General features: G+C 40.1%; 1 protein-coding gene across 5 annotated transcripts; it reads left to right on the top strand.

Annotated features, from left to right (window-relative positions):
• Positions 1-52,108: 52,108 nt before the first annotated feature.
• Positions 52,109-143,359, top strand: RASSF8 (Ras association domain family member 8). Of its 5 annotated transcripts, none has more exons than XM_074871363.1 (8): positions 55,478-55,701; positions 81,386-81,459; positions 92,947-93,045; positions 121,564-121,759; positions 133,195-134,084; positions 137,798-137,942; positions 139,036-139,191; positions 141,451-143,359. In XM_074871363.1, exons 4-7 carry the CDS (start codon positions 121,657-121,659, stop codon positions 139,155-139,157), a joined length of 1,260 nt encoding a protein of 419 aa, XP_074727464.1. In that variant the 5' UTR covers positions 55,478-55,701; positions 81,386-81,459; positions 92,947-93,045; positions 121,564-121,656; the 3' UTR covers positions 139,158-139,191; positions 141,451-143,359. The 5 variants fall into 5 exon arrangements, 4 of the variants coding, with proteins under 4 accessions (XP_074727462.1, XP_074727464.1, XP_074727461.1 ...); XR_012629278.1 differs by having other exon boundaries at positions 55,480-55,701; positions 139,036-140,848; XM_074871361.1 differs by lacking the exon at positions 55,478-55,701 and adding an exon at positions 52,109-52,212 and having other exon boundaries at positions 139,036-143,359.
• The last annotated feature ends 820 nt before the right edge of the window (positions 143,360-144,179 follow it).

The following is a 144,179-nucleotide window of genomic DNA, read 5'->3' as shown; positions in this document are numbered from 1 at the left end:
ATTATCCCTTGGTTTAGAGTCCCTGAAGTAATCTCTTCAGACAGAGGGCCACGTTTTGTGTTGCGAGTAGTACAATCTGTTAGTAAACTTTTGGAAATCAGTTGGAAATTGCATACAATCTATCGCCCTCAAGCAAGCAGGCAGGTAGAAAAAATGAATCACTTAATACAATTAAGAAAAATTTGCCAAGAAACCAGCTTGAGATGGGATCAAGCCCTTCCAATTGCTTTATTAAGGCCTTGAACCAAACCAAGAACTAAAAAATTGAGTCCTTTTGAAATTTTATATGGGAAACCATTCCAAACCAGATATCAAGGGCAAGATCTCACTCAAGTTGGAGAAATGAGTTTACAACAATATTTGATAGCATTAGGAAAACAATTGGAAGAAGTAAACAAAATAGTTGTGTCTACCAGGACATGGGGATTAGAATCCCCAGTGCATGCATTTAAACCTGGGAACTTGGTTTATGTTAAAACTATTTCAGGTCACCCTCTTTAGGAAAAGTGGAATGGACCATTCCAGATATTGCTGACAATATCTGCTGACGGCAATCAAAATTGGAGAACAACCTGCTTGGATTCATTATTCCCAGGTGAAGAAAGCACCTGAGGAACAACAGACAGCCAAAACTACGGGACCAACTACTATAAGACTAACCCAGTGTTAATTGTCTTGATTCTGATAAGTATGATTGAGATGGTAAACACTTTTACCGCAGGATGGCCGTTGGAAGGACCGTGGCTCACACCGTTCACATGGAGTTGGAAGGATACTAAAAGAAGACAACAGGATAATTTCAGATGTGAAGCAAACGTGAACTGCCATATAGTAAATCTTATTTTCTGGTGCAAATTAACCAAACTAGCTAAAAGAGTTTGGGCTTTACCCACAGTCCTTAAGCATGAACAACATGAACTTTTGCAAAAGAATTTGCAAAGATATTGAAAAGGGGGGACTGAAAGAAGAGTTGCTGTTAAAACATGTAGACTTTGATTGATAAATGCTGTAAATAGTTAACCATTGCGTAAAGGGAAACCTTGAAGGCTTTGTCCCAGGCTAACTGAAGGACATATGGCTCCTCTCTTGCTAAAGCTGCATCCCTTTCCCACTGGAATTGCATAGTTAGGCCAAATGTTTGTAAATAAGGAAGCCTGTTCTGAGACACTATTTCTGAATATTGAAATTCTTCTGAATAAAGGGGGTGGTACTAGACAAACTGGTTTTGTAGATAACCAGGTGTGTATACTAAGTAAGAGGTAGGATTAAGCATGCACAAAAGCCGAGTTCAGCTAGCAAACACAGAAAGGAAGAGTATTTACTTCATCCCTCGACCACCAGAGAGAACCTCTGCACATGCAAAGATGAACATTTGCATATATTAGTGAGTTCCAGGAAATCTTCTGTTTAGGTGAATTAGTTCTCGGAAATGTGTTGAATATGTATGATTTTGCAACATATATTCCCTGTGATTTTGCCTGTTCATAGTGTTACTGTTTTGTTATTAATTTGAGCTGATTTTAATGATTTTTGGTGATTTGGATTTAAATAAGGAATGATTTAGAGTAACCATACAACCAGTTATGCTGCTACAAAGTCCTTTTTAAAGTCCCAGGCTAAGGCCATGTAGACTATCACAGAATCGTCTAGGTTGGAAAAGACCTTGAAGATCAGCTAGTCCAACTATTAGCCTAACATTGACAGTTCTCAACTACACCATATCCCTCAGCGCTATGTCAACCCGACTCTTAAATACCTCCAGGGATGGGGACTCCACCACCTCCCTGGGCAGCCCATTCAAACACCTGACTACCCATTCTGTAAAGAAATACCTTCTAATATCCGGTCTAAACCTTCCCTGGTGCAACTTGAGGCCATTCCCCCTTGTCCTATTGCTTATTACTTGGTTAAAGAGACTCATCCCCAGTTCTCTGCAACCTCCTTTCAGGTAGTTGTAGAGGGTGATGACGTCTCCCCTCAGCCTCCTCTTCTCCAAACTAAACACCCCCAGTTCCCTCAGCCGCTCCTCATAAGACCTGTGCTCCAGACCCTTCACCAGCTTCGTTGCCCTTCTCTGGACACACTCGAGTAATTCAACGTCCTTTTTGTAGTGAGGGGCCCAAAACTGAACACAGGAATTGAGGTGCGGCCTTACCAGTGCCGAGTACAGAGGTAAGATCACTTCCCTGTCCCTGCTGGCCACGCTATTTCTGATTAACCAGATTTCTACTCAAAGAATAAGACTAACAATGAGGTACCTTTGTTAGACTGTTCGGTAAGGACATTTTATTGCCCTGTAGACCAGGTGTTCTAAAAGTTACATTGTGAAAGGGCCTCGAAGCATGTTAAAATTGCAATGTGAGCCAAAGTCCTTGAGTCAAGGGCGTTGGAGGGTCTTTCTTTTAGGTCAGTAGTCTGTGGTGGTTGCAAAAGCAGCCCCCCGACTCATTTCAGGACTTGAGTGCGCATGACCGAAAAGAGGTGGGAATAAGAAAATGAGTTACGGGAATTATCATGTTTATGTGTGAGAACTTGATTAATATGTATTACTGTATCCTATATAATCAGCATGCTACATGAGTTAGGTGTGCGTTGTTGGTGAGATGACTCCCCTGCGCACCCGGCTGTTAATGTGTCTGCTTATCTACATCACATTGGTGTTGATAAGTTCTTTTATCCCGTTTTGGTGATAGTAGTAGCACCTGTTCATAGTACACTCACGCTGCCCAGCGCTGCTCATAAAGAATACCTGCTTAACAGTTATATTGAATTCTGACCCTTGGGTGAACCTCTTTGTTTCAGTTTGCTCACCGTATTAAAACCAGCGAATGCTAGTCGTTGCCTTTGCTGTGCCCATTCAGATCATTAACCTAAAGACAATGGTCCTGCTTTTGTCACTAGCACATATCCTATGCCTTCCAGGGAAGGTTGAAGACTTCTGTATGCACACTGTAAAGGAGCTAATGCACAGTGAGAACAGGAATTCCTTTCTGGACAGTGCTAGAAAGCAACAGCTTCCCTAATCAACAAGTTTAGCTCTTATCTCACGTTGTGCAGTTTTAAATGTTCTAGGGCACAGAGTGATCCCCCACAAAACTATACATGATAAACTCCAAAAAAAGCCCTAAGCAGTTACTGGCATGACTCTTCTACTGTTCCCGCAGAGAGTCTCTTCTCAAAGTGAATGGCTGTTAAAATGAAAATAAAAGGAAATAGCGTGTAGACTGTGCCAGAGTAAGCTTAAAAGGCAAGTGAAGTTATTTTAAAAATAAAAAGCCTCCCCTGGGGCAAGACAATCCCAAGAAACACTCTCACATTTTCTTCCCACTTTCCAAAAGGCTGCAAAACTCCAGCAACCTCTTGTCCATCTACACAAAGAATCTAAGTGACAACCATTATCAGACCATTCAAGCACCTTACCATTTTAGCCAGCAGCCATCTAAGGCAGGGAGTATCTCCCTTTTGACAGAAAACACAGAGATATACCAAACACAGGACACAAGCATACACAACCTACCTGTCCCCAGCCTAAGGGCAGAGCAGAGCAAGCCACAGTTTAATAGCTGTTCTGGAGATGTCAATGGTGTTTAAAATCAGCTTATGCAAGCCTCTTGTTCAGGCCTGCAAGGCTTTCCATGAGCTTCATTTCTTGCAGAAGTCACCAATATTAACCTACTAATGAGACCTCACGGCCTCACAACTGGCTTTTCCCCACCCAGCTGTGCTCTAAAGCTGTTCTTGCTTGTGTAGGTGTGAAGAGCTAGAGAGAAGTACTCACTCGGGTCTCTAGACTACAAAGCCAGAAGCCTAATCATAGAACCACTCCTTTTCCTTCTGTCCGGCTTCATTGTCAGTGTCATTATGGATCAGCAGGGTGACTACCAAAACACAACAAAGGGCTTTTTGTCTTTTGAGTTTGACGCCATTCTCTTAAATGTCTTTCTAATACAGATGCTAATTCATTCTGTGCTTGTTCTTTTTAAATCCATGCACAGGAAAGATTTCTGTTGCCAAATTGTTGTTTTAGTGGTTTCATCAGAAAACAAAGGCAGACTAAACAGAAAAATTAACCCTGAGGTTTCAGGAGGAAGCCTGGAAAACCTGAACCTGACAATACTGATCACAACTGACATAGTTTCAAGAACACTATTTTTGGCAGAGTATCTGCAGCTTGACTTACTGACATTTGAAGGACCTCTCTTTCACTTCCCTTTGACCTCAGGTTTTCATTCTTGGGTATATTTTCTTCTTCTCCATCCCCTTCCATTATTCCTGCCCCACCAGCTCCTGTGCCTCAGCTGTAGTAAGTTAAGCGACCACAACCAAAAATCATCATCTCAAGAGGGAAATAGTTCTGCTCATTTACAAGACGGATGGAGGCAGTTCCTGAACTAACATGAGCTTAAACTCCCTTCAGTCCTGGTGGGATGGGAAACCATCAGTCCAGGTGGAAGTGTTCCCATGGTGCTCACCAGGAACAAGATTTAATATTAAAACACATTTTAATAATCTAAGTGCTGACAGATCCTTTAATGAAACAGCTCTAGCACTCACTTTATAGCAAGCTAAATAATAATCTAGCTCTGAAAACTTACAGCATAAAACCATTAGTAATCTCTACAACTCTCAAGTAACTTCTTCACAGAATTTTAAAACAACATTTAATGAATTAAGCATCACATCACCTTCCAAACTAAATGACTGAAATCACCATGATAACATACTGACTTTTCCTGCCTGCACTTCAGGTTATTCAAACAATTTGCTTTCTTATCATTCTCCTCAGATACAACACCTGCCCTTCACTTAGCAACTAACGCAGTTGAACATACTACAGATGCAGAGGCATGCAGACATTTTGAATCAATGAATTAAAGAGGGATTTACACCTTTTACAAGCTCAGTCATTGCAAAGTCCAGCATTATTTTCCCCACCATCAGCAGGTGGGCTCCAGAGAAGTAATACTGCATGATGGCCATAAAGGTTGATCTATATTAGATGTTGTTAGAACAGAAAATATGCTCAAAAAAAGCAGGCTTCCCATCATCCCCACTCACTGTACTTTGGTTGATAATACAGAGGGGCTGAAAGCCCACAGAAAAGACTTCTTTCAAGTAAAACTAAACAGAATAACCAGCTCCATTTGCTAAGGGACATTCAGTCTGCTAGATGAAGCTAAGAGTAACCCAAAATACTGTAGACACCAGGTCCTAAGCAACAGTTATTTTGTGCTACAAATCACTTCCTATTGGGCCACTTAATTTATTAATAGAGATATAGCCACAAACAACCTACTCCTGACAAGAAGTAAGTACTGAGGGTCTTTAAATTTGCATTAGTAGGGAAGTCAAAGCATCAGAACAGAGTTTCCAGTTTCTTTTTTTCACACAGCAATTTGCAGAGTAAAAAAGCTTGCTTAAATTCACGCAGAGACAGAGCTAGTTGCCTACATCAGCCAGCAGCTAATAGAGCCATGGCTTTCTGAGCACTTTGAGAATTCCAGAAAACCAGCTAGAGAACTGGCCTACATCTATAGAGTAACACTTCTCCTGGCCCCAACAATTTTCCCTCCTTCCTGCAATAAGAGCACCTGCACCACACACAGGTTTGAATTCTACCTATAATGCTAAGATGTCTACTCAAAGGATATTTACTCCTCTTGTAGAGGACCTGTGACAAGTCACCCACAAATAAAATTAGTAAGTGAAATAGAACAGAGCTGGCACATGCAATCTGACATTAGGTAACAGCTAGCATCTATTCACTGAACAAATACACCTCTACAAGTAACTGCATAAAGCACAAAGTAAAAGCAACTTCATATTCATGCAAAATTAGTCAGTAGATTAAATCACAAGAGTTACCTAAGGCCTAACATATTGATAGAGAAAGCTGCAAAAGAAGCCAACTATATCACAAGCAGACTGCAAGACCAGACCCAAGAACTCATCTTTCTCACTCTACCTAAAAGACAAATATGAGGAAAAAAAATCTCTGCCAGGAAGCATAAACAGCTGCGACTGATACAGCAATGAGGCACAAGAGCTTAATTTGGGCCAGTCAGCACCAAAGATAGCTTATTAAATCCCAATAATGCAGAGATCCAGCTGACAAGAATGATGAGAAGGCCTAGAGATAAATTTTGCACTTGTGGGGAGTTTCTTGTACCTTAGTATTTAAGAGTTTGGCCATTTAAACACTCTCTTGTACCACTGCTGCAGTTCAGTTGCATTAGGTCATTCAGTTCAGTTGCATTAATCTGTGCTAATCTGCTTTTGAAGGAAAGCCAGCTCTGGGGGAATAACAGCATAATTAAGGGGCACTGAAGATGCATGTTTTAAAGGGAAGGTTATTTTTCTCACCTGTAAACAATTTTGTCTTTGAACTTCTAGCTGGTGTTGGAGTTGCAGTACCCAGTCCTTTAATTTCAGTAGCTAGAAAAAGTCATTCTTGTGCCTAATGTTGGGGGGGGGGGGGGGATAAGGAGAAATAAACTGATGTTTGTTTTGTTTTTTCAGTGAATCAGTTCCAGTGAGTACTGTTGTGAAAGCAAGAGTCACTAGCATTGGGAGGTGGGGGTGGAGAAGGCATTGAAATTTGTGTGACCAGGGTTGCTTTGTCTCTCAGATGCCCTAATTTGGGTCTGTTGAGTAGTAGCCATGGTGGCAAGGGGGCAGACTTTTCAGGAAAAACACGTTCTCTGGTCACCTTCCTGCATACCTAGTGCCTTTTGCAGTATGTGCCCCTGATCTGGGTGAAACCTGGTTTTCATTCAACAAGGCTTTCCAGAACAGACTTCTGTGAGCCTTTAGGGGGTCAACATACCCAGTACAGGTCTGCTAGTCCGTAGGTTAGTTTTGATTATTTATAGAATAGATGTGACAGAAAAGCAACAGTTTTTATTGTTCTTTTAAAATACACCAATTTGACCATGCAAAGAGACAAAGAGAAACCAAACGGATGTAGATTCTCCCTTCTTTGTTTTGTAACAAGTCTGTTGGAAGCACTCACTTAGCTGAGAGGAAAATAGATATTTGCATTTGGACCCTCTTAGTCACCACTTCTTTGCTCTGAATAGATCATGAGCCATTGTTTTTCTCCTCTCTTTGAAACTAGTGCTGGGGGCCACTTTTCCTAAAGTGACTGTGGAGGAGGCTTTTGTCTCCCTGGCAAGCAAACTGCTTGTTGCAGGGTAGACCCAGATAGATACCAGTGTAAACTTTGTGTAGATAAGAAATGTAATTACACTGAACCCCAATTCAACAAGAATTTAAAGACACCTTGCTTACCAGACCCAAACTCTTCTTTCTGGGAGTATTAGAGAGAGTGTAAACAAGTCACACATTGTCACTGAAAAAGATTAAAAACTGCTGCTTGTTTATTTTAAATTTTAATGAGTGGAAACTTTTTAAAAAAAGCTATGTAAAACATTAGCTTGAGGATCACAGAATTTGGCCCAAGATCTTTCCCAGTTTCACTGTCATGGTTGAATACACACTCCAAAAAGACAACTGAGTCATGTAACATAGCTCATTGCTAATAGAATATCTACCTACATGAATGATTCAGATGCTGAAGGCACTACAGAGGCAAATAAAGTTCACTATTTAGGGGTTACTTAAATCCCTATTATGCTTCTTTTTCTGAAGGGGGAAAAGTGCTCTTGAATAAGGAAACATTCTTCTTATAAGGCATCTGTTTTCTTCAAACACATTTGGAAAAAATTCTCTGCTTTGTACTACATAATCATAATTTTTCTTCTATGTTGTAGGAGAATTTGTTTCTAGCCTTGTTCTTGAATTGTTGTTTGGATTGGTCTCAGACATATCTTGTGACCTTGCTTTTCCCTGGGGTTCACTGGACTGTGGATGGGACCTATTGCTATCACTGCTCTTGCTCTGCTCACAAAGCTCAGAACCAGTGGGTCTGTGCCCCACGGCATAGGGAGCGCTGGTCCTGGCATCACCCTCGGCTCTCCGCTTGCCCTCCTCGCATGGAGCAGGTCCCTTGGGCTGCTCCCCAATGCTGTTCAGCTCACTACCTTGCCCTCTTCTTGGTCAAGGAGTTTTCATGCTGTTGCTTCTTTATTGTATGACCAAGATGTTACACAGCTGTGCAGCAGGTTTTTCACTGGTAATATTAAGGCAGAATACTTATCAGAAGGCACGGTCATCTCGAGAGGTTACAGCAAGAATTCAGAATTCTTGATTTCTGTTATTCATAACACTGTATTCATACCAAACCAAATTCTTAATTTTCCTGGTACCTCACTCTTACTCCCTTGGCAGGACTAACACTGCTTAGATAAGTAGTAGATACTGGCTGGCTTGTCACAAGGCTTAAATGTATTTTACATTCTTTCAAGGTCTCTAGATTAAATGAAATATTGCCATTGTGAAAATAATTATTTATACCTGATGCCGTGCCATCACACAGTCAAATTGCTGTTATTATACACAAACACCAGGGTATATTCAGATCTGATTTCTACAGAGAGCTCAGGATGTGTAGAAATGCCTGGGGTTATGCTGACACTGGATACTTCAACACCTAGCTCAATGTTCTTGAAGTCCCAGGACATTCAGCAGAGCAGTGATACCTGAAGGCAACTCTTGATGGCTTTTTGGCAAGGAAAAGGCTTATGAGCTTCAGGAGGCTTTTGCTTTTTTTTTTTTTTTTTAATAAGTATGCAAGGAACATAGAGCCATGAGAGAATTTTCTGTTTACCTAGAAATGCACAATAGCTACAATGGAACTCCAAGCCATGACTGCTATTGCCCCAGGTGATGGCCGGAGTCTGGGATGAGTGACATTTTGTACCACACCAGCGCTGTTGACTCAACAGGAGCTAAGCTGAATTCTCCATGTGTCACTCAGACAAAATCCCATTGACTCCAGAGCAAAACCTGCCTGATCAAAGCCTGAAGGATGCAACCCTGAAGTATACAGTTCACTGCTACTGCCAATTAATTGAGAATACCATCCCCGTCTCTGACTGGGGATCATTTCCACTGTATCAGTATCAACCTTTATAGGTTTTGCCAGTACCTAGAAGGCTTAACTGAGTTTGGAGAGACAATGTGCTAGGCAGGGTCTCAGTAAAGAGATAGCATCTGTCTCCAGAAGTCAAAGGGCAATACCTCTAGGAACAAGGGAAAGAATAACATGCAAGTCCTCTCACTTTATGCCCTGGGCCCTATCCATCAGAATGCATTGTCTTCCCCATACTCAAACCAAAAAACAAGGTGACTAACTTCACCTCCCTCTGCTGGAAACTGCTAAGGTCATCAAAGTCCAGTCTGCTACAATCACAGAATATACTTTTTAGTCAAGCTGGTCCTACAACATACGCAATAGCTAAAAAGCTTTTTGGCATTCCAGCATGGAAAAGACAAAAAATCACAAATAGAAGGGGAAATAGGGTGTAGTAAATTGCTACATTGCTAAAACCTAATTTTTAAGATTTTGCTTTCAGCCCTGGAGAACTGCCAGGTTGCTTTACAATGAAGTGTTTTCCTTGGTGTTTTGCTTTCCTGTTACCAGGTGCTAAACTGGCTAGGCTTCAAGCTTGCCTCTCAAACAATAATCTTGGATCTTTGAAGTAATAATACATGCATTCAGATGTTGCACAAATAACCATGTCATGTTTGCCAATTATACTCTGCTTGTCTGTTGTTAACAAACCATGCAATTTCAAGTTTCCTGTAATAAATTCAAGCATAATTATCTTGTAATCTTACAGGTATAAATGTAGTTAAACCAGGGAAACATAGTAATAATTGTTAGGTAGATACCAAAGACACTATGTTGATCCTAAATGCTTCTGTATGATGCTAATCATGTCACACGGTACTTGTATTTCTTTGATACTTTCCTTAATATCTTTGCGAACAGCCATGTGAAACTGATTATCTTGTACATTATTAACTGGGGCCTTCAATTTAAATTGACTTTCCAGCTTGCAAGGCAATCACAGATCTTACATGGGACAGAGATGTGACAATTTCATTCCTAGATAAAAATGCAAATGTGACACTAAGCTGTGAATAACAATTGTCTCTCACACCAAAGTAGTTTCACATTAAATTGCATTGCTTGGTGAGTTTTTTGAGATAGCAGAGATTCCTATGCCCTGTGTCAACTTCCTGACAGAAAACATCATCTGCCAAAATTCCTGCTTGCCACAGTGGGGAAGAAGATGACAATAAACATTTTCTTTACTAGGGCCATTGCATGGCACGGGACATCTGTGGGGAACCGCTCCCAGCTGGGCAGGAAGAAGAGTGAACAAACAGCAAAAAGGGATGAGAAGAGACAGGTACAACAAGGAGGACAAGTTCAAAACATGTGGGACCTCTGAAAACAATTCACCTGGACACCCCTTCATTTTCTAATACAGTATGAAGCTGAGACTAGCATGATTTTGTGAGTGTCCCTGTACTTTCTGAAGACATAAAACAGTTCAACAAATAATAGTTTTTAAAGCCCACAGAACTGCTCATGTTTCACAGGGAAAAATAAGGACTTCTCAAACATATCCTAAGGTACAGTAGTAATATGTCTTCATAATAGACAAAGTCAGAGTTGTTAGGTCACATACGCCTCTACAGAGAAAGGACAGAAGGTGAAGGCCCAGTGCATCAAAGAGCTATTGCTCATGCAAATGCACACATGAAGGCAGCAGTTTTGTCTAACTGTTAACAGAAGCTCTGCTGGCTTTTCATCTCCCTGGGGTTCATTTCCACTTCATCTGCTAATATAGCAAGTTATACTGTATTGATTCTCATCAAAGTTTGCTGATCAGGATCCAGACTTTCAAGCTGGCAGCAAGCCTTGAGTATGGATTTGTCACAATCATAAGCAACGCTGGGATATTTTGAATAAACATGGACTCCCCTGGTGCAGCGCCAATTTGTCATCTGAATATGAGAAGTGTAGTTATGGGTAGTAAATGCCAGAACACTAAAAGCTTGGAGACTCCTGAGAAACCTACTGTGAGTCAGCCCCCCTATCCTGTGAGCCTAAGCAAAGCAAAAGCGAGAAAAACCCCAGACGGTATTTGCATTTCAAAAGCATTTACATTTAATTTAATAATATTTGTAATGCATTCAGTGAATAAGCTGCAGTGAATTTCAACAAACACTTTTATACCTAAGCAAACTTGAGCTCCAAAAATGGTTGCCAACTCAAGTTAAAGGCCTGAGCAAAGCGGACATTTACATGAGGCAGCAGACTGTTGAGGGCAACGGCATGGTCCTGCTGCCCACTACTTGCAACACCAGGCTGCTGCCTGCTGCTGCCCACAGTGAAAAAGGGCTCCACATGGAAGGGGCAGCTGTAACTGCTGTCTCGGAAGAGTCAGAGGAGGGGGATTCCTTCTTCAGGAGGAGTAGCCACCCTCTCATGCTCCCAGTGATATAGGATAAGAAATGTTTAAGTAAAATAAAATTTAAAGTTACTATATGTTAGCATTTCCTTTTCCATATAATCCTAAACTAAAGTAATCATTAACTGGTGGTCTATTTGTAAGAACGATTCTGTAACAGACACCATTGTTTAGGTGCCTGCTAAAAGACAATTTATTATCTTGCGATCAGGATATTCTCAAGGACACATTGTAAAGAAGCCTTGAAGCATGTTAAAAGTGCAATTCAAGTCAAAGTCCTCGAGTCGAGGGCATTGGAGGGTCTTTCTTTTAGGTCAGTGGTCCATGATGGTCGCACAAGCAGCCCCCCGACTCATTTCAGGACTCAAGTGCGCATGACCGGAAAGAGGTGGGAATAAGAAAATGAGTTACGGGAATTATCATGTTTATGTGTGAGAACTGGATTAATATGTATTACTGTATCCTATATAATCAGCATGCTACACGACTCAGGTGTGCGTTTCTGGTGAGACGACTCCCTGCGCACCCGGCTGTTAACAAAGAATGCCTGCTTCTTAATACTGCAATAGCGTTAAGGAGTTTCTTTATTCCTGATTTTGGTGACACCAGGGTGAGAAGGAAAAGAAAACCCAGCTTTCAGAGACTTCTTTGCATTGTTCCCTGTCTCTGTACCCCATAGCAGCTTTGTTGGCCCCTCTCCCAGACCATGGCCTCTCATGCCCCAGCCAGCAGAATTCACTGCTACCTGAGCAGCCAAACAGGAGGACATCTCTTTAAAGGTCACATGCCCTCACACTGGCATAGGTGCTGTTTGCATAGTCATGCAAATAAGATTGAGCCTACACAGTCAGTGAGGAGTGCATTAGGCCCAGGCTCTGGTTGCTCCCATTGAGCTGATGGCAGCCAGCCAGCCAACTAGTTTTTAAGGGCAGCGGATGCCATGGCAGCATGGCTGATGCAGGGTCTGGGGCAACAGCAGAAATGGGGCTCTTCAGCTAGCCAGTAATTCTTCTGTTTTGGAGCTGATCAGCCAGTGCCTGAACCCCAGCCAGCCCCCGACATACATGCTGTGCCTCCTGTAAGCACCAGCTGCAGAAAAATGTCTCTGTGTGCCATGAGGTGTGTAGGATCCACCCTCACCCAGAGCCAGGGATGGGACCCCCCCGCCCTGATGGCAGTGAGCAGTAATTTATGCCCAAAGTTATTATCAAACCTGGGTGGTGCCAAGAACACACAAGAGAAGGCTGAACATCCCATGCTTGACAGCACCTTGCCAGTTAACAGCTTTCTGTGAACACCCCAGACATGAGAAAATCAGTGTGCCCTCTTCTGAAAACTCAGCTTTGTTTCTTCTTTGAGGCATCACAATGTGAATATTTCACTGCTTAAGCTCTGTCCTGGCAAGATCCAGCAGTATGGAAGATCCTCTTCAGGTACAATTTGATACATAATTTTCTCTGGGGTTTTGCTGCTGCTAATCGGTCTTCTCTTGCTGCTTGCCATAGGTAACTACTTTTTGCCGGGACTGGCAACCATCTCATCTTCTAAATGGTAAGTGCTGGAAGAAGGATTCATCTGCCAGGGGAAAGTGAGCATGTGTGACCATTCGTCAATCCTAGAGGATAACTTAGCAAAAGTAAGCTACTGAGCCATCAACTGCTGCTTTCACAGTGCCTCAGACATGGCCCTGCAATGGCAAGTCTCTGACTGATGGGGTATAAGATCTAGCTCCCCTTTCTCTCCAGACATCTAAACTATCCAAACTGTAAAGTTTTATCTTCTGTTGCATCACCTTGCTGCAGCCTTCACATGCTTGGCCCAAAACAGTCCTATACCTCCTGATCCAAGTCTGCAGACTGGTCTGTCGCCCTGAATCAGGATGAGAGACTCATCTCAGAGACTTCTGTAGTATCCCTGAAGATATGAGCAAGAGTGGGTTCACTCTTGCTCTTCCCTTCCACGTGGGGAAAGGCTACCTCTCCCCAGCACTTCAAAAGCTCATTTATTAAGCTTATTGAATAAGCACAGCACAAAGCCTGCAATACGAACTTTCACTAACGTAACGCAATCATTTCTAGCAGTAACTAGCCATACCTAAAGCACATCATGTTTCCCACAACTGTCAAGCAAGAACAAATCTGCTGCAAGGTAGTCTTGTTTCACTTTGAACAAAATTCTACCTCACTTTTAATATGAGAGTCTCCAGAGGAAAGGCAGCAGAGCTTTTTCTGATGTAGAACAGCTGCTCCAACTCATTGACTCATGCGGGACACCCAGAAACCTGCACAATGGTGCTTTGTTACAGATGCTGTAACACAGGCTGTTAAAAGCAGTTGCAACACGACATTACCACCTCAAAGCTTCTATGGAGAACCAGAGTAGTGTAGTGAGCAGGCTGGTAAAACACACATTAAGAGATAAACTCTTCTCTGAACAAATTACAAACTAAACATCCAAGGTAGACTTTATATGGAGTTATTTTGATGTTTACCTGGAGGACAACCAAGGTAGAGTGAAGAAAGATTTTCCACAGGAATGCACATAATTAATTCTGTTGCATGTATGTGGGTCTTTAGTTAATGTACACTGATGCAGCTCTTGTGAATTAGATGGAAGATGCAAGCCTACTTTCATCTGAAAAAGAAGTGAATGGAACAAAATCTATGTCTTCAAGCACTGTCACTGACTGTTGCTACCCTGATGTCCCTGACTTCAGCGCTACAGCAATCATGGACAGCTCAAAAGGAACTGATGCCACTGCTCATGTATATGCAAACACTGCTCATGTATATGCAAATGCACCCTTAAGCAGAAAGGTCTGGGTATTACATCTCACTTAAGCCTTCAACTGATACTTTCAATGATACATAAATGTTGTGAATGAATTGCACCCCAAGACAGCAGTGTATCAGTACCAAAATCTGGATCTAACAACTTCATTCCTCCAGAGAAACCCCAAAACCCAAGAGGTCAAGAAGCAGCTTTTATTCTTGGCTAGGTGTAGCTATGAGCATTAGAACATCATGACAAATCTAAATCCTGATGAAAAATTGACAGAGGCCCATAAAGCTGCCAACAGTAGGCAGGCTTTCGCATTTGCAAGTCTTCCTTTCTCAAATGCCCAACCTGATTGACCAATTAAAGTGTTTAATTTTCTGAGAAAGAGTCTGTCATTAACTGTAATTTGTTCTAGTCTCACCAGTCCTTTCATGGCTGCCTCTCGTGAAAGAACCATTATGTATGATCTCAATCTCCATACTATAATGTGGAATTTTTGATAGTTTGCTATAAATAGCAAAGGATTCATAAGGAGAATAATGAATTCATTGCCAATCCTTTACCAACTACTTAATGACTGTCAAGATACATTAAACATCCTTAGCCCTACACTGGGGCCCGAGATTATTCTTGGCTACCATATCTGACTGTGTTCTGCACTCAGAGCATTAATGCTAAGTAAAAAATCGTCTCAGTGACTATGAATAAATTTTAGAGTACTTTATTTAATCATAAATATTGACACTGATCATTATAAATGCCTTCTAAAAGAGGTGATCATATTGACTAGATAATCTATCATCATTAAAGAGAAAAAAAATAAAAAAACAACAAACAACAAAATAAAGCACCCAGAAAACCCAACCCAGTCCAGCATATCATATTCTTACCATGCTCTCCTGGCTATTCTCACCTGAGCAAGCTTGTCAGTGTGCTAGGCCCCATACAAGTAAAAGGCACTTTTTAAGCTGTACTACTTGCTAGCTGATTAGCAAGATAGTATAAATCCACTTGTATCTTTTCTCAAACCTCACTTTCATGCCATGTCCATGCATCAGTGTATTAACCAAAGTGTATTGACCCCCACATCTAACTTCAGAATACAGCAGGCATTGCTTGAGAGTCACAGACCACACTCCCTGCTCTTGCCCACCCAGCTGCAAAGAACCAGCTGCAAAGATTGAGCTGGGGTCTGAGAGGATGCACAAGCTCCTTGATCTTCTGTACTATCCAGGTGTTCCCTTATGGCAGGCTCATGGGTCCCCAGGGAAAGGTGCTGGAAAGGTGTCCAAAAAAAGCCTAAGATCTGGCCATTGCAACAAGGAGAGCCTAGGGGACAGGAAAAATATTGTTGAAGGTTGTGTGTCTCTTATACCAGTGTTCATTTCCAGCTCTTGCATTTACAAGGCCCAAGGAGGAGTATCTGTTATGCTACAAGAACATAATTCCATAGCATGTATTTTTAAAGAAAACTGAGTGGAAATAGGCAATCAATATAGTCTACAGGGAAGGTCTATGATGTACAATTACACTACGGAACATTAGCCTGCATAATGTATATTGGTACTGTGAGCAACCTGGAGCCTTCTCTGTAATTGTTTATGAATTCAGCATGAGACCTCATTATTTGTTATATGCACTGGGTACATACAGCGTGTTAATTCAATACCGTGTTGCCAGGGAGCACAGGGAGGATGGATGACTACAGTCCAGATTACAGTCTCTCAATACACCTCCAGGATTACTAGGTTGCTATCTTTTCTTTTTCCTTTCTCTAATTACTTTTAATAAGCTGAGAATGGAAGAATGATAGTCTGTGGATCCCTTCAAAGACATTTCCTAAGAGAAAAGGGAACCCACCCAAACTTTAGGGTCTAGACTAAATCAGAAGTTAGAGCTAGTTAAAGAAGCCATCCTCAGAAAGATGATAGCAACAATTTTCTGAAGGAGCTAAGGGACTTGGGCACATTACTGAAAGCAGCTTGCTATTTTCTAGTGGAAGTGACTGTTGCAGCCAGACAATTGCTCCAGGAAACTGTGCTTGGACCATTCCTGTTTTTTCTCACAGGAGCAGCACCGGCTCTACCTGACCTGCCTCCTATCTGCTCATGCTCAAATAGGGCACCCTGAACCCATCTCTGACCCATGCCTCCTCTACTGGGAGTCCACCACTTGCCTGGTTCCTAACAACACGCAGTAGAACCTAGTTCCTCACATTTCTTCTAAGGTCCCACCTCACCAGATAGTAACAGCATCATATCTGGGCAAAGAAGAACATCAGTTTGTGACTTCCATATACTTATGCTAATCCCTGCAAAACATTTTCTGCTGTGGTACCTAGTCTCCCACTGAGCTGATCAATGTCAAATTAAACTTATCCTTGAAACTTTTAATGAAATTTACCCATGACATTTGAACATGAAGCTTTACTTCACTTAGTTCTTCAATAAATCATGAAGAGATGGAAATAACAAGCCTGTAACCTGGAGAAAATATATATACTGATTACAAATCAAAGATAAAGGAAAGTCTTTAGTCAATATTCGTGAGGCAAAAGCATTAAAAATATATATTACCTTGTATATATTGTGTTATGTACAATAAGGAGCTGACACAGCTTGCTGGCAAATAACACTAAATAAGCTAAGAACTATTATCCCAGTTTATTGAAGCACTCACCTTCCCCCAGAAGCATTCACTAATCAGTGACAATCCAAGAACTGTAATCCTAGTAAATTAACAGTATTTGCTAAATTGGAGAGTATCACATTCAAATTATATTATTTTCTAGCTATAACAGGCCCCATGTCCTACAAAAGCTGCTTGCATATAACAGCAGTACAAATAGGAAGAAAAGATTGGAAATCCAATTATTTAAATCCTGATTCAAATGAGACTGAGAAAGCCACAGCAATAAAACATCTCAAAGCACAAAATCCACTTCTATGGAAAATCTGGAGTAGGTAAAGAAGCAGCAGGTGTGAAAATAGACCCCTCCTGGTGCCCCCAACACAGAAATTTATACAATAGACAGGGTCTAACATTTACACAGATACTGAAACATGATGTATTCCAATTAAGCCCAAACGCTGTTTAAAATTATCAGTGACTCTTAGGACAAGGACTCTGATTGCTAAGTGCCATTTGTCTGACAGGTGGATACACAGTCTTGAGTAACATCATTTACATTTCCCTCTCCTTTGTATCCTTTCTTAAAGAAAGTGTTCAGAAGCCAGTAGCAGAAGAAAGACATGTGACCTAAATAATATTCCTCACAGTCACAATGCCTTGATCTGCAGTAGAATCTTTCCAGAGGACGTTTAAATCCAAATAATGTCAGCATTTATCAGCAGATACACTATTATCTGGCCAGGTCTCTATTCTGAGAATAAAGACTATTCCAAATATTGGAGCTGTCTCAGGAACACTGATGAATGTCCTTCTCCCTGCAGATGGCTAGGGATGGAGAACAGGCTCAGGCATGAGAGTGGATGTTAGGGAGCAGGACTCTTCTGGGCTCTGCCACCAGCCTACTGGGGTACCCAGAGCAAATCACTTCATTTGTCTGAGCCTCAGATGCCTTAATGATATGACAGAGATAAGAACTAGAGCTGCCTGAAAGCTTATGAGACCAAAAAGAAGCCTTGGGTAGAACAGATGATGTTTGCAAGAAAATTTCTATTTTTGTATAAATGTTTTGACAGTTTGTAATAAAAAATCACATAAGCCATCTTTTTTTTTTTTCTTCTCATTTTTGTCAATGAAAATCCAAAGCTTTTCAATGAAGACCAAGAGAAAAATGAAAACTAATTTTCTTCCCTAAAACCTGATTTTAGTTCTGTGAAAAAACAACAGTAAGTAAGTAAATCTTTGACTAGCCTTATTGAATCTTACTTATCACAGAAAAACACTTTGGCTGAAAGGCAGCACATAAGAGACAAATGCCATTACAAATCAACTCTCTCTTGATAGTACAGTTATGTTCAAGCCATAGTCCAGCTGACAGCATCCTGACTTTCACAGGTCAGGTTGGTCACACAGGTGGAGACAAGGTCAAATTGTGTTGAAAGCACGTTAAAGTCCCATGCTGAACCATTTTGCTCCCACTTACACAGACAAGATTGAACTGAGCTATATCAAGGTTAAATCACTATTTTGTTTGAGCCAGTGACTCAGACATTAAATAAAATGGAGGGTTGATGGTACCTAACATCTCTTTTTCATGACGGTCAAGGAAACCATGCCAGACTCCTGCTCATTAAATCCTTGTTTAAACACAGTTGTTACTAGCTTCAGTTTCAGGCACACTGAAGGCTCTGAGAAGAGTGAGGAACCCAGGGCTGTCTTAATAGACCAGTAAAAACAAACAAACATAATCATGTTTTAAACTGTGTTCCTATTCTAACACAGAAAAGTAGCCTTACTGCATGAAATGTCACAGACACAACATTAAGAACATACGGTGTTTGCATGTTTAGACACCCAGCAGCACTGAAAACCTATCAGCAGAGTTGTGAAGGAGAGACAAAGACATCTTCAGAATACAAATATTTCATAGCACTTTCCCAAAATAACTTTAACGGACATGGTGGTTAGATGTTCTTCCCTCCCCCAGGGATTTAATTTGGATTGCCCAGGGTAAATGATTCTGATAATGTTGCCTCTGCTTTCTGTGGTTTGTAATAGAGCTATTATTTCCAAATGGACTTTTCAAATAACAATGGAGATGAGAGCCCATCAAACACACACTTGCTGTAGGCCTTAGGGATGCTAACTGGAAATGGTGGCAGAGGTGTTGTTTGAATAGGCAGTCAAGAAAATGTGCGTTTTGATGAATGTATACAGGCATTAGTCTCAATCATCTTTTCCTTCCAAAACAAAGATCTTGGAAATGAAGCACCTGAACCCAGCTGTATATACTGCTTCAGACATGTTCATAATGTCTCTTTCAAAACAAATCTTGCTGGGCTACTTTCCTTGACCTGTCAGGAGAATAGACAATAATCTGAAGTATCCTCAATGCAGCTAATTGCTCTAACCTGTCTAGGCACATAACAGAAATAGAAGGTATTTCTCTTTCCCAGTAGGAATCAGCTACAGGAATTATTCATGTAGGGGAGAAAAGAGTGTTGGTCATTTGGCATAAATCAGTTCCCTTTGATGTTTGCAAAACAGAGCAAGATCACAACATACAAGCAGACTTAAATTACAGCTGAATAAATTTATAGACTTGGTTTTATTCATTTCAAAATGAGATTGTAATGTCTGAAAGCAATCAACTGATGGTTTTGGCCCACTTCTGTCTAATCACTGCTTCAATTGATGCATCTCCTAAAAATACTTGAAATCAAAACCATCATATATTAACAATATCTCTTCTGCTGTTAGATAATATCCAATCAGTGATTATGGGCAGCAAAGAAGCTTCTTAATTCAATGACTATATGCCATCTATCTTTCTTATTTTGCTGACTGAAGATCCAGCTGTTTCTGGTTCATGTCAATGCACTTCAAAGATTGGCAAGTATAGCTATAAAGCTAAAAATAGGAACACTCTGCATCCCACATCAGTCACCCTTTTGTAGTACAAGAATTTTAGAAAGTTCTTGAATAGGACAGAAAGATGAAATGGGATTTATTTTTAATAAGCAGTAGACACTCACACTGGTAATCACTATTATATATTTTCTCCAAGTAACAAAAAATGACACCCTTATTGGTGGATGGGTTGACTCTTGGGCTGCTTTGCCTCCAAAAGAATTATCCTATACAAGGAGACTGCTACATCAATCTTTGAGCCAATTCCTGCTTGCAAAGTGGCTTAGGGTTTGATCCATGGAGACAAACAGTTCAGCTGTTTTTTCTTCCTCTGTTCTTCTTCCTTCTGTGAGGCTATGTTCACTGTAAAAGCTTAACCTAATAAAGTACATGGGAAACTCAAATCAGAGATAGCATATTCACCTTGATTGATACTGGGCCTTTCTTGATGTGAAAGGTGGTGACACTTATACCACATCAAAGCTCAGGCAATGATTTCTGTAACCAAAGAGCGTTCCCACTCTATGGATCTCACTGGTGGGACTGCATAAAGATGAGTTAGTACATGTAGGTGTCAAAATGACTGTACAGCAAAATCAACTCGCAAATAAGTAGGCCTGCTTTGAGGATAAAGAATATCATTAACTTTAAAATGTTCTAAAGAAGTGTTGGACCACCAACTTCCAAGAGCTGAGAACTGTTTTAACCACAGTGTGTGCAGGACAACTCCGGACACTGTGTTAACTCAAGGCAGTCTGCTTTAGTCTCTGCTGGTTTTAGATGTCTGTAAATAGGGCTACTTGAAGCAGTGATCATGATTACTTTATGCATTTATTCAGGGTTTGTGCGGTATCCTGAGCTCCACTGGCACATTTGCTCCTAAGTCACTGAGGCTCATCCATGAGTACCCACCATGGAGTATTTCTGTTGGTAGATAAATTTATGTACAATGAATGCAAAACTGAGGGCCTGCCCAAATCAATTTTTGTCAGGTCTCTGAGGGCACTGCCAGCCATGACTACTCCTTCACAGCCTTCCCCAGGGCTTCTGTCACTCTGGCTGTGGCCCAGGACCACATTTCTGCCCAGCCTGGTGCCATCAGTCCCTGCCCCAGTGACACAACAACAGTGGTACTAGTTCTATGTTGGGACATTTTGATGCTGTCAAAAGGAGGCACATAGCATCATGGGCAATACTCCACACCATGCTTCTCAAACATAGGGACCACAGGAGGCACAGCATCAGAGACCATGAGGGCAGTATTGATGCCTCTTCCACTTTTCAGAGTAGAGGTGCTCCTCTAGATCTATCTGTAAGTCCAAGAAGCTGCTCTGATTTATGGCACCCTCACCCGGCTGCTACCAGATTTTCTTGGGTACAGGTTTCTGGTCTGTAGTGTTCCCAGGTCATTCCATCTCTTTCTGCCAGCCCTCCCATGCTGTTGATGCAGTGAGGAAGCAGTATGGAAAGCTGTGATGTGCTTTTGGGTGGGGAGATCCCCTCAGGTCCTCCCATCCTCTTTTTGTCTATGGACAGAGACCAAAAGGGCTGCAGTCTAGCCTAAGGTATTATATCTGCCTTGTCTCTAATAAATACCAGAGTCCCAATAGCAATTTCTTGCAGAGAACTATTTATGGTCAATTCACAGCCTGAAGAATAAATGACATTACAGAATTAAAATGCTTTTGAATTACAAAGCTGAAGAAATTGTGTTCTGCTTTCAGGGACATTACAGGGAAAAAAAAAGAAAAAAAAAAAAAGGAGCTGCCTTCATCACACAGCCTTTACTTGCAAACTCTTGCAAAGAGGGAGATGCAAAAGCAACACCAACAATGCTCCCAGAGATCTGCTACAGGGTCTGCCAGGTCAGCAGGGTCTGTAGGGCCCCTGGAGCCTGCCTGGGAGCATTACGCTTCCCAGAACTTGCTTATCCCTTGACTGGCTTCAGTCACTTCTGTGCCTGTTGTTTGTCTCTTGTGGCTGGTTTTCCTTCTTCCATCCCTGCTGGGTGTCGATTTACTACTAGGAGCAATACTACTGAGCCAGGAATGTAGCCCAGCGTTTTATTGCATTGTCTGTGTCTGTGCACACAGATGCATGTCAGCCCGATCCCCTTTTATTTGCATCCCTTTCCCACCATGGGAACTCAGGATACGATTTGGATAGGACTAACATACATATGCCTGCATTTCTTGGATGTGACCAGATTTTTCTAGCCAGAAATTTTATCTCATAGGTTAAAAGGAGAGTTCAGACATATTCCTAGGATCTCTTTACTTTTCTGGGAAGTGAGTCAGAGCAGTATTTCTGGTTCTGTCAAGACAGTCTAACATTTGACTATGCTGCATAGTTGGTCACTATGCATGTACAGATAACTCTATTACACATTTCCAGCGGGTCCTACACATCTTGACTGCAGCAGAATTACTGTGCATGCACAAAGCCGCTGTGCAATGGATGCCTTCAGAATCTCTACAACATGCTGGACCATCCACATGTGTGCAGCCCAACAGAAATGGTGATTAATGCATACTTATTCAGAAAATACCAGAAAACACTATAATAGCCACAAAATAAAGGAGAAAAAATTCACAATATTTTTAAACATATCTGAATGCAAGTCACAGGTATGTATCTATATTTCCCTTTAAGTCTAGCATTTTTTTGTACACTGGGTACTCGTCTAGCACATTGGCACACAGAGGGCTAACAGGACCTACCTACTAGTCTCTGTCCCAAGGACTGTGTGGCATGCAGAAATATGTGAGAAACCAGCACTGAAATTGGGCTGTCCAAAACATGGCAGCTTCAATTCACAGAACTTTGCAGGGCCCTCTTCACTTTTAGCTCAAAACTATGGTAAAAATAGAGCTGAAATAACTGAATTTACCTCATTTCCATGACATGGCTAGAGGACTATCCCCATGGATGGGTTATATTGTGGGGACAATATTTCCCCACATGAAGTAAAGCTGTGTTTACTTGTGCTGGAAACAGATGAGTCCTCAGTACTAAGGCAACCAAATGTGAAATTGGTATTTTCTGAATCAGATAGGAGTGTTAAAGCTGCTTTAGCTCTGCCTCCTTCCTCGTATGCCTTTTACAGCAAAATCCCTCCATCCTAGGCTCAGATTTTTCCCTAGATCCATGATACTGATCAGTCCAGGTCCAGATGCTAGATGTATAACCACAATCTGCTAGACACAACTGTTTTTCTCCATTCCAGCCATTTTTGGAGCCTTTGTATGGAACAATACAAAGCTTCTTGTTGTCATAAATTAGCCTTTGCTCAAATGAGATTTTCCTCAATTATTAAATGTGTTTCCCCTTTCCCCTCCCTCTTTGATTCTTTTCTCTATCTTTATGCTCTAGGGAGATTTTCAGAGGTCTTGTGTGAGGATTACAAAGGCAATAAGCGGATTATGGAAAAGTACCTTTTTGATGTACCCAACATAATACAAATTAGGATTGTTTATAACTTTATTCCCTTATCAGTTATTATTGAGTGTATTCTGATGTACTTTGAGGTCTCTAAATAAACCGAGGGCCAAAGTTAACTGAATTATTTTAGTTGGCACATTAAAGAACGGACTTGCTAAAGAAGAGATCATGTGTACAATACTACTAATAAGTAAAGTTTGTCTTATTATTAAAAGAATCTCTGGAAAAAGGGGTAATCTTGTTCAGAAGGACACAGGACTTCTGCAGGTCTAATTTATCTGTCTGTGAAAATAGGACTGTCCCTGACTTTGATGACTCTCTGGTTTCTTTAGGTTTTAAACTCTTCAAAGCAAGGAGTGCCTTCTTACCTAGCCCAGCAGAGTGAGATTCTGAGCTTGATAGAGACCTTAAAATGTTCACCTAGTGTTAGTTAAGAATAATATTGTTTAACATCTCCCTTTATCTGTTGGGAAATGTACTGTATACATTCACTTCAGAGTGAATCTAAATAAAAATTCTCCATCCTATCACCAGGAAGCCCAAAGAATGCAAAACTGGGTATATTATTTTAGGCTATTCTACTTCTGCTTTTGCCTCTGCAGCTCCTGCTATGTTCAGGAAGGATGTTGGTGCCCAGACCTACCAAATGATAAACCAGATGCTCAGGTAGCAGAACCTATGCAGTTCCTCTGGCTACAGGCATTCCTGTACCTTTCAGACAGGTGTAAAAAGAGGGGGGGTGTCCTGGTTTTGGCCAGGATAGAGTTAACTTTCCTTGGGTTGAGAGGGAGCACAGCTAGATGGCCGGGTCTGGATCGATCATTGGAGTATTCCATATCATGTAATGTCATGCTCAGTGTAAAGGCGGACGCGTGCTCTCTCATGCCCTGTTTCGGTTTCCGGGTCAGCATGGTGGGATTTTCTGGTGTGGTCAGATTGCTGCTGGGGGGGGGCGGGCTGTGTACCCGTCGCCGTGCTTGGTAAGCCACTGCCCAGAACACCATTTTAGGCCTTGAGAAGAAAGTCTTATGGTGGCATGGCACGCCAGAAAGGATTGAGATAATGGGCCGCATTTCCAAAACAGCCCCATATGGCCAGTGTGAAAGTCTAATGGAGAGTGGAGATTGACAGTAGACTATCGTGGCCTGAACAAAGTCACGCCACTGCTGAGTGCTGCCGTGCCAGACATGCTAGAACTTCAGTATGAACTAGAGTCGAAATCAGCCAAGTGGTACACCACGATTGATATTGCTAACACATTTTTCTCCATCCCTCCGGCAGCAGAGTGCAGGCCACAGTTTGCTTTACCTGGAGGGGTGTCCAATACACCTGGAATCAACTGCCCCAGGGGTGGAAACACACCCCCACCATTTGCCATGGACTGATCCAGACTGCACTGGAACAGGGTGAAGCCCCGCAACACTTACAGATGACATCATTATATGGGGTAATACAGCAGAAGAAGTCTTGAGAAAGGGGAGAAAATAATTGAAATCCTTCTGAGAGCTGGTTTTGCCATAAAGTGTAGTAAAGCCAAGGGACCTGCACAAGAGATTCAGTTTTTAGGAGTAAAATGGTAAGATGGACGTCATCAGATTCCAGTGGAGGTGATTAATAAAATAACAGTTATGTCCCCACCAACTAACAGAAAGGAAAGACAAGCTTTCTTGGGTGTTGTGGGTTTCTGGACACTGCACATTCCAAATTACAGTCAGATTGTAAGCCATCTCTATCAAGTGACCCAGAAAAAGAATGGTTTTATATGGGACCTGGAGCAACGACAAGCTTTTGAACAAATTAAACAGGAAATAGTCCATGCAGTAGCCCCCTTGGGCCAGTTCGGACAGGACAAGATGTCAAAAATGTGCTCTACACTGGAGCTGGGAAGAATGGCCCTATCTGGAGTCTCTGGCAGAGGGCACCAGGGAAGACTCGGGGTCGACTCCTGGGGTTTTGGAGTCGGGGATAAAGAGGATCCGAGGCCTGCTGTACTCCAACCAAAAAGGAGATATTGGAGCATATGAAGTGGTCCGAGCTGATTCAGAGGTGGTTGGGACTGAAGCACAGCTCCTCCTGGCTTCTCGACTGCCAGTGCTGGGCTGGGTGTTCAAAGGGAGTGTCCCCTCTACACAACAAACAACTGGCCACGTGGCGACTGGCTACTGGTTGAGTTCAAACCATAACAGGGGGAAAATTAAAAATTAATTGTTCTATCAGCAGAATGTATATATGCTCTGGCATTTGATTGTCTGGCAGAAGTGGTCAGGTAGTTATTCTGCAGCAGTATTTATAGTGCTAAGAACATCGATAAGCTGCAGTGTAGTACAATGTGGTTTTGCTAATGAATTGATGAGAGAATTATTTTTAGATTGTCAATAAGTGTGAGAAAGTGAGCTCTAAAACTCTTCTGTGGAAAAAAAAAATCACCGTTTTCAGGTTTACTGGTACTGAATGCCATTTCCCTATCTTATGATAAAGAATACAAGTGTAAATGTCAAGCCAAGCCAGTGATGACCTCTGACTTCTTTGAAAATGCCTTGACTCTTTCAAAAGAGCACTAGGAGAACAGACTGAATGACTAACTGGCAGATTGTGCCCTCTGGAAAATCCCAAAGATGGTGTTGAAATTGCTGAACTTCCCCAAAGGCAGGATGAGTTGCACTGAACAGAGATGCTGGGATCTGCATAGCAACAGCACTGCCTCCCTCCAACACTACAGCAGGCTCCTTCCCCACATCTGGCGCTCAGGGGAGGAAAGGAATGAAGAGAAATCATCCTCTTTGGCTTTTTCCCCTTTGAAACCTGAGACAATTCTGAAGTGTATGTCCATGTTTTCCCTTCTTTTTCTCTCTGCCTCCTGTTCCCAAGGGTATAGGTCTTAGCACAGGGGCAGCTGCTGAAACCCACACTGCCCTGACCTAGGAAAATATTTTGGGTTGGGAGGGTCAGAATCCATAATCCTTCTGCTGACGCTCAGCTTCAGAGACTGCTGCACTTTTTTTAGATCCTCTCTGTGGGAGACAGCAACTGGTTCAAGGATAAGGCTTACAAATGCATGTAATTCTGTGTGCATTCCTGTGCTTCATAGTCTTGCAGCTTGTGCTGTCTCATTTCACTGTGGTGTGAAAGGGCAAAAGGTGTTCCTAGCTGAGACTGGAGACAGTACTGCACACACGTCAAGGACTACCTGGTACAGGTATTGAGATTCAGATACAGTTTCTCCATGCAAATATGTATATATATAGCACACACACCTATGCATACACTATAAATAGATATATATCTCTTCCCCTGTCAAGGTGTTTAAGATTTCACATCACAAGTCAGCAATAATAACATTAAAATATAATATAATTCAGGCTATTAGAAAGGCTGACTGTGACATTTCCACTTGTGCAGATTTTTCAACTAGAAGATAACATGCTGAGGACTGAAAGTCAGGCTGTCCAGTGGCATTTTTAGCATGCCTTTCCCTGAGAGCCGAGACAGGCACCTCAAACGAGGAACACCCTGGTCATAAGTTTCCAAAATGGCTTAGGGTCTCTTTCTGCTCCAACTGACAGTGACTTGGGTGCAGCCACACTGGAGGAGACTCCTATCACACCCTGCAGACATTACTTAATACTTTCTTTCTGGAAGCGCCTACAGGTTAAGTCTGCCTGATGCCAGGAATTCTCAGCTGAACTTGAGCGTAGCAATAACCACGTACTCTCCATCCCTGTGGCTAACTTGGGCAGATTTGTTGTTTGTTGCTAAAGGCAACTAGTTCTGATAGATGGTTTCCATGAACTTTTCACCAGCAGGGTGGGGTCTGGGTTATCCTGTTTCCATGGCTCTGCAGACGGGGAGAGGCAGTAGGAGAAAAATAGGGAAACTGGAAGACCATAAAGGTGTTACTGATTGTTACTGATTTGTTATTAATTTGAGTTGATGATTTTTGGAGATTTTGATAAGGAATGATTAGGACTAATCAATTAAATGGAATTTCACAGGAATATCGGTTTTTATAAAAGATAGTGGTGTAATGTTTTAAGTAGTCATAGAGATGTTGTATTTAGTTTAAGGTAACCATACAACCAGTTATGCTGCTGGACGAGGTACCATTGTTAGACTGTTTGGTAAGGACGATTTATTGCCCTGTCGAACATGTGTTCTAAAAGTTGCATTGTGAAAGGGCATCAAAGCATGTTAAAATTGCAATGTGAGCCAAAGTCCTCGAGTCAAGGGCGTTGGAGGGTCTTTCTTATAGGTCAGTGGTCTGTGATGGTCGCACAAGCAGCCCCCCGACTCATTTCAGGACTTGAGTGCGCATGACCGGAAAGAGGTGGGAATATGAAAATGAGTTACGGGAATTATCATGTTTATGTGTGAGAACTTGATTAATATGTATTACTGTATCCTATATAATCAGCATGCTACACGAGTTAGGTGTGTGTTGTTGGTGAGATGACTCCCCTGCGCACCCAGCCATTAATAAAGGAGTGTCTGCTTATCTACATCACATTGGTGTTGATAAATCCTTTTATCCTGCTTTAGTGACAGTTTCTGGCAACCCAGATGGAACCTCACTAAAAGAGACCAGAGGAGACGGGGACCTGATCGGTTGCAGCTGGCACCAAGGAATTCTCAGGGGTACTCATTGATCCCTGATCCATAAGGCTGTGACGTCCCCTGGAATTGGTAAGACATTTATTATTTGGTTTGGTTTGGTTTGGTTTGGTTTGGTTTGGTTTGGTTTGGTTTGGTTTGGTTTGGAATGTCTGCCTGTCAGACACGGCAAAAGCTGCGCAGACAAAGGGTACCTGTTTGGATTGGAAGCCTAGGCGTCTGCCCGTAAGACATAAGCAAAAGCTATTGAAGGGCTGGACAAATTTGGGTATTGGAAAAACCTATATGCTATAGGTTTTCATTGGTACTTGTATTTTGGTATTTTAAAATAAAATCAGAAAAAGAAAAAAAATTGGTGGTGTTTGTGTGAGTTTGAGATAAACAAATAAGAATGAAGCGAGTGTGGAGTTCAGACCCGCAGTTCTGTTATCCTGTGAGGGGTGCAGCCGGAGAAGAACAAAGTGAAAAATTGAGTGATTGTGTATGTGTGAACTTTAAAATATTTTGAAATGACATCTAAACAAATTTGTTCAAGAGTAAGAGTGCTGGTAATTTGGCTTTTGATGAAAAGGTACCAAAGACTTCCCCATTAGGATGTCTGTTAGCACACTGGGGAGAAATACATGATGACATATATAAAAGTCAAATGATAGAGTATTGTAATCATTGGTGGCCTTTATATGTTTTGGAAGATCAGGAAAAGTGGCCTACCAATGGAACTTTGGAGGAGGATTTGTGAATTCTGGGAACTGAGATTTTAATGCACTCCTAGGAATAAATCAGTGTGCTTATTGTAGAGAAGAAGGCATTGGAAACAAGAATGTTGAAAGATGAGGGGTGGTCAGCAAGAGGCGGCAAGAGTAATGATCCTAGATGAATGAAGGGGACCGGAGGGGAACCCAGCTGAACCTCTAGTTGTAATTAAGATGGGAGAAAAAGAGGTTAAATTTTTAGTAGATACAGGAGCAACATTTTCAGTATTGAATACCTGTAAAGGGAAATTGGGAATGAAAATAGCAAACATAAGGGGAGCAACAAGGAAAGAAGAAAACAGGCCATTTCTACAACCCCTGGATTTAAAATTTGGGAACAAAATAAATACACATGAATTCTTGTTATGTACCAGAATGTCTGATACCCTTGTTAGGAAGGGATTTGTTGTCCAAATTAAATGTACAAATTCTTTTTGAGGAAGGGGAACTCTTCCTAAAAATACCTGAGTCAAAGACAGGAGAAATCCTGATGATACAAGAAAGAATAAAAGAACAAGAAATTCCACAGGAAGTAGATCTAGCAGTAATCCCTACTGTACGAGAAACAGATAAACATGGCAAATCAAAATTAGCACTACCTGTGAAAATACAATTGAAGGAGGGTGCAAGACCAGTAAGGATTAAACAGTACTTGATTAAACCAGAAGTTAGATGGGGAATTAAGAAATGATTGACAAATTTTGGGAGTATAAAATCCTTGAGGAATGTGAATCTAGATGTAATACTCCAGTTTTACCAGTTAGGAAACCTTCGGGTGCATATAGGTTAGTGCAAGATTTAAGAGCAGTAAATTAGACAGTTAAGGACATTTATCCTGTAGTGGCAAATCCATATATATATTGTTGACAGCATTAAAAGAGACCCATCAGTGGTTTACAGTGCTTGATTTAAAGGATGCTTTCTTTTGCATACTTCTGGAGAAGGGAAGGAGAAAATTGTTTGCCTTTGAGTGGGAAAATCCACAAATGGGATGAAAAATGCAATTGACATGGACAAGACTACCCCAAGGATTTAAAAAAAAAATAGCCCCACCATTTTTGGAAATCATCTAGCAAATGAACTTGAAGTATGGAAACAGGATGATTCACGGCCAAAGCCTGGACACTTACTTTTGCAATATGTGGATGACATACCGATTGCTACAGAAGAAAGATCCACCTGCATAAAGGTAACAATAGAACTTTAAATTTTTTTTTGGACTAAACAGGTACAAGATATCCAGAAATAAAGCCCAAATGGCAAGCCAGACCGTAATATATCTGGGCTTTGAAATTTCAAAAGGACAGCGGCAATTGGGAACAGACCATAAGGAAGTCATTTGTGGCATACCAGAACCAAAAAATGTTCATGAATTAAGGGCCTTTTTGGGAATGGCTGGGTGGTGTCATCTTTGGATAATGAATTGCAGTCTAATAGCTAAGCCATTGTATGAAGCTCAAAAGAACTTTCCTTTTGTATGGGGCCCACACCAGAAACAGGCCTTTAAAGATTTAAAACGAGCTCTAATGTCTGCACCTGCCCTGGGACTTCCAGATTTAACCAAAGATTTCTGGTTGTTTGTTCGTGAAAGACAACATCTTGCACTGGGTGTGCTGACCCAGAGAATGGGAAGTTGGAAAAGACCAGTAGGATACTTTTCCAAACAGTTGGATACTGTGAGTAAAGGATGGCCTACTTTTCTTCGAGCAGTTGCTGCTACAGTAATGTTTATTCAAGAGGCCCGGAAATTGAATTTGGGAAGAACTATAACAGTATATGTCCCACATATGGTGATAACTATTTTAGAACAAAAGGGTGGACATTGGTTGTCTCTGAGCAGAATGATGAAGTACCAGGTGGTCCTGATTGAACAAGATGATGTGGTTTTAAAAACAACTAACGTGGTAAACCCTGCAGTTTTTCTAAGTTCTACACAGGAAGAAGGGCAGCTGGAGCATGACTGCCTGACTACCATTGAACACGTGTACTCCAGTCAAGAAGACTTGAAGGACACACCGTTGGGTGATCCCGACTGGGAGTTATACACAGATGGCAGCAGCTTTGTGGAACATGGAGTTCGATGCTCTGGATATGCGGTAACAACAGAAAACTTGATCATAGAGGCAAATGCATTGTCTAGCACCATTTCAGCTCGAAAGGCAGAACTCATTGCTTGAACCCGAACTCTTGAATTAAGTGAAAAGAAGAAAGTAAATATCTGGACTGACTCAAAGTATGCTTTTGGGGTAGTACATGTCCATGGAGTCTTGTGGAAAGAACGGGGATATTGTCCTTCCAGGGATCAAATATTAAACATCAGGATGAAATTTTGCAATTATTGCAAGCAGTTCAGAAACCAACTCAGGTGGCAATCATGCACTGTAAAGCACATCAGGTTGGGAATACAAAAGAAATTGGAGGAAATAACTTAGCAGATAGGGCTGCCAGAAAAGCAGCAAAAGAAATAACATTACAAATGGCATTGATTCCAACCAAGACAGTAGTTCTCCCAAGGGAGGAACCTAAATATTCAGAAGAAGATAAATTGGGGCAATTATTGAATGCTAGGAAAAATTTAGCTGGATGGTGGGTGATGTCTAATGGACAAGTAATAGTACCACCTCTTCTAACAAGATAAATAATTCAGGTAAAACATCAGGAATGTCACTGGGGCGTAGACGCTTTGGTAACTCTTTTAAAAAGACAAGTAGTATCAGTTAAGATTCTAAGAACTGCCAAAATTATAACTGCAAAATGCAAAGTGTGCTTGAAAAATAATCCAGTACTGAAGAAAAGGGTTCAAATGGGTAAACTGAAATCTGGAACTGAACCAGAAGACTATTGGCAAGTAGACTTTTCAGAGTTACCTAGACCAAATGGATATCAATACATTCTGGTGGGGGTTGATACTTTTACAGGATGGCCAGAAGCCTTTCCTTGTTATACCACTCAGACAAAAGAAGTAGTAAAATGGTTACTATGAGAAATAATCCCAAGATTTGGAGTCCCTATTGGGATCTCTTCAGATAGAGGCCCACACTTTGTTGCTGAAGTAGTACAAAGTGTATGTAAAACTCTAGAATTACTGGAGATTTACATACACCATGGAGGCCACAATCCAGTGGAAAGGTAGAAAGAAAGAATCAGACCCTAAAATGGCAAATTAGCAAAATATGTCAAGAAACTAATTTAAAGTGGCCTCAGACACTTCTATTGGCATTGTTGCAAATCAGGGTACAACCAAAAAGTGGCACATCAGTTAGTCCTTATGAATTACTATATGGAAAACCATATGAATCTCTGGAACCGAGTCCAAATGTGCATGTAAAAGGAAAACAGATGTGTATAATTATTTACTCTCCTTAGGAAAAACCCTGACTGCAACCTGAAATGCAATAGTGTGGAACAGACCTCTATCCCTGGAAAATTCAGTACATGACTTTCAACCTGGAGACTACATCTACATGAAGACGTCGACTTCTGAACCCTTGCAAGAATGCTGGAAAGGACCCTCTCAAATACTGCTGACTACCTTTACAGCTATCAAAACTGCAGAATCAGATGCGTGGATACACTATACCAGAGTGAAGAAGCCGCCCCCTTCCTGGAAGATCATCAGTAGGAATCCAGGAACTTCAAAACTGACCCTAAAATATGTCTAAATTTATATATCAATTGGAAATTGCTTTAGATTTGATTTTAATCTGGAGACTGATGCTGGTGGAATTCTGGTTTGAGGTAACAATCGAAAGACAAAATGTGACTGAGAATTATGAGGAAATGTTAGACCTGAAGGTGAGGAATAGAAGGCAGGTAGAAACACAACAGCTAATACACCTCCCAAAGAAAACACCAGAAGAAAATTTGATAGGATTAATTAAGGAATTTGCAATTTGCAGAACATAACACAAATTACTGCTTGTTTACCAATACCAAGAGCAGTAGATGAATCTGTTCCATGGGGAATTTTAACCACGAATTTGACCAATTTAAGACACAAAAATGAGACTACTCATTGCAAACAAGAAACTTGTTGTTGAGTGGTATGAACAAGTGAAAATTATCATGAAACAATGGAAGTCCCCAGGAATTAAAGCAGATTGTGAAAAATTGTTAAATTGTGTTTTCACAAAGATAGGGAGATATCGAACTGTTGGGTGGTGTTCTTATGATGAACAAATTAGAAACAATGTAAGTGGAAAGATCATGGAATGGAAGCGTGACAAAACCAATCAGACTACACAAGAGGAGGAGGTGCAATGGGATTCTATATGGTCCATGTCTATATTTTCTTAGTTTCAATATATGGCTAGAACTCCTTGGTGTTTTGCTTAGGATGGGACAATTTTTGCATCCTTTCCATCAAACGATAAAGGAAGCACACTGAGAGAAAAGAAAAATTTAGGGTCTTGGTGGCAAAGTGAGGAGGTATATAACTGCAGCAAGGTAGACCTAATAATTCAGATAATTCCTCCTTTGGCTGCTGCCTTGAGACATGGATGTCTTTGCCGAGGACTTAAAAAATGGTCTTAATTTAACCAAAACATATATACTCAGAAGAGGAACAATATTTAGCTGTAGAAAATCTGCAATTCAGAGTCCAGGACATTTAGTTTGGGCAATGAGTGACGGAACCTGGACAACACATCTGCCCTTGGATGGAAAAAGTAAAACAGATTACTTCAGGTATGCCAACGTTGTGCCCAATTTGGAAGGAATCTCCCTTTAAAGGACCCTTAGAAAATTTAAAATTAAAGCAGGTTAAAAGATCAGAGATAGATGACACATGGAATGAACCCTCGACAGAAATAAAAATTGGTTGGGCTCTAGAATCCCTTTTGAATCCCAGAGCATCATATAGAAACAGGGAATGGCTGTATCAACTAACTGGACAGGTAGACAAACTCGCTAATGTCACAAGGAAAGGATTCAAGGAATTAAATTTGCAATTGCAGGCAACATCAAGAATGACTTTGCAAAACAGATTGGCACTAGACATGCTCTTCCTTAAAGAGCATGGCGTTTGTGGATACCTCAAAAATAGAGTAGATCATTGCTGCATACATATCCCAAATGTGACACAAGATGTAGGACATGATCTAGAATTACTGGGAAAAATTGAAGAAGATACTGAAAAAGTCCGAGAAGATATGTCAGAATATTGGACAGACAAAATTTTTAGTGGATTAGGTTGGAATTTAAGTTTATGGATAAGGTCATTAATTGGCACATTATTTATCTTGCTGGTTGTTTTCTTGATGATAATGTTGATTTATTCCTAGTTGAAGAAACAAATTACCAGCAAAACTGCATGCAATTGCATGATCATAAGAGAAATCCCAAGACTCCCACCAGCATACAGTGAGACAGAAACATAATAGACTCTGATATGAAAATATTGAAATGATTTTCAAAACTTTCAAAGGGGGGAAATGTTACTGATTGTTACTGATTTTTTATTAATTTGAGTTGATGATTTTTGCAGATTTTGATAATGAATGATTATGACTAATCAGTTAAATGGAATTTCACAGAAATATCAGTTTTTATAAAAGATAGTGGTGTAATGTTTTAAGTAGTCATAGAGATGTTGTATTTAGTTTAAGGTAACCATACAACCAGTTATGCTGCTGGACGAGGTACCATTGTTAGACTGTTTGGTAAGCATGATTTATTGCCCTGTCGAACATGTGTTCTAAAAGTTGCATTGTGAAAGGGCGTCAAAGCATGTTAAAATTGCAATGTGAGCCAAAGTCCTCGAGTCAAGGGCGTTGGAGGGTCTTTCTTATAGGTCAGTGGTCTGTGATGGTCGCACAAGCAGCCCCCCGACTCATTTCAGGACTCGAGTGCGCATGACTGGAAAGAGGTGGGAATATGAAAATGAGTTACGGGAATTATCATGTTTATGTATGAGAACTTGATTAATATGTATTACTGTATCCTATATAATCAGCATGCTACACGAGTTAGGTGTGTGTTGTTGGTGAGATGACTCCCCTGCGCACCCAGCCATTAATAAAGGAGTGTCTGCTTATCTACATCACATTGGTGTTGATAAGTTCTTTTATCCCATTTTGGTGACAAAGGTACCTGCCCTAAACACTCAGACTTCTACTTGTGAGTGGCTTGTAACCACAGCAGCATAGGGTGACAAAGGTTGTACGCAGGATTTTGTAAGTGATACTGGTTGCACACTGTATAAAATAAAGTAAAACAAAATAATTTCTAAAGGCGTTTCTAATCCATGAATATTAAACCTCTGCTCTTTTCACTTTCTCATACTAAAGCCATCCTGGTAAGACAAATCTCTTTTTAAATATATATCAAGAAGAAAAGCAAAACAGTGTGAAAGAGATTTGCACAAAACTTGTTTATCAGTCCTAGGTGTGTGAGCCTATCTATCAGCCGTTCTGTGATTCTTGGCGTAGTTTTCTCTGTCTAGCTCATATACTTCAGATGATATGAAAGGATTTCAATGTGCACTTGAAACATTTTTCTCCAGATTTATTCTACCAGCATTTTTTTTAACATGCTTATTTGTCTCTTTTAAGGTCTGCTTTACATTACATAGTCTATTTGTATTCTGTGCAGATGAAAAGCACATGCATTTCTACTCCTCCCTCATTATAATGCTACTTTTTGAAGAAAAGCATCTCATATTCTAAAAACCAAAATTTTATAAAACCTGTTGATGACTCATTGGGAAATAGTGAACAACATAATTTTCCCAGCTTTGCTTTATACCCATTCAATTTTAGATCTTTCTGCCAAAAGGGAGCAAACTACTTCTTGTAGGTGAGGCTGGCAGCTCTATTGTTAAGATTGCTTAAATACTTTTACCAAACATTAGACATTTTAGCTAAAATTTCCATGCTGAATATTTACTTAAACCTGAATTACACAGGAATCTCTTAGCCAGAAGTTTCTCTTATCTCTAAAACCAGGGCTAGAATATATTTTGCCTTGTGAAAATATTCTGGTAATCTTTCTCAGAGAGGCTTTAATGCCTTTAACCTTTGAAAAAGGAACATGAAATTCACCTTCATGAAAGCCTGCCTCAATTCAACCACATTATGAGGCTTTGAAAAACTGGAGTCACCATCTGACCAGTTCCAGAGACTGCATCTCTCTGATCAGCTGAGCTTGTTGAGGGGCTCCAGGCTAAAAGAATGGGGAAGTCCCTGCCCAGCTTCTTCTGGCCAGCTTGTCTCAGCCCCCTCCATGTGTCACTTCTCACTCTTACCAGGCCCCTCTGTGGGCTTCCCTAACTCAGCTCACTAATCCCATAGAAAATGGCTGGATTAGCTTTCTGCTAGTGATCAGAGGTAGCTCCAAGGGATACAAGTGCCGGTGAAAGATAAATAGTGGCACCAGGCCCTCCTGAAGAGGAGGTAGGGAGACCTCACACTTGCTGGCAGTGAGCTGTTAGATCAGCACACCTGTGCTTGTAAAACTCAGCCTCAATAAAGCTTCACAGCTTGATTTTCTAAAGATTTGCTAAAGATCATCTGCATTGCACACCTGGCACCCTAGGGACAAGCAGGACTTTTGCTTTAGTGCAGTTCTTGCTCCTCTAACCTGTGGATGGGCCACTGAAGCAAAGAGCAGGCACTCCTTCCCACCTGCTTTCCCAGGATTTTTCTCCTCCTGAACATACCCCATGAAGAAGGAAGCTACCAGAACTATACAGCAGTGTGACAAGCAAGCGAAGGAGATTAGACTGTGAGACAATACCTGAGGTGGAGGACAGACACTTGAGGTTTACAGAGGTTGGACTGGGTGCCTGGGGTAGCAAAAGGGGAGCTGGGATGGGGGATCAGGACATGGGACCAGAGTCTGGCTGTCAAAGAAACCAAGATTTGGGGAGAAAAGAGATGCTAAGCCTGGATGAGAAGTTGAGGAATGGTCAGTAGAGATGAATGTTGATGGCCTGGGGAGGGGGAGAATGCTGGCACTGACTATGCAGAGGAAAAGATGGCTAGCTGAGTGAGGAGAACTAGGGTGGGGAACAACAGACAGGACTAGGTGTATGTGTGTACTGCACACGCTATTTCCGCTGCCATTCCTGCAGATATACCAAGCCTACCTTAAATCTAACTACTAAGTGTAGCTGTGGCCCCTGGAAACTCCATGTGATTTGCAAAACCGCCCAAGATGATGGTGAATGCACAGGCAGCACTTTGCTGTGTACCATCACAAGAAGGAAAAGGAGAGCTGGAAAGACCAGGCTTCAAAAGGACAGGTAGAAGACTATGCCCACTAAAGCACATCTGTATCTGGAGCCTGAAGAGGAAATCAGGAGTCCACTGGTTTTCTGCTGTCAGCAACACCTGCTCCAAAGTGCATCATACCTCTCCAGTGGCAAGTTTGTAGTCATTCTTGGCATTCCATAAGCCCAAATAGCAGAAATGCTTGAGCAGAAGAGACGGTCCCCCTCCTGCTGCTGATGACTCTGGACCGCCACATGACACACTGTTAACAAGGCTTGGAGGGGCAGGGAAAATGTTAATCCAGTGTAAAAATAGGTACTTGAAATTCAGAAAACTCCAGTTCTCAATACATATAATCTTAATTCATGTTCTTTATACATATCACAAGGTTCATTAGAGTAATAGCTTTTTATTTCTGTCCTTGTGACCCTTAGTACACAGAGAATGGGTGCACAGTAGGGACCAGTTTGGTCAGGTTTATTTAATGAGGCCATTGCTTTTCTACAGAAAAAAAGTAGAAGGTCATGGAAGTAAAGATGTGTTCAGAGTGGCTGTGAACAAGGAGCCAGATAAAGATTTCAGTGACCATGTAGCTATGGCCTTTCCTGGCACTTAAGAAATTGTCTTTTCAGAGTAGAAATGATCTTTTAATGGTTTGTTTAATGTTTGTGCTCAGTCACACTGTTAGGCCATACTGTCATATAACCAATCCCCAAAGGTTTAAAAACAAATTTCACCCCAAACTGCCATCTTAGCTGCAAGTTCCCAAGATTTCCCTTAATTTAGTGGCCATGAAAGGCTGTTTGAACTAAGACTGAAACAAATGAACAGATGAAACAAGTGCTCATATAAGCTGTTCCAGCACTTCTATTTACATTGTCACATTTCAGCTATGACACCTTGGCACAGCTGTGAACTAGATTAATTCAATAACTTTCAAAACTGACCAAATTGGTGCAAATTAAAACGCAGACCTCATCTGAGGAAGCTAAACTAACATCATGTAGGCTACCAATCATTCCCAGGAAGTAGCAACTTTGGAATCTTCCTCATTTGGAGCTGGTTTTAATCTGTAATTCAGAACTGAAAGTCTCTGTTTCATATTATTAACATCTTCAGTATTTAACCTTGGAGAAGTCTGTTTTTCCAAACTGTAACAATTAACAATTTCTTTGCAATGCCAAAAGGTATATGTAGGCCACCAAACCAGACAATGAACACTGCAGCCACAAATGTCTTCAGTTAAGGCTAATTTATTTAGAGGAACCGAACTAAATGAAACAGAGCGACCCAAATCTGACAAACAGCCAGGTCAGGCTCTTCAGGTCAGATACTTACAATCCTTGGTGAGTTTGAGGCTGAGGGAGAAAGCTGACCCAATACAGAGAAGAACCTCGAGTTCTTTTGAGCGCTCCCTCCCTCCAGGCTGGATGTAGTTTAAATTAAACACCTAAACAATGCCCCTCACTTGTTTCCAAACCCCTATGTGCCACTCTGTTTCAGAGAAGGCCTTGCTGCTTTCCTGAGTCTCTAAACTCCTGTTACTGTCTAGGTATCAGGTGTTACTGCAGTGTGTAAGGATGGCAACAGTAGCCCTGTTGTGGTCAAACTGTCCGTGGTGGAGTGACAGCTCTCGACCTGTGATTTTCAATTCCCATTGTATCCCAATTGTATATTGCAATTTTGAAGAGATTTTTGGGGTGTTCTGTCTCTTCACATCAAACAGATCATCATCACTTTCATCTGCTGCTCTTTATGGCCCTATGAAGACTATTTCCCTTACGACCATATCAAGCACAGATTTTTCACTCCAAAGCCCCTCAGCGATCAACTGCCATTACCTGTCAGGCCTTACCAAGGCTAGTGCCTTCAGCCTTTGCCCTGGACTGACTACCTTCACCACACAGCTCACCAAATCCTTCCTTCACATTTTTCTCAGCAGGCTGTTGACTGCTCAGTGTGCCATCCAAAGCCTTTTTTGTGTTGTGTTTTATTAGTTAATATATCATGCTGTAGCTATAATATGCAGAGTAGCATTTCACTGAATAATTTCAAAATTGGACACATTCATCTCTTCCTCAGTCACAGCTCAGAAAGCTCCTCTGAATGGCTGATTAGTGAGTCAAGAAGTTTATTATAAGACAAACAACAAACCAAGGTAAAAGCTATAAACACAAAGCAAATTGCTTGTGGCCATTGTTCTTTTTGGTATCAAGAGTAATACAACCTCTAAAGCTGTGTTTGCTGGCCTGTTCCTGTCTCTCTCTGGTCTCCTCAGGTTGCCATTCTTATAGGCTTAAATAGAGAGTAGAGATGAATTCAAATCTGCTGGAACAGACTATGTCCCAGAAGCAAGCATGGATCTGGATCTCAAGTTTGCATATGTCGCTATATAATTTTATAATGTTATATTTTGATTGTCCTGGACAGACTGTTTCCCATTTTTCTAAGGTACTCAGCAGGAAACAAGCAGGGGGAGTGGGACAGAAACCCTCCACCATATTTCAATATGAAAATATGTTTCTAATATTGGGCCTATAATGCATAGAGGACCAACATAAGGCATGTAGTATCAGGAAAAAGTCAGCAATACATCATTACCAACATCAAACATTCAAACATTGTAAGCTAGAACTCAAAAAATCATGAAATTGGCTTTAAAATAAAAATTTTAAATAGTAAACATTTGAAGTTGATGGTTTTCAGCTTTTTCTGAACACAAGGACTAGATGCTGCTTTTGTATAGTGTTTGAGTGACGCTGGGACAAAGGGCTCTAGAGAAAAGCAATAAATACTTTGAGATATGTCAAAGTTACAGGATTTAACCTGAAATCTGTGTGTTCAAAGGGTGTTTTTAAGGGTCTGCAGAGGGTAACTAAGAAAAGCAAACCTATTTTCTGCAGTATTAAATCACTGTACAGGAACTGACACTTCCACTGGAAAAAAAGTTTTAAGGTGCTGCAAATTGTAAAAGGTTGAAAAACATGTTTCTGGCAATTCTGACTCGAGCTTTCAATTACTCAAGTGATGTGAGGGCCCCAGTTCTACTGAAGTTAACCGGGATTTGTTCTAAATCCCACAGGTACTTTGGAAAGTTCAAACCAGAGTTTCTGGATGAGTGGTTCCAACTGTGTACAATGTGCAGAGCTCTAAACTTTTTTGTCTTTTTTTTTTTTTCCCCAGTATAGGTATAAATCCCTGAGTATAGTGTTTAAGCCTATGCATAGCAAGCTAGCATTTTTTTTATTACCTTCTGCAGACCCCTTTGTGATAGTCTGCAAGCCTTGGCATTTCCAATTATACAGGCTGCCTGAGCTTTTACTGACTTGCTCCTGTCCTTCAGCTAATATTTCTGGAAGGGATTTCAGTGATCTTTTTTGGCTTGGGAGTAGTTAGTTAAACTGTCAAGGAAATGATGAATGGAATCTGCACCCATGTGTTACCACAAAGATGTCTTGCAGACATTTCCTCAGATTTTAAGGCATCTGGCTAGGACTTTCTTACGTCACCAAATACAATACAAGAATAGTAATGATTAGCAGTTGTATAACAGCATACTTCTCCAAGGCCTTTTTGCTTGGATGTTTATAAAACTCTGCTGGAAGAAAAACAATAATTCACAGATGGGAAAACTAGGGAAGAGGTGAAGTTGAACTTCCTTGTTTAAGCCACAAATCCATCTCAAGTCAGAGCCCAAAACATAATTCAGATCCTGTGCTCAGATCAAAACTTCATAATGAAGACAGGGTTTTTTAGAAATTAGGAAAAGAGGTTTTAGTTTCAAAGCCCCAAAGATTTCTTGGCAATAACTCTGAAAAAAACACATTCAGTTCCTCTGAAAGCTATCTTACAATTCAAAACCTATGAGTATTAATTTTCCTGCGTGTCTTTCTCTTTCTCACATTAAAAGTTGCTAAATACCAGAAGATGAGCATGTGAAACAATTAGCCTGATCCTTAAAAAAAACCCCAAACAAACTTGTGCAAAAGGAAAGCTAGCAATTCCTGAATAGAAGTTATTTCTTTGTGTTCTTTTTCTGCTCCTATGCCTAAGGCCAAATCACTCCTTTCAAGGAAACATCCACAGGAAGGGCAAGGTTGCTCAGCTGTGTGTCAGGGTCTGTTGCTGGGTTGCTGCTGGCTAGCTGCCTAAATCCTGCCTCCCTGCTCCTCCTGCTCCTAGGCGGGGCAGGAGGAGGCTGTGTGTTCCTCATGGTATGGGATGATGGAGCTTAGAGTACGTCTTGTAGGAAAATATATTTGCTCTGGCCTCTGGGACATGCCTTTCCCACCTCACGGCATTCCAGGTCTCAGTTCTCAGTGAGGGCTCCCTGTGAGTTTGGGAAAAGCAGACAATATCAGAACTTCCCACACCCTCTCAGGGGTTAAAAGGAGAGAGGGTTTGGGAAAAGGTTTGTGCTGATGGTGCCTGTTAGGAACCAAAGATCTAGAAATGATTTGTAGTCTCAAAACAGTGGACATCAGGTAGGGCACTTACTGCTGAACTTTGAGGGCATTATTTTTAAATTCTAAGGACTGGCTTAGAATTGCAATAATTAACAAAATAATTTCAGCATAAAGACTGTTTTCTTCATACTCCTCATCTCAGGCCTCTCCCTCTAGTCTAGACTGGCATTCACATAAGGGAAATTGTTGTACAGATTACCCAGCCATAAGAGAAACTCAGCCTTCACAGCAATACCATCCCCACCAGCTTCCAGCTCCCAGCCCCAGCCCCAGTGCAGGCCACTGGCAGGAACTTCCCCACTTACACAATCTTGCTGACACAGAGTCCAAGTTCAAGCTGAGACCAACTTCCAGGGCTTCACACGCTGCTGTCTCATATCATCAGCCTTTGCTCTTTCCTCCTCACTCATAGCCATAGGTTTTCCGTCATGGTTGTCTCTATTCAGGTCCTTCCCATACTGCTGCAGCAACCTCTGCAATTCAGCATTGATTCCAACAGGGATTTTTTTCTCCTTTCTCTTTCTACTTAGCAGCTCTTCTCTCAGAGTTTCTCAGTGAGAGCAGTGGACTTGCAGGGATAATCCCAGCGCACTGAGCAAGGCTGAAGGGCCAGCCTTGTCTCTTCGCTGATGCTGATGCTTTCTGGCATGTTGTTTCTCCAGTGCTTGTTACACTGAAGCATCTCACTCCCCAGCCAAGTTATTAGCCTCAGTGACTCATCCTCTTGCTGATGGAGTTTGTGTAGCCTTCAGGTTTGACTTCTGAAATTGCTGCTCACACATTTTCTTTGCTGACATCATACAGCCATGCTCCCTCCACTACAGCCACTGTGATCTGGGCACCTTCGTATTCCCGTGGGGTCATTTTAACTGCAAACACCTACCAAGAGATAATTTAGGAAAGGGCTATTTACATTGCAAGCCTTCTTCAGATCTCCTGACAGGGTAGTTACTTGATGGGGCATCCACACTGGCTTTTTGCACACTGTGATTGTGAAAGCTCTTCCCTGCAGGAGCTTTTATTAGTACATGGCTGGACAGTATTTGTCACATGCTAAGTGAAGTTAGCAGCCACTTCTGTGATGTGTTGCAATGCTACCCAGTAAATAAGGTTTGATGCTTTTCCTTCTGTGTAGGCTCCACTGCTGTGTCTCTCCATGCTACCTTCCCAAACAATTATTGCCACCACACTGCACCCCTTTTCCTTGATGAACAGGCAGCTTCATTAATGCAGCTGTCTCACCATATGCCATTATCAGCTTGATTTAGAGCAAGACCTCTAAAGCCTCCCTGGAATTTTTGGCAGATATTATCTCTTCCTAGATATAATACATTACGTTTTAATAAATTAGTATTCAATGACCCAGGAAAATGTAATCTTTAAATTGATGGTATCCTTTAAAAAGAATTTAACCAAATATATGTCTTATGTAAATTGCACAGTGTATTATAGTTATATCCACCTTGAAATGACTGAACGGTCTGCCTCCAGCTTATAGGAGATTTACATTTTTTAAAGATACAGCATATAGAACAACAGCTCCAACCTTCCCCTTTCATTGCTTCATATACCATAAGGGTTGTCTGGGTTCACATCCCCTCTCTGGGATATTCTGCTGCTACATAGTTAAAAATGTAATTTTGGAGTTACGTACTGTAAATTCACTTAGCCATTCTTACTGCTGCACAAACAGCACTGCCCATTTAAGGGCCATAAAACTGCCCTCAGTCACAGCGTGGGACTCACGTGAGTCCCGCTTCTGGAACCGTTTGGCCCTGAGCATGCTACAAGTTGCAGGAAACTCGTAACAGTTCCCATTCTGTGTATCGATGTAAATTTGTCAACCAGTAACTGGTATAATGGTGTTTGAGGAACATGCCATTCATTTGTTAGGTCTGTTTAGTTCACTGGAGTCAATGAAGGAGTTTAATTTCTCATAGCCTTCATTAAAAGAGACCACAGGGAGGAGAAATCATGAGTAAGCAGAGCCATAAATATATTACAGATGTGTAGAGTTTTATTCAGGGACTCTAGTCAGAAATCATTTGGCCGGAGCTGTCTGACACTCACACTAGTTTCCTGTGTCATAGATGTTACACAGAGGGATTTCTCCGTTACTTGGAGGTAAGGCCACAAGAGGTGCATGCACAAGGCAGATATGAAGGGTACCTGATTGTACCAGCAGACTTTGCCTATACCAGAGGAAAGTAGATATTTTCTCTCAACAACTTTGAAAACTAATGCTGGTCTGGGGGACTTCTGTGTCCACACACATTAGGAAGATGGAAACACATAAATCCACTCAGCAGAAAGCACAGAGTTTTGATAACACTCTAGGAATTTTCATGATACTGAGTGAAAAACATTTCCTTAACATCCCAGATGATGTCCTGCATTACCCTGCCATGTAACAAAACAAATCATCACATGCTTGGGCTCTGAAACTACTGCCAAACCCTGAAGAAAGAGTAGAGAAGGTGAAATTGGCCCCTTCATTTCCTGAAGGCCAACGTGATAATCGTACACTGTCTCAGCCCTCAGATAACAAGGCCTATGAAGTGTCATACATTGAACATGGGACTCGCAGAACAGGCCACTACTTCACATCCCTCAGCCCCTTGGCTTCTCTCTCACACATTTATACCACAGGTCCCTGGCCTCTCTTCTTCTTCTTTGGGACCATGCTAGGCATAGCTGTTTGTCCTGAGGTACGATCCCCTGGCGGTCTGTAGCTGGTCCAAGAGGCCATAAACCAGGGGAATGCTTGGGGCAATGAACCACAGGACACCGACCAAGGCTTCACAGGAACAAGAGCCCTGCTCTGAGGCACGGTCCTCAGTTGTAATCTATCTGTGCAGACATCTCCCATGGGATGATCAATAGCAGCACTCTTTCACCCACTTGGAAAGCAAATACTGACCATGAGAAAACAAATTAAAAAGGAATACTTGCTCAGATATGCAAATGCAACCTCCCCTCTCTGTCAGTGGAAGCCCATAGTACCACACATAAAATGACAGTCTTCTGAGAAGTCTTTACACTCCATTCCTTTTTATGGAAGAGATGCCAGGCTAGTCCTGAGGATGCTGGGTGTCGTGGGTATCTAAAAATTACTTATGCTGGGGGTAAAAAAAAAAAAAAATCATCAAAACCATCCCAGATGCTTTGTTGTAGCATTTCTGAAATAAAGCATTGATTTTTCAAAGCAATGTTTGGTTTTGCAATTTTTTTCAAGGTTATTAAACACTTAATACTGGAGGAGAGAAAAACACCCCTCATTTGTTCCAAAATTATTTAGAACCTTGTTTTCATGGTGAGTCTCTGGCACAGCTTGTGAAAGATGAAATATTCACACAGTGCTAGGCATAAATAGGTGTATGACTTTGCCAAACTTTCCCCAAAAGTTTGGTGTGAAACAGGGATGGGAACATTGTTTTAGGAAGAGTGCCTTTGGATGAAAATAAAACCCTCAGAAAAATAAAGGTAGTTTCACAGCAGTGCATAACTGGCAAATAACAAACAGGACCATCTTCATAACCCTCTCACTATTAAGAAACAAAACTGTGTCTAATCCAATTTCCTTATAGTCAGCCTGCCTCTCCCAAGTAACAAGGCCCTGTTATTGCCATCTTTCACTTTACAGCCTACAGGAACTATTCTTGCTTGCCCCAAGTGCCTCTGTTTTCAACGCCAGCCTGTGTAAGGGAAGCTGAGATGGAGCAGACTCCCAGCTCCTATAATTAGAGGCAGCCAAGAAGGTATTGATTAACAGGAAAGACTTGGGGGGGGGCTTTATCCGTTAATCTAAAAATGTATGTTTCAACACAACTTCTGTCAGGGCTCCTCAGGTGTGGCCTGCTGAAAATCAGAGAACCCCAAAATGAGCAAGAAGCCCAACAGTGGCGATTCAGAGCAAGGTTCATCCTCTCTCTAAGTGCAGAAGCAAAACAGGGCATCGGCCCCTTGATGCTTCTCTCACTGATGTGAGCCAGCCCACTTGTTCAGCAGGGAAATGAAGGTAGGCTGAGGCGAGAGGGAACTAACTGCACCGCTGCAAACTGATGATGGGCAGAGTCAAAAAGACACCTTCTGGCATTCCTGCTCTGAAAGAAAAAAAGCAAGGAGCTTTAATCTGCCTTCCTCTGTTCCTTTCCTGAGGAATGGGGATGCACACCCCAGTATTCATGTGTTATATGTTTCCCTAGACTGTAGGAAAAATTTGCTGACGTTTCTAAAATATTCACTGGACCATCTGGAAAACCATTTCCCACCTGAATCTAGGCAAGAGACTCTTCTGAATCGGGAGAGCTGCACAGCATCTCAGAGAGATACCTGTATCACCTGTGTTAACTAAGTGCAAAGGGCTTATCATTACTTTACAAGCAGTGTTTGTACAGCCCAGATAAACAGAATGATTATCTTACAGCAGCTTGCCTCTTTGTTTGTTTCTCTCTTTAGTTGAAAGGCTGGCTCATTACTTGAGAAACCCTTATCTGCTACAATACCTTAAAAAAAGTCAATCTTATTCAAGACCTTCTGTTTTTCAGCTTTCCTTAGTATTACAATCCTTATAACTCTGCCATCTGTAAGCACAGCTCCTAGAAAACAAATTAAAATGACCAAGAAAAAAAGACCATTCCATCTTCTTATTTAGGCATGACACAGAGTGACATGAAAAAGCAAACAAACAGCAGAAGTAGTCATGGACAGGTCAGTACAACAGAGAGCTGAGAGGTTACTTAATATTGCTTGAAAGAATAAAAATTGGCCTAAATCAATTTACTGTGTGTTTACTGCTTTCCTGCTTGGCACACTGTTTGCCTTTACTTATGAGATCCTTGAAAGCAGCTTGGAGCTGTGATTTTACAGCAATGAAGAAGAATACATCCAGTATCGATCCAGTTAGTGTCAGAGGGCTGTGCTTGCATTACTTACACCTCCAGTGCTTACATTTCAATTGAAGGTTTTAGTGCACAAATGAAATGATGTCTCTGTATTGGAAATTTCTACCATGTCACATAACAGATTTCTTTTACAGCTGAGTTCTTTAGAAAAACATCAATAATTTAACAAAACTATTTTGCTAGGTTTTGACCACCTATACTTAATACTAATTTTTTTGCTGACATTTAGCATTACAGCTCCTTTTCTGCTTTTCCACCCCTTTCATTCTCTTTTGAGGAACTATGCTGGTGGGCTGTCTGACATTAAAGATATAATTAAAAAAAAAGGTGCATCAATAATCAGATTCTGTGAAAATTCACTTACATAGCAGACTACCAGGCAAGTGTAGGTACTTAAAAAACAAACAGAGCCATTCTCTCTAAAGCTATTACTTTCTCTCTTCCTCTGCTTCCTCTAAAAAGAAATTAAAATCCATCATGTTCAGGACATTGGAATATTCATCATTCTGTTCACTGGAGGGTTGTGCTTCAGGCTATAAGGAGCAGTGGGGAAAAAACCTGAAACCAGTGATCATTTTTACTTGGTATACAAAATTATAGACCAGATCCTCATTTAGTATAAATCACTGTAGGTCTTTTTGAAGCAAGGCTGAGAACGTGGCCCTGGACACAAAATTAAAGTTACACTTCTCCAGCCATTACAGTTATGTACATGAACATTTTCAGAGTTTTTGTAGTTTTATTTTCACATATGAGCATGATATTTTATCTTGGAAAAAAAACATTATTGTAGATCTGAGCTCACCTGTGGATTTATATTGCGGAGAAGGTGCCACTTGCCTTTAACCACCAGCAGATGGTCTCAGAAATTTCCCTCCTACCAGGACTCTGCTCTTCCTTCTTCTAGGAATACCCCAGAGGACCTGTGTACTCTGTAAGATGAAGCCCTACCTCTTTGCAATAGGGGTGTAGAGTCCTCACCACAAAGGGACCCTAGGTGGGTGTTTAGGTAACCACCACCATGTTGGAGTATTAGTAGCAACAACCCCCCTTCTGATAGCTCTGTGCAGTTCACAAATCCTTCCCAGCTACAAAATGATGCAGCTTTGTGGAGCTGCAAAAAGGGAACTGGCTGGGCCAGAATGGGCTTGCTATTCAGCAACAGAGCTGCAGTTTTAAATAACTGCTATAAAATACTTCCCTAGTATAGAAAAGAGTACATTGTGTTCAGCTTATTTCCTGGAAAGGTAGATTAGCTTGCCCTGATCTCAGGTCAGACCTGACCTTACAATGCCACTGTTACAGCTATTTCGTAATGGCTTGGGATCTCTCTACCACGCTCTACCTGCCATGAGCACATCCATACCCTAGTCTTCAGATAGCCTGGGTGATACTTTCTCCCTTATATCAAGATGCTGGAAAATCCACCTTTCTTATGCTTCCGTGAGACTGAGTGTTGGCTGTGCAGAAAACAGACTGTGGAAAGAGGTGCCAGTCTGCTTCTTCAGAGGTGCGCAGTCAAGCAGAGCTTCATCAGGCATCAGCCTTTGGTTGTGTCTAGAGCTGTAACTCTGGCTGTAGAGTTACTCTGGTTGTGGAGTGGCCCAGTGCTGTCTAGCAGTGACTGCACACGATTTCAAAGCCTAAAGCTGAGCTGCCAAACTCGGCTACTGACTAGCTGAGTGATTTATAACCAGCCAAAGGGTATTTTCTAACACTTGATCTAAGAGAAATCTGTATCTGTGCCCTCTTAGAACTTACCTGCTCAACCCCTGGGTATAGTTCCCACTGTTATGAACCCCAAAGCAGTGCGAAGGCTTTACCTCATTTATGGTCTCCAAGATCATAGGATCTGCTCAAGTGAAAGTTGCTGAAACAGATTTACACTTCGTTATCCCTGGCAGCCCATTTGATAGCTATCAAAAGACCTTTCTCTCCTGGGCCAAGAACCATCAGCCTAGACATGGGTTATGTGAAGGTACAACCAGGCAGCTGTGTCAGGTCATACGGCAAGCCTGTGCCTGGCATTAGGAGGGAGGGTCACACTGGGAAACCTCCCTGTGGAGCACCTCAGGGACCCTGTCCTGGCACAGACTCCCCTAGGTTGTGACTCCACATGCCTGACTGATCAGATCCATCAGTGCTCCCAGTGTAGGGTGCCCCAAGAAGGACAAGGAATTAGGGTGTTGCACAACAAATCTGCAGGATTTGTGAGCTGGGGGAAAAACACAAGGCATGAACCAATAGTGATTTGCCAGTAAAATAGGTACTTCCAATAGATGTAAGAAGCCAAGATACATGCCCTTAAAAGTTTAACAAGGAAACCCCTAATCCAGTGAGGACATGCACAGATCTGGAAATACATGTGTGACTGTGGATGGAGCCTCACACAGGCACACAAGACCTTTGAAGATTTTGGACTTAAAAAGACACTATGTAAAAGGAAGAGGAGAAGGGACAAGAAAAGCAGCAGGAAGGAAACTAATCCCAATAACAACCAGTTTATAATTTATGTATCTGAAACCTTCTCACAAACCTGCTTTTGCTATTCTCTCTGCTTTTTCAGTTGTGTCTGAAGTAGACAAAAAATGAAACCTCTCAAAACCGAAGTGCTTGATGAGAGGCAACTACAAGTAAAGCCAGGAAAGAGATTTTCACAGCTCTGATTTCCAATAACTTGTAAGGCATTGAACTACCCAATTATCCTAAAACAGTCATCCAATTTGTTTCTCTGTGGGGAAGCTTGGTGCGCACAGGTTGTAAGGGTCAGGAAATTAGTTCTTTGTTGAAACCATTTATCTTGCCCTCTCATGTTTCTCAGCTGCTGGACCACAAAAGCAAGGAATGAGACTGAGAAGAAGACTTTACAAAACAACAGGGAAACTGTTTTCAACAAAGAAATTAATCTGCTGAATTCATGTTAAGTACAGACCTTGCACAGCAAAGCATCAAATTTTGCTGCAACAGATTTGCTAGGATGACCTAAAACATCTATTACAAAGCTTTGAAGATCTGTTGTACAGTGATGTTTTAGTGTTTATTCCCAAGCTTTTCCAAAAATCCATGAGAAGAAAAAACCTCTTCTTTTTTCCCATGCAAACTTCTTAATATGGAAACCTCAGCAGCAACTCTTTGTTCTGTTTTTTTTTTTCTCCATTTTGATGTGTGCTTTTGAAAGCCCTCTAGGCATCTATTTGCATTTTCCAAAAGCTTTGGAAATCTGGCCCTAACTCACTTATGAAAATGGGGCTTAAGCTCTGGAATTACTGAAGTGTTTTTGAAATTTTGCACTCTTTGTATTTTAAAGTATATTAGGCTGGATTTTGCTGCTTCAGGGGACAGGTAATTGCTGTCATTTTCAATGGAGATGAAGTACTGTGCGGTAGGAAAAATAGAGGTTTTAAAATTTATTGACAAGGGCAAAATATGAAAGGGTTCAGTATTTCTTTTTATGTGCATGATAGAAATCTGTGCATAATAAAAAAGTAGGCATGTCTTTTGGCATACTTTTGCCAGCTTTACGAAAGAATAACAAATTTATAAACTGAACGTGAATATAGTTATAAATGTATTTAAACATATTTAAATATCTTGCTCATAGAGCCATATGTTATACTGGAAATTATAATTGTCCTAAATCATAAGCAGTAGTACCATGATAGGCCCTTCAAATATTGCTGGTTTGTGAACTTCATGGGGGGACATCCTACTATCTTAAAGCTTTGTATCACACCTGGAGAGAGAGGGGAATTCCTCTATGTTTTGCAGGAAAAAACAAACAAACAAATGCTGGAATCACAAAGATTTTACAACCTTTCTGTGTATTATAAAAGAATATTCTTGTCTAAATGTCCTCGATCAGAGAAGAGCACAGATTTCCAGACATCAAGCAAATTAACTCCTACATTAAATAGCATACCTGTTTCAAATACACGTTTCCAAGTTTCCAAATTAAAATCTTTTTCTTGTCATTCACTCCTAGTTAAGTCAACTATTTTTGTCTCGGTCATTGGATTCTTTTTTAAACTGTGAGGTTTTTTTCTGTGCTAAACCAACTCTTCAACAGAACACTTATTTTAGGTAGCTTGATCTTCAGATGGTTTCTTAGTCTTTGGTTGGTGTAGTCACACTGTCACCTTTTAGTTTCTCTAGGGAAGATGGAGGTGAGTACCCATAGGGATATTTGTTTTAGCTGATATCTGCCCATACTTTATCAGAGCTATAGTAAGTAATTTTCTCTCTTCTAAATTGCTTGAGATTTATACTGATAGTTCTTGCCACAATCTGGCAAAAAGATGATTCAAAGTATTTATGTAAAACTTAATAGGCAAAGCATTTCATTGTCATTCACATTAAAATTAAATGTCTAAAGACTAATATTGGTAACTTCTCCCTTCATATCATACGTCATTTAGATTTTCTCTTATTTGCATTTTGGTTTCGGGACTGTCAAGGTTCACACCTTTCTTGTTTTTCTTTGTAACCATGACAACTACAAACTTTTTTTTCTAATGAAAGCCAAGATTCTTGTGCAATGATCTACGGAAGACAGAACTTTAAGGAAAATACTTTAAAAAATATGGTTTACAACTGACCATGGCAGATAACTATTGATTTAAACAGGCCAGTGAAAACTTTAAAACCTGGTTCATAGGTATTCATCCAGATCTTACCATCTTACGGCTAATGCACAGGAGTGAGGTCCGCTAATAATGTTTCACTTGTCTGAAAAACACCACCCTCCCCAGATTTCAGCACATACTCTTCTAACTTGAGTGAATTGAGCTCCTTCTGAAGGAAGAAGATGACTTTCTATTAATCCAGGAAAAACAGAGAAAGACAGTCATTTATTGATTAACAGATAGAACCAGGCTTACCTGATTCCCATTCCTGTGCATTAGACAGAAGAGCCATGGTCATGAGTATCTTGCTTGCCATAACTGTAACCATCCCTGAATATATTCATGCCATGCTTAGGCAGGAACCGGGAGAGTTACCAGATATTGATGCTGGTACTGACAACAAAAATAGTATAGGAGTATAGGATCGCCCTGGTTACTGATTCAAGGCTAGTTCCCCAATTAATGTGAGTTAACATACATAGCCAGGTCAGGAAGAAGGCGGAAGAATTTGTTCGGGATTTTTCTGTTTGTTTGTTTGAGTTAATTTGAATTTCTTCCATGGAACTGACTCTTGAAATCTGCAAGTCTCTGGGAGCATCCAGAATCTGCTACGTGAAATGAAAATTGAACATATTTCACATCTTGGAATATCAGTCTTTTGGATTTCAACTGTTTTAAGGCAGAGATTGCATTTTTCTGTATACCTAACACAGCCTGTCACTCATACTCAATAAACAGCAAATAAAAAGGCAAGATCTAGAAAACACGGAGGAGAAACAACCAGGAGTTATTGCTCTTCAGGCTCCAAAAAACAAATATTAACTTAAGAGAATAACTAAACTATGAAGAAAGAGCTTGAAGAATGCACTTGACTTAAATTCTAATCTGATGCTTGTTTGCTTCCCCTGAATTTTAGACAGCAGCTCTATTTTAAAAAAACAGCCTCTTGAAATGTTCATTTTACAGTTAAGCAAATACACTGCAGGACATAAATTAATCCCACTCCAAATTAGCTTATTTTTCTGCTTGTTATCAGTTCAGTTTTACTTGCTGTGGACCAAATTCAACAAAGTACTTAAGCACATGCATAACTTTGATCATGCAAGCAGTCCCATTGATACTGTTCACATGCTTAAATATATGTACACAGCTAAATAATTTGCTGAATCCAGACCTACTTTATTTTTTCTCAAGAAAGTGTTTGCAGAGTTGTTTTGTTCCAACCATGAAGAGTTTACTGCAAATACAATACTGAAAGCTGTGTTGATTACTTGGAACTGGTCACACAGAGCTGTTTCTGTTCTCAATGAGCCTGATTTTACAGCCTGGATTAGATTTAAAGAGCCCACCAAGACACTGGATTTCTCAAGGTGAAATGGCAGTGGAAAGGGCAGCAGTAGCTGAAGATAGATCAAGGAGATGAGGAAATTAAGGAACCTCAGAAACATTCCCTTCTTGGTTTTGGTCAAAGAGGCATAATTCTTCGAAAACTTACATAACCAAAAGGTATGTGGGCCTATTTTCTCAGTTTTGTTCTCATTAAGAACATATGTGTAAGACTCTGTGTGTGTGCGGCTGCATGGTGTAAGGAATTCCCTGTGCAACGTTCAGTAATAGCATCAAAAGGGCATTTTACTCCTTTCTTGGGATATTTCAATTACCTCTTTGGTAAAAATGAAGCAGGATCTTTATGGGAAATCTGCCTCCCAAAACATCAAGCAGTGATACAGATCTTAAAACATCTCTGGCTAGATCCTCTACACAAATGTAAGGATGTGCTTAAATGTTTCACTGAATTAGAGTCCCTACTCTTCTCCAGCAATGTGTGAAGGATTGACTGAAGGTGAACGAAACACAAATTATTTAGGATTACATATAGTGAAACTAAGTTAGGAAGCGATTGGGGTGGGCACCGAGAGCGAGGAACTGTCACAGCAGAGGGCATCCTACAACGGCACAAATTGTGTCCTTGGCTGGTACAATTTAGCACTCTGTCAGACCTTCCTAACCAATTTTCTGGGAAAACAAGGCATCCTGTTCTTTCACTATAGCTCAAAGAGCAACCAGGCTGCTATGTTACATAGGGGGGTATTTGTACCATATTAGGCCTATTGTTATGGCTGGATTTGAGGTTAATTTCCCACCTTTTTTCTTAAATGACCATTGTCATCGTCCCTGTTGGAGATAGCCATGGTCAAATTCTACATGTTTTATGCAATCCCAGCAACAGAGATATTTGATTTTCTCTTTTTGCTACCACCTCACCTTCCCAAAGACTTCCATTTTTAATGTGAAAAATCACTCTCAAAAATGTATTTGATGCCCTCCCCAGACATACTGGCTTATCAACATGTGCAAAAATTACTCTGAAAATTTCACAAACACTAGTTTGAAGCAGCAGATGTGTTATCTTCAGTGCCTTCACAGCTAAATTACAAAAGGCAAATAGGAAAAAGATATTAGAATATTAAAAATGCCAATGCTCTTTCTAGCTACAAAGGCTGTGTCACAGCCAGCAAGTGAAATGTCATGCCAACAGTGAGCATAAACATTTTATGCCTTGTTGTGCGTGTTCTAAACGTCTTCACCAGAAATGTCTTAATTATGGACATTAATTTCTCCCCTATAAAAGGGTGATTTTCATTCACTGATGTAAACTTTCTAAAAGGAAATTATATAGCAAGTGTATAAAAACTATTTGTTGGGTTTGAGAAACTAATCGGCAAGCTAGTTTTCAATAGAAAATGTGATGTGTGATGTTCTGGCTCCCAGTTCTCTTGAACACCTGGAGTGGTAAACAATACAGAGTAACTTACCAAGTACTTGTTTTCAGTAAACATTAATTCCTTGAAAAAGGCTTTTCTCCTAGCAATAATTTCCCAGGTCATGTAGTTTCAATAGTTTCCCAGATCACTTGCCTTCCTTTGTAAAAATCCCTGAGAAGCCTGGATTTCGAGAAAGGATCCTCCATGAGTTTTATAGCTCCTGTTGTGTTTACAGGCTTTGTGAAAAAAGGAAGCAGTGGTATTCGGAGCACAATACTTCTTGGGATCTTTACAGGTTAAATATTTGCAACAAACAATCTACCTGAAAAACTTTTTCCTGCTTGTAAGTTGTCTGCTGACACTCTTGAAAGTCATAGTAAAAAATACTTAGTGCAAACAAATCTCATCCTGTACATTGCAGAACTGGTCAACAGCACCATTCTTTTCTCCTGGAGGTATCCATCCAGTGTGGGTATTTTTCAGTTTCTTGATGAAGGGGTGTGTGTGTAGCTGACCACGAAAATCACATGCTCCCTGACAGATTCACCTAATGTTTGCAATTTCTTCCTAACCATACCTAATTTCATGTTGTGCTTAAGGTCTTTCTCACTGACTGCTAACCACCTCTTCCTGTCTAAAAGAGCATAAAAAGTTGTAGACACAGGTCAGAACTTGAAGTGACATCCTGCTGTGTCCAGAAGACTTTTTCAGCAGGAACTTTACATTTTGCCAGGTGTGCTTATGGAAAAATATGCTCAGTGGTATAAAGCCATGAAGGAAGATGTGATCATAACCTAAGATTCAGATCTACTAGAAATATTTGTAGAAACATCTCCAAACCCAAATCTTGTAAATATTTATATGCTTGCATTTAAATTGAAGCATGTATATGCTCTTGCAAATGTTCTCCATGTAGCATCAATGCAAAGTCACATGGAAGCAGAATCCTGCTCTCATCTAAAGGATCAGGACTTAAAATGGGGATAACACAACAAGTTTTCTTGGTAAGACTTCTTTAAATGACCAGCGTGTCCTGAACGTGGTGGACAGGCAGTTTTGAAAAGGCCACCAGCCCTGGGAATGACTAGGAATGACTCCTACTGCTCTGCTGCTCCTGCTCCTGCTAGCTGAGAGCAGAACCCGTGCAAACGTTTGTAGAGAGTGAAAAACGCCTGTGAATCACAGCTCTCAAGTTCATTTTCAAATAGGTTTAGGGTTTTATTAGGAACGGTCATTTTTTTCCGATTCCAAGTTGCATAAACACAAAACTGATTAAAACTTACTCAAAACTTTCTGCCCAAAACAGGCATTTGTGTAAGAGTATGTGCTGCTCTGAGGGTTTTGGTTTTTGTTTTGGTGGGGTTTTCGGGGAATTTTCCATCATCAAAATCCAGAGCAGAAACAATAGAGAACACTGACTGCCGGCTTTCCACATTTCAGTTAAAAGCAAGCACCAAAGGCATTTTTGCTTCTTCCAGAAACAATAGAAAAACCTCAAGGAAAACAAAAAAAACCCCAAACCATGTCGATGCCCCAGCCAGGGCTTGCACTATTCTTCCTCCTTTGAGACCGGAGCTCTCCCTCAGCTGCTGGGCACCCCGGCTCCCTCCCTCCCGGGGTACGGGCTCCTTGCCCGCCCGGTCCCGGTCCCGGTCCCGGTCCCGGTCCCGGTCCCGGTCCCGGTCCGTCGGCGGTGGGCGCGGGAGGCCCCGCTCTCCCCGTCCCGAGCTCCCACTGCCCCGCACGCTTTATCGGCCGGTCCTAGGGGTTTATTTTTAGTCAAGGCTGTCGCGCCGGTCCTTTAAAAAGCCGCTGCCCGCCCGTAGCAGTGGGGGAGGGTGTGGTGTGGATGCGCCTCGTCCGGGCCGGTGGGCAGCGGGGCGGCTGCGGCTTTAAGAGCTCCCATAATGCCGTGCTGGTGTCCCAGTTCCGTTACATGTCTCTCCCGGTGAAGGGGAGCGGGGGAGAGGCAGGAAGGAGGCGGGGGCGGCCGCTGCGGGCGGAGGACACCCACGCGCGACAGGGCTGGAGGCGGCGGGGCTGGGGGAGGAGCGGGGCGCCCCGGAGGGCCGGGCCGAGGCGAGTCGAGTTCCCCCCGCCTCCCGGGGCGCTGGGCCGGCCGCACCACCCCCGGCGGGGTGCGAGGTGGAGCCGGAGCCGGCGGCCGTTGGGGCCGTTGGCGCTGCCCGCGGAGCCGCCGCGGGACGGGTGCGGAGCCGCCGGCGGAGCGGTAAGTGCGCGGCCAACGCCGGCGCGGTCTCGCCCCGCCGGAGCGCGCCCTCCTCCCCGACCCCCGCCGCCCTGCTCTCTCCTTCCCTCCCGTCCGCCCGTCGCAGCCCCTCTCTCGCGGCCCGCCCGGCTCCACGTCCCGCCCTGGCGTCTTTCGGCTCGTCCCTGCGGCGGGGTTTGTGACCCTTCCGTGCTGCCTCTCCCCCGCCGCTGCCCCTACACTCGCCAACTTTACCGTCCGCCTCGCCCCTTTCCTACCTCCCCTCGGATTTTCAGGTTGGGGGGGTTTTCATGTCGTTTTCGCATCTCCCGTTCCCCCTCACGCTTCTACCCTGCCTGCTTCCACTCGTTCCTGTCTTTCTCTTCTTCCTTCGCTACTTCCCTAGCTCCCTCCAGCTTTTCCTTTCTCCTGGCATTTTGTCTTTCTCCTTCCTTCGGGCATCGTGTGGAGAAGTAAGGGATATTTCTCCGTGTCCTTGAGGAAGGGAGTTTCAGAAGCTACTTTTCTTACACAAGGAAATCTTTGTAGTAGTTTTCTTTTTCCCCCTCCCTCTTACGGTCCCCGAAAAGAAAATTAAACCCTTTTTTTTTTTTCCCTTACGTGGACTGTTTGTTTTGGTCTTTTTTTCCCCTTTCCAGACAGTGCCGATTTGTTTCACGATTAATCTCTTTTATTCCTGCCTCAGCCCCTCCCTTTCTCTCTCCCAGTAAGAAAAAAAGATTAAAAGAAAATCTATTTTGCCATCAGGGAATTTCAGTCGGTTGTTATTTTTTTTTTGGGGGGGGGGGGGGGGGGAGAGACTATTGCTGAGAAAAGCTTAAGCAAATACAGTACAGTAGGACAATCCAGAGGCATGAACTTTAAGAAAATGGATTCTGCTGCTTGGTTTATGCAGCTGTAAACTCTGTTGGGAAGGTCTAGTCCGTGGTCTGGTTTGCGGGTGTAGCAGTCCGGTGTGTGCCAGCCTGTTTTCAGCAAAGCGGCGTTTTGATGTGCCAGCAGAGCGGTGTGCTCAGTCGCGGTTCAGTATTGCTCGTGGGTTTTGTCAGTGTGGAGAATCAGTAGCGGGGAAAGGTTACAGATTTCAGTTCTCGCTTTTAGAATTACACCTGTCACAGTTTCCATCCCAAAACTGCAGATGTATCAGGAGTTGACACACTAACAAAATTGCTGGAAACTGCTTACGTCCATGTCAAAAAGTGCTGTTGCATGGTTTATGAAGTCTGGTTCGGACCTCACGAGCTTCTGCCTCAGCTGTAGTCAGTCTCACACGTTAAAATTCAGTATGTGCGGGGCAGTGGAGAGGAAGTAGAGCAATTGCCTAATGATTTCTGCGGAGACACCTGTTTAAGGGTTTTCAAGCTCCCAGGTAATTGTGTTTGGTAGTGGTGTGATAGTGTTAAGGGCTGTAAAAGTAGAGATCTATGTCTTTTTCAGTAGAGAATATGTAGTTTATGAACAAAATGTCAACTTTTTAGGTGAAAAAGAAACAATACGGATCTAGGTTGTGTTTTGTTACCTCTTTTGACAGATACCGTTCAAGAAGACTACAAGGTTGCATGGCTAAATTGCAAATTAAGCAAGCCCTACTTTTTTTCCTCTTTAAAGAAAGAAGAGAGAAAACACCCTTTCAGACTGAGTTTTGTTTGATGATACCTGGTTAGAAAGTAGGCTAGACATTAAACTGGAAGTAGTTCTCTTTGTGTCTTACGGCAAAAAATTATTCGATACGTGATGAATTGCTGAGGGAGCTGAAATGACTGCTTGGCATTGATAGTGTTTAGCTGTATGCCCTTTAGGACACTTGAGAGAATTAAGGTGGTTCACTTCTCACACTCAAATAATCTCTCTGTCCTTCTCCTTCCCCACCCCCACAAGCCCAACATAATTTGTCCAGTTGTTTCAATTAACTTTTTTTTATCTTTCCTGGAATGAAAAACTTTTGGATAGGGGGAGATCAAAGGAGAAAAATAACAAGTCATATTAGTAAGAAGTTTTTTAAAACTGTAACTTGGATTGTTTCTGGAAACACCATCAGTAATTCTAAAGAGCCAGGTTAAGTTGATTAACATCACTTCTTAAAATCCTTTTGAGGGAAGCCTTGAAAAGAACACTTTGGGTAGAAAGGAGGAGATTTAGTTGCTGAAGTGCTGAGCTGGGCAATGAGGATGGTGGGTTCTGTTCCGGCTGCTGCCATCGCATGGCAGTATGACCTCTGCCTAAGCTGCCTTCGTGCCTGCATGTCATAGGATATAGAGATGTTCCTGAATCTTTAAGTGCTTTTACACATGATTTTAAGAATAATTACATGTAAACGTATTACTCTTTGTTTAGTTGTGGTTTTGAATGCTGGTTGGGTGCTTCTGCTAATACTCATTCTTCGAAACTTGTAAGTAGAACTCTTGATCATTGTCACTTATTTTGAGCGGTGTAAGGCTCTTGCATTACTGTAATGGTTTTGAGACTAGAGTTATTTTATCCCCTGTATGTATCTGACAATATCGGTGCATGCTTCTTCTATGCTACCTAAACAGTCTGCCTTAAGCTGTATTTCAACAACACTGTTGGCCTTTCCAGAAAGAAACTATTAAATTGAATTGCAGGGTGGAAAACTGTCTTGTGGGGACTGGGCTGAGGACCCCCCTCAGCGTGATGCATGCAGTTCCTGGTAACTTATTTTTGTGAGTTCTGCAACTATGAGATTGGCTTAGTACGGGTGTGGTTTTGTTTGCTTTCTAATTTCAGGTTTTTGCCTGCTTTTTTTTAAGTCTTTGAGATCTCTATCTTGAAATGAAATGTAAATGTTGTGTGGCTTTTCTAGGGCTTTTTTTAAAGCTCAGGTTTTCTTGTAATTTTTTTCATACTGGGGTTGGGACTTTATAGCATAATGGGACTTAATCTCAATGCCCACCTTCCTGTAACTAGCTCCTTGCTTCTGAATCTGGACAGATAGTCTAGTTTCTAATTTAGTTTTGTAAATAACTAATTCTTTCCTTCCTAACCCCCTTCAAAGTGTATGGTGATCTCACAGCTTTGACAAGAATAGTTTTCCTGGCTGATGAGAGGATGTTTGTGTTGTTTTCTCCTGTTACTGTTCTGAGGACTGACTGTATGTCATCTGTCTACTGATGAAGTATGGGGAGGGGGGAAACTGGCGTGTGTGTGCCAAGCGGTGCCGTGCTGCTGCTTCTCTCTCCAGTTTGTTACCTGTGAGGTTGAGCTCACACAGCTTGTCCTGCCTGGGAAAGGAAGGTGGGTTTGAGCTGTAGCTTGTAGGGGCTTGTCACATCTGCCACAGGAATTGCAGACTGGACCCCTCTGGGCTATTACTTCACTCGGATCTTTATAAGCATCTAGTCATCTTTGTGATAACATAAATATGGAGAGTGCTGAATATCTGAGAGGACTTGAGAAGGTAGGCACTGTAAGCTTTCAGATGGGAGGTACTTGAGAAATCTGCTTAATTCACCTTTTTGCTTTTGAGTTACTCCTTAAAGGGGGGAGAACTCTCCACTTTCTTGTAGTGCTTGGGAAAAGGGCTTACAACAAAAGACATTGTAATGCTTTCAATAGTCCAGGATTATTGAACAAAAGCATCTTGCTGTGCAATATTGTTGCTGTGCTCAATGTTGTATGATAACACATGTTCCTCAGCTGTTGTTGATTCCTCAGTGGCACAGACTTGAAAGAAATGTGCTGAAAGAGAACTGTGGCCAGAGAAGAAACGAGTTTTGTTCCAGTGGCCTGTACCATCCATCTGTTTAAATACTTTGCTGAACTACTCCAGAGTGTTCAGGCATCCAGTTAGGACTGACGAGCAATTACAGCTGGGAATGGAGACTACTGCAAAGAGACCACCTAGGAAAGGCTTAAATGCTACCTTTCCTCTATGGGTCAGAATCCCCTGCTGTCCCAGCCATCGAGAAGAGATAAGGCTTGTCATTTAAATATGACATTGTCTAATTCCTAATGCTATTGAGGATTTATTTTTACTCTCTATGCTATCTTTAGCACAAGAAGGGAAGAAGGGTAATGAGGACAGAAGGTCATCTCTGTAGTCTCTTCTTTGTATGTAACAAACTAGGTCTGTAATTTAAGTGAGTAAATGCTTATAAAAAATTAGTGAATTCTTCTTTCCCAAAACACAGGGGATAGTTAGCAGATCACTCAAGTGTCCACAAAGGTAGCAATATACATTACTGAATTAGTTCCAAAACATTACTAGTGAAGTTAAAATTTGAGCCAGTTATATTGTGCTATTTCAGATAGAGTTTGGGGAAACACTCCCCAGCTTAATACATGGTAATAAATAAAAAAACCACCTGCATACTCTTGCATTGTGATACGCCAGGGTGCTGCCAATTCCAAGTATTGTAACTTATGTTTTTATTTAAATTCTGATATTGGACTTCACTGTGAAAGACAGGTCTCAACTTGTGGTTGCCAACTGAATTTTCAAATTGTGGCCTATGTGCTCTCTCTGGGAGTCCCAGATACTGGAACTCAGAGGGGAGTATTAACAGCACAACTACAAGTAAACTGTTGGTAACCTGTGAAGATCCTTGAAGTTTTTCTGTGTGGGACTGACACTCATTTTGAGTATTGGGACTAGTAGTGTAGACAGAGTAATATGCGTTTCAGTTAAGAAGGTTTAACCTTCTTTATGAATGGAAAATGATCATGCAGATGCACTAAGAGGATATTTGAGCTTTGAAAAATTGTGAATCACTCCAGTATTTGTTTTCATCTGAAAAAAAGCAGCACAACTCTAAAGGTAAGCTTGAATGCTGTCCTCTGCTGTAGTATTACTCCTGCTTTGTACTGTGATGTGAAATTTATACCTTTGAAAGGATAGTTCTTTCTCACAGTGATGCCAATCGTTATTTTTTTTGATATTTTGAGATCATTACATTTTAATGCCTTGCTACACCTTTGAGCAGAAAGGGTAGGGAAGCTTCTAGAAATGTGTAATGAAACTGTCTTCCATCCAGCTTCTGCCCTTGCTCCAGGGTTGACGTTGTAGTTTGAATTAATTTACTTGCCTTGAAAGGTGTACTAGGTGTAACCTTTAGTCATTTTTCCTTTACTGCAACAGTACCTGATGTGTTTCCAGCATGCACTTTGGTGTGTCTCTAGATCGTCCAGTTTTAAGATGGCAAGGCAGTGTTGGTTCTTTCTTGTTATTGTATGTTTCCCTTTAATCTTAAGAGCTGTAACTTTCTTTTGTTTCAACTGAACTGAAAGTTTTTTGCTAAAAGATTTTTGGACTCCTGAAGTGTTTGTCAAAGTTTTCAAGCTGTTATTCAAAGGGTGTTTGGAGTTTCTGTAACAACCTTTTGAAATTTCACATTTTATAGTCAGTCAGCAGTTTCATGAGCACGGATAAGGAAAGGCTGTAGTTCCACTAGGCAGCCAGATATTTTGCATCTGTGCCAAAGTGAGGAGGCAGTGTGGCTTTAGGAGCTGGGGGGTCTGTTGTTCCTGTCACTGGACTGTTTGGGAATCTTCAAAAGATTCTCCCTCCTGCCGTGCCTGTACCGATTGTGAGCACCTCCTTCTAAGTAAAATGAAGTTGAGAGCAAAGCAATCTGTGTTGCTTTCTAAAAAGTAGATATTTTTCTTGTCAGTTTGTGTGTCTTAATATTAAACTTAAAGACATAGAAAAGCTTCATGTAATTTGGCAATTAGTGAATTTATAGCTATTATCCAGTAGATAATACTAACATTGACTAGTGTGGCATTAACTGAACAATATAAACAAAGCAGTTTTCAATGCAAATAGAGGGGAGAGTACTCTTAGACATAAATCCCCTAGTTCCATAGTAAATTGCACCTTTTTTGACCAGTACTTTTTAAAGACTGTAAGATCCTTGGAGATCCCTGTCTTGCTTGTCCTGCTTTTGTGTTCCTTGTGAAGGAAACAAAGAAAGAAGGGAACTCATCAGATGTCTGCACATGTCATACTCTTCTTGGAGAAGAAAGTAGAAAGATGCCGCAGCTAATATTTAAAAGTTGGCATGGGGAATCAAGACACCAAATGCTTAAATGTGCCTTTGCAGCTGTATGGCTGTCAATATTAACTAACACTACTACCTAGAATAACTGGCATCTGGAGAGAAACTTATGGCAGTAGTGGAATGCCCTTGTCCTTGCCCATCAAAGTGATTATGTAGGTTGTTTTTAAAACACATTCTTACTCATCATAACTGCTCCCTCCGTGTTGTGTGTGTGTGTGCTTGCTTTGGGCTTCATTTACGCCTCCAAGTCAGTCAAAACCTTTCCACTGGTTTCATTGGGAGCAAAGTGAGAAACTTCTAATGAATAAGCTGTGTGTTTGAGACTATGTATTTCAACTCTGCACTGATGAGCAACAGGACTAACAAAGAGCAGTCGCTGAATACAATGCAATGTTTTCATGCTGTTAATGGGATTGGAATTGGTAACCTGATACTCCAAAGAGATAACAAAAGCTATTTATCATACAAGGGCACATTGATTTTTTTTTTTTTTTTAGGGAGTTGATAAATAGCATAGTAAAATCTTTCATCAGAACTCATTCTAGTGAACAAGATCTGTCAGAGAATGACTGAATTAACAAGAATTTACAGGACAGTCTGAATAGAAAAGTAATTTTTTGTCTTATTACCGGTGTTCTTTCACTACAATTCCTGTATTGGCTTACCAGTTTATCTGCTTACCTCATGTCCTGTGATTGAGCATTTGTTTCAAACTGAGATATAACATAAAAAGCGTTCGGGCTTTTTTCTTCCAAGAATGGAAGACTTAAGGGGATGACAAAATGACATATGTACAAAGTTGACATAACAAATATGGTATGTGACTGCTGCCTTGTTTCCCAGGAACTTATGAAAAGGCAACCAACTTGATGTAGAATACAGCAGTGATACATGGGATTAAGCTATTCTGTGTGAGACTGGAGAACTCTTTAGATGCCTTTTAATACAAGTAGGATGGACATCTGCAAGGGTGATCCGATGCAGGAAAACTCAATCTGACTTTGTAACTCAAGAATTAAGATAATATTCTACCTTAGGCCTGCTGCCAACTAGCAGGAAAAGCTGACTACTTGCCTCCTTTGTGTTTTTACTTAAGCAGAGGAACTTGTGGTCCCTGCAGGTGAGGCTAAAAGATAAAGGGAAAATACTTTCAAGAGGTGATAGGTGCTATAGGAGAAGACTTGATTGCTGTTGGCAAACTGAAGTTCTGCACGCAATGGGTTGGTCATGTTCTGTAGCAGAAGCTAAGGGAAAAGGCTCATCTTTCCTAAGTGGGGTGGGAGGGAGCTGGGCTCTCACCAGCAGCCAAGAATCACACTTTAAAAAGTACTCAAGTAGAGGTTTTTGTTTTACTTAAACTCTTAGCAAGACAGAAGGTTTTTCGGGTGTTTAGTCTCTTAGAACTTGCCAGTCTTCTGTTTGTGATGCATTGCAAAACACCTAATCAGCAGCTATTTGTTACCACAGTATCTGGAGGCCTTGAATGAGATCCTGAGCTCTGCTATTAGGCCCTGAGTGCTGGCAAGAGGAGCACTGCGCTCCTGTTATGGCCTGAAGGGATGGCTGGTGAGAACGTTGGCATGACCTGCCTGCAGGGCATGGCAGGGCAGAGCTGGAAACGCAGTGCGGATCTGTGGCCTTACACACCAGTGTCCCCCTCAGAGGCCACCTGCCTGTGTAATCTGTTGTGGGTGTCTCTGTAGTCCAGAATATCCTCTCCTGGTCTGACTTGCCAGATGTCGAATTTGCAGGGTGCCTTTTAAAATATGGGGCTCTTCCACATCCTGGTGTTGCCGGTTTCCCGCTGCACCTGCTGTCATTCTGTTAACATGTTCAATTACTGAATTATTCGTGTACTCCGTATGTCTGACAGCACTGCCGCTTTCTTATCTGCAGTAAGGCTTCCTAGATACTTGTACATGAGCTAGTGTTTTTTTAGGTGTTCCTTTGGTTGCAGCACAGCATTTGCTTTTTGATGGAAGAGAAAGATACTGGGACTTTCTCTTCATATCTCACAGCTGCAGATAGAGGCATTCCTCCAATTCCTCTGCTACTGAGCTGTTTGGAGCAGGGGGGACACTTACTTTACTGTTTCCTTCTCAAGGAGTTGGGTTTAACTTACACGGAGCACCTGTCCTGTTGTGATCCTGACATCCTGTCAGTTCTCATTCCTCTGGCTCCCTGGCAGATAGCGGGTTTGTTGCTGGCAGCTCTCTGCTTTACTCTTACAGGAAACCCCAATCAGGAATTTTCTAGAATTCTTCCTCTCCCTCCCCTTGTCCTTTACTGACCTCTAACCACATTTTTATCTTTTTTGACAAGATTCTTAAGTTTCATTTATCTGCTGCTTTTCCCTTCGCTCTTCAGCTTTGATTATTTTTCAAGGAGCTGCTTAGAAACATTAACTGTTACAGATGTGTAGAACAGTCAGATTCCTTATTTGTTTGGGGTTTTTTTAGCTTGACTCTAATACTAAAATGCCTATGGCAGGTAAATATTTATGTACACTACTTGTCAAGACTAAAGTATCTATCCTCAGCAGAGGGTAAGGAACTACAGTGGCTGTATTTCCATATTACAGTATACCAATATTACCTGTTGTAAGAGCCCTGTGTTTCCCTCCCTGACCATACACCACTACTACAGCAAGGGCACATAAGTTCAAGCTTTATTTTGTGTAAAAATGTTAATGACTTTTAAAATGTACTTACATGCTATGAGATAAAAATGTGACAGAAGGAAATGGCAAATGTACTTTGCTGGCTTAGGCTTATTGCTTGAGAAATGCTCTGTCACTTCTAGACTATTATTTTGTTTTAAAAGACTTAAATCTTTTACTTCAACTTTTGTAAAAAAATTTTAATTGTGCGTAGCAGAGAAGGTGATGGCTGGATTTATCTAAATATATGCTGCAAGGATATTTTTTCCAATTTTGTAGTGCCCTTTGTGCTTGTTGTTCTAAATGCATATGCAAAAGCCTAAATAATTAGAAATCTATATGCTTTCTGACCATGATTTACTTGAATAGTCCATGATGACCCCTGGACTCTGGACAAAGTGTATTTTACTTCAGAAGACAACATTTCAAACTAACATCCATTATCTTTGGCTTTACTGGTATGCATGAGGGTAGCTTTCAATGTATACATCATTTTTAAGAACACCCTTCTTTTTCTTTCTCACATGGATGTAAAGCATGTGGTAGGCAGAGGACAGTTACGCTATAATGGAGTACAAAATGAAACAGGAGGGAAGATTGTGCTGTAGTATCTGAAGCATCCCCCCTACATTCCTGCTGTAAAATGTCCTCTGACGTTAAAAAGATGCATAATGGCTTCCCAGCTCTCCATCTGATGGGATATTCCTCATCATCTCTCAGTTTTGAGAAGGGATCCTATTGCTCAATAGAGCAACATCGGTAGGTGGGCTTCTGTGAATAGACAATGCTTCCCTCATATGTACCATGGCCCACGTGGGATTCCTGTTTCAGCTCTGGGGCTTACAAGAAGAGTTTGGCTTCTGAGCCCCGCAATTAGGAAATGGAGCTAACAGAAGTTTGGACACCATCTGAAACTGAGATCTCATGAAAAAAAGAAAAAAGGCTGTTTTTTAGATCAGTGGATGGTATTATTTGAATCCCTAGTACTGATCAAGAGCCTCTTCTCATCTGCCCAGTACTTGAAATACTAGCAAGTGAGAATCTCTCTGTCTTGATTTCAATATTAAGAAGGAAGCTATCTGAGATCCTTCATTCCTAGTACAAAGATTACAGGGCAAACTTCCTTTGGATATCCAACCATTATTTCTCAGTGGCTTTTTTCATGAAAAAGTAAAAGGTATAGTTACCAGATGACTAATTTACACCTTAAACCAGCAGTCCCATCCCAAGTCAGGGAGACTGTTGGCAATCCCGGCAAGATGTGTGGATGTAATGAAGTCCTACTCTGTGAACAAGTATTTGATTGTGTGTCAACATGCCTACCTCTGTCAGTATTCTAAAATGCTTAACAGCAGGATGCTATTATGAAGATGCAAAGACAAAGTTATGATGGTCAAACAAGGTGCCACCTATGAGCCACTATAATTGTTAGTAACAGTGCATGTGTGCTGTCACATAAGTCAGGGGAAACATCTATAAAAGATGTTAAGCTAACCTGGTTTACCTAGCACCTTGAATAGGATAACAGCGTGCACATAACTAAACATCAGCCCTCTGTGGGCAAGAAGATCGAGGAAAGAGAAATCTAAAACTTAATGTTCCTATGTCATACTTGACAACAGAACTTTATGAATGGCCTTTTAAGGAACAAGTGTCAAAGGAAAGGTTCATCTTCTAAGTGGACCTAGCTATGTCAAAAGTGCTAACTAGAAGAGTTAGTATTTACATTAAAAGCTTGTTAATTGGTTTCAGAGGTAGTGGTGAATTGTTAGCTTACCTTGTTGATTCTAGTAGTTGCTAAGTGTGCATAAAGTGTAATCTAGGAGTTGGTATCTAGATGCTGTGTGGCAAATAAACTACTGGCTACTTGTACATCTTCTCCTGCAGCTCCTACTTTAGCTTTTCCTACAAAACAGTAACTGTAATGACCAGTGCTCTAATGCTGTTAGAGCATACGGAGCTTTTTATGAGGGTTTGTGTGTTCTTATGCCTGATGGAATTTCAAAATAATCTTGCTGTGTGTCCACTGTTTTCATCTTGCTCTGTGTTATTTTTTGCCTGTTGTAATGGTTTAGCCCCTGCCGGGGTCTGAGACCGCGCGGCTGCTGCCCCTCCTCCACAAAGGGGGTGAAATACAAAGCCCCGAGACTGAAATAAGGAAAGGTTTAATACAACAGTGCAATAGCAACACAACAAACCACAACAATAACAATAACAGTAATAGTGATAGCAATGAACAGAGCAAAATAGCTACCAAATACAGCAGTTTGAAGCACGATGTACAAAACCACGAGTGCACCCGCTCCCGCGCCAGGAAAATGTGACCTGCCAGGATGTGACGTCGGCATGGTATCTGAATAACCCGGCTAGAGCTCCCCCCCACTGCTGGGGAAACTTAACCCTATCCTGGTTAAACCAGGACACCTGTCTTACTGACTTCTGCAACCAGTTTTAATAAATTAATTCCTGTGCTTGTTGAAGTATAATTAGAAAAATGAAAAGAAAATATATGGCCCAGCATGGGTCCTTTCAGATAAAGTTGATGTTTAAGTGAGACCTGAAGCCAAGGCAAATCTAGTGAGCAGTTTTGTCTTCGGTGCATTTGTATAGCCCTCTTTAAAAAAATCTGTCTTGGTCATACAATTTTCTGCAGTGGATTTATTCCTGATGTTGAGAATTAATACAGACGTTTAGAAGAGATCACTTTTAAAAGGTTGCTTTTCTGGTTTTGTTTTTGGTTTTGTTTTTTTTTTTTTTAAATTTGTATAGTAGCTAATCAGTGGGAGTATCTTTTTGAGAAATTCTTTATCATCAGTTTTATAAGAACTTTAGATTCTGTTGTGCTATGCTGAGCCCATCATTAGGGTGTCTGACTGGTTACCTTGTAGTCTTTAGCCCACTTGAGACGCAAATAGTTTCTGTTAATCTCAAAGGCATTATTCACACTGAACCCTGTGGATATATTGAGATGTGTTCTGTGTTTTGTTCATGTGACCTAATTTCACTAAAATGAAGGTCAAGCATGTCTGAAATTCGTGACAATATTGTTTGCACTGCTAGTACTTATTTGCTCAGACCAATTTGACAATGGGTGAACCTGAGGCAGAGCTTGAATATGTCTGAATTGGTGACTTGTGTCTACATTTGCTGCCTCTTATGTAAATTTCAGGTTTTTTTGTTCAATTCTCAGTTATATCAAAATTTCTATAATTTTATTACATGCTTAAGACTTCTGTTCATGAGTCTACTGATAGGGAATAGAATACCTTAATCCAAAATGAACTTTCTGAGGACTGCAAAGATCTATGGTGAATCTTTCCATGAGCATCAACAGCATGAGTTGCTTGGAAGACTTTGAGGAAGAATCATCCTTAGGAAGGGAGTAGAACATTCTTATCTGGCTAGACTGGATTTCCTTACCAGGGTTTGTCCTTAATACTTGTTAATGGGAGCACAAGGATCCCTCTGCAGTCTCCTGTGCTGTGGGAAGCTCTCAGGAAAGAAGTCTGTCTCCTGACCTTCTGTGCTGCCATTGGACAACTGTGTAGTACCAAGTTGCCTGCCTTTTCTGGTTTGGTCTTAAGAGAAGGCTGGGAAGAGGAGATGCAGTTTGTGATTATGGGTTAATACTCAGGATGATACTGTGCTGGCTGATTCTTTGTCTCTTTTATTTTTTTAGATTATTGTCAGGTTTTGGTCAACGAGTATTGAAATTCCTAGATATGTCAAGTCACCTATTTTATCTTACTTACATCTTCTGGGATCCGTACATGAAATTAGCTGCTTTGTACATATTTAACAGATGTGGGGGTTTTATTTGAAAAGAAAAAGAGAAACTTAAAGTATGGATTTATGTAGGCCTGTAAAAATATGTGTTACTTTGTCAGCTTGTGCTATTAAAAATATGCTATATGTAAGAATAAATATGTTGGTCTTCATGTGAGATGCTCTTACACTCAGTCAATAAATGCTGAAGCTTATTTGAAATATCAGAAATGTAGTTGGTAGAGTGATTTGATGCAAGTCAATTTGAGTCACCATCCCCAAACAAATATTGTGACACAAATCACTTATGTAAGTTTGCTTTTGTTTGTTTGCTTATTTGGGTTTGTCTGTGGTAACTGATTTGTGTTGTATCTTGAATTGGGAGGAAGCAATGCAATTGTGACAGTTCACATTTAAAAACTAATGTGCAGACTTATTTACATAGGTTATTCATATAAAATTCAAGTTGACTTATTCCGCTTAAAAACGCTGGTCCCAGGCTGTGAGAAACCCAGTTGTTTTTTTGAGTCAACACTGGTTGTCTTCTGAGACAACTCTGTGTGTACAGACAGATGTACCCATGACTCACTTGTAAGTGAACACGACTTGATTAAAAATGTATTAAGCATTAATAACAGGGCATATTTTTTGCACTTTAAGAAAAACTCTCAGAATGTTTTGGAGAACTGGAGTAATTCTATGGCTCTAAACTTCATTAACTGTAAAGGTATTAACAAAGAAAATTATCAAGGTTTAGGGCTGGTCTGAGTGAATGATCTCTGAACTGTGTCATTATTAGTGACTGTATGTAAAGAATCAGAGGCTTTCATTTTCTAGGGAGGCATTTTAATCCTTTGAGTCAGTTTTCCCTGGTGAAAGCAACCTGGTCTGAATAGAGTGTTGGTCTTGCTTTGAGCAGGAAGCTGGGTCATAGAATCATAGAATCATTCAGGTTGGAAAAGACCCTTGGGATCATTGAGTCCAACCATCAGCCCTACTCTACAAAGTTCTCCCCTACACCATATCCCCCAACATCTCATCTAAACGAACCCTTAAACTCATCCAAGGATGGTGACTCCACCACCTCCCTGGGCAGCCTATTCCACTGTCTGACCACTCTTTCTGTGAAACATTTTTTCCTAATGTCCAGTCTAAACCTCCCCTGTTAGAGTTTAAAGCCGTTCCCCCTTGTTCTGTCACTAATCACCTGTGAGAAGAGACCAGCACCAACCTCTCTACAATGTCCTTTCAGGTAGCTGTAGAGAGTGATGATGTCTCCCCTCAGCCTTCTCTTCCTCAAACTGAACAGTCCCAGCTCCCTCAATCTCTCCTCATAGGATTTGTTCTCCAGGCCCTTCACCAGCTTCATTGCCCTCCTCTGCACTCACTCCAGCACCTCGATATCCCTCTCGTATTGAGGTGCCCAAAACTGGACACAATACTCCAGGTGTGGCCTCACCAGTGCAGAGTACAGGGGGACTATCACCTCCCTACTTCTGCTGGTCACACTATTTCTAATACAACCCAGGATGCCGTTGGCTTTCTTGGCCACCTGGGCACACTGCTGGCTCATGTTCAGCTGCTTGTCAGTTAGAACCCCCAGATCCTTCTCTTCCAGACAGCTCTCCAGCCACACCTCCCCAAGCCTTGTAGCCGTGTATGGGGTTGTTGTGGCCCAAGTGCAGGACCTGGCACTTGGTCTTGTTGAAGCTCATTCGTTAACGTTGACCCACTGGTCCTTCCAGCCTGAAGAATTCTGTAATTTTGTTTATTTTCTTTTTCTTTAAGAGGTTTTTGTATCACACAACCACCATCAGCTGTAATGGGTTTGCCTTGCTGATACTTCCAGCAATTAAATCAGAGGTATAAATAAGTCCTTGCTCTTAAGTGATTTTTTTAATTACATTTTTTTGCTTACCTTTATAGCACTTCTGGATAAATGCAGAACATCTAGGACTTTAGCTGCATCCCTTTTTCTGGCCACTGCAGAATCTTTGTTTAAAGAGGTGATGTAGGGCGAGTTGATGTGACCTTTCTCTAAATTCTAGGGTAAGTCAGCTTTTCAGAAGCTAAATTTTTATATGGAATCTGATGATTCTGTACTTGGATGCAGAGACTAACAACCAAACTGTGCTTTAGGGAAACTTGTCATGGATTTATAATATATTGAAATTCCCTATGAATTATTTAATAAAAAAAGCTCATAGTGAACATTAGAGATAATGCAAAATGTATCGACTAAGAAGAAGAAAAGCTTTTATTCAGGGTACTTCTAACAAAATTTGATGTATAAATTTACCTGATGAGACCTGTAATGAAGAGTTAAAAATACAGACTTTTCTATAGGAAAGGAGCAATGAGATCTTTCTCTCGGTGTATGTGTGTACTTGAGTAAGGTGCATATGGAAAAAACATATGCCTTACAGTAATATGTAGGTTCATTGGCAGAGCTGGTGTAAAAGCAGTTGTGCTGGCTTTTGTAAGAAGGTCTTGGAGGTCAGTTAAATGTCTGTCTGGGACCAGTAAGCCATTATTACTGACTGTGCTGTGGAAGTAGGAAGTACTAGATCTTGTAGAGCCTACTGTAGTAGTATCAGTTGCAAACCATAGTATTCATGATACTGAAGGCAGTGTGCATGGAAGTGCACTGGTATTGTTGGAAACAGTTCTGTAGATGGCAAAGGGTGTTTAAAGATCTGGCAACTCTGAGCTTGTCCAATGTTTCTGTAGCATACTTTGGCAATCTTTTTAGCCACTTGTGTTTGTAGTCTGCTGAAACAAATGGTTTGATGGTGTGTTTCCCTTAAAGGGAAATTTATTAAATTGATTGTTATTTGATTGATTAAAGTGTCTGTTAGCTGTTGCTTGACTAGTTGACTTATATGAATCCTGTGTTCTTTTGATGTAACTTTAAATAACAGAGCATTTGTGTGCTTGTACATATCTTTTTGAAAAGGGAATAAGAAGCTTCCATACTTTCACAGCAACTGTACTTTTAAAAATACCTGTCATTGCCTGTGGAGTGCTTTCTAGCTCTGTCTTTTCAAGTAAGAATTTTGCACTTCCTTTACAGTGACAATTAACAGTGGAACAGCATGTTTTACTTTTGGCAACCTTCTTAAAAGGGCCTAGATTAAGATCTCTGACCTACGGCTGTTGTAAATAAATCTTTTTGTTATAAAGACTTTTAAAGACGTTTCTTTTTTTGTGTTAATTAGTTAAAGTATATGCTGTGTTGGTCTCAGTTCCTCTTGCTAATTAGATAAAATGAAACCGCAGTCTAGATAAAAAAATCAAAAATATAACTTCCTTGCTGTGAAGGTTGACTATTATTTTGATGGGCTCTGTTTGCCTGTTGTGGGCCTGTATACATGTGTGTTCTAGCCCCAAGAACCCCAAGACTGACATCGTACTTTACTAGGTCAGTCTGTCTAAATGTTACAGAACAGATGGTTAATTCAAACATAAGTATTAAAGCTGAGTAGCTAAATCTGATCTCCTAAAAATGAGGTTGCCAAAGCAAGCAGCTGTATTTGATGTAACTGCTGAGTTGGTCTTTTATTTGATACATAGGCAACCCTCGGTCTAATGTCTAAATGCAAAGAGGTTGGTCATTTCAAAATTTTTTCAGCTTTTAATTTCTCTCAGAACCTATAAGTTGAAGCAGTAAATTGCTTACATATTGTAGGGCTCCTGGAAGAGAAGATGGCTTATTTAAAATCCATTGTTTTTTCTGGGCTTATCACTGTGGGTCCTGGGTTTTAAAAGTAACAAAGACAAATTGCAGCAGTGGAATAAGGCTGACACCTGATTTTTAACTTGCCATGATTCGCTTTTTTCTTCTACTTAGGTGGTCAGTGAAACGAGAATTAAAAAGCAAATTGTTAGATGAAAGGATTATTGTGTTTACAGGCAAATTCTTTCTCTTGGTGTCAACAAATAAGATAGATAATTTGAGACAGGTGTTGTTCCAGAAGAAATGTTTAGATCATCTAATCTGACCTACACACCACTGATCCGAGTTATCTCTGGACTGAGCCTAATAGTAAATGAATCTACGCACGTGTGTACTGATACAAATGGGATTAAAGCATTTATTTTCTGCATTTATCCTGTTGAGATTATTTCTTAGGGACACCATTTCACACTAACCGACTTTCCAAATAAAACAGATGAGCAGACTCGTGCTGTTTATCTCAGCCCTTTGGAGTTTACATACTTATTCTTCTGTGAGCTGCTGGAAGTTATAGTCACTTTTCAGGAGTCTCTGACCTTGCAATTCATTTTTCTCTGGTGGATTGAGTATTTGATTTTAAGAGTTTTGTATGTGACTTTTGGGGAGTTATTTTTCACTTATGTGATGCTGTAAGATGAACTGTTGCATTTTTTAGGAATACTTTAATCGTAATGCATGGCATAAAGGTAGCTTGATCATTGTGTAAAAGTTGGAGAGGGTAGTAAAGTTATTGGTGTATGCTTCTGCCTTGATAAATGCCTTAAAGTTTAAAAAATTTCAGGCTTTCAAATCTTTCTTGCTTTTGCTGGTTCTTTTAATGTTTAACTCTGTATGAAAGGTGTCAGGCAAACAGGTGGAAACTAAACCATTCTGTTAGATTTACACTGCAAGTTTTGCAGGTAGAATTGCGCTTTCTTTTTGTGGGGTAGCCCACTATTTGCAGTAGAGAGGACATTGCTTTACTTGGCTGCATTTTTAAATGCTAGGTGAAACCTTGATTTCCATGGGGCTTCTGGGCTTTTTGTAGAAGAATGAGTTAGTTTTGGTTCTTTTTAAATGCTGCTTCTCCTAATTGGCCTCAAGACCCTTTTATTTCAGGGATTTTGACAGCTCTGTTGAAGCTATCAGCCATATCCACAGGCTTCTGGAGATGATGGTCTTGAGAAGGGGAGTAGTTTGAAATACCATCTTATTTGTCTGTTGATCTGTGATTAGGGCATAGGGTTAGATGTTCATACCTCAAGTTCTTGTTCACAACTTGAAATGGCCCCTTCAAACCTGGTGAAAGAACAAAGTTCAGGAACTAGAGAAACCTTGGGAAGCTTGGAGAAAACAATACATTAGGGAAGAAATTGGCAGAGGCACCAAAGTGTCTGAGAGCAGATGGAGTGTTGTCATCAGTTCCAAAATCAATGTAAATACTTCCAGAAAACTACTCTTCCTCTGCTTTTGCCAAACACAAGGAACAGGAGCCATAAATACCATTGGCAAAATGTTTTAGCTGCCAGTGAGCATCCTGCAGTTGTAATCAACAAATTCTCCCTTGCAGCACTGGCCAGCAGCTGCTGCAGAAGAGTTGCATTAGTGGTGATAAAATACACCATTTTCTTTTTTGTCTAAAGACAATGGATTTTTACAGTTTAAAAATGTCATAGTTTCTGTTTCTGTGCTACTCTGGTGTGTCATATCAACAATAAGTGATATTTTTTTTCACTCGTTGTTCCTTGTGGTTGTGTTGTATGGTATGACTTTCCTGCTTTAGTGTGGTTCAGTGTTGGGCTGTAAAGCAGTTATCTCATGAGTATTACCATCATGTAACTACTAACTGATCTGTCCTCTCAAATGCACAGCTTTGGGATACTATCATGTTTATAAAATGTGTCTGGCTGCCACTAAATTGATCACAGTGGCGCACAGTTTATAAGGGGATGGCTATCTATATGAAAGTGAGGAGCCACAAGGCAGGATGAATTACTAGATCACTAATGTATAATATGGCATCTGTGTCTCTCTGGAACCTGTGTTGCCCAGGAAAATTAATCTTGGAGTGGAGAGTGTTTGGTTTTAAATTCTGAAATCTCTGTACTGATCCAAATTCCATTTCCATGAAAACTGAAAGTTCAGTACTTTTGCTTGTCAACTTCAGCTGCTGGCTGGCTTTGGGGAGACTAAATTGTTCCCTTGCACTAAACCTTTCAGAATCAAGAGTTGTGTTCATATATTAGCACCATGTGTTTTCTGGAGACTGAGAAATTATAACTAGAAATTATTTAATGCATTTAATTTGAGAGATGCTTAACTTTAACTGCTTACAGATCAGATATCTAAATGTTCAGAGCTTGTGCCAGGTTATCTGACTGTTGAATTGTCACGTACATAAGATCATGGTTTCGTTCTTGATTCGGGTAGTTTCTTCATTATAGTGTAGTTTTACAGATTATGAAGCAAACACAATTCCTTTCTTAGCTGACTGTGCAGTAATGCAGGTGTCCTCTCTTGCCTTGTACCAGCTGTGGAATGCTGTGCGTTCATCAGCTGCAGCAACAATTTACACCTAAAGACGTAATGAATCTGCACTCTGAGTGACCCTGGGGCTCAACTGTACCACCTCATTATGAAAATTTTGTAAATTCTGGTGATGCTTTTGCAGCAAGACAGAGCTTCCAGTCCTGATCTTCATGGAGTTTGTAATGGCAGAATGGCTATGCTAAACCCAGAGGGGGAGAAGTAGGTGAAGGCTTAGCTTTCTGGAAGAAGCCACGAAGGAACTGATGGCTCTCCTTGCTACTAAAGGAACTGATGGCTCTCCTTGCTACTAAAGGAACTGATGGCTCTCCTTGCTACTAAAGGAACTGATGGCTCTCCTTGCTACTAAAGGAACTGATGGCTCTCCTTGCTACTAAAGGAACTGATGGCTCTCCTTGCTACTAAAGGAACTGATGGCTCTCCTTGCTACTAAAGGAACTGATGGCTCTCCTTGCTACTAAAGGAACTGATGGCTCTCCTTGCTACTAAAGGAACTGATGGCTCTCCTTGCTACTAAAGGAACTGATGGCTCTCCTTGCTACTAAAGGAACTGATGGCTCTCCTTGCTACTAAAGGAACTGATGGCTCTCCTTGCTACTAAGTGTAATGGGGTTGTTGAGAAGAACATGGACAATATAAAGAATGTACCACTATGTTGTCTTCAAGTTGATAGGAGAAACTTGAAATCCTTTGATTGATCAATAAGTGTTCTCTATTGCAAGAAGGTAACTTTTCTGTTCTTGAAACTTTGGCTGGTTAGGTGAAACTTTTTTTTTCTCGTAACTTAGACGTACTTTATCAGTGTTCCACTTTCACTTAGAGCTGCTTCAGGGAGCATTATAATCACTGCAATTACTATTTGAAAGCAACAATCTTTATAGATTGGGACTTCTGTATTTCTGTAACTTGTACCATTCACTTTAATGTACAAGAACATGATACATTTAAAGTATATTGAGTGTACGGGGAAGCAGCATTATGTTAAAGATTTGTAGCCAGGAATGTGTTTGCTTACTCTTTCTTTGGTGTAGAGTATAGTGGGGCCTGTGTGGGCTATTAGCTCTGTAAGTTTGCGTCCTGATTCTGCATGTAGACCAGCTTCACCAGAAACACTGATGCCAGTTTGGCTTTCAGCAGGTTCACTGAACTTCAAGTCCTTTTCTCTGTAGGTAGGTATTTGAGGCTTAAAATACTCAGTTGTCAGTCAGGGCAGGTGACCTTCCACGTAGGTGATGAGCACAACTGTCATGCAGGCTGTCCTGGATGTGTATGAACAGAAACAAGCTTGCAAAAAGAGCTCATTTTTTTGTGCAGTAATGTGGCAGTTTGGAAGAAGATAAATTGTTTGGTAGGTAAATAGTGGTACTTTTAAAAAAATAAAAAACCTTCCAGCTTTGTAAATAAGCTACAGCAAGGTGCCATTTTGATTTTAAAAAACTAGTAAGGTGGTTCTGAAGCAGTGCCTGAGATCTTAATTTAGCAGAGACGTCTCCCAAACATTGAAGAAAAAAATGTTTGCAGTTAAGAGCTTAGATCTAATTTTGTGCATTTTAGGGTTTCTTTTATCCGATAGAAGTATCAGTTTGTTCATGAGTATATTTTTTCCTTTAATGATCATGAGGTGAGTATCAGGAGTGAAAAGGGAGAATCATTTGATTTGGACATACTCTTCTGTCATGAGCTGAAATCTTCTGGTGATCCGTTTTCCTGCCTGGATTGCCTTTTTAAATCCAGATTTCAGTGTGCTTGCTTGCAATATAGCAGGCTTGTTTAAGAGGGTTGTCTTGGGAACGTGCAGCATTGCTGCTGCGGTGGCCTTGTCCATTGTCTCTTGAGGTAGGATGTTCCAGGTTCATTCTAAAATATGGAGGACTCTTCCCCTGATGTGATAGTTGGAATCTGCCAATATAAAACCGGGAGCTGGTAGCAAGAGAGACATGCATTTTTCTTAGAACATAGATACAACGTTGCTACCTGTAAAGACTAGGTGTAGCCAAGAAATCTTGTTTGTTTGTATTAAGAAGTTTACCTTATGATTGAAAGGTGTTGCCATAATGATTACTTGGCAGTGACTTTTGTTCTCTGTTCCAGCTGTCAGTAAGTCTAAAAACTAAAGACCAGTTTTAAGAGGGTGCCTGTACAAGGTCAAACTTTACTTGGGGAAAATACTCCTAAACTACCTGCAGCTAAATGCAGGATCAGTAAGTGACCCAACGGAGCTTCTGATCTTTAAAATGTTGCTTGAAGAGGTGCTGGAACATAGAAAAATCCTTTCAACCTGCCAGTGTCAAGTAAACTTAGGCACAACTTCTCTTTGTGTGTAGCAGGTGTTATTTACAAGGCCAAGCCAGGATATCTGTGTGCCCAGCTTATCTGAGTGAAGAGGTTATTCAACTGCTTGTTTCATCCCTGGTGGTGTTCTCCCAAGATTGCTTGACTTCTCTCTACTTATGTAGGTTACAGATTTAAAGGAAAAAAAAAATTTAAAAAATCAACAACAGTGAGAAAGATGAGTGAGGTGTAAAAGCCTTGTGTGATGCAATTGTATCATAACTGACTGATTCAAAATCTTGTGAGGTTTCATTCCTCTTGCAAGCAGGAATAATCTTACGTTGGTCTCACTGGAAATGGTTTTCTGTACAATGTTGTACAATGGTCATGCAGTTTGAGCATAACAGACGATGTTTACCAGGGATTTTGTTGTTTATGCTTTGCTTGGTATATGTAGAAAGCTAAGATGCAGGTAAACAACTTCAGAAATACAGAAGTACTGAATTTTTTTCCTTTTTTCCACATCCATGTAATATATCACTATGTTTATGTCTATTATCTAGACATATAAACATAATAAATAAGATATTCTGGTGTCTGGTGCTGGTAGTCAGTTGTTGATACCTGTAGGTAGCTATCTCTTCCACCCAGAATCAAAGAGCTAAGATTCTCATTCACGTCATTCTTGGGTGTAATTTGTTTACCAATAGTCACACTACCTACATTATTTTTAGAAGGCTCAAGGAGTTACATTGTAACTGAATTACTGTGAAGAGTGATCTGATCCATTATCTAGCACATACCAAATCCTGGTCAAATGGCTTTTAATGGCATTAAATAATAACCACATTAGTACTAGGAGATATACATGTTTTCCCCAGAGTCATAGTTTGTTAACAATCACAAGCATAGAAAAAACTAGCAACATCTCATAGTCTTCTGTTGTAACACAGCTGAATGCAAAGGAAAGCACTCAAGCTGCTCAGGGTCATAAACATTTGGCCATTCTATCCCTAAAGTAGATAGGGGCTTGTACTTGACTGTAACTGATTTTACTTTGAGGACTTAACGTACTATACTATTGGTGAGACAAAATTATAAAGCTCTTTCATGCCTCTTGAATTTCGCTTGAACACATGCAAATGTTAGTAATGGCAGACCCGTAGTTATATTTGCTTTCAGAAGATGGTGACTTCTAACTCTCATCTTGAAGAGATAAAAAGCTTCTTTCACTGAAGACAATAACATTAGTTCATTCACACCTTGGATTAAAAACTGTTTTTGTGCTGGTGACTTAGCTCTAAATCTTAGGTTTTTAAGATTTCTGTAGACCGTAAACCATGCTATGAAAGTAACTTTTGGTTGGCTTTTCAACTAATATACATAAGCTGCCAATTGTGAAGTCCTTAAAATAGTATTTGTGGTTGGTTTATGAGCATATTTCTTACACTGATAGATATCCCCTGCACCTCTTTATGAAAACGTACATTTCTATGTGTGTAATTCCAGGTTTATTTTAGGCAATGTGTATTTAAGTAATGTGGTTGGCTAATAGAATCAACGTCTGTTCCCAAATGATATTTCCTTTTGGTGTCTTAATAGCTATTCTGAGGTATTGTGTCCTATTATGTTTTTAATGCAAAACATTTTTAGAGCTTAATATTGATGTCAAGTCACTGCTTAGTCTGTTCTTTTCCTTCATAGGGCATACAGATCTGGGATTTTCCCTTCTGTAACTGCATTGTGACTTGCCATATGGGGTGCATCATATTTGCTTTCACACGATGCAGCAGACCAAGGGCCAGCAATCTTGATGCTGTACTTTCAAGGGATGAGTGATTTGATGTGTAGCTAATGTAAGCACTGAACTGGATTGCATGTAGATTACTTCTTTCTGCTGTAATTGGAAACAAAATAGTTAATCTTCCCCCTTCCTACAGCAACAACAACTAAAATAGGGTGAATGATGATGAACAAATCCTAATTTGAGTTTATCCAATGAGCCATTTGCCTACAGTGTACTGATAGGCACATCTTTCATCTTTTTGAGATGGCCAGTGTTTTGTTTAGAAGAATGACATAATGTACTTCTACATGCTGCCCAGTGTTTTTTGCATGGTTTAGGTTTAATGATTTGTTCTTTGTTTTGCCTGCAACTCACTTGAACATTTCCTGGAAAGTATCCCAGAATGGAGTAGCTATGGGAAGGGGTATGTGTACATCTCAAAGACATCTCATTTGTATGGCTTTGAAGATTTGCGTTGCTGTCTGTGAAAGCCAACTCTGCAAGTGAAATATGAACTGATTTGCAGTTTCAGTAGTCACGGAGATCTGTGTCCAGACACAGATGAGGCATATTTGGTGACAAACACCTCAGTTACCTTCTCTAGCTTGGTCTGTGTTGATCTCTCCAGTAAGAGAATAGCAGCACTTTCCTGTTTCTTCCAATTTTTGTGACCTTTTCCAGAACGTTGCAAGGTTCTCAGGTTGGTTTGGGGTGAGACTTTCTATAGGTATCTGCTATTGCTGTGATTTTAAATGAGAAACAGGTGGTAGTCTACATATACAAGGAGCTTTCTGAACTCCACATTTGGTCTAATTTTTGTGTTTCTTTTTGGTTAAAACATGCAAAAGACAGATTTCTGGATACATTATTTTGGTGAATGAACTTTCAGTTCTAAATGGTGCAATGAAAGCAAATATTTTCAAGGGGAAATGGTGGTGTTAAGTGTGTTACACCCTTCAGGTTTCCCTGTGAGGCTACCATCGATGCCTCAGACTTCATCTATGGCAAACCTGCTGCTTTGGTCAAGGGCTTTTTCTAGGACATTTCTAGATGCTACAGTATTAAATTCTGTGGAATTTCTGTGCATACACATAAATTATATTTCAGCTATGCAATAATATCCAATGGATGATGTACTCTTATAGTCAAGTGACAGCAGTCTTGTTTTAATTGTTAGTCAAGTAATGTAAACCAATTTCAACTAATGTTGGGTAGGAAAACAAGCTTGAAACAGAGTAAGTTTTCAGTTGGATTGCTACCAGCTTGCTACACTTGCAGTACTACTGCAGAAATTAAATAATTGGTCTATTAATGGCAAACTGCCAAGAAAATGCTGATTCTGATTTTATCGCACTTCAAAAACTTATTAACAATTATGTAACAACATATTAATGATTATTTATTAACACTGCAGCTTTGGTAGCTTGGGAGGCTTCACTCTAAAATTTGATTTAAAAGGGGTTTTTTAAATTTTGTTTCCAAGAGTCAAACATTAAGAATATGGGTTTTGGGTTGTATGTTTTGTTTTGGTGGGGTTTTTTTTTGTTAATATGATAACTTAGTGAAATGTCTTACCTGTATAATAATCTTTTTTTTATTATAAAGAGTTCTTCTGGAGGTGACTGAACCAATGTTTTTTTGTCCTATCTTACTTCCATCTTAAGAATATTTTGTGTAATGAAATAATAGTTGCATGATGATGATGGGCCACTTTTTATGAACTCTAGTAATTGCTCTCATATGGGTTATTATGTCCTATGCAAAGTATGTGCTTTCCTATATCAAATTAATCTCAAGGGCAAGAAGTACAAAAATGACTGGAATAAAGAGCAGAGAAATAAGATTTATATTTCCAAATTAAAAAAGCAAAGAATGTCCTTTCTAAAAGGTATCTGAGAAATTAAAGTGAATAATAAGTGTGCCTGGGCGTATTAATGCTGGTAGGGTTTGATGTTTTTTCCTCATCAAATACAGATAAGTCTTGTTGTTCCTAATCCTCATCACTGTTGAACATAGCCTTAAAAAATTTAGCTACCTGTTCTAAAGATCTGGACTACTTAAACTTACCTTCCTCTTCTGAAAGTTTTTCTGTTGAATCAAAAAAGTAATGTTTCACTCTGCTACTGGCTGGGTGGCTGCAGGCAGCCCCTTTGCCTTCTAGTGGAGAACACACAGCAAGTATGAGCACGCATCCAGGGCATTGGGAGGTTGGAACTCCTGCTGTGTTTGGCTGAAGATCTAGACTCTCTTCTCTCCATCAGTTGAACAGTTGTTCCAGGTTGTGTAGTGCTTTGCTGTCTAGGTGAACTCCTCTGCCCTAGCTTCCACGTGGTCAGTGGTGGTGTCTGATGCCCCTGGGCTCTCGCATCTGCTTGGTGAATGCTTGAAGAAAAGCTAATCTCTCTTTTTATTTGCCTTCTGCAAGTACCACCAGCACAGTGGGGAGAGGAGATATCTTAACTTCTGAAGTACCTTGCTCTCCACGTGGTACATAAAACCTTTTAAAGTTCAGGGGTTTTTTTGTGTGCAGTGTCCTAAAAGCTGTGGGTCAGCTATTAGGTTTTCCTATCAACTCTACCTTCCTTGTGGTAAGGGAAGACTTGCTCCTGAAAATGCTGATAAGAGGCTGTGCTAAGCAGTGAATGCAGTCATGTTTGATGTCTGTGTAGCACAGGTTTGAAAGCCAGTGGTCCTGCATTTCTTTGTTGTTGTGGTTTTCCCCAGATTTCGTTTCTGAATGCCTCCTGTGAAAGTTTTTAAAATCTTACTGAATGCTTTGTCAACTACATCTTTCTAGTTTTACTAGTGTTCTAGTTTTCTAGTAACTCTAGTGAGAATTACTAGCTTTCCTGTGATAATTGTATTGTACACAGAGAATTATTTGAAAACTACTTACTTGGCCTTTATTCCTCTTTTTCTTGCAGTCATGCCTGCCTCGTGGATCTGGACTAACACAAAGAACAATTAGCTACAGCGTTCCTGAAAGAAATTTGGCAAAGTAAGCTAGTAGTGACCTAAACTGTTAGATTTTGGGAGCAAAGTGTGGCTTTTATGTTAAATGATACACTGGTTGCAAGTTAAAAGTGCTTCTGCCCAAGAGCATTACTCATGCTTGCTTTATCACAGAGTGCCCACTTGGCAAGTCAAGATTATTAAACAGTGTTGCTGCCCTTGTAGCTGGTTTGCAGAACTTTAGTCCAAAAATTAGCTAATTAGCGGTAGTTTCAGTTAAACTCTGGTATTGGAAGTAGAGAAGTCTCAACACAATTGGTGCTATGACAGAAAACCACCTTTCTCTTTACGGTATAGAGTTATTTAGCTGTAGTCGATCAATCATTTTTTGTGCTTCTGTCTGCAAAGAGAATGCTTAATCACTGCAGCTGAATTTAATACTATCTGCAACTTGTGTATTGCATTATAAAAAGAGCTATAGGTTGATACTTTCCTCTTGTGGAGTTGAATAAAATTTCCATTGCTATAGATGTATTTCTTCTTTCCAACTGAAGAAGATTGTCTTAACTCAGACATCTTCCAGTAATTATTAACAGCAATATTTAGTAAAGATGTGTGAATATTGGTTTTAACATCAGTTAATTAAGATGTCATTAATGTATTGAAGTGGCCCATTTTCTAGCTGTAAAATGGTATTTTCACTTAATATTTGGTTAATCTTAAACCATGTAAATGTACTTTAAACCTTTTGATAGTTTTAAACCATAACCACGTTAATGCTAAGTCAAGTGAGTTGGTGCGTTCTTAAACATAATTCTTAATATTAGTAACTGAGTTGTAGCTGTGTTTTTTCACAAAGCATTTATTTAAAGAGGAAGCAGTATAGATTTTTACTTGATGGGGCAATGAGCACATGATAGAAGTGAAACAAATGCAGAACCTCTGGGGATATCTGTACTCTTTCTTCCCAATGGAAGTCTAGGTGCCTATATGGCATTTTCATAAGGACCTAATATGTGAAATATTGCCTACTTAAGGGTATTACTGAGGCTCTTTGATGGTGTTATGGAAATGGATGCTGTCCATGGGGTAATTGCTGTTTTGAATGTAGAATTGCCTTATGTCACACTGGGAATTAGCATAGGGAAGAAGGAACTGGACAAGTTAATGTTCAGTGTGTGTCTTGAGTAAATATAAAAACCTTTGTGTGAATTTTTGTTGTTCAGCTCACAGCTACAGAAGATCATAAACTATAAATCGGGGAGCATTTAAAAGGACAGCAAAACATTGTGATCAAGTGATCTGTGTAAATGATAAGACCAGCATGGAGGTGGAATAAAAGCACCTTTTCTAGCATGTGGTACACCAGTGATGTAGGACAACTGCAGATTTCTTTGGAAATGCCGTCAAGTACTTCTCACTGCTCCTTGCTGCTCTTGTAGCATTATAAACTGCTTTAACCTTGGAAGAAGTGAATCTGAATTATAGGTAAAGGTCTACTGATTGGGGGTGGGGTGGGGTGGGGGTGGGAGAATGGTACTATAAGAAGAGGGAATAGAGGTGGTGAAGTATCCTTTAACCAGAGAAGTTACCTCTTGGAAAACAGGGGTGAAGTACCTGTCTTATTACACTATCTCTCTAGCATCTCTAAAGAGATTTGAGAGACTAAGGACTGTGACACACTGAGTTACAGTAGTTTAACAAGGTAATATGCATCTGCTGAGTTGTGGTAACTTTGTGCAGGTTCTTAACTCATTGGAGTTAAAATGCTTTAGTATAAACTTCTTTACTTGAGTTTAAGCTAGTATATTTTACCTCATACTTAGAGGGCCACATCTGGCAACTGCTAGCTCATTAACGCTCTACCTTCTTAAGCTTGATGTTTGTCTTGATAATCGTTTGGAAACTTCAAATGTCTTTTAACCTAGTCTTTGAATGTGGGCCTGTAACACTTTCTAATCTGTTGTTTTAAAGAAGTCCAAAGAAATCTTGTCCAGTGTTCATATGATTCATACCACTGTTCCACTGTGAAACTGCTTGTGGTTAAGCTGTTAAACTCCTGCCACAGTGTCTACGTGCAGTTGGGAGCCTTACTCTGGCCACTGTGTGAGATGGGCTACTAGGTTAGCTGAATGTATGATCTGACCTGCAGCTAGCCTTCCTTGTGTCCTTAGCAGAAAAAGTAAGCAGGAAGTGTTTAAGGCAGAGCTTCTCCCTTAACTCTTTGTTTTGAAACCTTTAAGCCAGGGATAGTTGAAACACTCTGGCTTCAGCCCAGTGCTGACTGAAATTCCGGTGCTATGCTCAACTGCATATTACCTTTAGCAGGAATTATATTTGTCACCTCACTTAAATTCTTCTGTGACGTTCTCATCACCTTCAGTTGGAGCAATACCAGCATCTTGTATGGCATAATGATCATGCACACACGATATCAGAGACTCCTTTCTAAAAGAGAAGAAAAAAATAAGGTGCAATGAGATAGAAATGAGTGTTTTGAATAACAGATGGGAATTGAACAGGCGAACAGTGAATTAGACCATTAATGCTGCTGATATTAGCCAAAAATGCTTGAAGCATGTTGAAGGAAGATACTCTATTTAAAGTAGTAAAGCATCTGCTGGGTTAAGTCCACTTGCAGTGAGGTTTACCTCGTGAAGGAATAGGCTGATTAGTTTGTTTGCAAGCTGCCTTACAGGGCTCTTGTGTCTCTTCTCCAATTTGAAAGCTGCCAAAGACTTTTCAATAGAGGTAAGTCCAGGCATTAAACACCTACTGAGCTGGTTATAACTATACCTGTATATATTTTGCTCTGGTGGGATGTGTAGGAGGGAGGCTGTATATTTACTAGTGGCCTATTTCCAAAGTTTGCTGTATCAAATGCTGGTGTAAGTCTTGCTTACCATACAACATTTGAGCTGGCAGTCATGGGAGAGCAATCCTACCATGGGATAGCTCAGGTGTGGGGGTACCTTTTTGTTCAAGTAATTTCATTTGTTTCAACTTGATATCTTAAGATCCTTTCATTAAGTCATATGAAGCATAAAGGAGAATATACACATTTTCTCAAACTTGCAGAGATAGCACTGTACTGCAGCTTTGTGGTGGAGAGTTTGGTCACTGCAGAACTCTTCTAATAGTTTGGTTGTTTCTGTGTCATGGCTGTCTGGTGTACTCATAGTGCTACTGTTTGGATGTAGTAGCAAGATAGTATTTTTAAATGGGTTGAGATTAGACTTTTTCTAGAAACAAGCTGTGCATCTCTTATGCTCTAAAAGCATTTTATCTTCCTGTAGTCTTAGTTACTTTCAAAGAAGGTCAAAACATCCTGTTCGGCTTCTTTTGTGTCTGATATTTGCCATTTCAAAAACTTCCATTGTTTGTGAATGTTGGCTTTGAAAATATGCACACTTTGCCATTGACTATTTTGAAAGGTTTTTTTATGTAGATGGATTCCATTTGCACTCAAGAAAGAAGCTATGTGAAGGCCTTAATTAGTTGTTTATTGGTTTTCATTGAAATCCTGGAAACTGCAAGTTGAGGGCTCATCAGGTTTAGTGTAACTTGCATGGGATCTGAATCAGTGTTAACCAAGAACATCTCCAAATCTTCGGATACTAATTTCATTTTTCTTCTGATCTATTCCTCTCAGCTGTATGCTAGCTGAGGAGGAATTAGATTTGTAATACCTTATCAAAAATGTTTGCAGTTTTGCAAACAAATAACTAGGTTTGGGGAGGAGGGGAGAGGAATTTATTAAACGGTGTCTAGATGTAGTTTGAAAAAAGATATGATAAAAATGCATAAGAGTTGGCAAAGTAGTGACTCATCAAAACAGATTTATTTTCATATATTAGCAGATCTGGACAGTATATTTTTTGGCTACTTAGCTTCAGGTCTCCCTTGACTGAGCAGTACTCTGAAGCTGCTGAGGATCTTCAGATCCTAATGCAGATTTGGGGGTGGGTGTTTGGAACTGCTTCTTTCACTCCCCTCTGAGGGTTTTCACACTTCTCCTGGGAAGTGGCCAACACCTATTGAAGCCTCATTGCATTCCATGAAGTATGTTGTTGCACTGAAGGAGTAAAACTTTGTGTGCTGGTATTTACATGTTGGCGCATTAACATTGCAGTTCATCTTTACAGCATGCTTGCCTCATGATCATTTGCAGCTTTTTGGCTTTGAACTGCAAAAGTTTGATAAACAGCTGTAGTGAGTGTGTACCTCCCACATGTTACAGTGAATGGGACCTTTTCGAAGGGAATTTGGGAGGCTTGCTGGCCAGTGCTCTTTAAATCAAGAGAGGTATGTTGCTAAGGAAGTCTGAAAACAGCATAACAGACGTGATAGACTTTATTGCTGCTTTTTATCTTGATTCTTTTTTTGTTTGTTCTGCTTATGGCAGCAGGATCTGAATTCTGCTTTTTAGCTTTGAAGAAAAGCTTTCCATTTCCTCTGGACTATGTTGAGCACTTAAGTCATGAGTCTGATGGTCCCTGACCAAGATAAAAAGTAAAATAAGTAAATGGTTGTTCAACAGTAAGGAAAGGACTTTGTATAGAAGTGGTGACTTGGCCTGACTCTGGATTTAATGTGAGGACTTCATTAGTCAGAAAAATATAAAAAATTTCCTGACTTGATGTTCTCATGAAGAAAAGGCTTTGGGGATATGAAGATTGTCTCTGTTTCCATTGTTCCAATGCTCAGAGCTGGTTAGCCTAGCTTTATTACATTTATTTTCACTTTGCTATACAACATAATCTTTAACTAACACGTTATCTTTATTATGACGTACTTGTTTGTGGTTACTTCCTCTTTAATTTGGCCTAGTAATTTTGAGCAGTCATCAATAAAAATAGTTTCTCCCTGTCTCCCATCCCATACCTTGCATTTACTCAAAAGTGTATATCCACTAATTTATTTTTCTTTTACCTTTTTCAGCAAATTAAAGTACTGAATGATAGGGGTCATGTTTGTGTAAGAAAACTTGGTTTTAGTGTTTTCATTATATCCGCAATTAATTATTTGCTTTTAACAACCACAGTGGTTTGAGATGTGAAGAGATTGATTTAAAGGTAACAGCAGTAGCCTGTACCATAAGCTGAACTGTAGAACCTCTTACAGGAGAGCAGAAGCAGTGAGCCAATAATCTGCAAGGTTCAGTTTTATTTGTTCATAGTGATGTTATACTTAAAAAATGTAGCAACTTGTGATCCATCTTAAACTTTGGCTTGAATTAATGCTGTCTACATACATTTAGAGTTTGTTTAGCTTCACAGAAATATCTTCAGGGTTGGGTTCTTCCCCCTCTACTGTAGGCAGAATATCTTGAGATTTGTCTCTCTTTTTTCTTTTTTATTTTTTCCCGAGGTGAGCAGCCTGACATCTTCTCTGTTCAATTACTGAACACATCTGATTTTTCTGTACTTTTGAGTTACGATCTTTAAAATTAGCCCTGTGATTTTTTTTTTTTGGTTGGTGTTCCCCCCACTTGAGTGACTTAAGATGTAATTGTCATACTAGGTGATTTAAAGACATAGTCATCCTGTTGTTGAAAACTAGGAACTAAATCCCAGACATATTTTCATTAATTGTAAACCTAATGTAATCTTGGACTGTAAGCTGTTGCTTTCTTCTTGGTTATTAGTGGCATTTTAAATGTTGACTTACATTGCCAATGACACAAATTCAGTTTTGTAGTAGATAAAGCGAAAACTTGTGTTACCTCTTGAAATTTATTTATTTGATAGTATAAAGACTTTAAAGGCATAACTTGCCTCTTGGGCATTTCCTTGTAGCTGGTGCTTAATTGGCCCTGGTTCTACCAGGTGGTAATTAGCTACCAGTAAGTGTCTAACTAGAGATCATCATTACTTCTGAAACTGTTCTGGGAGTCTTGATTGTTTAGGTGTCTCCTGAGTTAATGTCTTTACCAGGACAAATGCTATGGCTTTACTTACTGCTGTTTGAGATGGAAGCTTGTGATAACAGAAATAGATTTTTTTTTTTTTTTTTTTCCCCTCCATCTCTCACATTTGTCTTACCCTTGCACCTATGTAAGGTCCAAGCATACTTAAAAATTCATTGCACTGGGAGGATTGCTTCCAGAGGGTTGATTAAACTTTTGAAGGAGTGCGGTAAAAATCAGCTTTCTGTTTGTCTTCCATTGACTCATTGCTAATTGCAAGGAAAGAAAAAGGTGGTTTGGCTTCTATTGACTACATAATGAAGTAAGAAATTTAAAGCTCCAAACAGAGAGAAATCTATGATTATATAATAGCAGTAACTGTTATAAAATGTTTATTCCTTTGATTAGTAACAATTATGAAATGATTTATTACAATCCCACTAATAACATTTCCTCACATACTCAGAGAGGGGGGAGATGATGACACAGGGCGTGCAAATGTTGGTTGAAGGTCTGAGGGAGGGCACTCATTTTCAACAAGGATAAATGCTTGTAGAGGAAGCTAGAAATCTGCAAGCTTCTGGGCTCAACTTTGCTCTCTGCACATACTGTCTGTGACTGTTTTCACAACCATGAAATGCATAACAGCTGTATACTTCAGTATTTTACCTATTATTATCCAGTGTGTGCTTTCAGTTAGAGACATTTGAAGTTCATTTTATAGAAGCTGACTATTTGCAGACATGTTACCTGGGACTACTACTTACAAAACTTGCAGTATTATTCTTATACTGAAATTGAGTTACTCTGTGTTCCAAAATATACAGCAAAATAACATTATCTTCTACTTTTTCATATGGATCAGCACAAAGAACAACTACTTTAGTGAGGTGTTTTCAAAACTTCTTTTGAAATAAAGATCTCTTTATGTATTGATTATAACAACCCTTCACCATCTTCATTGCCTTTCTTTGGACACACTCCAGCACCTCAATGTCCTTTTTGTAGTGAGGGGCCCAAAACTGAACACAGTAATCGAGGTGTGGCCTCACCAGTGCCAAGTACAGGGGTAAGATCACTTTCCTGTCCCTGCTGGGCACGCTATTTCTGATACAAGCCAGGATACCATTGGCCTCCTTGGCTACCTGGGCACACTGCTGGCTCATATTCAACCGGCTGTCGACCAATATCCCCAAGTCCTTTTTCACCGGGCAGCTTTCCAGCCCCTTCCCCAAGCCTGTAGCATTGCGTAGGGTTGTTGTGACCCAAGTGCAGAACCCAGTGTCCTGCACTTTGATGATGAACATCGGTATGCACAGGGAGGAATTCACTGGCTCTTAGCAGTGGTAAGCCATACGAAGTAGCTTGTACTATAGTTTAATTGGCTTGTGTGTATTGCTGGACTGTTAGTTTGTGAGCTCTGGCTCTTATAAATCCTGATTTGATTGCTGCCCCAGTTCAGTATAAGTTGAGGGATGCTGTGTGGGACAGGAAGAAATGGAGTGGGTGGGGAGAATGGTTCCGTTTTTTGCTGCAGAGATGACTTCTGCTTTGAAGTGTGAATGGGACTATGTGTATTTGAAATAGGGAAAAGATGTGTTTGTGGAATCAAACGTGAAGGCTGTTGTACACTGCATGCAAGATAGTAATCGCAAAAGAAAGCACTGTAGGCCTTTAGAAAACGTGCAGGTCGTCTCTCTCTCCCACCAGTTTTTGTTGCTACTGAGCACTGTCTTTACTTAAGTTCTTTGCATTGTCCTGTGCAATAAGAAGGCTGGAATCAGTGGGTTATTAGGAGTGGCTTATAATTCTTTTTGCCAAGTAAGGGTAATTGAAGTTAATCTTTAAACCCTCTGGGAAATCACTGTTTTGGATGAGAACTTTCTTGTATTGAAAGGGTTAGTTAGAAATGCGGAGTGATGTCTAACGTTCCTACTAATGTTAAAGACAAAACTGACTTGAAACTGATTTTTTTTTTTGTTTTGGTGGTTTGGGTTAATGTTAAACTGAATGAATTTGAATTTACAGATAATCTGCAGTGACTGTTTAATATCTTAATTATTTTCTGTTCCTGATGTGGATTCTGCAAACTGGCTTACCTCAGTGCTCATATAGAGCCAGGCTAAATCATCGTACAAAATAATGCTGTGTAAACAACCTATGGAAGCAGAAAATAATGGCCTTTGCTTGCAAACATAACAGCAGTCTTTCAGGATTTTTTAAAAAGTAGAACAGGCTCTCCAAAATTGATTATAAATTGCTATGATGTGGAAACAGAAGCTGCCTGGCAGTACTGCAAAAGTGAAGAATCATTTCTTCAAGAGTTGTAATATTGACTGTTTGAGCAAACTGAAGGAACTGTTAGTTTCTGCTGTATTGCAAGTACAGGCTGCATGCTAAACTACTGCTTTGCTGCTAGTTCAGTCCTTATGCTGGCTGGGAGACATGCTCAGTGGCAAAGGAAGGGAAATCTGGTTTTATTTTTCATTAGTTCTACATGCATGGATGTCCTTAACACTAATCCAAGTAAATCTGAATCTTATTCCAGTTTTTTTCAGTTACTGTCAACTGGACTTGTCCTTAAGGAAAGAAATTAAAGCAAATGCCACATCATTGTGCTACCATTTTTATATGCTACCAATGTACTACTACTTATATGTCACATAAATACCTGGATGACTTGACCCAGCTATACTTTTCCAGAGATGTGCATGGTGGTGGCATACATGTTTTAACTTGAATTGTTCTTTTAAAACGTTTTTCTATGGTTCTAACTGCTAGGATTAATAGCAGGAGCTAACTCAGTGCACTTTCTGGTAACTACAACCCGAATGGGTCAGTGGTTATGTGAATACACAGACCTAATCCTGATCTCTGCTAAATGCTGCTTGACCATATTACTTCAGTCTCTTTTTTTTTTCTTTAAATATGCTTTCTTATACATGCTTTTCTTAGAATCAGTGCAAAATATTTAGTCATCTGTAGGTATGGCAAAAGTTTGATGCTGTGTTTGAAGAATTAATAGTCAAGGGTGAAATTGTACAGTTTGTTTCAAGTGTTAAGGCAGGCATGTGAAGTGATGGAGCTGCTCATTGTCCTTTAAATCTACAGAGCAGACTTTGGTTGTTTGTGAGCAAATAAGACTATTGGCAAAAAAACTTTCAACAAAGCAAATTCTTGCTATGACTTCATCTTCTCTACTGTTACATTGTATAATTACATTGTGAAGTGAGCCTGAATGCATCTAACTACAGTAGTATAGCCAAGGCAGTGTTTTCTAAGGGAGGTCCCTGGTCAGCAGTTTGCAGGAACCTTTGTGCTTCTAGGACTGCTGAAGGAAGCAGACAAAAGCATGACTCTGTCAGTAAGTATAACATAGCAATGCCTGCTGTCTTAAGAAAAAACTTGCTGACAAGGAGAAGAGAAAGCTACCGGTTTCTGTGCTATTACCCTATATTCTTCCAAACAGAGTTGTGCAGAATGTCGGAGGGGATGAGGGAGCAGTGTAGTATGTGCACAGTCTGTGGATGAGTCTTGATGGTGCTCTGTTGTATCAGCATGCCCTTTTGATCTTGGGGTAATTGTCACAGTGGGCTTTAGTGACCAGTGTTGCCAAGTAAAATGTTAGCTTGGAGGAAGACAAAACAATGTGTCCTACCTGTAAGTATATTCTACTTTACATGATTATATCCTCTTAGCTTATGTGTTGGCACTCTCTTGGATATGTTAGTTAAACAAAAAGAAAATAAATCACTTTAAGTGTTTTTCTTTCCCTTTTCTCAATGACTGAAACTCTAAAGGTTTAAAACTGTATTAAATGAATTCAAGCCTGTTGTTCCTGGAAAGCAAAGTATGGAAAGCAAATGCCCTTCACATACTTTCAAGGAGAAAACTGACAGGCAGAACTCTTAAGGTCATGGTCAAGACACTTTTTTTTTTTATATCAAGCTGCTTTATAATTTTCATTTCAGTCTTTTTGATTTATATACCAACATGATTTTTGGAGCACTTGTTTCTTAACACTTCAGCAGAGCTTAAGGAACTAGGAACATTTCACTTTACTTCTGGAGTGAAGGAGGGGTAATTTAGGGTTGGATTTGAAGAGGTGATTATCCATTTTTTTTTTTCTTCCTGAGAAGTGCTAAATAGGAGTAGCAAAGAGGTGACTTCTTTTCTGACTGATGTAGAAAGGGATCTTAGTTCTGTTGTTCCTGTTAACACAGGATATGGCTTATAAAACAAACACACACAAAACTGTGGGAATCACAGACATAGGCTGCTCATTTGGATGTGACCACAGACTAGTGGTAATGTAGGCAGGACTTGAGATGAATGCTCCAGACAAAATGGACACAAGCAGACATGGGACTGAATGATGCAGTGAAGTCAGGGTTGGACCATTCCTCTGTCAATGCTTTTTAAGGTGTTAGGTTGCTTTGGGGAAGAGGGGGAATAAACTTTTGACCTTGCTGTGACTGGCTCCCTTCTACAGTCAAGTGAAGATGTGAACAAGTGACTACAGTCAGTGAAGACATAAGCAGGTTGATGCTCCTTATATTGTCGTAGTCTGTCTTGCTTCCATTTTGGATCATTCCCTCTCCCTGTAGGTAAGAGCAGTATCCAAAATAGGCTGATACAGATACTGTTACTTTGGGAGCACATGGCTGTTTATTGATAAGGTTACAAAGGACAGAGTAGTGAGCTGGCAGGGGGGAGAGCTACCTTCTCCTCTCCACTGGTATACCCCTACATTTTCTTGTCAACCTTTCCTATATTCCATTTTGAGACTTGATGTGCTGACACCATCTCACAGCTGCAGACCTTCATATCACAGGTGTTTTAATGAGACTTCAAGCAAGGATGCTGCTTGCATGAACTGGTTTGTGACAGGGAAGCTTTTTAAAATATTTTTCAGAAAGTCTTTGGTGATGAAGGTTTAAAAACAACTACTTTTCATGTGTTCTTCTTGGCTCTGACATAGTATTAGGCAATGTTTGCCGATCTGTCACAATGATGCTGTTAAACGTAATTGTAGTAAGCATCCCTTCCAAGCTGATTTAATATTAGTCTTAATCTGGGATTTGTTACCCTTTGCCTAGTTTGTTTGAATTCTTATGCATGTGTTAGCCACGATTCACTACTGCAAGGGAGTCAGGGTGTGCAGTTCAAGAGCACTTGGAGGTTTTTTATATCTGGAACCCTTCCAGTTTGAGGATTATTTTCCTTAAAAAGAAAATTAGGGAAGAAGATTGTGAAATAGTCTCCTATATTTACAATTTAGCAGTGGTAGATGCTCATAAGTACCTAATACAGTGCTTAGTTTTTCCTGATGTTCTGTAAAGCTGTTGAAATGTTGTTTACCACACTTAAGTTATTTATAGCAGGAAAATGTCACACCAGGTATAAGAGGTAGAAAATTAAGTGCAGTATTCCACACTTCTTTCGAGCTAACTTTAAAAAACCAAAATACTATTGTATGTAGCAGTCTGTTATATATCCCTATCTATAGGTGCTAGGTGAACACTGTTTTTCCAAAGCATTAAAGGGAGGAGGGGGGAATAGGACTTTACCTGCAATAAGGTAGTCTTACTAATGTATAACAATGTTTCCATGTTTTTCTTCCAGCAACTGACCTTGTCAGTGGAGTCCACACATATGCCTGGAGTAGCAGATTGCACTAAGCCCACTGCATAAGCAGACATCTCTGCCTATCTTCATCTGCAGGTAAGAAGTTATGACCAAAGAAACTTCAAATAAGAGTTTTCCTTCTCCCTTCTGAAAGTACTTGCACAGAAAGCATGCTAAGAACTCTGAAGCCTAAAGAACTTCATAAATAGATATTTATCACCTCCCCTTTCTTTCTTCCGAAGCTTAGAAATCTGAGCAAGATCCCAGCTCCCCTGGTCTGTGCAACATATGTTTTCTCAAAACAGTTCTGTTCCCAAGCAAACCTCTGGTGGTCCTGACAAATTTCTGTCTCGTGATGATGTGATCCCCAAGTATATGCCCCCTCCAGCTGTGTAAGAGGGAGACCCAAGGCTACCCTGCTGCTGAGGAGTGTGTCCTGAATGAGAGGAGTGTCTTGTCCCCAGCTCCCCTAGTTGTCAGGCCTTCTTGGGCAGCAGTTCTTGGTGCCAGCAACAGCTGGTAAGTGACTTGTAGGTTAGGCAGTCAGCTATGGCTGCACATGGGTTTGGCGATTGCAGACTGCAGCTGCCTCTTGGCTTGTGTCGTAGGTGTGCTCTGAGCAGAGGGCCCCGATCCTCTTTGGTTTCATAGAGTTCGTGTGTGTGGACCTGTCCCTTCATTTGGGGATAGAGACACTTTTGTTTTTCTTCAAATAAAAGTTTTGCAGGAGAAGTACTATGACTACATAACACATCCCCCCATCACACGCCCCACAACCCTACAGTCCAACTGTTTCCCATTCTTAATGTGAATGTACATTTTAAAACACAGTACTGGGTATAAGGAGACATCCTCAACTTGGCAAATCAGACATTACCAAAAATTCAGAAGAGATGTCAGGGAAAGAAAACACTAGCAGATAATGTTTTTCCTGACAATGAGATTTATTTTTGATGTAGTAAAAAATCACTACTTGGAATTAAAAAACTATAAAAATATATACTGTCAGATTATGCACTGGTATTACTTTTCATATTGCTTTGATTTTTGAGTCCTCTGTTTTATGATGTAAATGAAGTTAGTGAAGCAAGTGGGGGAAACTCATTCTTCCAATCTGTTCTGGAGTCTGTGAGCAGAATGCAGTTTCTTCTCTGGCTTGTCACAGTTTATGGGCCTCACTTAAAGCTAATTTATCTTATGTACATATGTAAGCTTTTAAGTGGTAGACTTCTACACCAGTCACACCTTCAGCATTTTCCTGGGTAGAATACCATTCTACAACGACTTCTATTGTAAATACAATATTTTCTAGTAGTATTCTGTTGATAATTGAAGCAGGTGAGGGACCAGTATAACTAACAGGACAAAATACTTGGATCATTTGCCAGAATGATAGCTTGTCTCATGCTTAAGTTCTGTGTATCTGAAGTACAGTCAAGCATAAAGGTACAACAGTCTTTTCTTGCTACAGGAAAGTCTGAAGCACACAGTCATCGGTGCTTCTTCCAGCCCTGTGAGGATAGGCAGTAATATTGCATGACTGAAAGTATTTAGTTTCATTGTCCTTAATATAATGTAGAATGTCAACTAGTAGAAATATATATATATATGCACATATATAAAATACACTCTGCATACTATATAGTAGCTTTGCTGAAGTATATTGGATGAGAGGAGATGGCCTTAAGTTTCACCAGGTGAGATTTAGACTGGGTATTAGGAAAAATTTCTTCACTAAAATGGTTGTCAAGCATTAGAACAGGCTGCCCAGGGAAATGGTTGAGTGACCATCCCTGGAGGTATTTAAAAGGCATGTAGATATGGCACTTAGGGACATGGTTTAGTGGTGGTGGTACGTTAATGGTTAGACTTGACCTTAAGGGTCTTTTCCAACCTAAATGACTCTGATTTTTATGTGTGTATGCATATATACGTATCCACAGCATTAAAAATGCTCTTTTGCTTGGAGTCTAGCTTTGGAGACTGACACTGTCTTAAGTTGTTCCGTATTTGTGAAGTCATTTTTTGGTTATTGTCTGGGTTTCAGCCAGGATAGAGTTAACTTTCCTTGGGCTGAGAGGGAGCACAGCTGGAGGGCCAGGCCCAGATCGGTCATTGGAGTAGTCCATATCGTGTGATGGCATGCTCAGTGTATAGACGTATAGACGGACATGTGCTCTCTCACGGCCTGGTTTTGGTTTCCCAGTCAGCGCGGTGGGGTCTTTGGTGTGGTCGGGATCGCTGCTGGGGGTGGGCTGAGTACCGGTTGCTGATTGGTGACCAGCTGCTGTATTTTACCTGTTTGGACTTACTATTGTTACTGTTTTGTTACTATTACTAATTTTTTTTTATTCAAGCTACAAATTTCTTCTTTTTTTCCCTCCCCTATTTCACTGGGGGGAAGTAAAAGACTGGCCACGTGGTGATTGGCTACCAGCTGAGTTCAAACCATGACAGTTATTCATTGAAGTACTTTTAGTCTCACATTCTAGGCATGTTACATATCTCTTTAATATAAATCGGTCATTTCTAAAGCAGACTTTTCCAGAGTATTAATTGCTGCCCACAACCAACACTGCATATTCTTGCTAAAGAATATGATGATTCTGTGTGGTGGAGTAGTATCGGTGATGAAAACTGTCCTGTTGACTGAAACAGGATGCAGAATTTATAAAGATATGGTCTCTTATTTTTCCCATGTGGTGTTTAGCCAGAGTGCATATATACATATGTGTATGTATGTTAACCTGTAACTCCAGGAAACTGAGAATGTGGTGGTATTGAGTCAGGTTTTCTTCTACCAAGTTAAAATATTTAAGTATTTGTTGTAACTATTATTTGAGTAAATTCCTTTCAGTGAAGCAAGCCTGTGACTAGAGTGTCACTCCTCTATTCATCACTTTGAAATAAGCCATGTGAATTACGCTCTTTGAATGATTGTATGACAACAGGAGGTATGTGCTGAAAATTTGTCAAGATGGTGCTTACCCATCCTCACATGGGGAGAGTGAGTCACTTGTTTTGAATAAACTACATTTTTTCTTCATAAACATCACTAATCTAATTTTTTATTGTGTGTCTTCAGTTTGTTGTTTATTTTGGGGCACAAGACAAAGACAAACTTGTAATATGTGGCTTAATAAAACACTTCTTCCAAGCTGAAATCATGGAGTCATAGTTGATTTTTTTTGTACCTAAAAAAAATATTTAAAAAGTTCACTTTTATGCAGTGTCAATCAGTAAAGAAAATGACAGAGGAAAAAGAACATTATACCCCTATAGAAATCTGTCACTCCCACAAGATTTGGATAGTCTTTGCAGTCTGGTTCCCTCACCTCAGCGAGAAGGCAGTAGAACTGGGAAGTGCTTAGAAGAGCATGGTAAGGATGATGAGAGATAGGAGCAATTTAACAAGCTAGGACTTTTCAGTCCAAAAGAAAGGCAGCTTAATGTAGGAGGGGAGCCTACAAAATCATGAATGAGATAAAGACAAGTAGGACTTCATTCACTCGGGCAGCACCAGTAAATGTCAAATGAAGCTAATAGAAACCTAGTTGAGAAAAAACAAAAAGCAGATTGTTCTTCACACTACAGGAACTAGATCTGTGGAACTTCTTGCCATGAAGCAGTGGAGATTGAAGAGCAGAAGAGAAATCCAGTTGATGGTAATAAATACAAGTCACACCTATGAGTACAGGAGCTGGGACCAGTTGGAAGCCAACAGAGCTTTCAAAAGAACTATGAAGTATTCTTGCAGCCTTTTTCTTCTTCCCTAGGCATTTGCTATGACTCCTTGTTCTTTTTATTTTTATGGGTTAGGAATTTTAATGTCCAACATATTTCTTGTCTTCTAGCTTACTGAGGCAAGGTCTCAATCTTTTCAACAACAGCGAGTCAAGGTTTCAGGTCCTGCTCCATGTTCCTCCAAAGGGCCACTAACCTTCTTGCTTCTGCAGTTTCTTCATGCAAGTTGTGTAAGACAGTTCTGTCTTGCGTTGAGACTTTGTAGGTGTGCACTGTTTCCTCTTGAATGTCATAGTTGCAGTTGCAATTGCCTTTGAGCTGTTTATTAGTAAAGGAAAGTCAGAATAAATGTGTTTTATATTACCAGATGGTGAAGAATCATAGTCACCCTCGAGGGTGATGGATTTTCCTGTGAGGGACTTCAAAGATCTATTGTGCAAGGTCAGTATCAGTGACCTGCTCAGTGATGAATCCCTGTTGAAGACAGATGTACAGGGCTGAATGGACACTTCGTCTCAGCCCAATATACCTCTTACTGTCTTCAGGTGCTGTAGATTCTCTGAAATTGTGTTTACAACTTAAAGCAGTAGTTCAGGACAAGGTTCTTTGTGAATAGTAGGTGGTTCAGGACCCCTATACTTCATGAAACTTTTTTCAATTGATAAATTAGAATTTTGGTCATGTCTCTAGTTAATTTCAATAGAGGAGGGAGTTTCTTTGAGACACTTTTTGTCTCTTCCACAACTTAAACTTCAGGTATGAAAAGTGGACAAAAATTTACCTGTTTTAGAATTATAGACTTATGGGGTTTTTGAAGTTCAGTGTAGGTCTCTTCCAATTGATTTAACTTGCACAAAGTCTTAAATAGGGTTGACAAAACCTTTGTTTTGAGAGACATTTCAGAGGCTTTCACCAGTAGCATACCACTTCATTTTCCTGAGTAATAATTTCTTACTGGATCAGGAGCCTTTGTATATAGTACTGGTTTCCTAAGCAGCCTTTTCCCTTCCATTTGCATGACCTGCAAAAGTTTTCTAACTGGTTATCCACTGAATGTGGTTTCCAAACATAGAAGGGGAGGTACTACATTCTCTAGGAAACTTAATAAGCAACAAAACCAGATTTTGTTGGTGTTTGAGCATTGAGGCTTCATTTGTATCCTCTAGCTGTGAGTAACTGCTGGAGTGTTTTGCAGCCTACGTGGTGCATGAAATATATGTCTTTGACACTCCTGAGCTGAGTTACTTCTGCTACTGGCTGGACTCAAAAACTTGAGTGTGTTCCCTTCCAGAACCATGTCATGAATCAGAAGATATCTCTTTAAATGATCTCGCTGTGATTTCACCCTCCACCCCTCCATTTTTGCTGCTGGCATCTACTGAATGGAATGAAGAAACGGGACAAGTTCCTGGGTGCTCTCTAAAAGGCTCTCTGGTTCAGGGAGAGTTTTTCTCTGACAGGCCAGGAAGTTCTAGTTGAGGTGAAGAATAATCTCAAACGAAACATGTTGCCTCTTGCATTGCTTTGATTGCATGTTTCAACTTACTGTGTGTACACCATTCTCATGCTGTGTCTGAGTCAGTACAGAAAAATACCTGAGATTTCTTTGACATTGTTATCACTGGGATCCTTGAGTTGTGCTGCATTCTTTGGATTACAAGAAATGCTTTTCATGTTTTCTGTCTCTCCGTTCCCCACTCTGAAGTTGAACACTGCACAATGTGCCTCTTGTTTCCTTACTATCTGTGTTGCAGCTCTTTAATGACCTTGCACTTGTTCAGACTAGTGGGATAGCGTAGCTGAAGTTGAAGATACCGTGATATGTGCATCTGTTTCTCTCCTTTTCCTCACTTGTTTGCATTTTTTTATTACATGTAGCTTCTTGCTTTCTCATTCTAAGTGTGATGTTTCTTCCCCTTCTTACTGTCCTATGCAAATTTGTCCTTACATAAAACTCAGATCTCTTATCTGGATCTAAATTATTTGTTTACATTTGTAGCACCTGTACTTCAAGTTTCTGAAATGCTTTTAAAGTTGAATACTATGTTTCTGAGGAAATATACTGGTCTTTAAAACAACAGTGTTTTTTCAGAGTTGGGATTAACTGATTTCTTGCCAACTGAAGGCAAACTGAAAATGGAATGTAAGTGAGACAGTATGTCTGGAAACAAGGACAGAAGTATTGATAATAAATGATGGGGAGGGTGGTGTGTGGAAATGCCACTTACATGAAGAGACAGGAAAGCCTAGCTTGTCTGCTTCAAAAATGTTTGACTAGTTCTTTACTACTTGGGACATGGGTCGCTATGTCCAAGCCCTTGGTGTTGCAGGCAAACCATTTCGATGCTTTTGTTCGTTAATTCATTGAGTTGGCAAGGTTTGCATCCTCTCACTGCTGCGCTTGCTGGGTAGGCTTTTTCTGTAGAGCAGTGAAAAGAATGGGATCATGCATTTCCAATGGACTCTAAATTTTAAGCTAGCCTGACTGACCTTTTTGAGGTCATAGTTCAGTTTTTATTAATATAATCACTAGAGATGTAGATGATGTCACCTGATGGATGTTTAATGATACACAGTCGCTAAACATTTGAGAGGAAAAAGTACGTTCAGTTTTTTCACTTGATGTTTGTATAGCAGTAACTAAAAATATAGTTTTCCCAGCCTGCAACTGCAAAGATAGTATTGATTTTTGCACTAATTGCGATGCACATTAGTGATTTCTCTCTGGCAGGAAAAACTCTGCTTTTGGAGGAATGTCATTCTGATACAATCTTGTTTATTTTTCCATGAAATTTTTGTAACTGTGTAGACTGCTTTCTACAAAGAATAGATTCACAATGTTTAAAAATGAGAACTTCTAGGCTTTAAATAAATAAAAGTTTGCTTTTTGAATTTTAGTTATTCAGGAAACAAACTTTGTAATATCTTGAAATGAGAAAGAAAAAATAACAGCTAAATAAAGACATTTAAAGTATCTTACTTGTCAAATCTGCAAAAATCTCATTTACAAATACCTTCAAGTTAATATTCAGATCATTCATCACTAAATATGAAGAGAAACATGGATGCCTGTGTTCACTCTTTAAGTCTAGCTTCGTACTTTTAAAAAGTAATTTCAGATTTCTCTTGTATAACCTTTCCTAGGTCTGAGGATACTTCTAATTGAAGTCTTAAAGCTTCTCCAGGAACCTGTAGAACCACATCACTTGTTACAGAGCTGGCCAAGCCTGATGCCTGTCACCTGTAACAGGATTATTACATTTTGGACAAAGTGTCCCTTTGAATTCCATATAGCAAGGCTTTGTTTCTTCACAAAAAAGGACTGAAGCCCATGTGCTTTCAAACAAAACTAAAATGTTAAGATTCCAGAATGCTTGTAAAAATAAATATTCTGTGGTTCTACATGTCCCTTTGTGCTGGGTGAGGAATTATTATTTCCAGAGTGGTCATCTTCAGTTCACCAGCAAAGTCCTTTTCAAAATGGAAAAATTTAAAAATCAAGGGTTTTTTGACACACACACCCCCCTCCATTTTCTTTCAGCTTTTTCTTTCATCCCCAGGCTTTCCCATCAGTTTGGATTATTACAAAGGAAGGGAGGCAGAGTGTTAGCCTGCCAGAACTCACTGTATTATACTTTTGTTTAGATCAGTGGTGAGCACGTTTCTAAATAAGGTTCAAGCCTCTCCCTTGCCAGAGGGCATTTGAATTGACATTTTTACCACAGCCAGACTACAGGATTTCCTAAGCTAAATCTCCTCAATTGGGTATGCTGAGAGTTTACTTCTCTCTCTCTTAACAGCTAAGTCTCTGGGAGATTCCCAGGGTTCAAGTCCCTGCTGCAGGGAACATCTTAATTGTGCAGGTGAAATGAGAGGGTGTCTGGAAAGGTTTTCCTCAAAATCCTGTAGCCTGATGAATTAGCACAATTTCTTAGGGCATGGGAGACCCTTATCTTGCTTTTTACGGATAAAGATGTCTTAAACCAGGATGTTGGCAAGGAACTGGTATATGAACTTGTGCACTTATGGTATTTCACTAAGTAAAACTATGTAATTCGAGTACAAGTATTCAATCTGAAATCAGAACATAGTTTAGGAGGTTCATAACTTTATTTCACTTCTGATCTGGAGAGAGGTTGTATTTTTAAAGATGTTTGTAGTCAGATCCTTGCTCTCAAGAGACATTATGTGTATGGTTAATTTTCCTGTACTAGTATGTACAAAGCAAAGCACATGTTCAACCTTGTTTAGGCTTGGGGCTCTCTTGGTGTTTGAGTGGAAAATATGATCTTGCAAACCGCAATGGTCTTCATAGATTATGCAGTAAAGATTGGCAATGTGTGTTCTCTTACCACGTCTAAGAACCTTACTTGCAAAGTACAAACTCCAACACCGTTATGCTAATTTAGTATCATAAAATATATCACCAGTAGTTTGCTGTTGTTAGTTGAAACAGAGATACCTTATTCTGGAACATGTTTGAACAATAGATGCTTAATTTTGTTGGCAAATTTTTCATGTAAAAGGTAAAAAGAGTGACTAAAATATAGCTACCATATGTATGCCCACTCTTCTTTCCCATGCTGGAAAAAGTTACTAGATGTTGTTTAGATGTTTTTAGAAATCCGTCTATTCAGACAGGAAGATGGATAATGAATGACACTGCTCAAACAGGGCTTTCAGTAAATGGGGAGAGGAGTGACTGTACAGTGATGTTTATTTGTGGATAGGTTTGGATTTTTTTTTCTCTGAAAATAATGCACTTTTCTATGTTTTTAACTTGGTTTAGAAATGTAAGACTCTAGAAACACTCTTGATTTCAAGAGGCTCCAACAGGGTCAGATAGCTATAATAGTACTTGAAGAGAAAATGCGATTAGTGCCCTTCCTGTACAAACAAATTGTTCTGATGATTGACTCTGGTCAAATAATAATATAAGCATCAGAAGACTTGCATCTGAAGTAGGTACACAGTCAGGAAGCTGAAATGTGGTGTTCTACTGAGGGTCCAGTAAGGATGAAGCTTAGTTACCATCTTTAAGTATTTCCAAGTATAATCTAAAATGGAAGAAGCTTGCTAGAGTTTTAAATATAGAAACAAAGGCTTTATTCAAGATATTTTATGTAGCTATTAATATGGCCTTAGCCTTTCAGTGTAACTAGTGATAATAATGTTTTTTCAGTAAGTCTTGGAAAAATGGGAGTTGTTCAGTTTTGGAGGTGTGCAGTGGTGTGGCAGTGGCTCCTTTTTCAGCTAGCTGTAAACAACTGTGTGCATCATGTGTGGCCTGTGTGACTCCCTCCCTTCCACACTACTGCACTCTCCATCCCTTTCTTTGAAATAAAAGTCACAACATACAACTGAATGCAAGAACCATGTGATATATTAAAATAGGTCTTTTGTTAGGTTGTGGCGTTGACTTAATTCTCTATTCACTCTCTCAGTAAACTTGTGTGATTTTCTTGACATCGGTATGTGAGCCGTATTAAGGGTGAAGCACTGCTCATACTTCCGTTGCTGTCCATGTCTAAAGCACGTGTAGGCTGCTTTCTGCCATGCCATATGTTAGTGATGCATTCATTGCTATGATTTGCTGGTCAGTGTGCTTGTATGTGCTCTAGCTCAGCTCCTGATTTTGTGTCATTGTAGACAGTGCAAGCTGGAGGTACAAATAAATGTAGATGGTAGTATGGACACTCAAACTTTTGTAAATGTGTTCTGTATCTTTGCATTCTTTATGTGCATGTTTCATGGGTTGTTTCAGCCACATAAAAAGTGTATTTGCCAAACATGGTGTTATCAGAGATTTTCAGAAGAGTTTGCATAATTTATTGATTCTAAAAACAACACAATGTGTGGGAGTCCTTGTCAGATAAAGTCATAAATCTTTGCCTGCTATTCAGAACATGTGAGCTATGTAACTCCCTCTCCCCTACACGTGCTTTTCTTACCTTTTTCACATAATCGTAGAAAGTATTGGCTGGAAGGATCCTTGGGATGTCATGTAGTCCAACATCCTGTTTTTAAACAGAACCATTACCACCATAGGATAAAGTCAGCTGTGGATTTGTCCTGGCTTTGTCTTGGAAACCTGCAGGCGTGGAAGTTTTCACAAGCAGCCTGGCTAGCCTGTTCCAGGGCTGCCCTACCCTCCTTGAGAATAAGTTTTTCCTAATAGCCATTTTGAATATTCATGCTATGCCTGGTCTTCAGAGCTTTTTGGATGCTGGTTGGAATGCTCTGTTCTGCCACCCTAGCATGCTGGGGTCCTGGGGGAGTTCATACTCTCTAACTCCCAAACAAAATTTCTTCAGATGCTTCTTTCAACAGAGTAATGACTAAACAAAAATACTTGAAGTAGTACTACTAACCTAGCTTCTGATGAATATATGTAATGAAAGGTTTTTGGTAATATTTAAGACTATTTCACATCGTGGTATTGAAATCTACTTCAGAATTTGGTGAGGAAAATAAATCACCCTTCTTCCTTGTTTATTTTGTATCTGAAATACTAACCTTGTAGACAAAGTACAATGGTTTTATTGGAAGAAAACAAAAAAAGAGGACATCAATGTATTGTGTAGTTGATGGTCTTCTAGTTCAATTTCTTCAATATACCCTTAAAGAATTTCTTTAGAGGGTTGGGGTTTTTTTGGGGGGAGGGGTATGAGGTAGGGAGTGAATCTTTGCTGTCTTCATATCTGACGAACCTGCCATTCTCTTCACTGAAGCATACCTCTACAAAATACAAAACCTAAATGTCAGTGCAGGGAACCCCTAAAAAAAATAACTTGTGAGTAGCAGTAGTTTCCATCTCACAGCTCGTGGTCTGAAATAGGAGAAAATATAGATTTCTGTAAGTAACATATAAAACTTCCCATTTTCAATTTCATAGTGGGTATATAAATCTTACTGTGTGTGTAGTTGATGCAAAGGCTGTAGCTGAACTGAAGAGAACTTTATCGAGAAAATATAGGTGGTAATGCAGTTTTGCAGTGGAATCTCAAATGCCTTTCCTGGGAAATGTGTCAAAAGTATCTACAGAAGTACTTAAATTACCAACTTCTATTTGCTATCTCAGTGCCAGTTAACATGTTATGGAAGTGGTTTATGGGTAAGACAAATAGAGGTTTTAAAATAACATGGAAAGGGACCTGTATGTCATAGTTTATCAGAAGTGGTTTCGAGTCTCTTTTTACTGTGACATGTAAAGTCTGTTCAGTTAGAGATTCTAAATTGAATTCGCCACTCTCTAATATCAGATCTGAGATACGCATAGCATCAGTAAAATACGCTCTTGAGCTGCAGTAGACCTCTCTGCAGTGGTATAAAAGGAGTATAAAGGCACGTGCATACATTATAATAGCATAACTTTTTCCTAGGTTTACCAGTAACACTCTACCTGCTAAGTGTGCACAGAAATTTAGGAATAATGAGATAAAGTGCTTGCTAGTCAAAAGGATGTGATATCCACTCACCTGAGAGCTTGTAAGAATGTACAAGATGATGCATTTTTTTTAAAAAAATGAAAGTAAGGTAGCAATAGTTCTTTCTAAAGAGTGTTTCTAAAACTGCCATCTGCCCTTCTGTATGAAACCAGAGAGGTAAACTGGAGGTTGAGCTGTATATATGTCTTAATAAGCTTGGGCAAGTGGTTTTGATGCTGAATTCCCTAGTTTTAAACTAGGAGGATTTGAGTGCCACAGTGGTCCCTTAGCAGTTCGGTTTGATTTTTCATTGTGTTCACTATTTAACAAAACTTTTGTATTTCTGTACTTTATCCTGCACTTCACACTAGCTGACATCTGACATTTGGCCTACTTGGATTGATTCCTCTATTAAGTGAGAGTGCCTGTTTGACGGTTTTAGATGATAAGCTCCACTGGCAGTAATTTATGCTGAACTGAATTTGAATTGAATTAATGTTTCCTATTTTTAATTAGCCTTTACACCGTGTTTTAGTGGTTTGCATTTTCTCCAGCTTTCTCTTGCTGCAGTGAGCAAATGCCTGTGCGTAATTAGTCATTATGACCTGTTGGCTGGTTTTTAATGTTACTTCAGGTATCATGCAGGGGACCCCTGAGACACTGCATGGTGTGGGGTTTGGGGTTTTTTTGAGTACCAATGCTGGCTAAGTATTAAGACTGTAGATTGACCTCTGCAAGAAATTCCATATAGTCTCTACAGAGGTATTGCCCTAGGCCAAATTAAGGATATCGGGGCCTGAAGCTCAGTCTGCACCTTCACTGGTACAATTTTAGCCTCTTTCCTTATGTTCTTGCACTGAGCTGGCACTAATGTCATGGGATGTAAGTAGGTTAAGAAAGTTTTGTGCAGATCTCAAGCCCTATGTTGACAAACATTTCTTTGTGCTGGACTATTTCAAGTTTTAGGGGGAATCTGTTATCTTTCAGCAAGTGTGGAAATAATGTTGTTCTGTGTTAGACTCCCATGTGAGAAAATGACTGTTTCTACCACTGTTTGGGCCAAGGCAACATCCTTGGCACTCCTGTCTGAACAGAAAACTTCAAGGTTAAAACTAACCAGAGATTAGATAACTAGGGTTGGTCTTCAAGGTGAGATCCTGTTTCATAAAGTACTTGAAGGGCAATTTGACCTCTGGAAGTTTAGCTGTTCTGGCTGCTCCCTGGATGCTGAAATCAGAACTTAGTAACTGCTTCTGGTGCTGATTCATTTGAACAGCCAGTTTTACTTGATCCACGACTTAAAAGTTGCTTTAGGTAAGCTAAACACTGACTGTTTATCTTCATGGTTAATATGTCTGTGTTTGTATTAACCTGCCCTTATATGTTGACAGGCAATAAGAATCAGAGCAATTTAGGATGGAGAGAACTTCTGAGACTGGACTAGATGATCCAGCGCATGTCTAAAGCATGTCCTAAAATGAAACTGATATACTGTTTTGCTATGAAGTGTGCTTTCTTCAAAATTTGCTGGTTCCATGGTGTATTAAAATATTGAAAATCTGAAAGATTATAAGTGAATTATATTTTCAGTTAATTGTTCAGTGTGATGGTGTGTCTGTCTTCAGGCACACCACTTCTTTCCTCCCTTGGGTTAATGCTTTCAGAACACTGAGTGGTTTTCTTTATAAAAGTTTAACTTTCATTTTTTTCCTATTATTGAATGACTGATGCAGGGATATACATGTGGTCCTGGTTTTAGTCACTGTTGGACTTTTAGAGTGTTTGAGATGGCTTTTGTGATTCACCCTCTGAAAGTTAATCTAATATTCTTCCAGTAGTACCAGTACTGGGGACCCTGATGCATACTTTTTCTCTGTGCTTTGGGAAACCTACAGTGTGGGCTTCCTGAGTTCTCACCTTTGCTGCCAGGACTGTGTATGCATTTCTGTGAAAGGTTTTTGTTTTGTTTTTTTAATCTGAACTCTGTAAGCAATATTAAGAACTGAAAATTGTTCCATACAGTAAGAATGTCTTTACCAGATTTATAGAGCTAAAATTCCTCTTGCTTTTTCTGCAGTCTCATGTATGCTGGGGTGTTTTTTCAGCTTCATGACAAGAGGAATGCTGTCATCTAACATAATATTGAAAGTAATAAGATGGGGTTTGAGGCCCTTCAAGCAAAAGAAAGTCGTAGAACCCTGCTCTCCCATTTCAGGGGTAAATGCTCTGAGCTACTACATACAGCCTTCTCTTGGTTCCTGGGTCTAGTATTCAAATCCAAAGGAAAGAATTAGGTACTAAGTAAAGGACTTTGAGCTTTGAATGTTTCCCATCCTCACCCAGCCTGACTGAAGAGCCTGAATATGAGAGAGGTGTTTGCAGGTGCATCTGTTGCTGGGCGGGGTTGGGCACACAAGCAGTTAGTTTGTGGCTGTCCCCGAATATTTATCTCTGTCCTTTTGCTGCACTGACTAGTGAGCTCTGGTGCTGCAGGTTTGGTGAAGTCCATTCCTGGAGCCCAGAAAGAATGTAGCAATGTCTGGCATGCCTGTAAGGGAGTCTTCCTCTTGGTCTGTCTTTACCAGAGAATGTAACCCTACAGAGTCGCTTCCAGTCAATGTCATTCATTGCTGTCTTAAATACTGCTTTCTAAAGCTTTCCTGTCCATTCTGGAAGCTGAAGTACTATCAGTTGGTGTCAAGCCTGAAGCCATGCTGCTCAGACACCTGTTCTGACACTGTTGTTCTAAATATTATTCTTCAGAATGCTTGTGCAGCAGCGTGTTCTGATGCAGAAGTAAGAACTCATATCCCTATTTGCTTTTGCATTTCTGCAAGCGTAATGCTTGAGGGATGATGGCATGTGGAATAAAGCATTAAAACTCAGGCAGGGCTAATATCTGATCTTTTTTACTGCAGGTTTTCTTAGCATGTTCATCCTTAAAAGTATGTTTCCATAAAGCACAGCAGTTACTGTGCAGCTGATAGTGGATTTACAATATTGTTTGTTTAGGATTCAGAAGCCTAGTGTTAGATTGCTTCTTGTCAGCAAAGTGCAGGATATACCACATGGTGTTTGCACATGGAAACAGTATGACCCCACCCCAGCAGTGAAATTCAGATAAAGTGATACTGTTCTCTAGCTTTTTTTATTTCTCGGGTAAAAGGCATGAGATTGTGTGAGTATAGCTTATGTCATATTTGAATGTGCCATAACTTTGTGAAAGCAAGTATTTCAGAAATAGCTTGGAGGCATATTATACTCTAGTATTAAAGCGCTGCTAAAGCAAGAAAGTATATTACTACAATTGAAAGCTCTCAAGTTTAATTTTTCAGCCTAAATGTTTCAGCTTTCTATATCTGGGATCCCAGTGAGCTTTTTTAAGTGAAAGGACTGCAGATAGATAAACAAGCAGGACTTCAGCTCTGAAGTGGTTTTTAATTAAAGGCTTTCTCTTCTGTGGACTACTCCCACATAGAGGGTTGGAAACTTTTAAGTTTTCACACATAGAATTTTTATTTATTCCTCTTGGAGGACAACAGACTTGACCACCTACAAAGGATGCAGATATAGCAGTGAAAACAAACTCGCTTCCTCACCAGGCAGAGATTGTCTGAGAATGAAAATAAGAATTGAAAGTTTTGATTGTACTTTTTTCTTGCAATCCATGTGCAACCTGACTTAATTGTACAGAAAAATCCAAACTACTACTATCTACCATTGACTATGCTGGTTGCATACACACAGCTGAATGTTCAGGCAATGATAGTAGCTATTCCAGGTCAAAGTTTAGGCTGGTCAGTATGTCAAGCAGGGAATTGCACTCAAATTCAGGTTATGGTGAAAATGTGTTTAAAGTGACCTTACTGTGATCTTTAGGTCAGGGGACTGGATTTCTTCCATTGAGAACAGGTTTAATCCTTTCTTTTCAAAATGTTGCTGAACTATATTGCTTCTAAAAGCAAAAAGAGGAAACCAGTCAAAACTTTGTGCTTGGAACATTGTGAAGAGCTTGTTCCATTCTTATCAATATCAAGTATGTAGCTGTCATGGTCCGTTTGGATCTCTCAAATTTATACGACAACATACTTCGCAAAATAAGTTTTCTTTTATGAGCTCGTTAAGAAACTGTCCTGGTTTTGGCCAGGATAGTTAACTTTCCTTGGGCTGAGAGGGAGCACAGCTGGAGGGCCAGGCCCAGATCGGTCATTGGAGTAGTCCATATCATGTGACGGCATGCTCAGTGTATAGATGGACATGTGCTCTCTCACGGCCTGGTTTTGGTTTCCCAGTCAGCGCGGTGGGGTCTTTGGTGTGGTCAGGATCGCTGCTGGGGGTGGGCTGAGTACCGGTTGCTGATTGGTGACCAGCTGCTGTATTTTACCTGTTTGGACTTACTATTACTGTTGTTTTGTTACTATTACTAAATATTTTTTTTTGTTCAATCTATGAATTTCTTTTTTGCTTTTTTGTTCCTCCCCTATTTCACTGGGGAGGGGAGGGGGAAGTAAAAGACTGGCCACGTGGTGATTGGCTACAGACTGAGTTCAAACAATGACAGAAAGAAAACAAAACACATGATAAAGAAGGGTTCAGTCCCTTTTGTACAAACTAGTCTAACATGTGAATTCACTAATTCATCACTTAATTAATGAGGTTTCTAACTCACAAGTTCTCTAATTCGTAACTCACAACTAATAACTTATAACTCATGCACCTGTGAGCAAAATAGTTACCTAGCCGATGGTGAGAGTGGTCCTCTGTTCTCACCCATCATGGGGCAGGCATCCCCTGTATCACATCATGAAACAGAAAAGCGTCAGCAGTCCAGCTGCTGTTGGATGTACTTTAAAACCTTTTTGGGGGAGCTGATATATTTACATCTTCCAGCTTGGAAGTTTGGTCTATACTGTTTCTATGTGTTAGGGGATTCTGAAGAAACTACCAGAAGAACGTATGGATTATGGCTGCAGGAGACAGCAAGCTGCAGATGATAATTACTGCATAATGACCATTAGGTCTTTCTGGCCACCTGTCCTGATACTGTGTTGCCCTTTCTCTGACCTAATGGCAGTGCTCCCAGCATACATCAGGCCTTATCATGAGCTGGGTTAGCCAAAATCTGAGCAGGAGTTGAGTGAACAGTCATGCTAGCTGGTAGACAGCAGACCTGAAAGTGTCTTCTAGGGGTACACAGGCCATCTGGGATCTTCCTATTCCCAGTGGAAGGCTGCTGCCTTGCAATCCTGCCTCTTCCAGTGCCTTCCCTGATTCAGAGACATGCAACTGTATCTCTACAGAACATAGTTGTTTCTGAATAGTAATACCTTTCAAAGGACTTCAGCATGGGTGACTTTTATGTGCACATCTTACTGCTTAAGCAAGAATGTTCCGCTCTAAATCGATAAAGGTTTGAGCAATTCAGTCTCCTGGTTTTGCATGTATATGGATACATTGAAAAGCAGGATCTTGAAATGCATAGAACTGCCATTGCAAATTCTGTTACAATGCCCAATTTGCCATACTTGGTTTCTAGCAGATAACCATTAAATTATTGTAACCATCCTAATACGTTCCCAGTATAGTATACAATAGACTTTATACTAAAGTTAAGCATAACAACTGCATGTATTGTCTGTACATCTATCAAGTTTCATATGTTTTCAATCATTATATTGCCTTATTCTGCTACCTTGTGGAGGTTGCTCAGCTCTGTCCATGCCAATGGTCATTGTTTAGACAGTAGAAGAAAGGAAGAAGGAAAGGAGAGGTGAGAAGATCATGAAAACTTAAATCAGTGTTGGTTCCAGAATCTTGTTCTTTGTGTATTGGACTTTGTTAGAATGCAATCATTTTGAGGCTAGAGACTGCTTCTATAGCTGAAATGAGAAGAAAGCAGGAGGAGGAGGGTTCTTTAGGTGACAAAATTGCCATAGGTTTCCTTGGAAAACTTGAAGTTCACTCCTCTAATAATTAACACAAAGATTGTTGCCCTTAGGATGAAAATATGCAGTGAAAACCTTAAGAAAAAAACCCCGGAGGATGGTGATCTGAGCAAATGAGATAAAACTTTTGAGTTACTGGGGTACATCTGTTTTAGGCTACTCCCTTTGAGGTGTTCAAAGTTACTGAAGTTGCAGAGCCTGAGGCCTCAGCAGTTTCTGGAAATTAAAGCCCCTTGAACATATGAAACAGAAACTATGTGAAATCTTAAATTAGTTGCTATTGAAACTATAGGCATTTATTGTCACTTCTTCAATAACACAGATGTCCCAAGGACTTGCACAGGTCTATTTTTTTGTTTGTGTGGGGTTTTTTTTTAAGCTGGCCTGCATTATATGCATATAATGTAAAACTATATTGTATATCAAGTTTTCTTGGTTTTCCATGCACAATATAGAGTACAGCTGTGCTAAAGACGTCAAACCACAGAATGCTGAACTGGTTCCCAGGATTGCTAATGCCCAATACCTTCTTTAGAGTAATGAATACCTTCTTTTTGATAAAGATGCTTAGAAGCACATAGGCAAATTGGACACTGATGTTTAATGTGGCTTTTCAAGTTGCTCATTTGAAAAACGAAGACTCTAATTCTCTTTTCTAATATATTTCTGTAATTGTTTTTTTAATTTAAGTGTCATGTTTTGGATGTCTGGACTCATTAATGCTTTGTATTTTGGATAATTTTAGGTCTTTGTTTGCTCACTAGCTTACAATTAGCAGAAACTTTATGTGGGCACTTCCCCTTGAGTTCTTTCCAGGATTTAGATTGTTTGCTAGGTAATTGTGCTTAATAAGCCATTCTGGCCTCCTAATGTTACCTGGTATTGTACGCTTCCATAGCTGCATATCAATAAAGATTAGAAATCCCAGCAACCACTTCTCATTTAAAAGAAAACTGGCCAGACTCTTTTTGTTAAAATCTGTTGCAAAATCCTAATCCTTAACCCTGTCTATTAACTCATTCACTGCTGTTAATGGCTAATAGCTCTCCAGACTACACAGCGTGTTCTCTGTGTTCCTCTGGAGAGAAGGAGTCCACAGAAATGGATAATATTTTTTTAAGTTTGGTAAGAAAGAGCAGTGGAAACTAAAAATGTCCTAACTGGATTTCTGATTTTTTTTTTCCTGTTTCAAGAAAGAAATGTAAGCTGGACTTGTACTTCATAAACAGTATGATGGTAGCCTAGAGCGTACATGAGCACCTCAGCTCTTCATGTAGCACTACTGAGCAGCTGAGAGGCTGTTTTGTTTAACTTGGACTGTACGTTCTTCAGTACCAGTGCCTGGCATCCCAGGCAGCTCATAATTAAGTTTAGAGACATATGGTGAAGATCCACCACGATAGGAGGAATGATGTTAAAATTCATTCTAGGGGGACAAGTGTACTCCTAAAAGGCTCGATTAAGTCGCCAATCTTCTGGATGCTTTCCAGGAGCTCTTCAAGCAAATCACTGTCTTGGCCTCTCCAAAAGGCAGCAGAGCTCCTGAAAAGAAGATACACCTTGCCTAAGGTGTGTAGGGCATGTGGAGATGAGTAGAATAAGATTGATTTCTCATGAAAAGCAGTAGGGTCACAATATGCCAGCTGTTGATCCATTGTGTTTTGGCAGGCACTGTGCAGAAGTGGGTTAAGGGAGAATTTGAAGGAGGATAATGAGGTTGGTGGAGTTTCTCTTCTATGTGCATGTCTGAGGCTATGTTTGCAAATGAACCATAAAGCAGTACAGTTCACTTGGAAAAATGTATGAGAAGAAGGGTAGAGATGAGTGTGGAAGGACTTCTTGAATGAAAATAAGTATATTGCATATAATGTATTAGAGAAGAGGGAGGACTGCTTCACGCTCTCTGCTTTTGGCAAGTCTGCTGACTCCAGAAAACTGTCCTGACATCATTGTTCTGGGCTGATGGACAAGATGGGATTGCTGAGGGTGTGGTGAGGAGGAAGATGTAGTCATTAAGGCTTGAGATGAAAGCCTGTAACTGCATGGCCAGTAACAAAAGGCTGTATCACAGAAGGTACAAAATGTAGATGATGTCTGAAAATATGGAGAGATAAGTGAAAAATGGTGCTGGCTTAAAAGTTGTTGCAGAAGAGAAAGAAGGTAGGAACAGACAAACGAAAATTTTTTTTTCTTGCTATATTGAATTTGACCTAAAATCCATTTTCCATTGGTACTGCAAACTGTGACTTTTGTGTAATGGCTGCCAATTTTTTGGCATAGAATCCGGTTTTTCCTGAAGAGCTCTTTGTTGTTGGGTCATTCAATGAATGCTGTATGTGGTCTTTGTAAGACTGTTTTCCAAGGGGAAGTGTGTTTATGGTGATGTTTCTCATCTCTGTGCTTCTTGCCCCTCCCAGTGATTTTTGGACCCCTTAGGTGAGTTTTAGCCAAACTTAAAGAGAACTAGTGGTTTAGAAAGTATGAAGTTTATAACAGTTTCCCTAAAATTATTGGCTGAATAGAGATGCCCAAGTATACTCACCTCCTGAAGTAATAGTGAAGTTCCACATCCATTTTTGAGACAGTGTGGCCAGTTGGTAAAAGCAGTGTCGAATTAGCTTGGAGCTGGTTGTAGCATTGCCACAGCATTGAAAGCAGAACTATGGGAATTAAGTAATGCAGACAGAGTATTTTAGTCCATAAGCTATTGCTGTGTATTACAATTACCTCAGATTTTGCTTTAATAAATAAAATTATGCAAGTTCACAACTGTCTAGAGAGGGGAAATACTTAAGTAATCCAGCTGAGTCCTATAAATAGAGAACAGAAGGAACAAAGAAGTTCTTTTGTGCTTGGGGAAATATGAAAGTAAGCATAGTCAAGTGTAAATTTTAGAAAGGGATGGGTTCCCCCGCTCCTTTCTCTTACTTGCCTTAACTGTTTAAAGATTCCTTGTAGGAATATGTTCTGTTCTGTCTTGCAGACTTTTCTAGGTTGCCAGGAGAGTGACTTGGAATTTCTTAGATAATGTTTAATGAATAATGTAGCCGCTCTCTGAATAAAGCTTTAAGATTATAATTTTTTAAAACAGTTATGTGGATTAAGTTGAAAGTGCCTCACCTTATTTCTGTTTCAGGAATTGCATTTAATTATGGTGAGAGTTCTTTTCAGTAGTCAGGTAGTACCATGGCTTTAAACCATGTACTTAATTGACTTTGGAAACTTCAGCTAATTCAAATTTAAATAGATATTTCAATTATAAAATGTATTTTATTTCCCGCATCTTTCAGTGCAAGCATGGAAGTTCTGAAATGGCTCATTTGCTTGCAACTTTCCCAAAAATATAGTGGAAGAGGGTGTTGTGTTTTGGTCTGTATCTTGTAATGTGGGAAGTATAGTAAGGTTTTTTATGTTTTTCTGAGCTTTATGAAGTTTGCCCTCAGTTCACATTTGGAGTCCAAGGAACACCTCACTTTGACAGCTGTGACTCAAAGTGGCTGTAGTCAAATGACAAAGCACAGCAAATGTTGCACATGGGCTTGACTGAAGTGTAAAGAACAGATTTGGCCTTACAACACCGAGTTAAGCCAGTTCTTGCCAAAACAGAGCAGATGACCTCATTGCTGTTAGTGTAAATATTGGCAATTGTACACAAATGTCTTCAATCCCTCAACTGTTTGCAGTGTTTGCAGACAAACTGTAAGGGGAGAGGGAAATGTTGAATGGATGGGGCCGTGTCTTCCTTGAAACCAGCTGAGAGAATGACCTGTCCTCTTCCCTTTGAAGCTAAGGCATCTAGAGGTGTAAGGCAACTTTGAAGTAAGCTGTGTGCATTGTAGCTTTCATATAAATATTTCTCCTACAATATAATAACTTGCTTATTCCGCTGCTCTTTGTGTTTTCTTTCACTCCCACACTGTATTTAGACCATATTAGAGATGTATAAATGTGACTTCCACTTAGTGTTGCTGTTACTAAGAAAGTTGTGGTTGCTATTTTCTGAAATGTGCTATATGTTTGATACTAATGAAGGACAAATACTTACAGGGCTTTGGAAGACTTTACAGTGTATTAAATGTATGCCTGTTGACTTGAGATGATGAATCATGAGATGTTTATTTAACACATATGACTTTTTCGAGCTGTTTGTCACAGAATATATGCAGTACAGTCTCCTTTGCTAATGTATCTGGAAAAGGATATTAATCTGCCACAGAATAAAATGTATCCCAGCTGCTAACTGTCTTAATCTCTGCTGTGTTGCTACTAACTAACCGATCCTTCCTAGAACACTGGTGAGCAGTGAGGCTTTCTGGGATGGGTCCATTCAGTCTTGCCTCTCTAGTAGGATTGCAGTGTTTCATATTGATAATTTTGTTTGTTAGTAGGTGAAATACAGTGAGGAAAAGTGCTTTGTGTAAAACTACCTGCAGATGATACTTCACTCCTAATCCTGAAACCGATTCAAGGTTGGGATTTAGTGATTAAGCCTGATTGAACTGGATTCAGGCTTGTGCCAAAATAAGAGTTGAAAGTAAGCACTGCATTGGATACTGTTTTGATTTGCTGGGACATACCCTAGTTATAATGCTCTTAACTCAAGTTTTAAAGTTCTGCTTTGAAATTGTCTGACTGAAATCTAGTTAGTAGAAGCAAAGATCCTTGGGACTCTGACTTGAATGCTATTCATGATCTCCAAAATGCCCTTGTGTTTTTGTACCTCAAGTCTGTGTGGAGTTGAGATGCTTTTTATATCTAATCCTAGGGAAAGGAGAGTATTATTTCAGAGTTGTTGTTCCTGTTGAATTAATTCAAGTGTGAGAGTGTGAAACTTACTGTTAAAAATGCAAGGTTATGTTCCTAACAGGGACCAAATAAAAAGAAACTTTAATAATCCATCTGTTTCATTAGGTCACCTGCTGGTTTGTTTTCTTTCAAACATTTTGTGGTGATTTGAAAATGTTACGGAGCACAGTGGGGTCAAACCATGTGGCTTCAAAATTGTGAGTCAAGATACAAGGTGTTACAGACTGTAATGGATTTTGAAAGCATTAGTGCTTAGGCCATGAACATGTATTTGTGACAGCAGGTTTGAAGTTTTCTATGAAGGCATGTGAATTTTAGACACAGTCTGTGATCATGAAGCTTTCTAGCTACCTCATATCCTGTACTGCAGCTTCCGAGCTGGTGAATTCTGGTTTGTGCTGCAGTTCATCATTGCTAAATGGTATCTTGGGTTTCTTCAGTTTGTTACTTGTAATCATGAGCCAGCTTAATGAAGTGACCTGATGATAGCACTTATGCCCTGTTAATGAATTTGAGGATGATCTTGGTATACTGCTGTGGCCTTCAGCTTGTTAAAGGTCACGAGGGACAGCAAAGATTTGGATTCAGGGTCCATCTCTTTTGTTGACTAGAGAAGAAAAAAAAAGGGGGGGAGGAGGGGAAGAGTCAAGCTGTGCTGAGGCTTTTGAGATAGTCACTTGTTTCAGTGTGTCTGAAAAGGAAACAAATTATGCATTGGACAAAGATGTTTTAGAACAGCAGACAATGAAAAATCAAAAGATGCAAGGGTTGAGATTAAAATATTGTGAGGGAAGAAGATGCCCTAAAGACAAACACACTCCCTGAAGTCAGACATCAGACTGAGAATTAAAATACTGAAGATAAAATAATAATTTTCAAGGTGGAAGAATTATTTCAACTAATAACTCATTTGATAGTTGCCATTAATAAAATTTAGCTTTAAAAGAGATGACTGAATGTCTGGATGAATTCTTTATCTCCTCCTATCACTTCCCCACCACCAAAAGAAAGCAAGTTAATAATTCTTTCTGGCCAGTTCTCACCAATACAAAGAGAAGAGAGCCTTCCAATTTGATTTTTCTGTGCTGTAAAGGTTGTAGTTCAAGGACAGGTGGGGAATGTTCTGTAATTAGGGAAGATATATATTGTAGCATCCCCTGCTTCAAAACAATGTTTCTTTTCCTCATTTTTTTCCCCCCACCATATTGTTAGCTTCATTGCACAGGGAGAAACTGCAAAGCAACCAACAGCTCTTGGACTAGACTAGTTCTTGGATGCAAGTCAACGAGTAATTTGGGAAACTGACTTTGAGACTTCTGGGGAATTTTAGGTTATATCTGGAGGCAAGATTTCTAGCAGCCCTTGTTGCTAGAAACAACCTCTTGTAGTTCAGAGTTTATAGAAACTTGCATATTGGTGTTGTCCTCTCACAGGTAATATGTGTATATATAGTTTGTATGTGTCTTGGATATCACTTGTGGCATCTGGATTTTGGCCTGTTTCACACAGATGTTAGACCATCTTTTGGCCAGTCTCGTGTGAAGAAAATTCCTTGGTGCTTAAACTGTCTCTTAAGCTCATTCTCAACACTATCATCTTTATGGTTGTGGGACTTCTGGTTGGTTTGTTCTAAGCAGAGCTTATTATCTCAAGCTCTCTTCTGGAGTAGCAAAAGAATAATACTCCACAAAAGAAAATCACTTAATCCCACTAAAAAAAATCAGATGGTAACTCTGTATAAACACTTTCTTTTCAAATAAAGTAGTACACTGATTTCAAAACCACAACCTGTTCCTTTCCAATCAAATTTTGTGTGCAGAAGATTTTCGTGTGGTATTTTGACCTCAACCTGCCATGAAAGATTTTTGCCCATTCATTGATGGGAAGCAGCATATATTGTAGGATATTTCTCCTTCATCAATCCAAGGGAGGAGGCTTTTTGGTAAATACTAGTTAGCTTGTTTCCAGTAGCCAATTCTGTATTTGCAGTCATCTTTGTCAGGAAAAAGTTACTTTATTCTATACCAGGATTCTTGTGGTAGGGAGGATCTGCCACCTGTCTCCCTGTTCATGGAGGGTACTGTCATGCTTTTCTGGATGGTTTATAAACTCTGAGTAACTCAAGTGGCTTATTTGTACTTTTATTTTTTCTTTTTCAATCAAGCCTTGCTTGCACTTAACTATTGTTATTAACAGCTTCCAACCTGGGTAGAACAAGCTGACTCTTTGTCCAGAGCTATTATGATGTCATAATAGGGAAAAGGCAATGAGCACAGCTTGGCCATAGTGCACCAAGATAGCTAATTTGAATGAACGTATGCTCACTTTTAAGTATACTAAGCAGTGTGCTGGTTATTTGTTGGGGGAACAGAAAGTTACTGAAGTGGTTGGTCAAAATACTGCAGTTGGCTTCAGCTGCAGCAGGATTTTAGCCCTGATTTGAGGTGCAGGCTGCTTTCAGGTGATGTGAACCTTCTAAAGGTTAGAAACAAGGTGAAATCAACATCTTAATTTTAGCTCTTGGGGTTTCTCATGACTTAACACTTATGTCAAGGATAGATAGGTTTTGCGAACATTTGCTTGGAATATCTCTTTTTCTTAAATACAAGAAAAGCCCTTTGCACTGTCAGCTCTGCCTGTCTTCTGTGAAAGCAGCCTTTTTGTAGTTTGTAAACTAGCTGTGGAGAGGTAGTCAAATAGCAGCATATATGTGTATATATATGCTGGATTTTTCTTTACACTTAAAACTGAACAACTATCTGAAAGAGTAAGATATCATCAGCCAATTAGGAAAAAAGGAGAATTTACAGAAAATCTGCTTAAAGTATGGCAAACAACGTAATTGAGGAGGCTTTCAGGCAAGGTAGTGGAGAACAAAAAGCACATGGGAGAGAGGGAGGGGGAGGAAGTAGCTGGGGGATGTCAAAGTTCCAATACTTGGTTCCAGTCAGAAATACCTGTTGTTATGGAGCTGATCATTGAAAAACTGGGGGGAAAGCTGTGATCAGAGACGTGTTTTGGCTTGTGTGCATCTGCTCAGTAAATTAGCTTTGCATTCCTATTCCCAGTTATTGCTAAAATAAGTTATGCATAAGGTGAACTGGTTTTGAATTTATGGGATTGTGAAACCTCAAGTGAGCTTTTTCCCCCAACTCTTTCCATTGACCTCAGAGAAATCTGTACAGTACTGGAGGTAAGGGTTATTTTGCCTTCTCTATTGCAAAAGCACAATGTGCATTCTGGACATAAACTTCAGGTTGAAAAATGTATTTGGGGCTGTCAGAATAGCCCACAGTGGAAAGGCAAAGAAGCTGTTAATGGTATGTAACTGTCAGCAAATAAAGAACCAAATACATATGAAGGAAAACCAAATGCTAATAAAAACGTGTTATAGAGTTATAATTGGGAAGCAGAGATATACATATGGCTGAAAGGTTTTCTGGTTTTCAGACCTCTCTGCAAACTTCTGCTTGCACAATCGTAGAAATCAAACCAATCATAGATTTTATTTTTTTTTTTAACTTACAGATTAGCTTTGCTTAGAAACTGTAATGAGACACTGTGATTTTGGCACATAGATCTTACATTTCTGATGTCTGTGCATGTTCTGGTTTTAGTGACAGACCCCTGAAAGAATCCTATTAGTGCTTGTGGAACAGGCAGTCCTTTAATTCAGCCCTGCATATTGGTTTGATGGAAGTACATTCTGCAGGCTGTGTTTATTGGTTTGCTATTGCTATTTAGTCTATTAAAACTATTTGTCCTGTAAGAAATGAGTGGGACTATTTCCCCCGAGCTTGGACTGTTTCAAAGACGCTTTGTTCAGATCATTTGCCGCTTTGGTGAATGTTGTTTTTAAAATTGGAGGTGTCAGCAAGTATTTCATTATTAAATGGTCCCTCTCTTTAGTCTTTTCCTACCGTCCATCTTTTAAAAAAAACCCAAACAGATGACCAAAACTGATCTGCACTGAACACAAGATTGCTGACTGGGGGGGAAAAAATGCACTTGCTGGCTTGCTGAATTAAGATAATACTTTGGATGTTGACAGACAGAAAACCAGTTAGAGCTGTTGGATGCTTTGCTGACGTGTGCATTGTCACACAGAGAGATGGCTTGTTTTGTGCCAGTAAATCTGAACTGTTCAACTCTCAGCAAGATATTAAGTTAATTAATTAAGTTCCTTACGGCTGGGCTTGGAATGTGAGGTCTGTTTATTTGTGAAGACAGCTAGTCCAGGAATAAACAACGGAGGTCACTGATGGGGCCTCTTAGGTGTTTTCTCAGTTGCTGTTACATTACAGGCTAGTAGAAGACTTTCTTCTGCTAAGTTTATTGGTACATTAAAACAGTTTTACCCGAGTTAAGTGTTTCTGTATTTGTGCACTGTTAATACTTGTGCGGATACTAGTTTTCTTTGAAGTATGTAACTTTATGTGGGAAAATGTTTGTTAAAACTCTTTGAACTCTTTGGGTTTTCAGGGACTTACATCTCAAAAGACTATTTCTGTATACACTGGTATTCTTAAAAGCTATCACTTTTTTGTTGATTAATTATACAAGCATATTTGAAATGTGGTTTTACTTATGCATTTGGACTTAGTTATGTTTCCTTTGTTTTTTAAACACCCCCTGTTTGGACAGGGATTTTGGTGTGTATGTATGCTGGACTGACTTTACAACAGACTTGTGTAGGACTTCTCTGCTAAAGCTTGTCCTGTCAATGTGGTGTGACCCCTCTGGCTCTAATGGGCTCTGAGCTGTGTTGCTGCTGACTGCCACAACTTGTGGGGTGAAGATCAGTGTGTCTTCTGGATCATATGTCAATATTTGTCAACTGCTGAATAAAGTAGTTGGTTGTAGAAGGGAAATCATCTTTCCACTCTAGTTTGGGGGCTGCACTAGTACATCTTTTTGATGCAGAAAGAGATGTTCACTTCACCAGGAGAAAGCAGCTCTGATTAGACTGCAAACATGAACGGTACTAAGTATTTGCTTAGTTTTTCCTGCAGCATTTCTGCCTCCACGTGCAGTTCTGTTAAATCCATCAGCATCATCAGATTCCATGTTTCTTGTGTAACCATACCCTGGTTGTGTTTACTAATCTCCTCTGAATAACTTTCAGATTTCTTTTACTCTATTCCTCTGTTATCCATTTTCCTGTTACTTAATTCTTCAAAAATATTGTCTTTAGTTTTAGCACTTTATTCATAGTAATCAGGATTACCTGATTACATGAGCTTCTTTTGTTGTATTATCATGGTTTATTTTTCCTTTATCTATCTATTTTCCTTTAGCTGTCTCATTAGGTTTTGTTTGGTTGGCTGTGTTTTGGGGGTTGTTTTTGTAGGTTTTGTTTTTCAAGCTTTTTTTTTTTTTAAATCATCATCATTATTGGTGGTTTGTTTTTTGTTTCGGTTTTGGGGGCAGGTCTTATATTTTTAAGACAATTCTTCTTGGAGTTTTTACTTTAAAATTTTTGAAATTCAGCATCTCAGCAGTTCCAGTTAGAAATTAACTTTTGTGAGCCATGATGCCAGTGGATCTGTTTATGCAGAAGAAAAGCAGCCCCTGGAAAAGCTGAGCTCATAGCAAAACCACTAGAGTTCAGATCAGTAATTAATCTAGAAGTTAACATTAAATAAACCTTGAGCAACGTGACTGTTGGTAACAAGACAGCAGAGGGCAAATGGCTGATTGCTAAGTCCTAATTTAGCTCCCTAGGTTTCTAACTTTATTTCTGTGCTTCAAAGTTTTTTTGGCATTTGAGTGCAGAAAGAATTTTTTGGACTCATGGGATTTCTTTGCTTCTGAAAAAAGCAACCCTCTAACCATTTTTTAAATTTACAAACTTGAGGAATTTTTTAAAGTTAAATTGGGAGCTAGTATACTATATTAGCAGGTATGACTTTGGCATTATTTCAGTGAAGGCAGTAGAACCGTGCTCAAAAGTGAGAACTGACTAGATTAGTTGGCATGGCTTGCTTTTTTGTTTAGTATCATTGCAGTGCCCATGGAAAAACCTAGGATAACACATTAGCTGGAGTCTGTTTCCTTACAGAGCCTGCACTGTGTTGGCAGGGGTTAAACCACCTCTATAACACTTTCCCTTATTCATCTCCTTGTTTTAGAGAAAGAGAAGCAATCTGTCTGCTTGTTTTCCTGTCTGGGTTTTCCAGCATTGGTGTTAAATGCACAGGTTTGTTGGGACTAGGAACTTTCAGCTGGTTCTGTGTGGAGAGCAAGGTTGGACTCTCATGGATGGCTGTAATTAAAAATGTTTCCCCCCTGGTTTGGTATGCCACCACCTGCTAGGAATTATTGAACAAACACTGAAAGCATCTATAACCAGTCCCTGGAAACATCCAGGCAGTATATAAAGGAAGAGGGGCACTTGTTACTCTAAACTGCTAAGAGTTTACTCTAGAGTTGTTTGTTTAATGCTATTTCTCTTGGTGCTCTTTTTGTAATAATTTTTAATATTTAGGAAATAAACTGTAATGAAACCTCTGCTATGTCTACAGAATGGGTAGATACAGCTAAAGCATGGGATGTTTGATTCCTGTTACTATTTTTAAAGAGAGGAGACTGTGTTGGCTCTTCTACCCAATAGATGTTAAGGTGAATTTGTTAACTTATTTAAATTGGTAATGTCTCACTATAAACACCAGGATTTTTTTCCTGTCTTCTAGCTGCTGAGAGAAGTCTGCTGCATTATCTCTGGTATAGCTGCAAGTATGACTTGACTGATTGGCATTCCTGGCTCTTGGATGATCTGGTGAACCATGGAGCTCAAAGTATGGGTGGATGGAGTCCAGAGAATTGTGTGTGGGGTCACCGAAGTCACAACATGCCAGGAAGTTGTAATAGCCCTTGCTCAGGCTATTGGTAAGTAACTCTGTCAGCTGGGTGTCTGGGAACTGGGGTGGAGCTTTTTTAATGAAGCTATACCAAGAGGAGGTGGGGTTGCACTGAGTATCAGTAGAACATGAACATATGATGCACAGTGGGATAATCTTGCAGTATAAACTTGTAGCCTTTGATTTTTAACCTGCCAGAGAGAGATTAAAAAGAAAGAAAAGAAACACTTTGAAATCTATAAACTTTCATTCAGTACAAATTTATTCTCTAAATATGCTGCTCTTTGTCATTGTAAATACAGCCTGGACTAAAGAAGGTGCTAAACTGTCAATGTTTTGAGTACCAAAGAAATATAAAAGTAGTGCAAAATAATTGGTTGGCTTTCACAAGCTAATGATGTTCATTGAAAATATACACATTGTATGTATCCCTAGCTATACTGAGAATAGTATAAATCAGTGAAATAGGTCCTTCAAGTTCTCTTACTCCTGCACACCACATAACTCAGTACTAATGAAAAGGTAACTTGAAGTCTGTGTTAGCTATTTGCTGAACAGTTTAGTAGGGAAAAAGAAACACTCTTAGGCTCCACTACAAGAAAGAACATTCCTTCAGTCTTGTCAGATCTTTCTCAGTGATTGAGAGCATCATGAATCAACCTCAGCTTCATCCCTTAAGTGCTTCCAATGCTGAATCTTATTCTTTACTAAAATTTTATAATTGGCTTAGCATACTATTTAAATTTAGACATTAAAACCTATGTCTTACCTAAAATTAAATTCGTAATTTAAGGGCTAGCTTTTGCATTTTTTTTTTAGTATTCCAGCAATTTTGCAAGATTGTATTAGCAGTCTGACTCAATTGCAAAATAATTTTTCTAATAAAAAACAACTTAGGGGCATGAATGTCAACTAGATATTCTATCTGTAACCATGAAAGTCAATTTATCTGAATTTGTGATTTTTATTTATTTAAATGTGTACTTCTGAACATAATTTCCATATACTTTCGTCCGATGGAGTAGCAGACTGGCTTTCTTATATATCTTAAGGGGATTTAACACAGTGCTAGCACATGTATACTCCATCTATAATGCATCAAATACCTTTTAAAGTTTCATTTAAAAATTGTACAAAGTCAGTATGTCTCTAAAATCTGGTATTCGTTGGTTAACTTTTAAGAGTGCTTTTACTGCCTGTTAGTTGCAGCTTTTCATTTAATGCTAGTTCATTTGTAAATTGCTTGCTTCCATATCTCATTTTCTGCCTGTAGGAGGTTTTTAAGACACAGTTATGCTAGCATGATCATTTCCTAGTAATGATTAAGAAGTGTTACATATTTAGAAAAAATAAACAAACTGGTTGTGATAGACTTCTGTTCTTTGCTTTCAGTATCTTTCATCCTGTTTCCTTTGCCTTCTCCCACACGACAAAAAGAGTCAGGCTCCCAGTTCTAGACAATAATTTAATGTTCTCCTGTGTAATTTCTCTTTTTTCCTGTGTCCTCAGTTATTAGCCTGAACTCTGAAAAGACTCCATCAGCCATGGAAACATACACAGTTTTTGTCAACTCATTAGACTTCTTTTTACATCTCCAGTTCATCTGGGGCATGCAACTCTGGTTCCATGCAGAGATAAATTTCCAACCAGAGCCAAATTAAGATAGTCCTTTTAAAACTCCTTCCTGAGACAAATATCCTCTCTAAAAAACACCTAAAGTAATTACACTCCAGTTTCTCACAGGGACTGCTAGGCAATATTAAACACCATATAAATTACACTTGTGTGTCTTTGGCAGATAGAGCTTTCCCAACCCTCCTGTCAGGCCATTCATCACAAAAGCAACCGTATGTCTGTTAACTTTGATTTAGCTATAGGTACCAGCTTACAAGAAATAATTGTCACTTGAATTTGAATGGGAATTATTAAAATGTATTCCTCTAGCTCTCACCTGACATTTGGTGGTGCAAAATTAGCCAGTCTTAGTTGGCTTCCTCCTTGGTTGGCTCTGATCTTATTTTCCACTTTGCAGTCTGGCTCCTTCAGCAGTTGCATAGCTTAGCAGGACTCAGTATTTTTTTTTGTCTGTCTGTTGGTATGTCTGCAAAGTTTTTGAGATGCTCCTTTTGTTTTATTGTGCCTTACAGTTTATTGCTAGGTCCTTGACTTAAAAAATACAACACACATGCACACACAATGCAGTCTTCTTCACTGAGCCTGAAATAAGAACTGCAATAGGTATATTCTTTGTGTTGAAATGCAGTATCTGAAATATCTGCAAATTAGCTTATTTTGTAGCCGTATCCACTGAAGAAAGCACAAGCCAAAGATACTTGGATTGAGACATTCATAGCTCAAGAAACTTCTCATAGACAAACTGAAACTACCTCTATTCTAGAGATATGAAAAGTAAAGGTTACAATGTATTTCAAAATCAGGAAAATTAAAATTATTATAGAGTTGGCTGTGGTTGGAAGGCAACTCTGAACATTGTCTGGTCCAACTCCAGTGGTCAAAGCAGGGTCACCTAGAGGAGGTTGCTAAGGACCATGTGCAGTCAGGTTTTGAATATGGCCAAGTATCGAGACTCCACCACCTCTTTGGGCCACCTGTTCCAGTGTTTGATCACCCTAGCAGTAAGAGGGTTTTTTCTTTATGTTTAAATAGGATTTGACTGCTGCCACTTAATCAAACACAGGGCATGTCTCCTGATGTCTCACTGTGATAAGAGCAACAAAAACATTTCCATCCATTTACTTTCCAACTCTTCCCTCATGTCATGGAAATTCAGTAATAACTTTCTTCATGATACAAAAGTATTCCTTTTCTTTTTTTTTCTTTTTTCTCCCTAAAATGCAAAGACAGGAACTTATGTTCTAGGGCTGTTTTAGCCAAACAAAATTAGTAAGTCATGCTGGGCTGTGCCCCTTTGTAGGAGGTTCTGTCCCATACCCAACATGTAGTCTAATCCTTTGGCAGTGGAGTTGTCACTTAACTTGCCTGGCTAATGTTTTGACCTATTCCTTGACCTATCTGCCACTATCACTATTTCAGTGGAAAGGTCTGTTTGTGTCTCTTCCTTTGGGGCTGTAATCCTGATGGATAACATTAGTGTTACCTGGTCTTGTGCTATGATCTCCTTACCCTGTCGCCCATCTCTTGACCATTGAGGAGTAGGAACTGATTCTACTCCAAGTTTCTGTACAAACTATTTTTTTTAATTTCTGTTTGGCTTGAAATTAAAGGGTTTGAATTAAATCTCATATAAACCTCATGCTTTAAAACAAAAAAAAAAAAAAGAAAAGAGTTGTCTCTTTTGGTGATCCCAGTGAAGCTTATTTTAAAAATATGTGTCTATTTTAGTGAATGCAACAGAGAATAATATCAATTGGATATAATTTTGGATACTGTAATTGATTGTGTCTGCAGCTTAGGAGGAGTTAGAAATGCCTTAGCTGGAGGGAGTGTAGCTGGAATTCTGTTCAAGACAGACATAAAACTATTCAGTTAAAAGTTTTCAGAGAGTGAAATTACCTCCCACTGGGATCTTGAAGAACACTTGATATTACCTTTTACAAGTTTTACTCATGGCTGCTTTATTTCTTTTTTTTTAAAAAACTCAAGCTGCTTGCAAGTTACAAAGAAGAAGATTTGCCTTATAATACAAATAAGAAAAACGATCAATTAATCATGAAAAACTAAGCCCTCACCAAAATGTAAAAAATATACCAGAGCACACAGTTTAAGTGGAGAACTGTGAGTCTTCCTTTAAGAGTATTTTTGGCAGGAGAGGTGAGCTAGACTGTATCACATCAATACAAAAATGTATATTGACTGAAAATTCTGCCTGTTTTTCTGCTTCCACTAGCTTTTCTGTGTATTCTGTGAAAATCATGCCACAGTGGCTTCATATAAATGTTTCTTGGTCATTTTGATTCCTCTTCTTAATTTGGGCAACTGAAAACCAGGTAGAAAAAAGTTATTTGATACTTTTCAATTGTATGTATGACAAGGTGGTTGGTGAATGCAGTCAGGGGCCTGTTTTGCAAAGCAGTAAACTTAGTCTAGTGTCTGTGAATGTAGTGGCTTCTCTCAAAAATTCATTGTAATACTGTGGGGAAAAAACAGATGGTATCCTAAGAGAAAGTGAGCTAATCATGTTAGCTGATAGTTTAGGCAAATGTACTTTAACTACAGAAGATTTTTTTTTTTCAACTGCCTTTTACTGGGTGTTTTCCATTCAAATCTAAAAAATAAAAATCTCCCAAAGAAATACGGTGATGAATAGCGCAGTAGCAAATACACTTGCCCTGTTTCTTCAGAAGTGTTCTCCCATTTCCAGCCCCTGTGAGGATTTTTACTACATTTGTTGTGATTTCTTTTCTCTCTGGAGACTAGAGTGTGTCTCTGTACTCAGAATGACATATTTGTTTCCTAGAAAGAGAATATTTCAGCCTAGAGAAGCAAAGCTTGAATTTCTTACCAAAGTGCACTTTTGTTTTCTGTTACCCCCCATAATTTTCTGCGGCAAATAATTAAAATGGCAGACTTGCTTTAAACAGTGCTGTGGATTTTGGTTGTCTGTCTGTAGCACAGTATCAGGAGAATATGAGCAACACTTCACTGAACAAGTACAGCCATCTCTTTTTGAAGTTGAACAAATGCAGTTGAGTATTTTTCCTCAAAGATAAATGGGGTGTATTTATGAAAATAAAGTACAGATTTGTTCATGCTGTTTCAAACATGCATTACAGCGTTGTATTGGGAAAGCCAGAATTGTATCTGGAAAAATCACACCATTTTATTGTAGTCTTTTCTTATGTTCGTCCCTTCCTCCAAATAATTTCTGCCAAAGCAAGTGCCAGAGCTGGCTGTCAGACATTTTGAGAGAGAGAAAAGAGTCTGTCTGAGGTTGAATTGAATCATAGCGCTGAGTCTGAAGAGGATTAGAAAAAGGGAACAATTCTTGTTGTGTACGATCTAAGGTTTTTAAACATTTAATTAATCATGTAGTTTACTGCTAAGAATCGCTTAAGACTTGTGTTATTTTTGACCCTAAAGTTTCATTCTCTGCTGCTTCAAATAGCAACATTAAGAAGGATAATAAGTACAAGAAAGCTGCACGCTGTGGTGATCCCATGGTGTGATCATACAAACTTTATGGTTCAGAAATGTAGTGATGGTAACCTTACTGAAAGGCATGGTGGTTGGGTGGGATGATTTGTTGCCACCTTTAATGATGTGGTACGTCTAGTGTAGCAGTGGTGTGTGCAGCAGAGACCTGGGCTGCTTGATCTGCTTTGCCACATCTTGCTGTTTGACCTTGGCCAAACTGCTCCTCCACATTGTTTTACCTATTTAGGAAATGGGTCTAAAATAAGTGCAGTACCTTGGGGTGCTTAGATGAAAGGCAGTTGAAAGTATGAAATGACTTTAAGTGCTTTGTTTTGTCAGATTGTGATAAACTCTGCATAGCCTTTTTTTTGAACAAAAGGATAATAGTAATTAGCTAAGACTTCAGTCCTAATAAAGACATTGTGAGCACAGCTGTACCTAGTGAACTAAGCAGACCTTCACTGCTATTAGACTTGAGTCTGTGTATCTCTGTGGGCATGTTTGCCTAGGACTGGACTCCTACTCTGATTCTTATTGTTTTCTATGGTAGGCATACATGTGTGTGCAAAATATGGCATGAGTTAAGAAATCTGAATAATGCAAACTCTAACCTCTATTTTAAAGGCTTTTTAAACTTTTAATCTTTCTTGGGTATTTAATGAGTTCTCAGGTAGCTAGAATGGTATTTTTTTTAAATTGCTGTGGATGTTAACCTAAATATCACATAATGAATGAGATGTCAGCTTCATATGTCAAAGATACTGAGTTAATATCATACTGGGTTTATTTAAATTGCTAGTAATTACCTTTCTATCAGTGCTGTTAAAGATTCAGGAGTTAATGCTGTTGCTCCTTTGGTAAGGCAGAGCATTTTCTCCCACATGTTCCACATGTTAAGAGTTCTTACAAGATTTTACCCATATACAATTATTTTTTTCTTTATATTGCCTTGTTAAGGAAGACAGACATCATCCTTTAGCCTAGAGACCTATCTCTGGGAATCCAAGTGGATCAGAAAGCTGTAACCAGGCTGGGGACAGGGTCCATTTGTCAGTGCCCCCAGAGCTCTGGGCAGTCTGGGTTTGGCTTGAGCATTTGTTGGCATACCTGACATTACCACCATGGAAACCTGCATGCAAACAGGCAACAGTATATATATTCTTACTATGCACTGTTGTGAGTTTGGAGTGCTAATTCAGATTGAGCTCAAGGGCAAGACTAGTACAACTTCCCTTTTAGTTTGTTTGTCTTAAAACTTCTGTCTTACATACGGATTTTTTTTTTTCTGCAGACTCCATCCAGAGTGCCATCTTGTAGGGCAGGTCTTTGGCACAGCTGCTGTGCAGCAGCAGAAGTGATGGGATCCCTGGGAAAAATGGGAGCTAGGAGTGTCCCTGTCAGGCAACTCCCCAGGCACTGAGTGCATCCTGGTGGTCTTGGGGAAAGAGGAGAAACTGGGAGCAAGACCTCATGACCTCTAGTGACAAAGGCCTGCTTTTGTCCACCCCAGCCCTTCCCCTAGGAAAGGAGAGGTACTCCCATGTTTAAGACTGCTCGTCTAACCACCTGTCCCAGAAATTATGCGAGACCTAGGCAGTGACTCATCTGCCTGCACTGACTCACTGCTGTAGGTCCTGGCTGTGAAGCATGGGAGACAATGAAAAGATGGATCTTACTTGGTGAAATAAACTTTTGTAGCCTGGCTGGAAAGTTAAGGCACAGATACGTTTTTACATGGTGTGTCATGCATGCTACCTGCATACAAAAAAAATTTAGTGCCTGTCTCCGAAATGCTTTGCATGTAGAAGATGATGCACTTTTGTGAGGGAGAAAACGGATGAATCATTTCTGTCCTGAAAACCAGTACTGATGACCTCTCAGGTTACAGTCCTGCCAGAAGTGTTGCATGAGAAACACTGCTACTGTTACTTTCCTTTGGAATTGCATTTGACTTTTGCAGCAGAACTAGTCACTCCTGTCTACTGTGTCAGCTGCAACTATTAAAGCATATACAGAAGCTTAAAGTGAATAGTAGTTATATGGGTCCTACTACCCTCATGGAGTGTAATTTAAACATCTGCCTCTTGAGAGTCTTAAAAAAAAAGTTAAATTACCTTGTTCCCATATTTCATTAGTTTAACCACCATTCATTGTAATGGAATCTGTGTTTGAATTACCAAATTACATCAATTGCAAACTAATGCTACAGTGGTTGGGCACATGACATGGACACTCAGATCCTGAGCTTGCTGAGAGCAGTGGCTGATCCAGGACACTGGCTGTAGTTAGCTCTTTAATATCTCACTGATCAAGCGATAACCAGTTCAAACCACTCATGACAGCTAGTTGCAGGCTATCAAAACATCAGCATTCTGGAGTCCATATATTTCCTTTTTTGTTCTTTCTCACTTTTAAAAACAAAAGGTGGTTTTGAAGGTGTTCATGTATTAATAGAACCTGTGATAAGTTTGTATGCTTAGGTAGCTGTTAGGTGTAAACTGTTAACCTTGACGCTGACCCTTTCTGCAAATGCAGTGTGCTTTATATATGTAAATATATACCTACTTCTGTTATAGCTTGTCATTTGCTGTCTTGCAAAACAGATACAAATTCTTGATTATTGTTTTGAGATGGTAATATTATATGGTCCATGTGGTGGACCATTATATGGTCAGTGGGTCAGCACAGAATATTAATGAGAAGTAGCTGGCCAGTGAATGGGGTGTAGAGGCGCCGTGCTTTCTCCAGCCCCTGAATTGCTGTTTTCTGAAGGGGGAACCATAGAACACAGCACTGCTGGTGCTTGTTTGGGACTGTCTGGATTGTTTTCTCTACCATTCTCATTTGTACAAGGCTTTGATAGAAGTATTCTAGTCGTACATGTTTTAAAAGAAAAGTTTGATTTTAGAAGTTGTAAGGGATCCACTGACAAGGCACATACCCACTGTGAACATCAGTACAATAACTAAAGCTGTGCCTTGAATTGTCTGCTTAACTGCTTGTCTAACTTCACCTGGAAATACTTCATAAATCAATGTGTTCAATATGCAGCTGGGAAAAAAACACTATGTTTTAATGAATGTCATGCATTGCTGGTGTGGGGCATATTACATAAATACAACAGTAACTAATTTTTAAAATTATATGGTTTGCATGAATGAGGTAGGACTGAGTTCTGCCAGGTACTGTATAAGCACAGTGTCTATTTTGGAAAGCTTCTGGACAATATACAAGACAAGAAGCAACATGCAGGTATTGAACTGTTCTTTGCTTTCTCCTTGTCAATGGTAGCACATCAAAACCAGCAGTTTGTTATAAGGATGCCTGTGTTCTGAAATATTCTATTAGTTTTGAATTAGCTCGTTCACCCTTTCATTTGTGAACTAATCCCTTCTAATGCAAGCAAACATCACAGTTGTGGTTCTCCAGGTATTGTTAATCTGAGTCATACATAGGCTGAACACACTAAACCTAGGTAATGATCTCAGATGAGGACAGCTTTGTTTAAGACCAATACTGAACTGCAGGTGTGGTGGTTGAACTGTGCAAGTATTACTTCTACAAAACACTTTATGTGGATCTTGAGTGCTAAGTTCATTATTTAGGACTGCATGTTGATTTGGAACCCTAAGCTAAGATGGAAATAGTTCTTGTCAGGTGCTTTGGTTAATTCCTTAATTCACTTGTAGTCAAGATTGTTAGCTTTATTATCCTCCCCCCCTTCTTTTTTTTTTTTCCTCTTACATTTCTTTTAAGTAGTGCATTTAATAGCAAAGTAAATAGAAGTTGCATGCTCATCACTCCCTAGTGGTACCTACTCTTGTTTACAATTTCAAGACTTTTTTGAACTTGGCTGTTTCTGATGCAACAAGAACATTAGTAGAATTGCCATGATTACAAGCTGAAAGCTTTTAAGATTAATAAAATAGAGTGCTAAAGTGCATACTTTGTCCTGGGTTCTGTGGTATGTTTTTACTACTTTTTTCTTCTCTGGGATTTTATTGTTAGTATGCTATGGCAAACAGTACTAGGTTTATTTTTCCTATAATAACACTAATGCCTACTACAAACCATGAATCTTCATGGATCAATGAACAATTGTGGGTTGGCAAAAATCTCTGATCTTGTATCTTGGTGTAGTAAACTTGTTTCTAAAGTACTTATTGTAATAAACTTTAAATCTGTTTCTGAGAGTGTTGGCCAAGCATGTTGGTATGCTGATAGATTATTTTTGTTGTTGTTGTTCGTCTTTTTTTTTCCCAGTGCTTTACCTCAGGTCATTTATTTATAAGGCATTTGGGGTGGTGGATTGATGTTCCCATGCTGCTTGCCTTGTTTTGCCAACTTATATCAGTCAAATCTTCATGTACTCTTTCAGCTCTTGTTCCTAACTTGGAAGTGAACATGGACATTTTGGTCTCTTATTTGGCCAGCCAACTACCACTGGTATGACCCATGAGCCAAAGTAGCCTGTTCTCTAGGCGGTGCCTGTGCAGCTCGTTGTTGTTGTTGTTGTTTGCATCATGAGCTAGTTGTGAGAAAGTGAGATCAGAGGAACCATTTCCAACACAGTAGCTATATTCCAGGGGGCTCTTTATAAGGCTGGTCTGACAATATCAGATTTTCAGGGGCCACATAGTGTGTTAATCACCATAGTGGAGCTTGTCTCCTACAAATTCGAGGTGGCGAGTCTGTGCGAGTGTTGTGGTTGGAGGCTGGAGGCAGATCTCCAGCCTGAGATTAGTGTATTTTTGTTCTTTTGGGAAAAGCGCAGTGGTTGGGTGGGTGGTGTAGGGAAAGAAAATGCATCAGATAACTGATAACTGATAACTACATTTACTCCAACTCTTCCACTCCGTAGTTGCATGTATGACAGGTATTTTAGGCATTTATGTGCTGAAATAAATCCTCATTTGAATGATGATCTGTCACAGAAGTGGATATATGTAATACATTAAAATAGTTAATGATGTTTTTAAAGTTAATTGCAATTGTGGAGCTGTTCAGAAATTGATCAGGATTACACGCTTTAAAAACAGTTGATCTTTCACATCTTTGTGTGAACAACATTGTGGCTTTTAAGTGAAATCACTTTCATGATAAGGGAAAACTCTCTTCTGCATTTGACGAATGCTGTATCTCAGAGTAGTAAGAGTGTTTAGAAAAAGTTAAAATAGTGGAAAACCTCAAACGCTTTATTCTTGTAGCATTGAAAGCATCCCGTAAGGGGTGTCAGAGGAAAAAGACTGCTAAGCTGAGTTTAAGTGTTCAGTAGTAGCACAAATGAAGCCATAAACATAAGTTGTACTTCCTCCTAACCTAAAAGTAAACCATATGGCATTAATTGTATATCTATCTGTCAGTATAGAGGTCAGAAAACATCACAACAGTTATCAAAGGACTCAGGCTTCTTCCTGAAGGCTGTGTACCCCGGGGGGGGGCGGGTTGCGAGCTGCTGTTACAGATGAGGAATCTGTGCAGGGTAGCCCATGTTGCTCATTTCAGTCTGCACAGCCTCTGCCACGATCATCCCTCTGTTCTGCGCTGTGAAGGTTTGTCACGTTGGCAGCGCTGCCACAGGCCATGTGAGCTGGCATAATGCTGCTGTGACCCCGAGCTGGCCTTCCCCAGCGTCTGAACTGGGGGGGTGCGAGATGGTGAACTAAGGTTCAGTCAGTCATTAACACTTGCCTCTGCCTGATGATACAGTTTAAAAGCAAACACACTGTCTCCAAATTTTGGTTTTTCTATATGGCTGTATGAAAGATGTGAAACTATCCTTGTTTTCTTCCTCTAAAGACATATATTTGATGTATTTCTTTGCTAGATATCAGCATTGCTAGGTCACTTGCTTTAATTTCAGTGACTTCAAATCTGAAAAAATCCCTGGAGTCGTGCAGTTTGTTGTGTGTGCGATGTACATCAGTACTTGCTTGTTCAGTTACTGCTGTGCTGGGGGAGGATTTTCCTGAGATAATTTACAATTGAAATAAGTAACGTGTAGAGGCCATGCTCAGCTCAGTAAATGAAGGAGCATTTACTGTAACTCGAGAAAATGCACTGAGAGCACCGAGCGCCTCCTGCGCTCCCCTCCTCACTCGCCACACGCCTGCCCGCACACACGCCTGCCCGCACACACGCCTGCCCGCACACACGCCTGCCCGCACACACGCCTGCCCGCACACACGCCTGCCCGCACACACGCCGACGTGCACCCCCGCCATTGCCGCCGAGCGGCCGCCAGGGAGCAGCCGCGGCCCTCGCCGGCCCCGCCTGGCGCCCGACGCTCGCGCTGTCCGACAGCGCCCCCTGGCGCCCGCCGCGCTCACGGCTGCGCTTGACTTGCAGGTCGCACCGGGAGGTACACGCTGATCGAGAAATGGCGGGAGACGGAGAGGCACCTGGCACCGCACGAAAACCCCATCGTGTCGCTGAACAAGTGGGGGCAGTACGCGAGCGACGTGCAGCTGATCCTGCGCCGCACCGGGCCCTCTCTGAGCGAGCGTCCGACTTCGGACAGTGTGGCTCGCATCCCGGAGAGGACTCTGTACCGGCAAAGCCTGCCTCCCCTGGCCAAGCTGCGGCCTCCCAGCGACAAATCAATGAAGAGGAGGGAGCCAAAAAGGAAATCCCTCACCTTCACCGGGGGGGCCAAAGGGTTAATGGACATCTTTGGGAAAAGCAAGGAATCGGAGTTCAAGCAAAAGGTGCTCAACAACTGTAAAACAACAGCAGATGAGTTGAAGAAACTGATCCACCTCCAGACAGAGAAACTTCAGTGCATTGAGAAACAGCTGGAGTCCAACGAAGCTGAGATCCGCTACTGGGAGCAAAAGTATAACTCCAGCCTGGAAGAAGAAATCCTCAAGCTAGAGCAGAAGATCAAAAGGAACGAAGTGGAGATTGAAGAGGAAGAGTTCTGGGAAAATGAGCTGCAGATTGAACAGGAGAATGAAAAGCAGCTAAAGGAGCAGCTGCAGGAGATGAGGCAGAGGATCCTGGACTGCGAGAGCAAGCTTAAGGACTACATGTCTCAGATCCACAACATGGAAAGTGGTCTTGAGGCAGAGAAATTGCAACGGGAAGTTCAAGAGTCCCAAGTGAATGAAGAAGAGGTCAAGGAAAAGATCGAGAAGGTGAAGGGTGAAATTGATATTCAGGGCCAGCAGAGTCTGAGACTGGAAAATGGCATTAAAGCTGTAGAAAGGTCTTTGGGCCAAGCTGCCAAACGGTTACAGGTAAGAATGTCTTTTTTTATCCATAGCTAAAGAAAAGTTAAAGGCGTGACTGTCATGAGTTTTTCTTACACAGATTTGGAGCCCATGAAAGAAAGCATGAGAAAGTTCCCACAGTGAATTGGGGTAAAAGGAAGAAAGCTTGTTTTAATTTTCAAATTATATTTCAGACTTTTTTTGAAGAGCAGATAATTTTCATTTCACCTGTGTGTATTTTGCTCGTTCAAACCATCTGAAAAGAAAAACAATAGTTAGTTCTTTTTCTCAAGATAAACGAGCAGATGTTTTGGTGGGTGTGTTCCTGGCCATTCAGAAGGCCAGGGTGGCCTGCAGGGTTAGTGCTGAGTACCACAACACCTCTCGTTTACGTGCTGGCTCAGTTTTTTTCCCATCAGTTACAGCTTTGGTTTCCTACCATTCCCTGACTACCTGGTGACCTCTGAGAAATCACTCAAAGTGTGTATTTACCATGCAGTGGTCCATGATAGAGAAACACCAGAGTTAATATCAGCCAAGCGAGCTGAGGGCAGTATGGCTCCACCCATGGCAATGCATCTAGCCCTCTCGCTCTGCTGAGAGAGGGTGCTCACTAGCTCCAGTGAGGTACTGCTCTGCTAGTGGGTCTGGGCTCTTTTACACCTCAGACAAATAATATCTCCTGCATGAACAATAGCACATTTAGGGCTAGTGGGAATTGTTGTACTGCTGGGTGCTCAATGGGACCATAGTGCTATTTGCCTAACACCTTTAAAAGTATTAGTCTTCAAACCCTTGTTGATTTGGGGTTAGATATCTTGAGGATTTAGGTAGATCTTGGCAGCTCAGTGCTTAATATTGTTAAATTTCAGGGAAATTTGCACCATCATACCCTCTTTTGAGGCTAAACTTGTGATTCTTGATAGGTTTGTCTGCCACTGAAGTAGAATAATTAGAAAGAACAGTCCAAAAGCACCACCTGGATAGATGGATGTAGAGCTAAAATAACTGTTAGCTTACAGGGCATTTGTTTTAAAGAACGACATCTCCCTTTTCCTGTCTGACTTGCTGGTGTTCAGGATTTTATTTTCTCTGCACCTCAGGCGTTTGTGGCACGTGTCAGAAGAGAATCCAGTCTCTGCTTCCTTGCTAAAGTTAATGATATCACCTGGAACTTCACAGAACATGAAAGAATAAATGTAAATGGAAATCCAGCTCCTAGCTGGATGAGGTGAAGGAAAAATTGTGGCTCCTGGGATTTTAATGTGCCACATAAGGTAGAATGCATCAGTTTGAGTTGCGATTCTTGCTGTATTCCTGGGATTCACAGTTACTACATTCCACAGTGCTGCAGTTGCAGTAAGGTGATTCTGCTGTGACTATGTAAAGAGATTTTGCATCCTCACTCCTGAGTACCTAGAACTATGTTAGTATAAGCTGGTTTTACTAAATGAGGAGGGAAAAAGAATATAAGCTTTTCATACAAAGCAAAATGGATGAAAATTGTAAGCAGCTTTGGCCATACTTATCTATCCTAAGTTTCCAGACAGGCTGCACTTAAGGATTTGTGCTAACAGAAAGCATCAAGTCCTCTTTATATATTTTACCTATCCTCAGTAACACTCAGTGAGGCTATGATTGAGTTCAAAATCTTTCTCGCTTTGTTTTTTTCATAGACTAGGCTTTCACTTTCTCAGGAAAGTTCCCGTTAAATTCAGCTCTTCGAAACTTGTTCTAAACCTAAAGCTGCACTAATCTGGAAGTCTAGGAGAAAATAAACTCAGGTCTGCATTACACAGTTTTGGGGGGAGGAAACAGAGAAATATTTTCTTGCATGCTGAAAGTTAAATACTAATATTCAAAGAACTGCTGATTTGAAACTAGAAAAGTTGAGCATGGGTGTTTTTATAGACCTTTCAGTAAGGAAGGAAAGAATTTAAGTGATTTTAAGTGATAAGAACAGGAAGGTGGCTTTTTTTTTTAGTAGTATGTGAGGAATTTCTAGTAACTTGTCCTACCTCTTTTACTCCTTTTCTCTAGCCACCTCAGTAACATACTTTCCAACAATATGAGGCTATGTTCAGTTAAGGATCAAATACAGCACTCTGCTCCCCTTGTTTCTAGAGAAAGATTTTAAATGCGAAAAAACCCAAAAACCGAAAACCCAAAATCCCACCCTTCTTCAGGTGAAAGATCTCACTAAAGTTTCACAATTAGATACTAAATTTCAGAGCTTAAACCAGTAGGATTTGGGGTGGTACTTAACATTTTTTACATTATTTCCTGTGAAAGTTGAGAAGTGTTAAGAACAAGTTATTTATTTTGTTAGTTCCGCTAACATGCATATTTCAGTGATTCAGGTTTCAAAAAAAAAACTTTAATTGCCTTCAGTGACAACTTTGTTACAATCTTATAAAACACAGAGCTGTAGAATTAACAGTGTAGTAAGTAAAGACAGTTGAGAATTTCCTGTGTCCCAAGTGCCCCATTGTAGAGTCTAATGAGCGCAAAATAAGTTGGAGAATTTTTCTGTAGAATTGTCTTAAAATTTGGACATGGCCTGGTTTCCATTTCTCAGTCCAGTTTCTCCAAAAGCTTGTAGCCAACGAATGGAAACACAAGTCTAGAGTGGAAAGCTGAGACCAACCATGTCATATGCATTGACTGAATAGGTCAAACCAGCACATTAGTGACAAAGCAATTGACATTTAAAAGGTCCTGCTTTGTGTTAATTTTCTTACTAACCGTTGAATTCAGTCTCAACTGTGGCCTTATTGCAAGTTTAAAGTGAATAAGGGCTGTGCTGTTAGGGACTGCTTCTAGAGCAGATCCAAAAAACTAGTGGGAGTTCATGTACGATTCTGCTTACACAAGATAATTAGGGAAAAGGAGGTTGACCCAACCTCCACCTCTTGCCAAAATGAAGACGTAGTACTGCACAGAAATGCCCACAGACGTGCTGCCTGGCCCATGCCCTGTGTGTCCAGATAGGTGAAGCCCATCCTGGTTGTGGAAGGCACCGCATGCAGCTGTCTGCTAATGAAGCTGAAGTTGTGTAGGTGTGGAAATAATTGTAGTCTTAAGACTGTTGTAATCTATCGGAGCTGTAGGTTTTGCATATCATGCCAGAATTACAGAGCCTTGAGGAATATCCTAAATTATCATCTTCTGTGCTTGTTGAAGGGGTGGTGAACCAGCCAGGATTTGGCCTCATTGCACAAAGCACAGTAAGCTTGCAGAGTGAGAGAGTTCTGTCCATAAAAATTTACCTTCTAAATAGAAAACACAAAGAACAAGAAGAGAAAGGAATTACTCTCCTTTTAGGAACAGAAGAACTAAATGACCTGTCCAAGTCATGCTGGACACTTCTGGCAGAGCTAAGTTTTGGTGCCAGACTGATGCTTAGTTAATGTATTTTTTTCAGAGTGCTCACTATTACCTTTATTTGCTTGCATCTGTTGTGCCAAAATTTTTCTCAGGTGATATGAGAAACATCTGCTAGTCACCCAAGAGGAAATATAAACAGACCAGTAGTAACCCCTAATAAGTAATAGTGAGTGTTGATTAGCTTTCTAAATTACAAGATTTAAATACCTTTCAACTCTTACATTTGCATTTGAACTGAAAAATCAGAGGCTTTCTCATCAAAAGGAGAAGTGTTAGTTGTCCAATTGCAAATAGTCTTGAAGTGCTGCTTTATGCTTGCTGCTGCTCAGCAGATGTTTTCTTTTTCCTGGCAGGATGGGGAGCAAGAATTGGAGCAACTGACAAAGGAGCTGCGACAGGTTAATCTCCAACAGTTCATCCAGCAAACGGGAACAAAGGTCACAGTGCTACCAGCAGACCCTGTTGAGGTGGAGGCCACGCATGTGGAGCTTGAGAGAGGTGCATTGGTCAGAATGCTTTTGATGGGCAGGAGGAGGAGATGGCAAAGCATTTACCTGCTGCATTAATGCTAGCACTCATACATGAAGTGAATGGTCTGTTAGCAAAATATTAAGAAAGCACAATGTCAAATATTTCTTTTCATTCCAAGGGTTTAGCAAGCTATAAATAAAGCGCAGTATGTAGATAACTTCTCTCCCACTGTGCCTAGGCGTGTGTTTGTTGCATCAGTAATCCATTAGGTCAGTAACTTTCAAGTGTGGTCGCCATGGCTGCAGACATGTAAGCTGGCACGCAATCTGATTGCTGTTCATCTGGGTTCTTCCTCTTCTGGAGGGATGTGTTGTCAAAGTAGAAAAAGAAATGTGTCGGGATCTCAGGAAATCCCACACAGCAGCCGCATGGGAATAGCAGCTAATCCAGCTGGGCTGCCAGCCATCCAGAAGTCCTGCGCAGATGGCTGCTACAGTGTGTGCAAATTGACTATGCCCCTTGTGAGATCTGCACATGCCCACTTCTCAATTCAGAATTACCTACACAGGAGTTGTGGGAGCACTTTGAGTGAGGATCAGAACTGTGGCACAATCAGAAGCTCCTTTGCTGTGGTGTGCTTTATCCAGTACCCTGCTTGCAAGGGGCCTGTTTCTCTCAGCATTCTCCTTAGCTGGTTCTGTCCCTCCTCTTAGAAAACTTTCTAACCAAAAGGCATTGGGAGGGTGGGGAGAGAAGAAAAGACAATCAAGCCTTAAATGTCAGTACTTGTATGAACTTTCTCTTAAGTGGGCAGGAAGTTGAAGCTTTGAGTTATATATAGGTACTCTTTCTGCATATTACTGTATAAATGTATTGCATGTATCTGCATGTTCTTTGTGGGAGGGTAATTATATTGCGTAAGTATATCTTTCTGCTCTGAAATGAGTAGGAAGTGTGCACCTTAGATTTCATCACTTCCTAGTCAGGCATTTGAATTTTTTGTTGTATGTGGTATTCTGTATTGCACTAAGCGCACGCTGCACTGAGCAGGAAGAAGAGAGGTGTTCTACAAACATCACCCCTGATGATGACATTTCTAACTGCTCTTTTTCTTGTGCAGAACCAGCATTTCAGTCTGGGTCACTGAAGCGCCCTGGCTCATCAAGGCAACTCCCCAGTAACCTTCGGATTCTACAGAATCCCCTGTCATCTGGTTTTAACCCGGAGGGCATTTATGTATGACAGTACATACCTCTTCTGGAGAGGACCTAGCAAGGTACCCTGGACAAGATACACTTTCGTTTTATTCTGCCAATGATGAATGGAAGAAGATTTTTTTTGTTTGTTTGTTAAGCCACCATATTATTTTTACTTCTTCCTCCAACACACTACTTGGAGCCATACCCTGTGCACTGATGCTAAAGAGACAGAGGAGGTGTCTCGATTCATAATTAGCAAGGATGACCTTGCTGTCAACACAGCTAGAGTGCAAAAACTTCATTCGTTTTTGCCACTTCAGAAGTATTTGGGAAAGTATTGTTCCTTGTGTAGGCATAAATAAAAGACTGAGGGTGAAGGAAACTACGTATGCAACTTATCTGAGGTTTAATTTATTCCCTTTAATCAATGGACGTGTGAATGTTGACCTTTTATATTTTTATTTTTAACTTGTGAATAATCACGTATGGCTGTATGTCAGTCTGAAAAGGTGACTTTAATTTGCGTGTACAAACATCCACCATTTGATCAAGTACAACAACTTGCAATGCAGAATTCTGTGGCGTGCTGAACCATTAAAATGGTTTCCCACCACTGACTTTGTTAATTTCTGTTGTGGGTCATAATATGTCATGTTCCATCCATTGCTACCTTTTAAGGCTTGAAAAGTGAGCTTGTGGGATTTACTTGCTGTTGAATCTGCCTTGAATGAAGCACCTAGTGTTCAAAAGATTTATGGAATTTAAACCTTGGCTTGGTAAAAATATTTCCAGAATATGATTGAGGATGCACTAGTTAGATGATATTTTATTATATAGAATGTATATTTTAAATATTTTGCCACATTGTATATGCCTTTTGAGAAAAGGACAATGTAAGAAGTTGTCTTCATATGTCTTACCAAAAGAGAGTAGGAGGCTTTCACTGTGTGTGATTTTGTACTTTATTTTTTCCACTAGCCATTACAGTGTTCTTGTTTTGCAGTAAATCTTGCTGTTGGAGGAGAAAAAAAAAAAACAACCAAACAAAACCCAACAAAACAAATGAGCAATCCTCTTACAGCCTTCCAGAATTCACTTGAGGTTTGTGGAGGGAAGAAACCTGACAGTCCCATGAAGTCAACAGCAGAGCATCTGCTGACTTGAGTGGGGCCAGGATTTCGTTCCAGGTCCCCAGTGTTCAATGGTAGATGTTTAGCCCCTTTGTAAGACGTGTTGCTGCTCAGTTGCTTACAGAATATAAAGCTTACAAACAGGAAATTCACACGTTTGGTAGTTATTTTTTACAAAACATTTGAAAAGAGAACATTATTGTATCTTGATGTCACTTTAATGCAATCAGAGCTAAGCAAGGATTAGACAAAATGGCTTCCATGCCAAAAGATGCTACCAAGTAGCATGATGGTTACAGGCCTTGAAATTAGACTGCTAAAGTGGACATCAAGTTTGTAGAGAAAGTGACTGGCATCAGTGGGACACTATATATGTCATGAGGCTGGCCTCATGGATAAGTTAGAGAAGGGGGATGGGCCTTACCTATTTGCATTTGGATTTCCTGTTCTAACAGCAACTCATACTGTCATCTCCACCTTTGAGATCCCCTTGACCTGAGAGGGGTCACCATGCTTTCACTGCAGTATTGAATACCTGGACTTCAGTCAGTGGCAAAATGACAGAACTCCTGATGTCTTTGGTAGCGTCAGGATTTTACCACTGGTAGGAAACTCCAAGCTTTTTGCCATAGAAAGTACTTAAGAATTCTTAACTCCTAGCATCCGTCTGTGTTGATTTACTGATGTGCAGATAAATGTTAATTTGTTTTTTTTTAAAAGAGATCTTCCTTACAAATGGAAGTTTTATAAGATACAGTAGAAGATGAAGGACTCTTGAGTGTTTAATGCATTTTTTTCTTTCCAGCTATTAATGGATTCATATATTCCATATATTCTAAAAATGCTGCTGTATTTAGACAACAGATAAGGCTGTGACTATATAAAGGGCCTTTTCAAATGGACTCTGAATTTTTTTGCTGTTTAACTTATCGGGTCTTTTTTTTTTTTTTTTCTTCTCCCCTTGTGAGCAAACTGGAAAATGAGATGTTCCTACCTGAGGAATCTTTGCAGTGCTCACAGATTTTACTGTTAGTTTATCACAATTTTGTGCTCATGTTTACTGTGCTCGTAACTTTGTATTAAAAAAAAAAAGAATGTGTGTGTATATATATATTAAAAAAAGGTGTAAAATATACGTAGTTTGGGGACAATATCTGTCCAAGGTACTTGAGCATATATGCCTTACATTCTGGGTTCAATTTACAGAAATAAAATGGCCCTGTCCAGTGGATATCTTGCATCTTCAGCACCTCTTGATGTTAGAGAACTGAGGCACTCAGCACCTTGCGAAGTCTGGCCCAGATTATGCTGCATGGGAGTGGTGAGGAAACACAAGGAAGAGCCTGTGGCAATTTCAGTCTTCTACTGAGATGAAGTATTTTTGAGGCAGATTGGCATACTTACCCAGCTAATGTTTTTGTCATACTTTGTGTCTGGTTCATCTCCCACAGATGTCAGTTTGAGCTGAATTAGGCTCTTGTATCATAAAAACTGCTCTCTTTCTCTGCCAGGTTGTTCTTTAAGATGGAGAGAGGAGGAAAAGGATTAAAAGGAAGTATAAGAGCAGCTTTGGAGGGCTTGAGTTATGGCTTTGTAATAGAATCAAGGAAGGAATTTGCCATTTAAGTTAAAAAATAGCACCTGCTGGCTGCAGCAGCTGTTTGACAGAGGGGCCAGCCTGGAGCTGGCTCAGGAGTGGCCACTGCATCACCACTGAGTGGACCCTCCTTGTCAGGGCTTTGGCATATGTCAAGGTGATCTGAAAAACGTTTACAACTTCAGCCACTGTTGTGACAAAGGAGAGGCTTTGGTATCCAAACTTGTCATTTGTGAGACACTGACAAATTCCCTTGCCCCCCACCATACTCCTCTTGCTTATTGAATTTCACCCAGGCTAAAGTTCTGTAGCATTTTCACCCTCTCTGTAAATAAACCAAAAAGAAATGGCATGCCCTTGCATTAAATGTGAATTGAACAATGTATTACAGTGATTAAAATTCCTCACATTATGGTGTTAAGAGCTTTGCTTCTGATCAACTGCAGAACCTCACTCTTTCTTTACAAATGTAGAAAAACTCTTTTCAAAAGTGTTTCAAACCTGCTTATGGGGCATTAGCAGAAAGGAGGCTACACATACTAATTTTAACAAAGTGCCATACTATTTACTGGGCAGCATGATAAAAATGGGGTTTTTTGCTTGCATTAAATAGTCGAATACACAAGCACTGTTTTCCAGTGCACAGGGAATTTATATGGAGAACTCCTGTAATTTATTACTAATGGAAATTAACTGTGTTGCCTCTCTCATCCATGAGGATACAGTTTATTTTTGCTGGTGATGCTATGTTGTAGGATGGGGAGGTTGACCATTTGAAAAGCCAGTGTGTTAAGGCGAAGGTAAATGTTCTGAATGCCCAAGTGAGGGAGAAACCCAAGTCCCACTCTGAAAAGTCAGCTAGGAACCTATCTCCTGTTATCTTTCAGTGGGACTTAGTTTCCCAAGTGCCTGAATTGCTTCTGGAAATGGTATGTTAGCTTTGAGATTACTTGCTTTTCTAGACCCTAGCAAATTGGAAGGAAGCTCTTGAAGAGAACTACCCACTAGCATTAGCAATATGCAAACATGATTTCATTGTGAAGTAAGAGGGGAAAGATGCTACAGTGAAATAAAAATCACCTCTTGGGGCAATAGTTGCCTTGGTTTTAGCATGAAGAGTATTGCATCATTTTAGTGAACTGGGATCATATAAGCAAAAAAAAAGATCTTGTAATTTTTAGTGAGTTATCTTGAAGCATATAAATTCCTGATGTGCATTAACTTGAGTGAATTGGGCCTTAATGATCCATGTAAATAACAAAACTGTATTCAGATATTTTTTTCCAGAAAATAGTCTCTAATGGTCTGTACTGTATTAAAATAAGTGTCAAAGTGTTACTTTTATATTACACCTTTTTTTTTAAAGAACATTGAAACATGCATGTTTACTCTATTTGCTACAGTATTTTAATGTTTTGGATGAAGGCCATCGGTTGTATGGAGATGACAAAACAATCATTCTGTCTATTTATTCAGTATTGCTGCTTGAAGTTTTCAAAATAAAGCTTTCAATGCCAATGTAGTGACTGATTGAAAGCTGTTCTAGCTCTCTTCAGGTGTTTTTTTCTATGTTTATAGAAAACTAAATAAGTGAAACTTGGTATATAAACTGATACACCAGCAAAGAATTATTGCAATAATACAGTGGGGAGGGGTTGGGGGTAAGTATGTGTAGTATATACATAAAGCTATACATGCAGCAAATGCATTTAGGTCTCAAGTAAATGGAGTGCTGAAGAATGTTCGAATCCTTTGTGGCCTTGCAGGCAACTTACACGTGCAATCAAATACTGGTTAGTGCTTCATGCCAGCGTGTGGTGCTTGTGAGGGGCAGAACAAGCAGAGGTGGTCACAAAGGATCGACTCCAAGGCCTTTGAACCAAATGGAAATTAAGCACATTCGTGAGTAATCCATAAATGTGTTTCTGAATTGGGCCTAAAAGCATGTTCCGATACAAAAATCTTTCAGTTGCAGCAAGGGTGCCTTGTTTCGAATGTAGCTGGTACCTCTGAAAATTTGAGTAGTCGTGAGATGAATCGAGTATTCCTGCTCTATTTGTAAAAGGGTGTCAAAATACAGACAATGTTCACCCTCATGATCACCCTGTGAAACTACTAACTAGGTGTTCTGACTGGAAGATTTGAGTTGCTGATGCTTTAGCCTAGAGAAGCAACACAAACTAACTGAAAACACAAGTGAGCATTTTACTACTGCTCTACTTCGATGCAAGATAAAAATCTGTATTATATGTAACTATATTTTCTGTCATTTAAAAAGCTTCTATTTTTTATTATTCTCATGAATGGTTGACAAGATATTGAATATGCTCCCATACAA

The sequence above is a fragment of the Strix uralensis genome, chromosome 5, assembly GCF_047716275.1.
Source record: "Strix uralensis isolate ZFMK-TIS-50842 chromosome 5, bStrUra1, whole genome shotgun sequence".
Lineage (NCBI taxonomy): Eukaryota > Metazoa > Chordata > Aves > Strigiformes > Strigidae > Strix > Strix uralensis.
This window is presented reverse-complemented; position numbering and strand designations above follow the sequence as displayed.

What these genes read in the sequence shown, in the direction of transcription:
- RASSF8 (XM_074871361.1), top strand. Translation starts at nt 121,657, where the DNA reads ATGGAGCTCAAAGTATGGGTGGATGGAGTCCAGAGAATTGTGTGTGGG. An exon ending in AGCCCTTGCTCAGGCTATTG is followed by an intron (nt 121,760 to 133,194) that starts GTAAGTAACTCT and finishes CTTGACTTGCAG; the next exon opens with GTCGCACCGGGAGGTACACG. An exon ending in AAGCTGCCAAACGGTTACAG is followed by an intron (nt 134,085 to 137,797) that starts GTAAGAATGTCT and finishes TTTTCCTGGCAG; the next exon opens with GATGGGGAGCAAGAATTGGA.